General features: G+C 38.0%; 1 protein-coding gene, 1 long non-coding RNA gene and 1 pseudogene across 4 annotated transcripts; 1 reads left to right on the forward strand and 2 right to left on the reverse strand.

The window, feature by feature from the left end:
- Positions 1 to 13,990: 13,990 nt before the first annotated feature.
- Positions 13,991 to 108,647, forward strand: nrp2a (neuropilin 2a). Of its 2 annotated transcripts, XM_067442203.1 has the most exons (17): positions 13,991 to 14,673; positions 24,443 to 24,620; positions 35,986 to 36,167; positions 48,863 to 49,093; positions 50,195 to 50,350; positions 51,166 to 51,335; positions 53,036 to 53,191; positions 77,758 to 77,902; positions 79,564 to 79,913; positions 80,390 to 80,534; positions 86,415 to 86,498; positions 86,933 to 87,094; positions 91,300 to 91,559; positions 92,253 to 92,346; positions 94,838 to 94,870; positions 104,858 to 104,917; positions 107,327 to 108,647. In XM_067442203.1, exons 1-17 carry the CDS (start codon positions 14,601 to 14,603, stop codon positions 107,629 to 107,631), a joined length of 2,784 nt encoding a protein of 927 aa, XP_067298304.1. In that variant the 5' UTR covers positions 13,991 to 14,600; the 3' UTR covers positions 107,632 to 108,647. The 2 variants fall into 2 exon arrangements, with proteins under 2 accessions (XP_067298304.1, XP_067298305.1); XM_067442204.1 differs by lacking the exons at positions 104,858 to 104,917; positions 107,327 to 108,647 and adding an exon at positions 99,455 to 104,850.
- On the reverse strand, positions 48,651 to 48,767 carry LOC137074217 (5S ribosomal RNA; annotated as a pseudogene).
- Positions 60,764 to 76,841, reverse strand: LOC137073574 (uncharacterized). Of its 2 annotated transcripts, none has more exons than XR_010904787.1 (5): positions 76,240 to 76,841; positions 75,645 to 75,705; positions 75,399 to 75,547; positions 68,589 to 68,780; positions 60,764 to 62,137 (listed from the first exon to the last, which is right to left on the reverse strand). It is a non-coding gene; the product is annotated as an uncharacterized lncRNA (long non-coding RNA). The 2 variants fall into 2 exon arrangements; XR_010904786.1 differs by having other exon boundaries at positions 68,589 to 68,823.
- Positions 108,648 to 120,586: the final 11,939 nt, after the last annotated feature.

Consider the following 120,586-nt stretch of genomic DNA (forward strand, 5'->3'; position numbering starts at 1 on the left):
TGCCAAAGAAAGTACTGGTAATACAAGGTTACTACATTGGGGTTAAGGTTAGGTTTGGGGGTAGGTTCAGGGTTAGTACCTAGTTATCGTAATTGCTTTAATAAGTACATAATATACATGTGCAACAGGACTGTAAAGTGCTACCGAAACATTTACAAAAAGCCAGACATTTACACATTTAAAGACATTTACCCTTACCAAAAAGCAATTTTTTGCTAGCATAGTATTGTGGTACTATGGTACTTTGTATACTATTATACTGAATTAACTGACTACATAAATATAGCATATACTTCAAAGAATAGCAAACATGGTTATACTATGGTACATGTCCACACACAAACCTCTAAAAATCACCACAGCATTATCATGTTTTTGTTATCTTTATTACAGTACATCCCTAAAGGATTCACAACGCTTCACTTTTTCCACATTTTGTTATGTCTGAGTCTGTTGTTATGCCTTATCCCAAAAAGGATTTCAGTCATTATTTCCCCTTAAAATCTACAAACAATACCTCATAATGACAACGTGAAAGAAGTTTATTTGAAATCTTTGCAAATGTATGGATGAGGGAGGCCACTGTGCTCATTGGGACCTTTAATGCTGCATAAATGTTTCTGTACCCTTCCCCAGATCTGTGCCTTGATCAACACGATCTCATGGTAATGCGTATCAATAGTACGAGTGTGAAATCTTGTGGAATGGATATGCCAAAGTAAGTTATGGCGTGCAAATGCTATGATATGATATGCGCTTTATGGCGTGCATATGAAACACTCTTGGGTAGGATTAGGGTGGTGGGGTGGGGTGGGGGGTTCGTATGTATAATACGCCATAAAGTGCGTATGATATGCACACGTAAAACCGCGTACCATATGCACGCCAAAACACATTTTTTTCGTATGCATTCCACGAGATTGCACACTCGTACTATTGATACGCATTTTCGTGAGATCGGGCTCTTTTTTAGTGACTGATCACATCTAAATTTTTTAGTTGTCCAAACTGAATTTCTGTGAATTAAATTGCATCAATTCACAGAAATTCAATTTGGCCAACTGAAAAATTTGGGTGTGATCAGTCACTAGAAAATGTTCAATTGGGGCCTGATTTTTTTTTTTTAACAGTGTTGGTTTGTGCTCTGACATGAACTGTTAACTGTGGGACCTAATGTAGACTGGTGTGTGCCTTTCCAAATCATGTCCAATCAACTGAATTGACCCCAGGTGGACTCCAATCAAGTAGTAGAAATACCACAGCTTTTACCTTTAGGTCCTGCCTCCTGAGATGCCTTCATCAGTTTTGAAGGCAGCATAAATGTATCCTTCATTCCCTTTGATATCCCACAATCCTATGCGTTCCATTCTGTGACAGTTGATCTAGAAAAAAATCAGAAAGTTCTGTTTGCTGGTCAGTTTGTGTGTAAATGTATCATTTTCTACTTCTGATGTCATTTCTAGCGAGAAATTACTAATGTAGTAATTACATATTAGTTTAGTTCTCACGAAAGCTCTCTCTATTTTGCTGTAGATCATTAAACTGTTACCCTGTAAGTCTGTCCGAAATCAGTTTTGGGAATTTTCTACTCTGATTTCCTAGAATTTCGGACGCAGCCATGCATGGTGACTTCGCTGTAAGGCGACCTTCGGTGTATGGAGATAGAAATGGCTGTACTGTTCTTTATACACCACTAAAAACATAGTTATGTATATTAAATTGCATTTATGTCAATAGATACCTTATAGATATTACACACCGCACCTTTAAATTGCACTTTTGATTAACATACAATGTCTAAGTTCCTCTCAATGCATTCTAGGAAGGGACACAATGAAATATAGATGTGGTTGTCGTTAACCGAACCTTGCATTTTTGTTTCTGGTATATATTCAAAGTTTTGCTAAATTTAGTATGAGGTCATACAGTAATTAACAGACTCAGTAGTGGTCACAGACGCCCTGTTGAAAGACCTTGTTTTAAGTTCTCAAGTGCATGGTTTCTGCATTGGTGGAAAATTAAACAGGTGAGTAAATCCATCAGACTTGCATTAAAGGAGAACCAAATATAGAGACATAATACTACTCGAGGCTGGAAAAAAACTGGCCGCCACCCACAACCACATCTTTCAGAAAATCTAGCTTAAAATATAAAAAAACACATTCTGTTCCTCGTCTCGGTGGCGCTAAATTGTCCAGCTTAATGCGAGTCTCATCATGAATGTTATCGCTAATTAGACGGCAGTCTTGTTTATTGTAATGTTTTCCCATGTGTAAAAAATAAGGTGCGATATAAACGTGGTGTACTGTAAGGGTGGGTCTGCAGCAGGATAGGTAGATTAAAGGATACATGCATAAATTACAGTGTGATGGAAGAGCAGTGGGTGGGCTGGGACACTGAAATGAACTGTGCATATTTTTAGAGGAAAGACAGGCTTCAGTCGACGCTCCACTGTGTCGCGCCACTTGCAGAAGACAAATTATTGTGCACTGTTCGTAAGCTATCTTAGAGGAGTTCTCATGCATAATAAACCATGCTGTTATTTATGGCAGTGCAGGGGCGTATTTTATGCGTTTTCATGCTTGTGTGTGTCATGAACGTTTAGACATCACAGTCTTATCTCTTTGTGTACGAAAATGACCTCAGAAGGAAATTTATAGGGGTGAGTGTGTTCACAAATGAGAGCTTATCTAAACTATTGCATTGCTTGACTTTTGTCTATCCGCATGAAGTGGTTTACATAGGAAGAGGCGGCAGCTTTTTTATTGTAGCATTGAATTCATTCAGTTAGCTCTTATTTTTTTGAGTTTCATTTGATTGGCTCTTGTCATGTTGTATTAGTTTTAGTTTTGTTTATATTTTTTGTATAGTACTTCTGTTATTTGCTAAAGCAACTATGTTTTTCCATCTACCATTTATATTTTATTTCATTTCAGCTTTATTTCCGTTTAACCAAAGGTTTTCGTTTTAGTTAATGACAACAACACTGAGGAACGTTCTTTCTGACATACTGGTAAGAGTGTTTCCCAATCACATTTCACTTGTATTTGTTTATTTAACGTTTAGGGATGAGAAGAGTCTCTTTAAAGCAAGACAGTTCACTTCACAGCCATATTTGTAATCAAAATCAGTTGTTGCTCAATCGCATATTTAAATTCGGGAATAAAATCTGACAACGATTTCAAATCTCAAATCAAATAATAAAAAATAAAAAATAATAAAAATAAAACACATAAATGGGCTCTTATAAATGTAAGGCAGGACTTATTATTGAGTATTGCAGTGCTTCTATCAAAAAGCATTTGACTCTTAAAATGTGAATGCAGCCAGATAGCTTTATAATTTCTTGCGTTCATTGTTACACATTTCTACAGAAGTTTGTTTAAAAAAACAACTTTATATCACACAATTCTGACTTTATATCTCACAATTCTGACTTTATATCTCACAATTCTGACTTTATATCTCACAATTCTGACTTTATATCTCACAATTCTGACTTTATATCTCACAATTCAGACTTTATATCTCACAATACTGACTTTATATCTCACAATACTGACTTTATATCACACAATTCTGACTTTATATCACACAATTCTGACTTTATATCTCACAATACTGACTTTATATCACACAATTCTGACTTTATATCTCACAATACTGACTTTATATCTCACAATTCTGACTTTATATCACACAATTCTGACTTTATATCTCACAATTCTGACTTTATATCTCACAATTCTGACTTTATATCACAATTCAGACTTTATATCTCACAATTCTGACTTTATATCTCACAATTCTGACTTTATATCACACAATTCAGACTTTATATCTCACAATTCTGACTTTATATCTCACAATTCAGACTTTATATCTCACAATTCTGACTTTATATCACACAATTCAGACTTTATATCTCACAATTCTGACTTTATATCTCACAATTCAGACTTTATATCACACAATTCAGACTTTATATCTCACAATTCTGACTTTATATCTCACAATTCTGACTTTATATCACACAATTCAGACTTTATATCTCACAATTCTGACTTTATATCTCACAATTCTGACTTTATATCACACAATTCTGACTTTATATCACAATTCTGACTTTATATCTCACAATTCTGACTTTATACCTCACAATTCTGACTTTATATCACAATTCTGACTTTATATCACAATTCTGACTTTATATCTCACAATTCTGACTTTATATCTCACAATTCAGACTTTATATCTCACAATTCTGACTTTATATCACACAATTCAGACTTTATATCTCACAATTCTGACTTTATATCTCACAATTCAGACTTTATATCACACAATTCAGACTTTATATCTCACAATTCTGACTTTATATCTCACAATTCTGACTTTATATCTCACAATTCAGACTTTATATCACACAATTCTGACTTTATATCACACAATTCAGACTTTATATCTCACAATTCTGACTTTATATCTCACAATTCTGACTTTATATCTCGCAATTCTGACTTTATATCTCACAATTCTGACTTTATATCTCTCAATTCAGACTTTATATCTCACAATTCTGACTTTATATCACACAATTCTGACTTTATATCACACAATTCTGACTTTATATCACACAATTCAGACTTTATATCACACAATTCTGACTTTATATCTCTCAATTCAGACTTTATATCTCACAATTCTGACTTTATATCACACAATTCTGACTTTATATCACACAATTCTGACTTTATATCACACAATTCAGACTTTATATCACACAATTCTGACTTTATATCTCACAATTCTGACTTTATATCACACAATTCTGACTTTATATCACACAATTCAGACTTTATATCTCACAATTCTGACTTTATATCTCACAATTCTGACTTTATATCTCACAATTCAGACTTTATATCTCACAATTCTGACTTTATATCACACAATTCAGACTTTATATCTCACAATTCTGACTTTATATCACACAATTCAGACTTTATATCTCACAATTCTGACTTTATATCACACAATTCAGACTTTATATCTCACAATTCTGACTTTATATCACACAATTCTGACTTTATATCTCACAATTCAGACTTTATACCTCACAATTCTGACTTTATATCACACAATTCTGACTTTATATCACACAATTCTGACTTTATATCTCACAATTCAGACTTTATACCTCACAATTCTGACTTTATATCACACAATTCAGACTTTATATCTCACAATTCAGACTTTATATCACACAATTCTGACTTTATATCACACAATTCTGACTTTATATCTCACAATTCTGACTTTATATCACACAATTCAGACTTTATATCTCACAATTCAGACTTTATATCTCACAATTCAGACTTTATATCACACAATTCAGACTTTATATCTCACAATTCTGACTTTATATCTCACAATTCTGACTTTATATCACAATTCTGACTTTATATCACAATTCTGACTTTATATCACACAATTCTGACTTTATATCTCACAATTCTGACTTTATATCACACAATTCTGACTTTATATCACACAATTCTGACTTTATATCTCACAATTCTGACTTTATATCACACAATTCAGACTTTATATCTCACAATTCAGACTTTATATCTCACAATTCAGACTTTATATCTCACAATTCTGACTTTATATCTCACAATTCTGACTTTATATCTCACAATTCTGACTTTATATCTCACAATTCTGACTTTATATCTCACAATTCTGACTTTATATCTCACAATTCTGACTTTATATCACACAATTCTGACTTTATATCTCACAATTCTGACTTTATATCACACAATTCAGACTTTATATCTCACAATTCAGACTTTATATCTCACAATTCAGACTTTATATCACACAATTCAGACTTTATATCTCACAATTCTGACTTTATATCACAATTCTGAATTTATATCACAATTCTGACTTTATATCACAATTCTGACTTTATATCACACAATTCTGACTTTATATCTCACAATTCTGACTTTATATCACACAATTCTGACTTTATATCACACAATTCTGACTTTATATCTCACAATTCTGACTTTATATCACACAATTCAGACTTTATATCTCACAATTCAGACTTTATATCTCACAATTCAGACTTTATATCACACAATTCAGACTTTATATCTCACAATTCTGACTTTATATCTCACAATTCTGACTTTATATCTCACAATTCTGACTTTATATCTCACAATTCTGACTTTATATCTCTGACATAAGATTTGAATCATTATAGAAGTGAATTTTAAGTCTTGTAGTGAGAGTGATGGTCAGGGTTTTTTTTTTCTTTTTTTTTCTGCTAATCTCCAATAAAGATTACAGAGTCTTTCATTTGTATTCTTAATGTGACAGCACCACCGCCGACCAGGCCTTTAGCACACATCTGTTCCTCATCACTTTTCAATTATCCCCGTGAAAGTGACCCAGTCCCATAGCTGTCACCCCATCACGTTCTCAGTTTGTGCCATTCGGATGAAAAACAAACCTATACTACTTTTTTGTGTAATCTTTTTCTATACTTTTCCATTCTTTATTGATTAATTAACATTTTCAGTGCACTGTTGTTTGATGAAACTCCATGAAAACATGGAAATCTATGAAGCTCAAATGTCACATTTGTTGTTTTTGCAACAAATACCACTATTGGTTTTATGTACTGTAGTAGCTATGGCACGCTGGCAGACCTTGCTCTTTCCCAAACACTAGAACACAGAATAAATAAAATAAGAGTTACTGCTGCTGTCTAGTATGTATAAAATCTGTTTAGCCGAAATCAAGGTTGTATTTCTCAATCAACTCTTTTGTTAAGATACAGACACAGAATATGATCTGAGTATCATCCGGAAAGCCAAATCAGAAGTGAAATATCTCAACTGTATATTATTATAAGCAATGAGATCAAATGGTGAACAAATATCAACTTTTCTCAGATGATTTAGTTTAAGTAGATATCTCAATAATATCTCAAATTGTTCTCAGAATTGCTAAGATTGTAAGTCTGGAATCAAAAGACAGAGATCTCAATATGAATATTTCTCATCAAATTCTTCCAAGATCAAATAGAAATTTTAGACAAACTTAAATAATTTAAAGCCACCATATAAATTTTTTCCTTGCTCGAGGTCACTTATTCAAAACAAAGTTGTAACTTAATGATGGCTTGATTTCACAGAACTTTTATTATACCCCAGACAAACGCTTCCGTTTTTTCCGGTCATGTGTGTGCAGCTCTGTTTTATCATATTATTAAGCATTATTTGAGTGTGCTGAAAGTTATGTTGTAATGTAACTCTGTGCATTCGCTCGGCTGCTACTATGAGACACGTTCACACTGCAGTGAGCTAGGTGGAGATTAGACGTGGTAAAACTCGCGGTAAATCAAGTAAATGAGATTTAAACAATAAGACTCAACTGTGTTGAGCTGTATAACAGTGATTCGTTTTCTGTCAATAAATGTATCCAAACAGTTAACCTGTCTAATAAAACACATAATATATTAAAGCGTCTTTGGTTTCTACATATTGAAACTGGAAATTGAGGGTAAGGTGAGTATGATCTCATTGATAGGCGACGCACATGATCTGTGTCCTGGTTAAAATTGCTTATTTTTCTGGACTTCCTGGAAACATTTGGGATAATGCAAGCACATAAGTCAACAAAATATGTAACATTGTTCCATTGGTTTTTGGATATATTAATCCAAAAATCTTACATACTGTGCCTTTAATTACATTTTAAAAGTTAATGCTTCATTTTTTTTCTCGAAATAGGAAAGATAAACCTTGGAGCATTAAATGTTCTTTGGTGGTATGTTTGACTCATGATTTCCAGATTCCATGCATGGATGAAGAAATGGGACGTGTGGATGGCCTAAGAACGCAACAGTGCATTTAGAAGAAGATGGCTGTACGAATGGGATATTCAATGTTGACGTGTTACGAAGCAGCTATGACTCACGCGCTTGCGTAAATACCGACGGTCCCCTGAGTGCTTGGCAATGCCACAAGCAATAAACACACATTGAGTGTGCATATGTGTTTATGCAGTCGTGCAAAACAAGGAAAGGAAGAGCACAAGGAAACACCAGGAACATGAAGGATCTGATACATATTCATTGACTCATACGTACTTCCATCTAAAGGATTTACTCACAGGATCCTTCCCTACAATCTGTCTTTGCTGTTTTCCGGTGTTTTTTTTTGTTTGTTTTTTTTGCGTCAGACCACACTGTTGTGTCACAATTTCGATTTTTACAAACACACAATGAAGTTAGAAAATCGTTCTTTGTGAATGGCCCCTTAGGGTGGGATAGTAAGATAAAGTAGAAGTCTCAAAACCTAATTTAAAACAAAGATGTATTTTAGTGGATAAAGCAAACAGTGGCGACTGACAGCAAGGCTTATGGAGTGAAACAGGATGTGACCTCATTGTCTTTGAAGCTCTGCCATTGCTCCCGTGTAGAGAGGAGTGTTGAGTGAGAGAGACCTGATGGCCAAATGTACACATGGGTCTCTGTTTCTCACACACACTGGAAAAATGATTTTGTGCTGATGTATAATAGAAAGGATTCTGTACTACTCATAAATCATATTTGCACTCACTTTAAGCATGAATAAATGCTCTTGCTTTTTGTGTGTCTTTAAGAATTGATCCTAATTCCCTTCTTTAAAATATATTCACAGAGTAATGCAATTAAATTAAATCTAGCCAAATTGATTGTGGTGTAAAATCACGTTATCATACAATCAGACAACATGCCCTTACGAAAGGAAAATATATTTACCAATATATTATTTTGAAATATATTATAATATATTGTAAATACATGGAATAATATATTGATGGTATTATACAATATTATATATTCCTGTAATATATTGCAAAATATACAAATGATTGCCGCTTTCATATATTGTAATATATTGGAGAATATAAATATTAAATCCCATATATGTGAATATATTGCCTAATGTATTACATGATAATTTCCAATATACTGCAATATATTTTTGTTTCGTTAGGGTGGTTCAGTCCACCACATTATTGTGCTGATTTTTAATAAACAAAAATCGGTATATATTTTTGTTCCTTTAAGTTATTTTATGAGCAATCACATCAGATATGTAGTATGGTAACCAAAATACAAAGAAGCATCACTTAATTTAAACTAAATTTTACCTATTGTTATATTAATGACATTTTCTTTAAAAAAAAATAGGACATATTTTTTAACTTTTACTCTCGCATCTTTTTTGTTTAGGTCACACGTGCCGATATGGTAAAAATGCACAGAATCAGCTTTACCAGGAACCTTTTCGAGACTTTATGAATGGCCATGCATTATAATCAAACAAGTTTCTTGCACCATAAACAACCATAATTTAGTTTATAATGACTATTTTTACCTTCTACATTTTTTTTCCTGATGTATGTTTGGGACCTGAATACACTGAAAATAAATTATCAAGTTACGACAACATGTTTTTACATAGCTTTAAATCATCAAAATAAGCTAAGCAATGTTCAATTGTTTAAGTTGGGTTTACAAAATTCAACTATTTTTATAGTTTAATGCAATTTAAGTTTAAATGACTTCAACATTCAAGTTGGTTGTACTTAAAAATTTGAGGCAGCTACATTTTTTTTTTTTTTTTTTACCATGGATCGCTTGTGATGGCTTTTCATCAAATATGGCCAAAATATCTGATAATTATTATTATTATTATTATTATTATTATTATTATTATTATTATTTATGATTTTTAGACTGTGGCATGAAAAGCACCCCAACCCAAAGTTAACTCAAAGATGCATACATGCATAAAAATTTATAAAATCTAGGAAAGGTAAAGCTGAATGTTAAACACACTGCTGTGTTGCATGAAAATCTGTCCTTCCACTTGACTACTGTAAATTCCTGGTGTGAAGGCCTCCCCAAAAGCAGTTCTCAGTGAAGTATTTTCGGCATGGCATAGCTCTGCTGTGTCATTAAAAAACCTCTGTGTCTGTAGTTAGAGCTTTTGATTGTAGCTTGGCTTGGGTGGGGTGGGTTCTGTTCTGTGGCCGCTGGTCCAGAAACATATGACATTTCAGCCTCACGGTTGTCATTTAGTGTGTGCCAACGGACTCAGAACACACACCTTTGATCCTTAAATTGTGCGTTATGCACAAAAAAAAACATGCATGTTCTGGCTTTAAAGTATGGAAAATTATGGGATTGAATGCTGTATACATTTTTAAATAAAAAGTAGTTAAACAGTAGGCATTACTCTAAGATTTACTGTAAGTTTAGGATTTGATGCTATGTTGTCACACAATCTTAAAACGTTGCCAGTAATCATCTTGAAATGAAATTGTCTTGCATGTATATTTCAGTTAAAGTCTCATCTTTTCTCTCAAATAAGGATTGAAAATGTGAAGTAATTACTTTCAGTTCAATGAGAAAGGGAAGGTTAAACACAATACATTAGGAAATATGTTCTGTTGTATTTTGGCAAATGTAGTAGATGTAGAAATTTGCATATATACTGCACAAATAATAAGAGTATTATCTTCTCAACATAAGCATTGTGCCTAAGTGAGGTAGAAGAAAAATGAAATCCTCTGTATGCTTTAACAGTCTAAACGGATGAGATTTTTTGAAAGAAGAAACCGTGAAATGTTAGTTCATCAGGAAGGAATGGCTATGCACTAGACATTAATCTAGTCCAACTGCTGTGAAGGTCGACAGATCTGGCTATGCTCCTGCTCTGCCCTTGACGACCCGTGTTGTTCAGGTCGTGTGTGATCAGGTCTGTCCCCCTGCAGGTCAAATCTCGAAATGACTTCTATGCCATGGTAGAACATGAAATAAACATTGCCACACATTGCCTCATGTAGCCTAATTGTGCATTGCACACATTGCCTCATATCACGATGACCATTACTATACACGTGGGCAAGACTGTGAACTTTGCATTTGTATTGCATGCAAGGCACCTTGCTGGAAAGGTGAACTTGAATTTGTACAATTTATCATAGTTTCATCATGTCATATGATATCTCAAAAGTTAATTGCATTTCAGGCTGTGTATTATTGCTAGAGAGGGAAGGCCAGTCAAATCCAAAAATAACATGCGCTGTAGCTTTTTGTATGTGTGTGTGTGAGAGAGAGTGTGTGAGAGTGAGAGTGAGTGTGCGTCTGAGTTACTGGCAACTGATGTAGTACACAAGTGTGTGTGTGTGTGTGTGTGTGTGTGTGTGTGTGTGTGTGTGTGTGTGTGTGTGTGTGTGTGTGTGTGTGTGTGTGTGTGTGTGTGTGTGTGTGTGTGTGTCTGTGTGTGTGTGTGTGTTTGTGTGTGTGTGTGTGTGTGTGTGTCTGTGTGTGCGTGTGTGTGTGTGTGTGCGTGTGTGTGTGTGTGTGTGTGTGTGTGTCTGTGTGTGTGTGTCTGTGTGTGTGTCTGTGTCTGTGTGTGTGTGTGTGTGTGTGTGTGTGTGTGTGTGTGTGTGTGAGAGAGAGAGAGAGAGAGAGAGAGAGAGAGAGAGAGAGAGAGAGAGAGAGCTGATTTCTGATTCACAAATGAATCATTGTATCATGCATGAGACAACATTAACGATTTGTCTTGTTCAAAAACAGTGATAAAAATCATCATCACATGGCTATGTAAAACTTCTGATTGTTCAATTGCTGTATTCAGCAAATATGCTTATAAAGACAATAAAATTACTACTTATTAGAAATAAAGGATTTCATTACAAATAAAAACACGGGCTAAAACGCACCAGTTATGTGATCTCCAATATGAAAAATTGCCAAATTGAATAATTAATTTCAACCAATTCATTGAAATGAAGTGATTCGCTCAAATGAACCCCAGTAGGCTAATATGCGAAAGAAGATTCAAATGGATTAATGGAGAAAGGAATCTATAAATGAATCGCTTGTATTGCTCGCATTTATTTACCTATACTAATAAAAATAAGAATTTATGTAAAATTTCACGCTCTGACATTCTATGGTCTCATTCATTGAAACAGAGCCAAGTGTGTCGCACATGTCCTGAAAAGTGAAGCCAACACCTTTTTATTGCCCCCGGTGGCTGGTCCCAGTATAGGTCATAAACATGCCCTCTCTGTGCAGTCTAATAGGATCTGAGGCAAACTAAACAATTTAAATAATTTTTTTTCCAGAGATGGGTTCTTTCATTTTAGGTAGTTTATATCATGCTGATGCAGTTCACTACGGTCCAGGTCTAGAGTTCACTACTGCGCAGACTCAGGTCCAGAGTTCACTACTGAGCAGTCTCGGATCCAGAGTTCACTACTGCACAGTCTCGGGTCCAGAGTTCACTACTGCGCAGACTCGGGTCCAGAGTTCACTACTGAGCAGTCTCGGATCCAGAGTTCACTACTGCACAGACTCGGGTCCAGAGTTCACTACTGCGCAGACTCGGGTCCAGAGTTCACTACTGAGCAGTCTCGGATCCAGAGTTCACTACTGCGCAGACTCGGGTCCAGAGTTCACTACTGAGCAGTCTCGGATCCAGAGTTCACTACTGCACAGACTCGGGTCCAGAGTTCACTACTGCGCAGACTCGGGTCCAGAGTTCACTACTGCGCAGACTCGGGTCCAGAGTTCACTACTGCGCAGTCTCGGATCCAGAGTTCACTACTACACAGTCTCAAGTCCAGAGTTCACTACTGCGCAGTCTCGGATCCAGAGTTCACTACTGCGCAGTCTCAGATCCAGAGTTCACTACTACACAGTCTCAAGTCCAGAGTTCACTACTGCGCAGTCTCGGATCCAGAGTTCACTACTACACAGTCTCAAGTCCAGAGTTCACTACTGCGCAGTCTCGGATCCAGAGTTCACTACTACACAGTCTCAAGTCCAGAGTTCACTACTGCACAGTTTCGGGTCCAGAATTCACTACTGCGCAGACTCAGGTCCAGAGTTCACTACTGAGCAGTCTCGGATCCAGAGTTCACTAATGCATAGTCTCGGATCTAGAGTTCACTACTGCACAGTCTCAGGTCCAGAGTTCACTACTGCACAGTCTCGGGTCCAGAGTTCACTACTGCACAGTCTCGGATCCAGAGTTCACTACTGCACAGTTTCGGGTCCAGAATTCACTAATGCACAGTCTCAGGTCCAGAATTCACTACTGCACAGTCTCGGGTCCAGAGTTCACTACTGCACAGTCTCAGGTCCAGAGTTCACTAATGCACATTCTCGGATCCAGAGTTCACTACTGCACAGTCTCAGGTCCAGGGTTCACTACTGCACAGTCTCAGGTCCAGAGTTCACTAATGCACAGTCTAAGGTCCAGAGTTCACTACTGCACAGTTTCGGGTCCAGAATTCACTACTACGCAGACTCGGGTCCAGAGTTCACTACTGTGCAGACTCAGGTCCAGAGTTCACTACTGCACAGTCTCAGGTCCAGAGATCACTACTGCACAGTCTCGGGTCCAGTGTTCACTACTGCGCAAACGCGGGGCCAGAGTTCACTACTGCACAGTCTCGGGTCCAGCGGGGCCAGGGTCTGTGCAGTAGTGAACTCGGGGCCAAAGTCTGCGCAGTAGTGAACTCTGGATCCGAGACTGTGCAGTAGTGAACTGTGCAGACTGTGCTTTGACTGTAAAAATATGGACAGTCTATACTTAGACCTCTAGAGAAAAACAGATTATTCACAAACGTATCTTTGAAAAAAAAAAAACTACTACTACTACTAATAATAATATATGCGTAAAAACCAGTGAGAGACCTCTTATTCTTACCGAACTTTTCAACGCAGAGAGAGAGAGAGAGAGAGAGAGAGAGAGAGAGAGAGAGAGAGAGAGAGAGAGAGAGAGAGAGAGAGAGAGAGAGAGAGATGTTCTCTAATCAGTGACTGAGGGGAGGCGGGCCAAGAAAGCTCAGTGTAATGCGATAGCTGCGCCGCTCAGAAATGCTATTACACACATACTGACTCACATACACTCGCGCTCTCGAGCACATCCACACGCGCTGCCACAGCTCCGCGCGAGCACAGCAGTGCGCTTCAACACGCTTCTGTGCGCAACACCAATTCCACTCCTATCTGGCAGTTTGGACAAAACTTGATGCCTCCTGAGTGTGATCGAATGACTTACGAGAGCAAGAAGATATCAGAACACTTAAGCTGTGTCCGGAGGGCAGCGTGTTTTAAGCAGACGATTAAGGGAGAAATCCCTGCGGAAACCTCTGTCAACCCATCGGAGACCAATAAGGCAATGGAACGCAATAACGCACGCAAATCCGTGACGGCTTTATAACGGAATACAGTTGAAGACCTCTAATTTATTTAGTTTTATGACAAAACATGACTTTTTATGAATACATGAAGTAGATCATGTCATGCACAGTTTGCATTTGCTGTGCGCAATGGGCTCAACAGAACTACATTTGAATGGGACATTCTGAGCATTATAAAGACGAAAAGGCTTGTTTTGTTCTATTTTCTGTCTGCATTATCGACATTTGTTCCTTGAAGAAGATCACTAGTTGAACACAGGTCACTTCTTCAAGGCAGCACATTTTTTGGAAAGATGGATTTCTGGCTATCTCACCAAGGGATTGCATTTATCTTTTGCTTCGTTCTGAAAGTCAGCGCAAAAGAAAGTAAGTTTGTCTTTTTCCTCATTTTCCTCTTTAACTTCAATAACGGTTACCGTGTGTCTAAATTCCCATCCAGTGAGGCTATCCGCAAATGGCAAACAGATTTCTCTCCTGGCGAAGCAAACGTGTGTTTCTGCTGTCCGGGCAAACCATGCATGCTGAGAAAAGGAGAGCCTCTGGTTTTATTTAGTGGACAAAACTGGAATATGTAACAAATGGCAAATGGATGGTACACATGATTTGAACCATGCAGAACTGCTTTTCATCGCACTGTCTGCTGATATCTTTTCAAAATAAATGTTTTTGTGACATAGGCTATCTCTAAATTCATGTCTTTAGACGAAACCGAGACGGACATAGTAAGCTGGGCAACTTAGACTTCCATTCCAAACTGTGCGATATGTTCATTTATAATCATAAAAAGAAAGTTTGACTAAAAACTTAAGCTTTAAGAGTTTTTAATTTTTTAATTTTTATAGGTTTTCCCAATAGCCTAAATCGATGCATATGTAAATATCCGTAATGTAACATCAATACGTTTCTAAGACACACCAAATGGGTATTTATTAGCCTATGTTGATATAAAGAACCATTGATATATTGAGGTAACAGCAGAAATCACAAAGTTAAATCAAGCCATGTTCACCGTTTACTTGCCATAAAATATCACTACGTCACATGTGATTTAGGGTAGAAGGCTTATAAACTAAATTAACATTTATGTGAATTTTTTGCCTCTGACGATAACAGTTATGCTATAGTCTAAATAGGCTAATTACAATATTCATGTAGGCTATATGTTAATTCCGAATATAGGCTAATTCCGAAGACAGCTACCATATTTTGTTACTCTACTTTTACATGAAAGTAGACTATTGACAGTAGGCTACATTATGGTAGGCTATCTAATGCATTCTCCATTGTAATGACTAAAAACGACAAAATTATTGTTATGGCACAATTATTATCACTATTTGGAGCTATAGTGTGTTTAGTAGACGGTTTTATACAAAATATATATATATATATATATATATATAATAGGTTTTCGCGAGAATAACCTTATGAAATTTCCTGACGTGCCATTAAAAAGTCGACCCATAGTTCTTGTATATTTGGTCCCTTACCTTTGAATAGTGAACAGTAGTTATTAGTCTTCATAAGGGGTTTGTTTGCACGGCAAAACATTCAAGGCGCGAGCGGACTAAAGCGCGCGCGAGTTTCAGACCGCCTCTTCACGCGCCTACAAAACACGTATTCATATCGCGGTTTCGACCATTTCTCCCGGATTAGCTATACAATAGTTCATCAGAAACTGTCAATTAAGCAAAAGTGATAAGGCTGCAAAAACACAACCTCGTCCAAGTTTTCACGGGAGATGTTTTAAAAGATATCCTCAACAATTCATCATTCATTTTAGTCAACAGCTAAAAGGAAAAAACATGTAAGTAGCCTAGACTTGGTCTTTTGACTCACAGTTTTTGCGATACTGTGATAAAATACATCTTAATAATATTTTGTGTACAGTACAACAACCTACTAACAATGCAATTTACAGTCATCTGTCCTCCTAGACATCTTCTCAAATAATACAGTCTATAGACTGCCAGCGCAGCAGCACCTGCAGTCTTAGGCCAACAGGTTGAAAAAATGATGAAGCAGCTTGAATTAGTGATGAAAGGTCATCGGTGGCAGATGAATGAACCATAGAGTCTTGCTTTGAATATGATGACACTCTGACCTAGTCTCTCCGCCATTGCATTATTGCTATTACTACAAAGGAATAACCACTTTAAAGTGGCTGAAGCTTTAGAATTAGAGCACATTAATTGCATTAGTGTGAAATGCAAATGAAGAGATATGGTGTTTTACAATGTTGTTTATTTTCTGCAATCACTAGCATCTGTAATTACAATTTGATAATTGTTTTCGTATTTATTTGGGGTATAATTAATGCAAACAGTGAGCTTATGTCTTGTGCAGACAATTATGGTATTATTTCAAGGTCAGGTGTTAAAAACCCCATTTGGGCTACAGCCTGAAACTGCTCACATGCAGGTACTTGTGCAACGCCCCCTTCCCAGAGCGGCACTGACTGCAACAAGCAGAACACAATACGCTGAATTATGGACAACAAAGACACAGCGTCTCTTGTGTGAGGTCCATGCCTTTAGGGGCCCTTCTCAGTTTTTGTCCTGGCCAAAAAATGACACGTTGACCCACATAGAATGATATCAGACTGTCCATATGTTAACAGTGTCTTAGCAATGGCTCATTTTCAATGCCTCTTATTTACCTCCTAATCATATCTCTTATTTACATCTTGTCGAACACTGCCCTCAAATCTGGAACCTTCTCTACGAGTCCTTCCAAGGAGTTTACCTGATGTTTACCCGCATAGACTTTTCTTGCAAAGTCCTGTTTAAAAGTGAAAAGTTCAGGGTAATTTTATTGATTCGCAATGTATTTTAAGTTTTAAGAATTAGGTGGTCTACTTAGAGGGAGGATAGTAAGCATATTAAACTGCATTTGTAATCTTTTTGAGTGGTGTTTGTCCATGCAAAACTTGCTGCCATGATGCTAAAGTGTAATGGGTGATTGCCACAGTTGCTATGTTTTTGCTAGGTTATTTTTGGTGGTTACTAACTGAAAAAGAGCCAACCTCCAAGTCTTTATGACATACATAATGGAATGTGTTTTCCACTTTGATCACCCTCAATGCAAACATCCCAAGTCTGATGTCTTAGAAAGTAATAGCATGCATTTCTAAGCTGTACAATTTGAGGTATCATCTGTGTCAGTAGCACAAAATTGAATTCTTAGGGTTAAGGGTGTGTTCAAATCACTACTATGAGCATTAGTGATAGTGATATTCACCTATAGTATGTTAGCAGCTTTCCTTTACCTCTAGGACAACTTTTTTATGTCCACTGTTTAGCGTGACGTACCTGGTTAAAGGATAGACAAGAAAATACACATATAAAAACTTAATGTGAACAAACAAAGCACTTAGTTCTCCTCAGTGTTTCTGCAAACAGACAGAAAGACGCACACACGTATCTACGCACACGTACACGCATCGTCTTTTCATCTGCAACACCCCGAGTGGTTGTGTATGCCGTTTCATCCTATTTTTCTGGTGTTCATGAATAGAAGAGGTACTAATCTATGCAGAAGCTAGCAGTCTCAGCTCGGAAAAGAAGGTCAGAAATTTGCATTTGGGGCCAGGAAACCACGACCGGATCAATCCCTGCAGAGGCAGTGGGTGCCGAGAATTCCCTGGATTGCTTGAATTGAGGAGGAATTAAAAATATAGCATAAATAATTGAAACGGCCCCTCCTAGTTTGTGTCATTTTGAGCTTTTAGTAGAGCATCCGTGTGGGAGTAAGAGGCAAGACACATTGATGTTTGAAAATTAGGACACCGCAGAAGTTTTGGTGAATGGAAACTGTAAAATTTATGATGCATGATCGGATGTTCACCGGGAATTGGTGACTGGAGTGTATTATGAAATCTCTCAAATCTGATTGGCTGTTGGAAGTCTGTGAAACTAGCTGATGCATGGAAACATGTGACTGCACATCATTTGATTTCCATGATAATGGAAAAGAAATCTTTGTTTCTTGGAAACAGCCTAAAGTGGGTCTAATCAACAGGATTAGTTGCTTATTGTGATTACTTTTATTACATGTAATTATTTATCACACATTGATGTCTTTTATATACTATTTAGTTCCGGTTCAATTGTTGGTCTTGTGGTTTATGATGCTCTGAAGAATATAGAAGGTTTAAAGTGCTGTAGAGGATATGGAGTCAGTTCCAAAAAGTGAAGACAAAAAGTTTCAGCAATGAAAAATGTAACGTTTCTTTAAAGAGAGAGTTCTTCAAAAATGAAAATTCTGTTGTCATTTCCTCACCCTCATGTTTCTAAAAAACTAATATGGAAAAAGTAGACCATAAAAGTACGATGAAAGATTACTTATATATTTCATGTCAACTGAAGCTATATGAAAGTTGTGTGTGAAAAATAGAATGCAATTTAATTTATATGGACTCTTTTGGTAGCAATGAAACTCATGAGAAAGAGAATGAGAAAGAGTGTAAGTGAGCAAGAGAAAGAGAGAGCTTTGGTAAGGATGAATGGATCGGTGCTGATTTCCTCACCGCGGGTGACAGCACTTTTTAATTAAGGTGCGAATGGAAGGATGGAGAGAGAAACTGAGAGAAAAAGAGCGAGAGAGAGAGAGATGGAGATATATCATGGGCTCTTTACATGGATGCAACTTATCGCAGCATAAGACAGCTCAATGCAGCGATGATTCTATTAATAGAAATTAATGCAGAGATGAACAAAAAACATCTGGACGCACATGCACACGCACGCACCCACGCACACACACACACACATAGATTTGCATGTAGGGAGCGGTACAGTTGGAATCTTTTAAACGAATCATCTAGAACCTCACGTTACGGGTTAGACTAAAAGGGTTCGACTTTGTCAAACAATGTTGGTCTTTCAGACTGAAATATGAGTCAACATTTACTAGTTTTCCTTCCATAGTGATCCATAACTACTGCAACTGGATCACAGAATCAGTGAATTTAACCTGAGAACAGAATCAGTCTGACCTCTGAACAAAATATTCAGACTGGTTTTGGGTTCTTTGAAAAGATCTGACTCAAAAGAATGATTGTTCACAAATTGGACATGGCTCTCATGGACTCTCATGAATGCGTCAAGGAGAGCTAGGGCGGATTGATTAAGTTTGAACTTTGTGAGAGAAGTGGCCATGTGCAACATGATCAAATCATTCAGTTAGATGTCCAATCTTTTGAATGAATCGGTTAATTCAGGTCAGAAATGTTTACAAAGACTCACTAAGCCAGTGATCCAGTCACAGCTTTCTGTTAATGACTTCAATTTCATTGTTCCTCACAAAAAAGATTGTGCACAAGTCATATGAATTATGTAGGTTTTATTTTAGGATGAACAAACCATTTAAAATGACACAAAACCTTATTTTCATTCTTTGTTCATTCCAGCAACCAGGTCTGGAATCTCTTCTCGAGGCTGTCTGTATCCCCTCTCCCCTCCTGTCTCCCTACATGAAAGGACAGATCTGTCTAAAATAGTGCCGAACACGCAAAATCCCCCCCTCATGGGTTTATCCTCAAGACCCTCTTCCCTGAAAACACACACAATAGAGCGATAGACACAGCCAGAGAATACATGCAGACTGAATGAAAATGCTAGAATGATTGCTATCTGTCTGTCCTTTTGTGTTCCCGTAATATATTGGGTAATAATACCGAGATGAGATGAGGAATTCATAGGAGGAGGGCTGGAAGGGAAGGAACTGTCAAGTCATCTTCAGCACAAAATGAAAAGAAAAAATGAAAAGAAGCCTATTGTTAGGACCATTTTTTTCCATTGTGACATTATTTTCATGGTCACTATAACAAACCCCCAATTCTCGTTAATGTAAAGAAATAAAAAAATTATATTTAAATGGTAAAGTATTTAACATCATAATAACATTTATTTTACATTTGTTTTATAAACTGCATTTGCTAATTTCTGAGCTTTTAACCATTAATGTGATGTTTTTCAAAATCAGGTACATTTTTTTATAAGACAGACAGACAGACAGACAGACAGACAGACAGACAGACAGACAGACAGACAGACAGACAGACAGACAGACAGACGATGGATGGATGGATGGATGGATGGATGGATGGATGGATGGATGGATGGATGGATGGATGGATGGATGGATGGATGGATGGATGGATAGATAGATAGATAGATAGATAGATAGATAGATAGATAGATAGATAGATAGATAGATAGATAGATAGATAGATAGATAGATAGATAGATAGATAGATTATATAATAGTGATTTTTTTTCATGAGGTGTGTGTACGCTTGGCTAGTTTTTCCCCTTCAGACGATATAGTTGAAAGGGTTAGAAGGATTCGGGTGTTGCCTTAAATGTCACCTCATTTTAAGTGTACCTTTTAAAGCCATAATAGCAGTTGAAATGTCAACACTTGAAAGAAGCCCCAACCATCCTTTTATTCAGGCTCTTATGACTGGCACATCAGCACACGTATGGGAGTCTTGGCTTCAGGCGATACTCAACTCCTTGTCTCAAGATTTTCCACCACACCATTGCATAGCTCTGAAGATCTTTAACATGGTTTAAGGATGCCCCGCAGCTTGCTTTTGAAGGGCAATTTCACAACTTTTCTGAAAATTCGTAGATATTGAGAGTTCTGGAGATGTGCATTTGGGGTTTATGAGTCTCTTTGTGTCTAATTTTTACAGACTCTCATTTTAAAATTTGATTCTCTCTGGCTGCATCTCTATTCCTGTGTTGCTTTGATATCAGAGACTCCATCCTTTCTCAACTCCCTAAACTTGGGCAATGATCATATAGCTCGAGCAATGTTAGAAATGTTCCCACTGGTATAGATTCTGCCATGCTCCAGCTTTTACCAGTTGTGGGGTAAGGATGAAGTAGTCATGAAGTTTGTTCAGTCAGAGAGAAGGAGGAGTTTTCCTAACGCAAGCTAGACAGCCGTGTTTATCTGTGTATTTGCAGAAGCCAACATCAGACCCAGAACTGTCAATCAAACCTCCTTCTTTCTCTCTGAACCTGCACTCTTCCCACTTTCCCATTCTGATGTCTGTTGCGATGTAAACATAAGTGTGATAGTGAGTTCCACTCACCTTTTGTGGAGGTGTACATTTGTTTTTATATTGTACAAAAAATATAATCTTCAGGCTTGTCTTCTCATGAGGTTGACGGCAATAATCATGCTACCACTTTCTAAATGTCTGAGTCATTCCTTTTATGCAGTACCTTTTTAACTCAGCATCCTTTAAAAATGAATATGAGTCTATATAAAAAATAAAATATGCTCATCTTTTAATATGTTGATTTGGAATTGTTCTTAAAGGGTTAGTTCACCCAAAAATGAAATTCTGTCATTAATTACTCACCCTCATGTTGCTCGACAACCATAAGATCTCTGTTCATCTTCAGAACACAAATGAAGATATTTTTGTTAAAATCGGATGGCCCAGAAAGGCCTTCATTGACACCAATGTAATTTCCTCTCTCAAGACCCATAAAAGGCATTAAAGATGTCGTTTAAAGTCCATCTCACTACAGCGGCTCTACAATCATTTTATGAAGTGACGAGAATAGATTTTATGCGCAAAAAAAAAATCGCTAAATAATGACTTATATTGATAGGCCGATTTTACAACAAAGCTTCGAACTGTTATGAATCAGTGTATCGAATCATGATTCGGATCTTGTGTCAAACGGGCAAACTGCTGAAGTCACGTGACTTTGGCGATCCAAAATCATGAATCGATAGGCTGATTCATAACGGTTCGAAGCTTTGTTTTGAAATCGGCCCATCAATATAAGTCATTATTTAGTTTTTTTGCGCACAAAAACTATATTCATCGCTTTATAAAATTATTACAATGATGGACTTTGTAACGACGTCGTTACTACTTTTTATGGGTCTTGAGAGAGGAAATGACATTGGTGTCTTGACAATGAACGGAGGTCTTACGGGTGTCGAACGACATAAGGGTAAGTAATTAATGACAGAATTTTGCAGAATTATTTTTGGGTGAACTAACCCTTTAAGCTGTTGAAGGTTGTCAATAATGATGTCACTTCCTAGAGGATGATGTCATCAGGAACTGGCTTTTATAAGTTAAAGGATTTTGCATTACTGAAGGTATAAATATAAGTGGATATAAAGGATATACAGTGAAGTGCATGAGGACGCTAGCCTGGATGCCAGCCAAACTTAGCCCCGCCCACAAAAATTTTAGGTCGGGCAATTCGGTCTGGCCTTGCTCCATAGAGGAGTGATTATCCCCGAACAGAAACTGTTCGGACTAATGAAATCATCAGGGCGGGCTTTAGACGATGACGGACAGATGATCAACAGTAACGTAATCATGCACGTCATCAAAGGAGCTTGGATTATATTTGTTTGAATCCTAAACGGAGCGCTTGTTTGTATATGCATTCACCATCACAATTTCTCTCAGAAATGATGATCATGTTGGGTAAGTACTCTGTGTATCATTAAATTATTTTACAACTCTGGCAAAGATCGTGTATTCCAGCCTGATTTCAGGGTTGCCAAGTTTTTACAACAAAACGCGGCAACTACTAGGGGGGTTCTCCGGTGAAAAAATGGCGTTTGGGGGGTAAAATGTGTGTTATTGTGGCAAGGCTGCCTGCTAAAATTCGCACTCATGGGTCTATATATCACATAATAGTCCCTTCAACCCACAGACATAGAAAAGAACCCGCGGAAAAAACGCGGACTTGGCAACACAGTGCAGTTGAGCTCTGTTGACATTTGACAAGTAACGTTATGCGTCCCTTCGCTGCTCTGATTGGTTGTAGGTCTGTCCAATTGATGTCTTTCCTAGTTCGGTTGAAACACGCCTCATAATCGCAGCCCAATGGAGCAGTTTCAGACTCATATTCTTAATAGAATTGAGTATGACCACGTCAGGCTATGAGGACGCATGAATAACCTATGAATTGATGACCAAACATTTTCAAAAAAAAAAAGAATAATAATAATATGTTGGTTAATAAACTGCTATAAATAAATTTCTAATAATGTTTAATTAGTAAGTTCAGATAGAAATTAGAAGAATGGCATTAACAGTTTTACCTTAAATTGTGAACAAATTTAAAATGAATAAGAGCAAGCAAGTTCATTTGATTTCCATTTCTACAAATTGTGAGTTAAATATTCTAGGAAGGCCAAGTGAAAATGCTGCATAGTAGGAATGACCTGTCCGCTAATTCCTCAGTTGTCGTTTGGCTGGTATGTGGTTAGAAACCCCTCACTGCACAGTTGTCATGGTGAAAGACCAGAAAGTATTTCTGTCTCCTAATCTTAGCTCCATTTAGAATAATAATGACCTGAATGATATCTGCTATGTGTGAAGCCGGCATGAAAAGGACTTTTGCGCATGTTAGGATGAACACTAGCATGTGGAAGGAGTGTTCGTCGAAGATAGCAGGGAAAGCACATTGGGTGGGGTGGTAGAAGGTGGCTTTGTTATACTGGATCCTATTGCAGCTTTGGGAATGACCCTTGGACCTCCAGAGAAGAGCCCTGCGTAAAACTGTCACTTCCTGTCTTGGCTATGGTTAACTATTATATTTTGTAGGAGCATCATAAATGTATTGAATGCTTCCAGACTTCTATTAGCATTGTGAGGAAAGGCTAACAGAACAGTAATTGGAAATGTTGGTGTTGCGTCCCGAATTGTCAAACTTTATTTATAGTATACACACAGCAATACCAATAGGGAGATATTATTTTAGCTTTAAATCAGCATTCCCAAACAGTTTTACTCATATAATGTGATGTTTTTTCGAGAGGCCTTGGTGACATTATCCAACATGCACCAGTTAGTTGCATATAAACTTTTTTTATTTTGGATTCCATGGTGGTTTTAAGCCCATATAGCAGTGTTTTTGTCCCTTGTGTGTTTTGACAGCATAAGTATTCATGTTAGCCATACAGTGCTCACTCAGGGATTTGGTAGTGCTTGTGATTTATGTGTTTAATTTGCCTTGCGTTCACGGCCCTCTGCTTGGCCAAATTAGCGTTAAGTATGTGGCTAATAACTAACTTATCTAAACCACTACCTCACCTCACCTCACTTTCTTTCGGCTTGTCTCTTTCCTATTTGTCTTAGTTGAGACATGTGGAGGCCACCTGGATGCCAGCGATGCTGGTTACATCACATCTCCAGGATACCCTCTGGAATACCCGCCCCATCAGAGCTGCCAGTGGGTGATCAGCGCACCCGAACCCTCACAGCGTATCGTGCTCAACTTCAACCCCCACTTCGAGCTGGAACGACTGGATTGCAGGTGAGAATGTGTGGGATAAAGGAAACTGGATTGAAAAAAGGGAAAAATTAAGCACTAGTCCTGCGGAATGACGAACGATAAGGACGTGCGTGCAATTAATTTACCTCCGATGGAGCATTTGCAAACCCTGCCCTATGTGCTGAATTGTTGTTGAGGTGACAGTGGAAGATAAGGGGAAAGAGGGTGTGAAAGAGGTAGATGTGGAATATACTTAATTTATCGGATGAAAGAGAAAGATGTGAGTCAGGGGGGAGGGATGATGTGGAAAACAGAGATAGGTGGCATGGAGAATTTAGGAGAAAAAGGCGACTTGGAGAGGAGGAGTGCTAGGTGGAACTATGCGAAAAGAGGAATGACGTTAAGAGAGATATAATAGGGTTTAGAGCGAGCCTAAAGGGCTTACGCAGGGATGCAGTGCAGCTGTCACTGGGAAAGGGGGTCGTCTAGAAGGCTTTTTGTAGAACTGTTTCCCCTCAGCTGTAAAATTAATTATGTTCATCCATAGGCTCTCACTTCTCAGACTCTGACTTACATTACAATGACCAGTAAATCAGTTCTACCAATGTCAGTCTGTTTCTTTTACCCTTATATAGTCTCAGCCTCAGACGTCACGCCCACGGACCATTGGCAGAAAGTCTGATGCATATGACATGCAAAATTGGAAACACTACAAGAGTTTCGAAGTTGTCAGGATTCTTGAATTCTACACGATTTCCAGGAGACATGTGTCACCTTCTTTAATAGTCCACCTGGAAACAATATTGTGATGCCAAACCCCCCTTATGGAAGAAGCAAGCCATTAAACAACTATGACAATGAGTACTTATATATATTTCAGTATCTGAAGTATGTAAAGTTTGCTGCATAGACTCTTTAAAATAAATCCAAAAGTTTTACACGCTGTTATTGTTGGGTCTTTGACCTAAAAATTTCACCCTAAACATGACGTGGAACAAAACAAACAGTGATTGGTTGCTTTACAATTCTCTTACATGTTTACAACCTGTCTCTGGTCCTTGACCAATGAAAGGTGCTATGGAGTCCAGACCTTCTGCCGTCAGTCTGAAGGTCTGGGTACATGAGACTGATCCTTAAATAGCTTAGAAGCTGCATTTCCACTAAAATTACCTGGAACAATTTGTCCCAGGACCTTTTTCCCCAGACCTGTTGCTGTCAGCGCTTCCAATGCAGTCTAAAGTACCGTGAAATAAGTCCGGAGCCATAGTGGTGGCCAACTCCATTGTTGATTAAAATAGCAAACAAGTCTTAAAGGTCCCGTTCTTCGCGTGTTTTCGAAGCTTTGATTATGTTTACAGTGTGCAATATAACATGAGTTCATGTTTCGCGTGTAAAAAAACAGTATTTTTCACACAATTTACTTATCTGTACAGCGCTGTTTCCTCTGTCCTAAAAACGGCCTGATGATTTCCTTGTTCTATGAAGTCCCTCCTTCAGAAACACGTAACGAGTTCTGATTGGGCCAGCGCTTCCCGTGTTGTGATGAGACAGCAGCTTAGCGCACTTTGCCCGGAAAGGTCCCGCCTCTTACCATAACGGGGAGATGCAACTGCTGAATGCGCGCTTTTCTCCACGTGGGAGAGCAACAAGACCACTCCTCCTATTTTGCGTGTTCTTGTGGGTTAGTCAACAAACGGTTCTAGTGACGTCATTACATCCCTGCACTTCCTGCTGTAGTCCAAACCGGCCATTCGCTGTAGGCTTTGAAAGGGAACTTCTGTTAAATAAAATATCTCGCTTGGCATTGAACTTTCAGCTTTATAATTTTACAGGTATTATTTATGCCCTAACAGCAACATTAACACTAACTCAAGTTTGAAAGATGGAATTGCAAAGAACGGGACCTTTAATGCATGCTCCGCAATCGAATGTGTTGAGGCAGGTTGGAGCTAAACTCAACAGGACATTGGCCCTCCAGGGGCAGGACTAGACACCATAATTAATGCATTTATAAAGTTTTACTGTTGTGCAGATGGCAAGATATATTCTGTTCGTCAACAAATTCACAAAGTGAATTCAGATTCTTAATTTTTAATAGGGTGTAGAACTAATGGCCAATCACAATAAGAATGGTAACAGCTAGCAAAGAAACGATTTGCAATGTGGCATTACAAATCTGGTTTAAAGTAGTTCACATTAAAATCTAAATCTTGTCATTATTTATGTACCCTAATGTCATTCCAAACCTGTATGAATTTCTGTCTTCTGGAGAATTGAAAGAAAGATACTCACCCTCAGATTTGGTACACCATGAGACTGAGAAACAATGATGAAAGAAATTTCATTTTTGGGTCTATCTAAAAGACTAGTGACAAATGGCCTTGTACTTTGGATACATTAGTCTAAATTACTGTCTGTGAATTTACTGTCTGAAATTATGATCTGTCTTCTTCAGGGCTGCATTGTCCCTGCTGGTGTGAAATGAATGTTGTTTTTAAGCACTTTGCTTTATGAGTGGTTTAAACCCACTGTGGCTTCCCCATGGGCCACCAATTTGTATAGCAGCAGTGGGGGAGGGTGTATCTTGGTTACATCTGTAGGATTCCCCTAAAAAAACAGCTGTGGAGATACATGCACCATTTAAAATTAGGCAATGTGCCAAGTCCTCATATGTTTATATAAGCAAGCAAGACATTCACTGCTTTCTGGTACATTTGGAGTTTTATTCAAATAGCCAAGGAAGATAAATTTGGGGGAAAGAGGGGGAAGAGATAGCGAGAGAAGGACTGACACCAAAAATACACACCTCAGTGGCTGATCTTTTTTGCTGATACAGCTCAGGCTAATGCCCCTTCACTCCCCAAATTAACATTCTGCATTTACTGTGTACAAATGTTCAATCTCTTTTCCTGCTTGGGTGGCTTCATAAGGTCGGACAGCTCCACTCTGGCTGTATTTGTTGTTAAGATCAGGCTTCCTAAATGAAAAAAAGTGTACAGAGGTGTCAGAGAGGTAATACCATGAAAGACATTCCCGACTGGACCCCAGAACAGATAAAAGTCTCGGGTCACTTAGCACAGGGGGAAATGTAAAGGTGGTTGCCCAAAATTGATATTCTTTTGCATGATAATACAGGAGTTTTCAGTCCTGCTCTTGGAGGGACAATTTCCTGCAGGGTTTTGCTCCAACACACTTGCCTTGGAGGTTTCTTGTGATCTTGAAGGCCTTGATTAGTTGGTTGAGATGTGTTTAATTAGGATTGGAGCTACACTCTGCTGGAAGATGGCCCTACAAGAGTAGGATTGGATACCCATTTCATGATTAGAGCAACAGAAGGCTTTTTCACTCTGCGCTTAACCCTGGGTTAACGTCATTCTAAACATAATTTTTAACCCAGAGTAAAGGAATATTTCACACTTGTCATTTAGAAGCAGGATTCAGATCGCTTTTTACCCAAGGTTATTGTCTGGAGCAGGGTTAGCGCTGCTTTTTTCAGTGTTAACCCTGCATTGCGGTGCCAAACAACCTACATGATTAGCAACAGAAAATCAGTCACGTACATATTTGTATGCTTTGGACAGTCACGGAAACACAGCACAATGTTTATAAACAGTAAATTCACAGTTTGAGAGGAAAAATGTCAAATGCTGACAAAAAACTTGACAATTTGAGTGAAGAAGAGACCGTTTTATTATTACCTTTATAGTCTTAAGTATACATTAAGTATAAACTTTATTGTCAGCAATTTGATGATCTGCGTAATACTAGAGCTTTTATGTGGGTAGGTCATGTGCTGTGTTCATCCAATCAATGACCAGAATGCAATAATAATACTAAATAGTAAGGCATGTATGTGAAGCTACAGTCCCCTTGGGCCCTGTCCCTGTGTATATACAGTTACATGTCTCTTACAAGTCCAAAGTAAAGAAACTTGTTAAGGGGTTTCACCGCTTCATCAGTGCCATGGATGGGACCCATGTGGAAATCAGGTAGCCAATCCGGCGTGTTTTTGCGTTTTCATGTGGACAGAGATTTTTTTAAACCGTGCTTGTGTGGGTATGGTTTGTTTTTTTAAAATGGGGGAGGAAACCAGAGTAGCCCCTTCAGACCATAGGAGTCTGGTGTAATGAGAATGTGCAACTTTGCCTAAGAATATCTTGGTTACTTGCAAGTGTCTGAAACAAAGCTGTTGAATATGTCACCGATTCAATGCCAGTAACATCCCAAATCAAGCAAGTAGTTCCTTGGAAGTCTTATTGTAGTGGCCTGGTTTCCTGACAAACTGATATAAATCTACCCACCCTGGGTATTGAGTAAAGCCAGCCCAGTCAGATTAGAGTTTGCCATTTTGGGAAAACTCTTCTCTTTTTTGTGTGCAGTGTACACCATAAACTATCAGAAACAATGTGAAAAAATTGAACTATTAGGGGTACTACAGCTTGTCAGTGGAGTAGGACCCTTAAAAGAGCTAAATTGAACCTCATATACCCCTAAATGGTGCACATTGCCTTAGAATACATGTAATATGTATGTTGCTTTTTTTCCTTCTTGATACTACTATGAACCTTTATTGGGTAAATAGATGTCCTTTTGAGGGTATTGCCCCAGTGAAAAACTGTTGTACCTCTAATGGTCAAATTTTTGCACATTTGTTCTGATAGTGTAAAGTGACGGAGGTTGATACTAGATATTAACAGGAAATGATTGTTGTTTATTTTTGCTGTCAGTTCAGTTGTGGGCTGAAACTGAGCTTGAAGGTCTTTTGTAGTTGTGGTCTGAGAGGTTATGGTACAAAACACACTGTCCATGTACCACACTCATTCTTAACCCTCATTACTCCATTCCACAATCTGAAAGCGTGTAAGGAAAGTAGAAAGAAATGAGTAATGGAAAATATGAAGAGGTGTCGGATGCTTTACGATACTATGCTTCGTAAACAGGTCTCTTTCTAATGGTCCACTTCAAGCGTCCATCTCCTCCATCTGTATTTTACTATATATACAATGAGTCATCGTCAGCACATTTAAGCGAGGCATGATTGAAAGGCCTGGCTCCGTCTTTTAGATGGCAAACACTCACACACACTACCAAGCACATTTAAATTCACCTTGTGCTTATGAGTGCTGGCTCGGAGTCTCCGTTTGCTCGGAGGAGCTGCCTCAGTTTAGCTTAGCTTGCACAATTTACTCTAGACAAGGTCAAAGAAGCTCCTTGTGCCCTAAACCATACTAACTAATGTGCTTCTAAAAAGCATCTTGTGGCTCACATGATGTAGTTAGGATAGGTGTGGTATCAACTACATTTTTCAAGGGGCACTTCAGCAGGCGATTTTTATTCCAGTAGCAAAGCTAGATGGCTTTTACCTGGAGGGCTGTGAGTCGATTGATCTGAGATAGATGCAATAAAAATGGCAAATGAAATATCTGGCCATATCTTTAATGTGATACTGAGATGAAAGAAAAAGTGTGATGAGGTCAGAAGAATCTATCTATCTATCTATCTATCTATCTATCTATCTATCTATCTATCTATCTATCTATCTATCTATCTATCTATCTATCTATCTATCTATCTATCTATCTATCTATCTATCTATCTATCTATCTATCCATCCATCCATCCATCCATCCATCCATCCATCCATCCATCCATCCATCCATCCATCCATCCATCCATCCATCCATCATCCATCCATCCATCTCTTTCTGTCACCCATTTGAATGCATTTGTCCACCCATTTGTCTCATTATTATTCTCAGAATAGATCTCCATTATATTTTCTCAGCCTAACACATTACTCTATATGCAAACAGCAGGTTCCTGGTGAATGCTAAATACTGAGTCCATGCAATGCATACAGAGGGAAAAGTAAATTGTTGTTGAAGGATTTAAATGCTGTACTGCAGTGGAATGGCTTGAATCGAAACCAGATCTGATTCAGAATCACCTCTCAGACATAACATATTGACAGAGAGACAGTTGTTTGGGCTGAGGAGGGAAGAATTACTGGTAAGAGTGAGAAAGATGTGAGCAATGAAGTTTCCATCACTCAAGGGAGTCTACACTTCACTTTAGTGATGAAAGTTCTCACGTTTACTATGCAGTGATATCTGCAGATGTTGAGGTGCTAAGCTATTGAGCAGCATCAGCGTTTCTAAATTGCGAGCATGATATCACCCTATATCCACTCTTCCTTAGGGACAAAAGATCAATGCATGTCCTTTGCCCTTAATGAAGAATCAATGGACCCAGCACGTTCAGAAGAGTGAGGTCATGGTCAAGAAGGTCACAAACCAGCAGACCAAAGGCCACAAGGGTCATGTGCACAAAACGAACATCAGATAAATAAAAACATCACAGTTACAATGAACAGTTTAATAATGGCTATTTTTAAATCAATAATTTCTCTAAAAACATAATGAATTGTTTCCAGCTCCTGCAATCTGATATACCAAATGTAGGCTAAATAAACCTGTGAACGCATACCAGTTCATTTTAAGCCACAACTTACTTAGAAATGTGTTTGTCAGCATTACTGGCAAATGGCATTTATTATTCCTTTGTCCACTAACTGGCCACAGTTAATCAATTTTCTGAATATTGATAGCCTTTATACATGTCAGTTAGTAAAGGCTTGTCTCAGTAGAGCTTGATGATGATTTTATGCTTGATAATTATTCAAATAGGTCAATAATGTTTTTTTAGGACACAGAAATTTCATTGATGTTTTTAGGGCATTGGAAATATATCAGCAACCCCGGAGTGTATCAAGATATTGATAGCTTAAAAAATGCAATCAATCTGGAGCAGTATAAAGTGACACATTTGGGAATTCAAATATTTAAAAAAGTCTTTTCCCCCTTAGAAGCCAATTTTCCCCTGAAAAAGTTTTAATATCGTTGATGGAAAAAAAAGAACCTAATGCATTCTGATAAGGCCTAAGGCTTTCAATGGCAACATAATGGGAATTTGGAGACAGCACGTTTTGACGGGAACATACTGAATCTCGGAAGGCCAGAAAATTCTCTTCAAAAGGTGTGAGTTTTGAAAAATGTTGCTTTATAGCCAGTTTAAGTGTTGTTTATGAAAGCCTCAGGCTCCTGCGGTCTACCCCAGTCATCTGTAAATGTCAGCGCTGTATCGGACAGCCATGCTATTTGTTTCCCGACCGGATTGAAGATGGCAACCCTCCCTCCCCCTTGGGAACCCTCCCCGGCATCTATTTAATATTTCACAGGCACTTATAGCTTATTAGGCAGCCCCCCCACCCCCACCCCCCCTGGGGGGCAAGCGTGCAGCTTTCCATGCAGACTCTCAGCATTATTTAATTTCAATTTTAGTGTCTTGGCCAGTTGACGAGCCGTCCCGGAGCACGTCCTGCGGCTGCTGGTCTAAAAGCATGGCAGAATTTGAATGAGCGGCCATTGTGCTTTTTGATATTGAAAAGCCAATGTGATTGTGTGTCAGACTGAATTATATTCTGAAAGCCACTGAGCTGAGTTTGAGAAAGATTGAGCTACAGGGCGTCTTCATAGGACAATAAAGATATGCCACGCAGCCTATCACAATAGCTCTTTGATTTTATTTTTCATTTATGTTTCATTTACAGGAATCAGCCAGGATCATGAACCATAATTTACTACTTGCTATTTCTATCTATCTACAGTGTCAAGAAAAACTATATGTTAACCCCAGGATGTGAATAATTTAAACAAATAAGAGAGATCTCACAAAATGCATGCTATTTTTTGAAAATATAAGACAACTGAGGGACTCAAACACACCTATTTAAAAAGGTTCAAACATCTGAATACCTTTTTCTTTTCTTTTTTTACCACAATGGCATACCATTAGTTACTTTTATGGTAATATAAGGTACATAGAAGAACATATTATCATTTTAGTGTCCATAATACATAATATTACTCACAAATGTTTTATGTGCAATGCGCGCTTGAGCCAAATATTAAATCCGACAGTGACGTTTACCAAGCCAGAGGGTCTTATGATTTAAGAAACGCATGCTGGAGTGTTGTTTATTGTGTAGGTTGGCTTCAGGAGGTTCAGAGATTAATGGGGTCCAGGCTTATGTTACGCCCAGTGTCACCAAAGCACATCTCTTTTTTAAAATTTTTATTACAGACAAGAAACAAACACGTTGTAGTACTGTATATGCACAAGACAAACAAGGATAGTAGCATCCGTACCCCTGTGTATCTGTCTGTCTGTGTATTTCTCCAGACAAACTACTCTTTAGGGCAGCTAGGGACACCTCGAGGGACTTTACAGGCCTGGAAAAAAATGCTTGAAAAACACTGTAGGTGTGAAAAGCAATTAGCAGTGAAGAGGCTGGAGGGGAGAAGAGACAGAAAGTGAGATTGGAGAGGAAGACATGTCTGAACATGAGACAGGGACACAGGGCCTTTGCCCTCCTCGTGTCAAGCCTCTCTTCCCTGCGCACACTTACAGACATACCACTGTCTGGGGAGTTCTCATTGCCGCCTGTAGCACCTGAATAACCATTGAATCGTGCATAATTAGCATGCATAATTGCAACTCTATTGCACAGTGGTAAACAATTTGAGCTGTATGCCTATAAAAAAATGTTATAAAACTGTGATAATGAGAAAAAGCTTCTTGCGTTCAGTCACAATTGCTGTGAAATTGATATATACACTTGATTTGATGCATAATTTTTGTGTGGTAAATAAGTGATCCAGGGACTTTTGTTGATCAATGGGCATCCTGGTTTGTTTCCACTCTCAAGCGTGTCTTGAAATGCACCAGAGCCAAGTGGAGGCGTCTAGAGATGGTCAATATCCACATTTGACACACTCACTTGTCACTGCTAATCCAGGAGCCAAGAGCCCCTACAAAATCAATTACAACCTAATTACCTTTGCACACAGTTTACAAGCCTTCATCCCACATCGTCTAGTGTTTGAGGCGAGGGTTTGTGTGTGTGTGTGTGTGCATGTGTGTGTGGCTTTCCTCACCGTACGTAGCTGTACTTTAGAAAGCATGTTCCCAAAAGTTGTCAGAGGAGAGGCTAGGTGATGTATTAAATATTCACAATAAGCATTGTGTTCAGTTCATATTCAATGCACTGATTCAAAACTCTGCCATCCCTTAAACAACAGCCGAGTGTTGTTCTTTGCTCTGCTTTTAACGAAAACTGAAAATTGAAATCACTTAAAACAGACACGATAGCTGATTCGAACAAGTGATGTTCCACGGAAGCATCCATCTTTGTGTAAAGCCCGCACCAACGTTTCTGATTGGTGCTGCGATTTCGACGGATTAGAAACGTGCTTGAATGAGCTCTTTACCAGACTATTTACAGAGCAAATCTAAATTTGCCGGAATTTGTCTGGGTTTTCCCAGGCTAACAATCTTGTGCATTTCTTATGCATTTAGATACTGTACATATATACTGTATACGTGTGCTTCTTAATGTGTATGTTGTTGAGACATCTTGGGTCTAAATATACTCCGCTGTACCTGAAGTCTCCAAGTGTGCGGTCGGCCAGGGGGGTCCAGAGCAATGAAAAGTCAGAGGCACCTGCCTCTTTATGTCATACTGAGGGGCCCGGGGCCGTGTCAGGTTTACACACACACACACACACACACACACACACACACACACACACACACACACACACACACACACACACACACACACACACACACACACACACACACACACACACACACACACACACTGGTGCACTTCTCATTATGAGGACATTCCATAGTTGTAATGGTTTTTATACTGTACAAGCTGTATCTTCTTCTATCCCCTTACACTAATCCTACCCCTAAATCTGTCCATCACAGAAAATGTTATGCATGTTTAAATTTTTTATAAAAAAATTGTGTAGTTTGTTTTAGCCATTTTACTTCCAGTACGTGGACTCAGGAAATGTCCTCACAAAGCACATTTAAGTTGTAATACCACTGTAATACCCATGTCATTATACAAATCTGTATCCTCATAAATCATATTAATAAACACACACACGCGCACACACGCACACACGCACACACGCACACACGCACACACGCACACACGCACACACGCACACACACACACACACACACACACACACACACACACACACACACACACACACACACACACACACACACACACACACACACACACACCCTGAGTGACATGGAGCCAGCAGTTATGCAGTTATTAGACCAATATTGGTGCTTACACTACAAAACAAGATAACAACAAAAATATGTTTTTGTTAATGGCCTAAATGCCATATAAATATATTAATAATTCTCATTATTGTTAACTGTTTCCATCTGGCAGATTTACCCTTAAACAAAGTAATTCCCTTCACTGCAGTTCTTCAGACACTGTGAATCAGGTGGACTGAATGATTTATTAGATTTTATTTTTATTTTTTTGATCAGGATTCAATTGCAGCCTTGTTTTTGGGAGTGTAACACTAAGTTATAACTAAACATACAGAAATTTTAGGCCTCCTACATACAAAGTCAATTTTAAAGATTTATTCTCTCAGTATAAGGGAAGTCTGTTTGGCATGTTGCGTTTAGAAGCAGTTAGTTTGGGAATGATGGCGTGTGTTTACGGGGATCTTGTTCTTGTTTAGGGGTTAAATGGGGCAAGCATTCCTGAGGTGTGAGAAGAAGCCTGACTCATGCCTCTCTATGGCCAGATTTATTATAAGGAAGCTCTCATGCAGACAGCCGGCTGGATTTTTGGGAGTCTTTTCCCTCATTTAGACATTGTGCGTGAAGTGTTTTGGCAGAAGAGGGCAACACACATTAAGGGATTATTTTGGCTGGACAGGTGGTCATTGTCTCAGCTCCTTCAGTCTGTCTCTGAAGTGACATGAAAAAATGTGTGTTTGTTGTGATAAGGCAGCAGTCCACTGAGGGTCAAAGGTCACCCCAGCTCAAATTAAAACAACTCCTAGCAATTCCTTCACAGTTACTCATTGCTGCAGAAGATATTGCATTGCACTTCCTTGGGTTTTTTTATGTTTGTCCTTCCCAGAGGAACATTGTATTGCTCTTTTATTCCTTAGGAGGCTTTATAATGGAGATCTCAGTTATGCTTAAATATCAACTTTATCTAATTTTTGACTTTATATTAGGATAAATAGGACATTTTTCATTAGGATAAATAAAATGAAACAGTTGTTGAGTTGACACATTATAAAAGTACACAGCTATAAAGTAAACGTGGACAGCAGCTCAGATCATTTGGTCTTGAAAGAAATATTTCAGTTCATATTGAGATTTGTGTGTTTTGAATGCAGGCATTTTGTTGTTATGGATGCTAAACTATGTTAAGGATGCTAAACTACCAATGTTAAGGATGTTAAGGATGCTAAACTACCAAATCTGTTTTTTTTGCTTTTAGGTATGACTTCATTGAGATCCGAGATGGGAATTCTGAGTCCGCGGACCTGCTGGGAAAGCACTGCAGTAACATCGCTCCTCCTGCCATCATTTCCTCTGGTCCCGTCATCCACATCAAGTTTGTGTCTGATTATGCGCACCAGGGTGCTGGATTCTCCCTGCGCTACGAGATCTACAAGACTGGTGAGTGAGCTCAATCCCGCTGCTCCCGTGTGGTTAAGGAAGCAGATAATTCGAGGAACACATTTTTCCAAGGAAAATGTTCTTTTCCTGACAACGAACAACTCAAGCATTCCCATCCTATAATTCCTTTCATAGGTGCTCAGATATTTAATATATGTTAAGTTTGCACACCCCTTGCTGAATTTGTGAAACTGCGACTCATTTGAACAAAATAAGAGAGCTCATGAAATAAATGTTTTATTTAATGCTTTCCTGAATAAGATATTTACATAAAATATGTTTCCATAATAGTCCACAAGACAAAAAAATAGCTGAATTTATAAAAATGACCCGCTGAATCTTTACTATGTGTCATTCCCTGGATGATCCTCGATTGTGTTTTTTTTGTTTTGTGATTATTGCTCATGAGTTCCTGAGCAGTTAATCTGAAAAGTCCCATTTGGCACCACTTTATATAAGGTGGCCTTATACTTACATCAAAAATAAGTACAATTCACTTACTGTGTTCAAATTGTATTGCAAAACCCCTTTGCTGATATTGAGGTGGGATACGGGTAGAGTTAGGGACAGGTGTGGTGGTGTGGGTCCACACCAGAGTTTAAGGGTAAGGTTAGGTGTAAGGGAAGTGCCAACTGTAGAATTACAAATGTAACTACAGAAATTAATTACAGACGTAATTACATGCGGGGAATTTTTAAAATGCAAGTACAATGTAAAAACATGTATGTACACAATAAGTGCATTGTATCAAATTATGAATTAAAATGTTAATACATAGTAGTTAAGGCCACCTGATATAAAGTGGGTCCCAACATTTTTCCAGAAAAATCCTCTAGGTCCTGCTAATTTTTTCAGGTTTCCAGCTTTTCCATATTTGAACTCAGTGTGAAAATATGGATCTGAAAGGGTTCAAATATGCAAAAGATGCTGGAAAAATGAAGGATTTTCAAGACAATGGAAGACTTTTCTGAAGAACATGACAAAATAACATTTTGTATGATCCATTTTATTTTATTTTTAAAATATTCACATTTTCAAATATTCTGCAACGGGGTTCACAAACTTTCAAGCAGCACTGTATATACTATTAACAGTATTTTTAAATGTATGGATTTTATTGTTATTCTTACTTAAGCCCCTTTCACACTGCACGTCGGACCCGCAATATTCCCGGAACATTGCTGGGTCGCCTTCTGTGTAAAAGCAACCGTCCCGGACTTGATTACCGAATTGAACCCGGGTCGGGGACCTAGTAACATTGCGGGGTTCGATCCGGGACGAGCGCTGTGTGAACAAAAGCCAAAACTAATGCTGCAACGTGTACATAGTTATCGTGGGACTCCTTGAGCTTGTTTTTTTCAATAATACAACCCTGCAGTGCCAGAAGAGCTAGTCTGTGTTTTAAACGCAGAGAGTGTTCGTATACAAAAGAAACTAAAATTAAACAAGCAGAAATGTGCGCAAACTGGACACAAGTCGAGACACGGAGCTCCTTACTATCCGTGCTAAAGCTGTGATCGCTCGCCATTATACGTCACATCAGGATGTCACGTGTCAACTCGATCCGTGACCGTTCCGGGTTGTCGGTGAAAGAGCACATATTACGGTATTTCGTTGGCAGTGTGAATGGACCAAATCTAGCGGCCCGGGAAGAAATGCCGGGTCGCATTATCCGTGTATTTGCTGGAATCACAGTGTGAAAGGGGCTTTAATTTAAAAAAATTGTATTCTTTTTTATAAAAGTATTCTTTTTGTGTTAAAAGTCTACACCTATTTAACACCTATTTGAAGTACATTTTGTATACAAATACATGTTTTCCCCTTAATTGTGCTATTTTTGAAGTTTAGCATGAAGCGTACAGCTCATTTGAAAATATTCTGTGTTGAAATGCAGCTTTCACACTTTCAGTGTTAGTTGTGTCTGCTGTAGATGTGTTGTGAGGGTCCTGTTGACAAGAATTCTGCAAATGTTTGGATTCTGCATTTCAAAAAAATAAATGAATCAGTTCATCTTTCAACGAAGCAATATTTTTTAAGAAACTTTTTTGTTTTTGGTAACTGTCTCTCCAGATGTGGAGACAAGCAACGCATTTCCTTTCGCTGTTTTCTTTCATCGCTCAGTGATTTTGGTGTTTATGTGTGAAGTCTCACTCGGTCTTGCCCTTGATTGATGGTTGATTGGAGCAGGCTGGTTTTTGAGGGTCACGAGTGGCTCAGGTTGATTTTGGAGGTGCTCTTGTTACCCTGTAAATCTTGTTAGCGGAATGACCTCCTGCGACCTTTAACTCGCGGTTTCAGAAGGTCGCGGCTCCTCCGTCCTGCTGCAAGACACACCGATTCTTAAATGTTCCCTCAAAGTTTCCAAAACGCTCCCAGACCAATTAAACATCAAGGGAGAGAAGAAAAGAAAATAAACTCAGTTTCGAGGAAAGGCGGGGAGGGGCTACGCTTAACTCTTTTCATCCCTTCGTGAGCATGCCAGGAATGCCCTCTTAATTGGACTCTGATCTCTCGTCCTTGGGGATTTCGTTTGGAGTGCACTGGCAATTTGTGTGTGGACTTTGGAGCCATTTGGAGCCATCTGTATTAGCCATTTACTGTACTAACTAGAAGTATACTGACTAGGCATCAGAAAAAGTTTTTTTTACAGGCTAAAGTCAAAATCTCTGATTGTGGTCTGTAGATAATGCTCAGGTCTCGCATTTGATGTACGTCAGTGGGATTAGATTTATCTAAGTATAAGCAATAGTAATAGTCATATTTGTCTTGGCAAACACCATTAACTAGCACTACAGCGTTCCTTCAAGAGTACTGCTCTAGCCGTACACTCAGGGGAGCCTTGGCGATTAATGTTGTTTTGCAACAGCGATGATTAGCCTGGTAACATTAGCACCGTGGCTTCATCGTGGCTGATGGGGAAAACAGCAGAGTTATTCTATCTCTAAGCCTTCACCTCTCCTCAGTAATTGCTGAAATCATCACCATTGCCCTCAGGTACTGTTACCACAGATACAGTTGCTAACTCTAGTAGTATGACTCACGTGATAAGCCCACAATCTCATTTTACACTAACCAGAGACAGCCCAAGAACATCTTTTAATAAAGGCATGATATGCTTTTTCTCTTTTGGGATGCTAATATAGCCGTGTGTGGGTGTAACAGCGATGGAGTGAAGATGATAGATTTATGACTTGCAAATGCTTTTTTTGATCACTAGCCATTTTTGTGTTATGTTGACTTTAAGTCATGTCAGAATAATCAATATATTTATATAATAAAACACTATTTTAGGGCTGTTGATTTTTGCTCAATTTTTCCAACGATATCGTATTACCTATAAAGCTAGAGCAGAACTGTTGTGCGTCTTTGAGCAACACAGCGGTGTTTCATGAATCTGCATTTTGAGCGAATTAAATGATTCAATGGCTCATTCATAAAGATAGAGACATTTACTTTATTCTGAAGGAATCAGCCGTTTTAACGAATCAAATTAATGAATGACTCAATGACTTACTCATTTAGAAATGTGCCACCACCTACAGACAGCTTAGTTAGTGTTTAGTTTCATCAAAACAATTATTTCATATTTCCATATTAATAAAAAACAACATCAAATTTGTAGTTCACCCAAAATAATTCTGTCATCATTTAACCACTCTCATGACCATTAAAGTGATTTTTTTTTTCTAAAGCTACATTTTGTGTTTGTAAACATGTATATATATATATATATATATATATATATATATATATATATATATATATATATATATATATATATATATATATATATATAATTACATTGTGTGGATTATTAATTAATCAATGTTGTTATATATTGTTGTTATAGAAAATATATAATTGAATTTAATCAATTATACTTTAATTAAGTAGATTCATATGATATTATGTATCAATATTATTGCATATAAATGTTATTAAATATTAGCCTGATTATATTTTTTTAAATGCAATAGGGACTAGGACAGGAGTAGGCAGCATTAGTCTTATGTGTAAGATATTCATGTTTGCATCTTTGATGCTAAAAGCAATGACTGACTGTTCCCTTTTCTTGTACTCCACAGAATAATGGCTGTTTATCTGTTAAAATCCAGGTTTTGAGGCAGAGTAGTTGAGAAAATCCAACTTTACAGGTTTTTAAAGATAAAGAGTGCCAAAAATGAGGAAGAAAAAAAGTAACTCTCATCTTTTAACAACCTGTTTTTTATACAAACTGCTCCATTCACTGGAATTGTGGGAAAGTGTTAGCGTGGGTGAGTCTCAGCGTTTATGTCTGTTTATATGGAGAGGCGTCGCAGAGATAATGATCTCTGGTGAACACTTTCCTCCAATGCATATTCTCTTATCCGGCACTGGGAGCAACAACATCAAACCCTCGTTCACGTTCATGCAGATATCCCACACTGGTCTCTGGCAGACCTTTGGGTAACTGCACTCACGCTATATGTAGACAATCTCTTAGGGCCATTATGGCCTTGATATCGTTTTTTTTGCCCTTTTACTGCTATTTTGGCTTAGAGCAACAACATGTATGAAACCTTCAAAGTTAAACAGTGCTGACAAGACCTTAGAAAAGTGGATTAGCTCATGCTTTGCCTGGTCATGGACAGTAACTGCTGAATCTCAACGGTCTCGCCTGTCATTTATAAAATGAAGTGCAAGCCCTGCACATTGTATGCCCATTCATTTTATATTTTGGCTAATTCACGCTTTTAGTATCATTGTAATTCTCTGAACTCAATTGCAATTTGCTGTTACAGGCTTCTCTTTTCTTTACACACATATTTCTCCTTTTGAGGGTGTGGAAAGAGCTGATGATCGGGTGGGAATATATAAACGGACTGGGAATTAAGTGGGAACAAGCATTTGTGATGTTCCAGACACATTAATATGAATGCATTCACAGCATTGTCTGATGGCGAGTCAACTGTTGCGTCTAAGGGCAATTATAACATTTCTGTCATCATGCACTTAGAGTTTTTTTTTTTTTTTTACCACAAAAAGGTTGTGCCTTAAAGGTGCACTATGCAAATTTCCGTCCACTGGAGGGCGCCTATTTTAAACAAAGGCGTAGTTTGATGACGCAAAGTTTGAGTGCAGTATCTTGGGACATGTGGTCTTCACCTCACAGCCGGTGGAAAATAGGACTCGGGCAGAAATCATGTTCATGGATGCGGTTATTAACGTTACTGTAGTATGAAGCAGAGCAGGACTGAGTGTTGTGGAGCTGAGCACGGCCGCTGGAGCGATTGTTATACAAACACACGGCTTGCGAGCACTGGGACTTTTATTATGACGGGACACAGTCGCCGGGCGATCGCACTTCCGCTTTTTCCGGTCATGATTATAAGGTAAAGCAGCTCTGTTTATCATATTAGATACATTTAAACGTGTTTAAAATTATGTTATGACGTTCCTCTGTGCTTTCGCTCGGCGCTGCTGTGACATGTTCACACTGCTAAGAGTAAAGCGTTTCTGCAGAATAAAACCGAGGGTAGCGCAGATATGACGCGATTGACAGGCGACTCCCTCAAACGCTATGCTGAAACGTCCCGGTCCTTAGTTAAAAAAGCAATTTTCTCACAATTTACAAATAGTTGGAAACATTTGGGATATTGTAAGTACTCAACTGAACAAAATATATAACACTGGCCTAGTTTTTTTGGATATTTTACTGCAAAAATACTACATAGTGCACCTTTAAGGTAAGCATTTGTACTAATATGCACCTTTTAGGAGTAAAAAAGGTACTGCTCCAGTGACAAGCTGTTGTACTCCTAAAAGTGTACACCCTTTTTCTCTGTGTAAATCAATTTAAAGGGATAGTTCCCCCAAAAATGAAATTGTGATGTTTATCTGCTTACCCCCATAGGGCATCCAAGATGTAGGTGTGTTTGTTTCTTCAGTAGAACACAAATTAAGATTTTTTTTAAGATTGCTGGTATAATGCATGTCAATGGGAATTCTAATACAAGCAACGGTTGGAGTTAAAAATCCTTATTTGTGTTCTACTGAAGAAACAAACGCACCTACATCTTGGATGCACTGGAGGTAAGCAGATAAACATCACATTTTCATTTTGGGGGGAACTATCCCTTTAAGCTCATATTGTACATTGCAAGTTTGAATCTTGCAAAGTTGTTTTAACCTTTGACCCGTTATCTCCCACGGTCATGTATTCCTCGATCCCGGTCCCCGCTGCTGCCCCATTTCTTTGCCCCAGTTTAGTCAGGCCAGATTGTTACCCCCAGTGGCATGTGCAGCACAACAACCCCTCCTGCCCCAGTCACATGACTCTGACGCTGTTGCTACGGTTACTGCGGAAGACTTCCCGCTGAGCAGCCTTCGGGCCCACCACCGCTGCCATCTTCTGAGTGCACACTCAAAAGAAAGCACTAGAAGAAGCGATCAGGGCCATAGGCCTCTGTCGATCTGGGTAACATCAGTGTCGCCCCCCCAACCTGAGCTGGAGGAGCGGTCTGGAGGCTATCCTGGTCGCCCAGTGGAATTTACTGCCACTTTAACAGTTGCTTTCAATCAGGTGCCGTCTGTCTCGCTGTCTCGCTTCCTCTTCTCCTATAAAACGCCACATGTAAAGCCTTCAGCTCTAACTACCTCATTTTAAAGCGACCAAACCTGCTTTCTCCTAGATAGCGTTGGCATGAAATGGAGAGCAAATAGATGGATGTCTTCTTAGATTTTTCTTTTAAGCAAAAGCCGCCAGTCAGAAGAGATCTCAGAAATGCAACACATTTACTTATAAACCAACCCCGAAGAAAATAAACTAGATAACCTAAAGACTTTGAATGGCCAAAGTCAAATTTTCAACTTTTCATCTAATAGTTTTGACTTTTTAAAACTGATTACGACATGTCACAATTTTAACTTTTTATTTAATAATAACTTTATGATGCTATTTAAAAAATGTACTTCTGCACACTACATCTACACTATATACTAGATACATAGGATATATTAAATTAATCAAAAGTGACAGTAAAGACATTTGTTATGTTACAAAAGATTTCTATTTTAAATAATTGCTGAACTTTCCATTCATCAAAGATACATTTATCACAGTTTACACTAAAATATTAAGCAGCACAACTGTTTTCAGCAGTGATAATAAGACGTTTCTTGAGCAGCAAATCCTAATATAAGAATGATTCTGAAGGATCATGTGACACTGAAGACTGGAATAATCAAGCTGAAAATTTAGCTTTATATCACAGGAATACATTTTAAAATATAGAAATATAGAAAAATAGAAAATGTCTCGGTTATGTATGGTAACCCTCGTTCCCTGAAGGAGGGAACGGAGACTTACGTCGAACGTGACCGACTGAAAGGGAACTGTTATTTTATACTGTAATAAATAAATAAAAAAACACTAAGTGCCCCCTGGGAGACATAAACAGAGTTCAAGTTAGATTTATATAAGTTAATTAAAAGGTTAATTATTGTTATTACCATTAGTAATAATATTACATTTTTTCCTGAATTTTTTATTAAACTAATGTATCGAAATCATTTAAAAACCCAAACTTTTAAAAACTTGTGTATTATAATCTACATAGTATTTAGTGTATCCTATGCCTGGTAGCAGCTGTAAATCGTCATGTTCAACTATGTTTGACATGTTCTCTACTGACTCAAGTGCTGTTCTCTATTCTTCTTCTTTCTCTAACGTAGATCCCAAAAGCAGATTTAAGACTTAAATTAGCTTAATAAGAGTCCCTGTGTAGTGCTTTTCAATTGTAAGCACAGATAATCTAATAATAAATCTGTTTAATCTTACAGAACTCTAAGGCAAACCATAATAAACCATAACCAATCTTCTGGGAAAATGTTCCATTTGTTATTTTCTGCTCGCTCGACATGGCAGAATGATAATTTTCCATTTATTCGTTCAATTTAACGGATAGGCGCGTGATATTTTTATTGTTGCACGTCCCGGAAATCCTGGGATGGATGAAACACAGAGAGCAGAGACGTCAGAGATTCACTGACATCAAGGTGATCTCAAGCGACTGGTGAAAATGAGTGAATAATGCGGTGAGTGAACACAGACACTGTCGTCCCATGAGAGGTCAGATAGAAGGAGTTGAGCGAGCGACAGACAGCAGAGGGGGAAACCCTTGCACGCCACCCGACTTTCTGCCTGGCAACTAACCCTTTCGTCGCCACGCCTCCTTCATTACCGTACGGTCAACTGTAGTGACAGGCGGGCCGCAGACACTGCACCGCAGCAGGAGGCATGTCCTGAGGAGGAGGAAGAGACTGTTTTTGGTGTGTTCATAAGCATGAACTAATAAGCAGTAAGGGTGGGCGCTCATGCATGCATGCTCCCTGTGACTGCGTTTTACACGCACACAATGCAGTCATGCAGTGGTGGTATGCATGGAAGGGTTTGAGTGTGTGGGGAAGCCGGCCAAGTAGAGTAATAGATGTGGACTTTGACCGGGCGACCCACTGCTAATGCATCCAGACCCACTATGTGACTTTATTTAGAACAAACACAGACACAAACGCTCACCAAAAGCCATGGTTTCATGGTGTCATGTCCCACTTCTCCTTATGCTTGTCCTCCTTCAGTGTTTCTGTCTCTCTACTGTCATATAAATGAAAATATATAAATACTGTGGTGGTTATGTGCTTTTATTATATGCTACCATTAGTACTGCATGATTTCAATATTCTGTGTACAAACTGTTCAAAAACATTTGAATGTATCTGGAAAAGTAGGGTAAATTGCGCCACCCCCATATCAAGAAAATAGTACAAAATATCTTGACAAGTGCTATATATATACATTTTTGAGCTGTTAGTCCCACTTTTGCTGCCATAACAGCCCTGGCCCGTCGAGGCATGGACTCCACTAGACCCCCAAAGGTGTGCTGTGGTATCTGGCACCAAGATGTTAGCAGCGGATTCTTTAGGTCCTGTAAGATGTGAGGTAGAGCCTCCATGGATCAAAATGCTTTTTCCTCAATTTTAGATTGCCGTGTCATATGTGAGATGCTGCAGAAGAAGTGAGACGTGAGTTTAGCGATTGTGGATTGGAATTTCATGTATTTGTAACAGAGGCCAGCTAGTAGTTGCTGTGCGAGTAATCCTCACTCCTCTGACCTCAAGAGATGCTCTAGCGGCTGACTCTAGGGGTTGCAGCCTTTAGCCTTCTTGTTAGAGCATCCAACTCTCATGCCGGGACTCGGGTTCGAATCCCGGTCCGAACAGAAGGGGTTACATATGTCTCATGTACCCTTCTTAAATTGAATTAGATGTTTTATTATATATCAGAATCATTCACCCTAATCTCTAGATGGTCTCTAGCCATTTTAAAGCCCATTTCATTTTTAATTCACCTGGCCTAGAGGACAAAATGTGACTCATCTTATCCCATTCTCCCATATGCTCTTCTTTTCATCGTTTGCTGTTTAAGATACTTTTCTGCGAATATTGATAGGTTCCTTTCTTTGTGTAATATGGAGGCTTGGTGTTGCCGTCCTCCACACAAGCTGCAGCAGTGATATTTCCATCACTGTGTGTGGGAGAGCGTCAGAGCGAAGGAAGCGTTTGAAACGCAGGGAGGCTTGTGTGTGTGTTTGTGTGTGTGTGTGTTACCCTACATCTCATCTCATTTTTGCTTTCTTTCCTTCTGCTTGTGTGGCTTCCCAGGGTTTTTGTCTATGCTCAAGTAAGCATGTGCACCCAACACATACATTTACCGCGGTACCAGCCGTCATTCATGTGTGTGTTGAGTGTCACAAACATACTGGGACCTGCTGTTCATTTGGCCTGCAGTCGCATAGGTCCACTGCTCCTCATTAGACATGTCAAGACACTGACCTCTTGACAGCCACCACAAGTACCTATAAGACCTGTCTCTTCTTTTTATAGAATTCTGGGTAATTTGCTCCCCTCCACACAGGCTGTTTACCACAAGGAACATTGCAGTGGAGGAAACCCGTTGGTTAGATGGTGTCACTGGTGCGAGAAACAAACACGGGAGACCACAAGTAATTTGCACATGGTTTTACTGAGAACAATCTGATTGTAGTGGCTGTGCCAGACACGAGGAGCCAGTCTCAGAGCTCCTTAAAGGGACAGTTCACCATCAAATGACAATTCTGTCATCATTTACTCAAAAAGCGATGTCCTCCTCATGTAATTCCAAATCTGTAGGACATTTTTACCATTTTAGTTTCCACCCTTAATCCCTCAATTCATTGTGTTTCCTTCTGGAGCATCCATGGATGTTTGAAGCTTTTTTAATAGTTGTGTTTGAGTCCCTCAGTTGTCCTCAGTGTAAAAAGATGGATCTCAAAATCATACAGTCACTGCTGGAAAGGGTTCAAATATGCAAAAGATGCTGGAAAATGGAAGATTTTGCAGGACCTGGTGGATTTTTCTGAAGAATGTTGGGCAGTTTAACTGGAATCATGAACAACCATCACAAAAACAGCCACACTGTAAAAAAAATGTGTTGGTTTTTGTTGGTTTAACTTAAAAAAGTGAGTAACCTGGTTGCCTTAAAATTTTGAGTTTACTGAAATTAAAAATTTGAGTTGATACAATGAAGGAAATTTGTTTAATAAATGGAAACTCAAAATATTATTGTATCTGAACCACATAAAAAAATTGATAAATCATGAAAATAGCACTATTTGGCATGTTTCACTGCGTCATCAGAAATAAAACACACCCAATATGCTTACAAAATCTTTTAATAATATTTTAAAAAAAGGTTGTCGAAACTCAAAAAAAAAAAAAATCATTCTATTAACTCAAAATTTTAATTTCAATGAACTCAAAACTTTAAGGCAACCAGGTAACTTTTTTTCTAAATATTTTTTTTACAATGCAGGGAAAGACACAGTATTAACAATTAGTTGGTCATAAACTTTTGAATGGGGAAATTTGAATAAATTCAGCTATTATTTTGTTATCTTGTGGACTTAGTAAACAAATTTTATGTAAAATGTCTAATTCAGGACAGGACTAAATAAATAAAACTTTTTTTTAACTTATTTAGTTAAAAACATAAAAACTGTATGTACAATCAACTTGGATGTTTAAGTCATTTCAACTTAAATTACATTAAATTGACTTAAAACTTATTTTGAGGAGTTAAAGCAATATAAAAACATATATTGTCATAACTTATGGATTTATTTTCTAGATCTACCAATAGGGAAAACATTTACTATGCAATTTATGGATGGCATGCTCTGCGTTTTTATTCGTTTAGAAATTAAATTAAGACATAAAAGTACAACTGCCCAGAAAAACAGTTCCAGAAGGCAAATATTGCCCCTTAATAAAATAATTAATTCTTACACTGAACATAACATCAGGGAACACCATAAGTGGCAATTTCTATAATATCCCGCTCCATTCTCCACTGATCTTTGATCCAGTGACACTGTTAGCAACTCAGCACCTTATATAGGTTAGTCTCTTCCACATTTGAGTGCAAGGCTTGCTGGGCCGCACATTTGCTCAAGGTGAGCAGCGTGAATAATCTGTATACTTTACAAACTACGTCTGTCATCTGCCACCCACTTAGTCTTGTTTGTTTGGTGTAATCTCTTTCTGTCTCTCTCGCTCCCCTCTTCCTCATATTTACGCTTGTTTTCGCCGTCTCTCTTCTGCTCTGCATTCAGATGGCGTGCCAAACGCGGTGGCATCGCAAACAGGGGAGTGAAGAGGTTGAACAGCAGTTTGAAATGTGAATTAGAGGGGAAGAGGGGTGTGCGGGAGCTCTCTGAGGCCAGGAATCAGTAACCATGCTTTCATTTTATGACATTCTCTCGCTCGAGTGTGTCTGGTGAACACATGCACTGAACAGCACAATATCACACCGCTGTACTAGAGCAGAAGCGTTCACCGAAATATCCCCAAAGGTTTCAAGAGGTTGAGGAACCTCCTACTTTGTGTAATGTGTCTCATTGACCATTTACAGCAAATGTTTCTTTTGAATTTACAATATTATGTTCCTTGATTCTGAGTTAAATGATAATAATAATAAAGCGTTCAATTTATATAGCGCTTTTCAAGGCACTCAAATCGCTTTACATAGAAGGGGGGGAATCTCCTCAACCACCACCAATGTGCAGCATCCACCTGGATGATGCGACGGCAGCCATATTGCGCCAGAACGCTTACCACACACCAGCTGATTGGTGGAGAGGAGACCGAGTGATGAAGCCAATCAGGATATGGGGATTATTAGGAGGCCATGATGGACAGGGGCCAATGGGCAAATTTGGCCAGGATGCCGGGGTTACATCCCTAATCTTTTTCCGAAAGACATCCTGGGATTTTTAATGACCACTGAGAGTCAGGACCTCGGTTTAACGTCTCATCCGAAAGACGGTGGTCTTTGCAGTATAATGTCCCCATCACTATACTGGGGTGTTAGGACCCACACAGACCACAGGGTGAGCTCACTAACACCTCTACCAGCAGCTACCTGGTTTTCCCAGTTGGTCTCCCATCCAGGTACTGACCAGGCTCAGCCCTGCTTAGCTTCAGTGGGAAACCAGTCTTGGGCTACAGGGTGATATGGCTGCTGGCCATAGGGTTATTAAAGATAAATGTAGTAAGAAGCAATAATGAACGTCTGTCCGTCAGAGTTATCTGAGTCTATGTTTCTCTTTTGTGTTGCTCAGGAGCCGAGCACTGTTTCCGTAATTTCAGTGCTCCAACTGGAGTGATTGACTCTCCCGGTTTCCCTGACAAGTACCCTCACAATTTGGAGTGCTCCTTCATCATCATCGCTCCTCCTCAGACGGAGGTCACGCTCACCTTCCAGACCTTTGACCTGGAAAATGACCCTTTGCTGATGGGGGAAGGAGAGTGCAAGTACGATTGGCTGGATGTTTGGGACGGTCTACCACAAGGTTAGTATCTATCTATCTATCTATCTATCTATCTATCTATCTATCTATCTATCTATCTATCTATCTATCTATCTATCTATCTATCTATCTATCTATCTATCTATCTATCTATCTATCTATCTATCTATCTATCTATCTATCTATCTATCTATCTATCTATCTATCTATCTATCTGTCTATCTACCTGTCCGTCCATCCATCCATCCATCCATCCATCCATCCATCCATCCATCCATCCATCCATCCATCCATCCATCCATCCATCCATCCATCCATCCATCCATCCATCCATCCATCCATCCATCCATACATCAATCCATACATCCATACATCCATCCATGCATTGTTTTATCTATCTATCATCAAGCTATAGTTCTATCTTTCATCTATATTTTGTTCTATCTATCATCTATCTATAGTTCTATCCATCATCTATTTGTCGTTCTATCTATCATTCTATATTCTAGATATATTTTGCTCTTTTTATCATCTATCTGTCATTCTATCATCTATCTATCGTTCTATCACCTATCAATCATTCTATCATTATTGTACTGTGCAAACTGTATTCAACATTGATAATAATAAGAAATATTTATTGAGCAGCAAGTACCGTATTTTTGATCAATTCAGTCTTGGTGAGCATAATAGACTTTCAAAATCATCTTACCGACCCGTCACCACAGACTTTTGAATGGTATTTTGTGATTTCTTAAAGATATTCCTTTTACAAAAAATTCCTTCCTTCCTTCATATCTTTTATCAAGTAACATGGATAGTGTTTAGAAGGTAGCTTACTTACACAGTAACCCAAATGTATACACTTCCCATCTCACACGCTATCAATCTGGGATCAAACTCAGCTCTTGTTGTGCTGACATCCAGGGATCATAGGAGCAAGGGGAAGGGACAGTAAATCAGGGATAAGTAGGAGAGAAATCAGAGGAATACCGTGAGGAAAGCTCGTAATCCATGGAGCTGGGGGAATTTGAGGCACGCGATGCCTCAGCAGATCCACTTAACACTGAGAAACGACTCTAAACGCTCTAACTGATCTGGGATCAGCTCATTTTCCCCTTTCCAACATTTTCATGTGTTCAGTGGGACCCCTGATTGGAAGATACTGTGGAACGAAGATTCCTCCAGAGATACAATCTTCCACGGGTCTTCTGTCGCTTTCCTTCCACACTGACATGGCTGTGGCCAAAGATGGTTTCTCTGCCCGCTATAACATGACTCACAAGGAAGTTAGTGACAGTAAGTATAATTTATTTTTCTTGGTTTGTTTTATTTAAAGGTAAAGTGTATCACTTTCTGACCATGTCAGTTGCCTTTTTCAGCAACTATAAGTAAACACGATGATGCAAAACATTGCTCGTTGTTTGAGCATCCTCACCAGCCCAACTTAGTTACATTACATTACAACTTATGGCAATTGTGAGAAAAAAGTCTGAATTGCATGTTTTTGTCTCTTAATTCTGAGTGTGTTATTCACAATTCTGATATTTTTTCTCATAAACGAGAGTATATGTCTTGGTATTCCAATTGTATAACTCAGAATTGTGAGATATAAACTCGCAATTACGAGTCATAAGGTCAGGATTGCAATAAATAAACTTGCAGTTGTGAGAAAAAATGTCAAGCTCAAATAATTCAAATAATGAATTGCAAGTTTATAAATAACAAGTCCATTTTTATAACTTGCAGTTCTGAATTGTAATATATAAACTTGCAATCACTCAGAAATGTGAGATTTAAAAATATATATATAAATGACATGAAATGGCATTCACAGCACATTTAAACTCCCACAATGTGACATTTCAGAGTGAAATTTAGAAAGTATAAATAGTGTCTTGTATTGATTTATTAAGAAAGTTAAAGTGAATCATTTTAAAAGTCATTATTAATAGTCTATATATATATATATATATATATATATATATATATATATATATATATATATATATATATATATATATATATATATATATATAAACAAATAAAGAAAAACTTTAGTAGAAGATTATTAGAAGTTTTAGTTTGTCTTAATATCTCTCTCTCTCATTCAGCGTTTCACTGTAGCAATGCATTTGGAATGGAGTCTAGTAAGATCTCTGATGATCAGATTTCGGCCTCCACCTCGTTTTATGATGGTCGCTGGCAGCCCCGTCAGGCCCGTCTGAACAATGAGGACAACGCCTGGACGCCTGGTGAGGACAGCAACAAGGAATACATACAGGTGAGCCAATCACACATTACAGCTTATTGGTGCATTTGGCATTCATGTGGTGATGGAAGTACGATTTGTTCAGTTGGTCTTATTCATGAAATGGTAGTAGCAAAAAAATTATGAATGATTTACAGCAAACAGATATTTGTTCTGCTTGTATTTTATGTATAAGTTAACTGTCTTGTCAAATATAGACATGATGTACCTTAAAATCCACATGAACTCTAAATCAGCCATCTTTAGTCACAACTACCAGCTGGAGTGCCCATGATCTCCACTATCTCCACTCTTTCTGTCTCCTTGATCTCACCATGAACTACATTTCCCATAACCCATTGCCTGGACTAATCATGTTTCAATTACTTCCACCTGTGTGTTATTATCTTGTTTACTCTTGCCTATTTAAGCCCTGCATATTTCCTCATTCCTTGCAAAGTCTTGTATTTGTTACACTGCAATTCTAAACCTTATCCTGGTTTTCTGTGTCTTGGTTTTCGATTATCTGCCTGTTGTTTTGGATTACCTCTTTTGCTTGTGATTTTGGCCCTGTTGTGCCTTTGGATTGTTTGCCTGTGTCTTATTTGTTGTTGTTATGGCAAAGCTGTGTTTTTTTGCAGACATTATTTTTTGATGAATATAATTATCTGATAAATAATCGTTTGTAACATTATAAATGTCTTTACTGTAATTTTTCATCAATTTAATGCATCTTTGCTGAATAGAAGTATTAATAGTACTAGCATGGTTTCACCTGGAAATATGTCATATTATGAATGAAAAATTGGTTGCAGCTGTGCTTTATACTGACTTTAAGATTAAAACATAATAAGCGATTCGGTCTCTCACAGCCTCATTTTCATTTGTGTCACATTAATATGGCATTTACCCTGTCCTTGCTTCGTTCCTTTTAATCCACTGGGATTCTCAAACATATACACACACACACACACACACACACACACACACACACACACACACACACACACACACACACACACACACACGTGTGGTATATTCTTACACTCCACTACATTTCCAGAACCTTCTACACCATGTATAAAGCACTCCATCTTGCCCGTCAGCATACGCCCCTTAGCTTGAGCGTTGTGTTTGTTGTGTTGGTGCAGACCGATGATGCATGGAAGGTTGCTGTGATGCTAACTGCTCGATGATGGATGAGGACAGTCTAGAGAAATCCGTAGTTAGCAACCTTCTCCAGTGCTATTGATTTCAGAGTTCGTACCGTCCCTTCTTACACCCCTCACCTGCATCCAGGATCCTGATAGCATGAGGGTCTGGGAGCCTTTCCTTCTTACATTTGACAGATGAGCAAAGGCGGCATTGCTGACATGTGTAGAGGTCAGGGTGTTTTAATTAGATTAGCCTGTTTAGTGTGTCTGTAGATGGGTTTAATGCTAAATTGTAAAGGAATGGATTACCGTGGTAAACTCACTGTTGAGTAACTTATTCTTTAAAATAGCTCCCTTTTTCCAGTCACAGATATTGTGTCACTAGGACAAATAAACTTGTTCTCCATATCCTGCCAATACATGTTCAAGATTTATTTATAAAAGGCAAAGGAACTGCTCATTACTCACATCAGAAATCTTCATTGATCGGCTGTTGAAAGAAACTAAATTTAGTCCGATCAGTCAGGCTTTGTTATCGCTCCCTATTTCCCACTTTCATCAATCACCTTCCTTTCCCAGGTGGATCTTCAGTTCCTCAAGGTTCTGACCGGGATTGCTACCCAAGGAGCCATCTCCAAGGAGACCCTTAAGTCCTACTACGTCACCACCTTCAAACTGGAAGTCAGCACTAATGGAGAGGATTGGATGATCTACCGGCATGGCAAAAACCATAAGGCAAGGACCATTCAATACATTTGTGTTCTTTATGTGTCAAAAGACCATAACTACAATAAATTAACAGATTTGTATTGTGGGTACAACACCTAATGAACAGTGGCTGGATTTACTAAAAACTACTTGAAAATCTAAGTTCTGATTTTCTTATGTTGTAAGAATAGCATTTAATCATGAATTTATCATTTTTTATATGTAGCAGGTAAACTTTTTTTTTTTTTTTACTTTAGTAAATAACATAGTAGCCCTATTTGTGATCACTTCGAAAGAACAGAAGTACAAAGATAAGAAGATTCTGTAACACTTTAGTTTAGAGTCCAATTCTCACTTTTAACTAATTGCTCATTAGCATGCATGTCACTAGGATATTGGCTGTTTATTAGTATTTATGAAGCACATATTAATGCCTAATTCTGCAAGACCTTATTCTACATTCCTAATCCTACCAAAACCTAAACTTGATCGATCTTAATAGGTCTGACCTTAAATGGACTCAACAGTTAAAACAATACTTAAAGTTGATTTCGGTAAAATGATTTGAAGTACCCTTTCCATGGTAAAGTAATGCCAAAACTGGCTTCGTAGGTTGTATATTGAGTGGTTAAGCTTTCGAATGATACATAATTTATGATGATTTCTAAATTATATGATCGAGAAAAAAGGCAATTAAAAAGCATGCCACTGAGATTTAGAAGGCTATAATTTAGAAACTTAAGAAAGTTTTGTGAATCCACCCAGGTCTCATAAACACAAACCCAACAATCCACAAAGAAGACCTATGTTTTTGTGGACAGAGAAGTTTAACTATATATTATACTTAAAGATGTTAGCCACCATTCCTTCCCAATCTATCGTTAGACCTTTGTTTTCACACAAAAAAATGTGTACTTAAATAGATATATGGATTGTTCTAATGGAATCAGTGGTTAAATATTTAGTTTTAGCACAAATCTATTGAAATGAATTAACATAAGCTGCTCTAAAAGGCAATTGAGCATCTGCAGGAAGAAGTAACTCCAGTTCCAGATGAACTTTGTTGGTCTGAACAGAGAAAGTGACATGGGAACAAATTGAGAGATGGTTATCTGGTGGTGAGGAACAATGAGGCCCTTTATGCACCCTTATCTCTCTAGCCATTCTTAATGCCTGTGAGCTACCTGCCGTAAACACACCTGTGTGACCGGTCACACCTGGACCAGCGGGATATGCTGATACGTGTTTATACATTATTGGAATTCAGGGTTTTGACCCATTTGAAGACCAGTAAAGTCTGCGTTTCGAATCATTTTTTCCTTTCTAGACTGATCCTGTTAAGACTAATATGAATTCTGTTTTGAAGAAGGCAGGATTTTCCCAAATTAAATCACAGAGCTTTGGACAACCCTCAGTGACTCCATCAAAAAATATTTAAAACGGATATAGCGCGTTTGGTCTGTGAAGATTATTGCGGCAAAGTCAAATTATAATGAGGACATAACTGAGCAAACCCAGCAGAAACGCTTTTGTTTGGCTAGCATTAGCGCAGCTAGTAATTAAAGCATCAATCAACCGCCGTCACTTCATTTACCCCGCCTGCCCAACGCCATCCTAATCTCTGTTTGTTTTGACGCTGTCCAATGCTTGAAAGTTCGTCTTTCTCATTTCGTGACAACTAATCCCACTATAACGGCATTGGCCACAGTTTAATCAGAGCCTCGGAAAGATGCTTATGCATTTTAACTCTATGTTACGCCAAGGGGCACCATGTAATAAAAGTGCTAGGATTAACCTTTTGGCCGTCTTTTTAGTGGATCTGCTTTTGATTAAAAGATTAGTCTCCTGTTTGGGAATAAGTCGCACGTGAAAGTAGTATTGAACTGCAGACATGCCTGGGATTAGAGCTCTGAACATAATCCTGGTCTCAAACCACTTTTATGATATTGTGTGGGATGTAAATTGTTAAACTAGTTTGTATACTGGTTACTGAATTGTTTATCATTATTTGTGACCCGTGATTGCAAAATGAGTCGCAATGAGCACATTTTCAAAGATAAGTTAGTTATTTGTCACATTCTCTGTTACAAACACTTGGAGTCAGCCATGTCAGTTTTGAGAAAAATCACATTTTCTGAAGTTTCCTAAACAAAATCACCTAGCAACCATATTCAAATCCCCGGTAATAACACCAAATTTGGCACACACCAAATCCAAACCAAATATCAATAGGAAAAATATACATTCTACTTTTTTTCCATGATGCCACAATTGTTTGATTAGCATTAATGAAACAGACGACCTTTATATATTAAGACCTACTGTACCGCAATATAATCTTACACATCAGATGTTTTTCCCCAATAGTTAACCAAATGTTCATTTAAGACATAATAATGTTTGTATGAATACTTACCAGTACACCAAAATTGGCTCACATCATATTCAGACCATGCTGGCAAAAAATTAACAAAAGCTTTGTGATAAACCCAACTGTTCTTGACTATTCAAACATATTTTCAAAAAGTCAGTCAGATAAATCTTCATTTTAGCTGATCGACAAAATAATTTTTGATGCAAGATCTAAAGGAAGTTTGAATTGATTCACTGATTAATATTTGCTACTGACATTTGAATCAGAGATGCTTCTAAAACATCTGTTGTAACATTGCACTTACCATTCAGGAAACAAGGAATGATTGTAAGCTTATTCTGAGGACAAAAGCGCCATGACATATCATAATATTCACGTTTTTGCTTAATTTGATTTATATAGTAAACTCATCGCAAATATTTCATGAATATTCGTTATACTGTACCAACCAGTATTTTTCTATCGAATCACTCAATAAATGGCAAAAAGCTTACACAAGCATGAAAAATTGCAACATATCCTGTTTATTATTATTGAAATTCCAATAAATCCCTCATGGACAGCAAGTAATAAATCTGTCACACACTCACTTGATACATGATGAATATAGCATATAAAGCCATTTAGCCTATGTGTTCACCGCCTGTGACAGAGAAGTGACGACTGGGAGAGTTTAAAAGGATGGAAGGAGGGACACAAATATGGAAACCGAAAAGATGAGAAGAAATTTGGATTAAGGAGGGAGTCTTGTCATTTATGTCCCCCATTGAGAAAAAGCTCACTGGAGGTGGAGCAGGGAGCTATTGTTCAGTAGTCAGAGCATTTCATCCTCTTCATCCTCCCTCTCCCTCTCCCTCTCCCTCTCCCTCTCCCTCTCCCTCTCCCTCTCCCTCTCCCTCTCCCTCTCCCTCTCCCTCTCTCTCTCTCTCTCTCTCTCTCACACACACACACACACACACACACACACACACACACACACACACACACACACACACACACACACAAACACACACGTTTGTTTTTGTGACATATGGGGACATTCCATAGGCAATGGTTTTATACTGTACAAACCATATTTTCTATCCCCCTACACTGCCCCTGCCCCTAAACCTATCCCCCCCCCCCCACACACACACACACACACACTGTCTGTTTCCCTTCTCTTCAAGCTTAAGGCTGGTGAGCCGCCAACCGGAACCAGCTTCTACTGTCAACAACATCTTCATCTAGAGCAGAATGAGAGTAAACAGGTGGATAAAGAGAGGAAAGAGATTTTATTTCGGAAAAGCCTGCTGGAAAGACTTATCTTATCAGAAATGTTCATGTTAGATGTTTTGCTTTTTAGTGCTGGTTATCCAACATATTATTTCTATACGTTGATCAAGAAGACAGGTGTGTAAGCAGAGTGCTTTGTGCACCCGTCTATAGGCGCGTATTACTAACACGCCCTTTAAATAACACAAAAATACTGCGCTATATATATATCTACATTTTATATTGTATTTATTTGACATTTAAAATATTATTAATATTTTTTATTGAGGAATAAAATATTTTTATTTTTTATTTTTTTGTTTAAAATGTTTAAAAATGTAATTACATCTTACTGTAGCGTAAATAATTCAAAGGCGTTCAAAAAAAGGGAATCACTGAATTTAATATGAATATTAATAAAGAGTACTGCATGTATTTGTTTATTGTAATAAGTATTTAATATAAATTATCAAATCTAAAAATTACTATGTTTGGTGCCAGACATCAGAAGTTGGATACTATTTTATAGCAAAACACATTTACTCTTTGCTCAACTTCTTTTCTCTACTAGACTTGCTAGACGTGCTCTTTGACGACTTTCATCAATACTTAAACACCCCCAAACCTTTTGTCCCCTAGCAGTCTGCATAGGACGTCTGTTCTGACCGACCCAGGGGTGGAGACAGACTCACGCAGGGTTCACCTCCTTGCATTGGAGGGACAGCGGAAAGGGTCTTTATAATTTCATGAACTATCACTCGTAGCCTCACAACATGGCAGGTTTAATTATTTAGTTACCCTAGCTAGTGTTCTACTTTAACTGGATGAGTGGAACCATCCCGACATGGGTCACCCTGCCGCCAACTCTCTGGTTGTCAGGCAGATTTTGCTCTTGTTTATGACTTTGAATGGCTTAAAGCTTAAACCACTTATAGCTCTATAGGTTATTTGCAATTTGGTTATGCAGTGTCATTTTTGAAGCATGTCTATATGGTTTAGTACTAATCTTTTGCTGGTTATTTGCATATTGTATAAAATATCGCATCCTTTTCTTAGCAAACACAGAACAACTTCCATCCATCTGCGTGTTATTCCGAAGGCTATAGGCCAATAGGCAAGATCTCCCATCAACAAAAATAGTATTTGATTGATTCGTACAGGAAACGTTCATTTTTTAAACCGACTCGTCAGACATCACGTGTTGTTTGGCTCCCTTTATGATCTTAATTAACCTTTGCACCGTGTAGCTAGGCTTATTGACAGGGGTCAAAGATCGCAGATGAACCACTGAAGGAATCTTTGATCTTTGCAGGTGAAGAAAACCTGAATGCATTAACCATAAGCAATTTGACCCCTGACCCCCTTGACTGCTCTTAAACTGTACCATATTTCTTTTCCTTATGTCTTGTGTTTGATCTATATTTTCTGAAGTCTTTGATGTGAACAAATCAAGACTGGTGGGAAACAAACGTATATTCTTGAGGTTATGAATCTAGGTTAATAGATGAATTTTCGTTAAAACGTTTAATTTTGATACGGGTACAACATCAAAAAACAAGCCGTACATTCATGAAATACAAAAATTTACATCTGCACAGAAATGTGTTATGTAAATCAATGTAAAAATGGCTTTATGCACAATTTACACAGAAATTATTAACAATGTTTTTGTATAAATTTATTATGTTTTTTATGTAGAAATTATTATCATTTTTTTACACAGAAATTTCACATATCGTTTTTTTTATAGATTTTTCCTGCAAATTTCTTATGTAAACTTACACAAAAATGGGTTTACAAGCTATTTACAGCAATTTTTTTTTAAAGGAATGATTTACAAATAAATTTGGTGTTATTAATGTAATTTTACACTGTAGAAATTGCTTTTCAAAGCTGTAAAAAATTATTTAAGTACGTTTACCAAGAAAATGCAACATTTCAGTCTTCCTACTTCAAAATTTCACTTTATTTCACTGTTCTAATCCTTTGTGAAATTTATTAGCAATTTAGCAAAAGTTAACCAGATTTTTTAAAAGTGAAATGTATATAGAAATGAAAGAGTGTAACTAAACGGACTGACTTCTGTCCCACTCAACTTCGTGTTCATTCTGGTCAAATTAAATGCCATTAACTAAATATGACTATTGGCCGGTCCTTCTTTTTCATGTATTTCCAGTTGTCCTGGTATCTGTGATATTTTCGGCCTTGTTGATTGGTCTGTGTCATCATCTCAGACCCTGCACTCCTCCTCCAGTCTCTTTCGTTTAACCTCTGTCTTCTCTTCCATCGTTATCCGTGAACTCTGCCACAGAGTTGAATGGCTGAATGCATCTTATTCCAGCATCTGGAAAAGGGTCATCCGTCTAGTCGGCTGTCCTGTCTGTCTGGCTTCAGCAGCCACAACACACTCGAGATCAGCATTTAAAAAAAGGGCTAGAGAAAACCTTCCCCCCACCTCTCCATTCGTCCGCCACTGCATCATTGAAGCATTATGAGTGTGGTCCTTTGTGAGTGTGCCGAATTCCCCTACTGGGAATACACACACTCTCTCTCTCTCTCACTCACACAGAGCTGATAGAGCATTTGTAGCCTTGAGCGTGGAGCACAGAAAAGGGATTCTTCCATATGGATTACTGTGCCCAGAGCCCGTAACTCTCGATGGGACATGACTTGTGGCCACTGGATGGAGAGGATGAGACGAACAATGGGGATAAATGAGGTTTAGGCCTTGAGGAAAAAGGAATAGGGGGGAAATTTAACTGTGGTGAAAACAAGCTCAATAGACTCTTTGTTTGTCTGCGTCTAATCCACTACTTTTTCTAGTGCCACTTGACTTAATCAGCTCGTTTCACTGCTTCACTGGTGTCTGTCATAGTCACAGCTTTGTAAGTGAGCCAGGATACTTGTGTGTGTGTTCGCTTTTGAAAGCACTTACAGCCCATCTTGGCCTATGTTACACTCCATCTCAGGTGAGGAATGTTTTTGCTTGGCTAAGACACATCCATCTGAACCTCCCACACGGATGGAAGAATATGGATGTGTGTGTGCGTGTGTGTGTGTGTGTGTGTGTGTGTGTGTGTGTGTGTGTGTGTGTGTGTGTGTGTGTGTGTGTGTGTGTGTGTGTGCGTGTGCGTGTGCGTGTGTGTGTACAGGGTCATGTGTTTTCAACCGTTTAACAGTCATAATTTCCAACAATCTCCTGAATATTTTTAAACACACACACACACACACACACACACACACACACACACACACACACACACACACACACACACACACACACACACACACACACACACACACACACACACACACACACACACACACACACACACACACACACACACACACACCTATACGGGTTTATGTGGTTTATGAGGACACTTCAGCCCAAACCAGTTTTTTGGTGTATTACAGGGACACCCCTTTCCACTTGCTCTACAGTGATGTGGAGGGTATCAAAAATTTTGTTTTGAGCCAAACAACACAGATTTCTCTTCAGAATTTGTATACACACAACACAACTTATAATATTACCACCTGACAATAAACATAATTATGAGGACACATAATTAAGTGTCTAAGCCCCGCCTATGACAAAAAACGAAATTATAAGGACAGTGGATACACAGCACACATAAATGACATTAATGTGTATTAGAGGGACAAACATGAATTAATGGGACATTGCAATACACAAACACAAACGTGAAGGCATTGTGCATTAAAAGGACACACCTGATTTATGAGGACAAATGAACACAGTACTGAGACTGCAAACACATCCTCACCTGTGGGTCATACTCCAACACACAACCATTCTAAACTATGATATTCTGATATCTCAATATGCAACTATGTCTTTTACACTATACTGCTATTTGTGTGATCACATGACCTTTAAACAGACACGAGGACATACGACAGTGCACACCTTCAGAGAACAAGAAGTTTATTAGTGCTTGTTTACAACATTACAGCTGTTGCCCTGACAATATTACATAAATCACAAGATACTTAAAACCTCTCATAAACATAATTAACAAAAATTGCTGAAAATAAATGAAAGGGTCCCCCCTCATGTTTTTTTCTAAACCTGTATGAGTTTCTTTTTTTTTCTGCTGAACACAAAGGAAGATATTTTGAAGAATGTGGGTGAGCAGACGGGTGACGGTCGCCATGAGTTCAATAGCACAAAAAAAGCACTTCGGCAGACAATTTCAACATCCCTTTAAAGCTTTCAACAGAAGTTTAAGACATAGCCATACATTTGAACAAAACAGAATAGCAGTAGCGGCAACAGTAGCGGCAACAGAAGAAAAAACAAACACGGGTAACACTTTAGAATAACGTTCAGTTATAAGTTTAGATGATGAACTAAATCATTTACAAAACCTAACTATACATTCATTAATGATTAATAAGTGATATGCTAACCATTAACAAATGTGCTGTTTATTATCAAGACAGATCAATAGTAGATGTTTGAGTTATTAGATGATGTACTATAATTAACACTTAAACATTATTGGAGTATTTATGTCAAACTTGTTTTAGTGTCATCTCAAACAATGGCTAATCTTGAACAAATGATGAACAGACTATTAGTAAATGATCAGTAATGTATTGATGAATCCAAGTTTTCAGCTGGTGTGTGTTCAACTGCACACACATGCTAAAGCAGCATCATTGAGAAGAGTCGTTCCAGTCAGGGGACTGCAGTGTGTTCTGAATCTCTGCAGTCCTGTGTGGGATCTGGGATAATGTGAAGCGGTTTAATGTCCTCTGACTCACACATCAGGTGATGAGCAGAAGTGTCAGAGGTCGAACCCTCACCGGTCAGCACTTACACTAGTGTTCAACACCTACTACAGGTGATGTGGAACTCATTTACAACTCTTTCTGCATCCCCTAATCTAAAGTGTACACTACAATTGTATACACATCACTTGTATATGAATATATGGTATAGCATTCCACTAAAAATGAATGAATGTATTAACCAATAACTTATAAATTACTTATAACTGAATTAACAAAACAGTCATAAAATGTTAGCATACTACTAAGTCATTTATGAATGTCATGTTTTGTAAATGATTAGTTCATCATTATCTAATAACTTATAAGTGACTTATAACTGAACATTATTATAAAGTGTTACCAAACATTTAGCAAGTTTCATGTAAGCGATAATCCCTGATTCCTGACAAAGGCTCGCTGTTTTGCTGAAGCCGGACGCTCTGCAGTTTACCCGGTGAACTGTGCTCAGTTCTGCAGACTCCGCTGGAGGCCATATCTGCCGTTTTCTTCTTGCCTCGCCCCTTCAGAAGATTCAAGAATCCCTACAAAAGAGGAAAACAGATTCTTTAACCCATGGGGTGAAAACCACTTCCTTTTCTCCCAACTCGTCCCACTGTCCTCACCCTCATCTTTAGTCTAGAACTGATTAATAATCTGAGACAAAAGTGATGGGCTGCTGTTTGTTAAATACTTGTGTTTGTTGTGTGTGTGTGTGGCCTACACCTGGGTTATGAGGACACATGATTTATGAGGACATTCTCATAAGATGATGTTCCTGATGTTTGGGCTGACTGAAGAACCTCAGTGTTGTGTGTGTGTGTGTGTGTGGCTTACACCTGGGTTATGAGGACACATGATTTATGAGGACGTTCTCATAAGATGATGTTCCTGATGTTTGGGCTGACTGAAGAACCTCAGTGTTGTGTGTGTGTGTGTGTGTGGCTTACACCTGGGTTATGAGGACACATGATTTATGAGGACATTCTCATAAGATGATGTTCCTGATGTTTGGGCTGACTGAAGAACCTCAGTGTTGTGTGTGTGTGTGTGGCTTACACCTGGGTTATGAGGACACATGATTTATGAGGACATTATCATAAGATGATGTTCCTGATGTTTGACTTGACTGAAGAACCCCAGTGTTGTGTGTGTGTGTGTGGCTTACACCTGGGTTATGAGGACACATGATTTATAAGGACATTCTCATAAGATGATGTTCCTGATGTTTGGCCTGACTGAAGAACCTCAGTGTTGTGTGTGTGTGTGTGGCTTACACCTGGGTTATGAGGACACATGATTTATGAGGACATTATCATAAGATGATGTTCCTGATGTTTTACTTGACTGAAGAACTTCAGTGTTGTGTGTGTATGTGTGTGTGTGTGTGTGTGTGACTTACACCTGGGTTATGAGGACACATGATTTATAAGGACATTCTCATAAGATGATGTTCCTGATGTTTGGCCTGACTGAAGAACCTCAGTGTTGTGTGTGTGTGGCTTACACCTGGGTTATGAGGACACATGATTTATGAGGACATTATCATAAGATGATGTTCCTGATGTTTGACTTGACTGAAGAACCTCAGTGTTGTGTGTGTGTGTGGCTTACACCTGGGTTATGAGGACACATGATTTATGAGGACATTCTCATAAGATGATGTTCCTGATGTTTGGCCTGACTGAAGAACCTCAGTGTTGTGTGTGTGAGTGGCTTACACCTGGGTTATGAGGACACGTGTTTTGTGAGGACATTATCATAAGATGATGTTCCTGATGTTTGACTTGACTGTAGAACCTCAGTTTTGTGTGTGTGTGTGTGTGTGTGGCTTACACCTGGGTTATGAGGACACATGATTTATGAGGACATTATCATAAGATGATGTTCCTGATGTTTGACTTGACTGAAGAACCCCAGTGTTGTGTGTGTATGTGTGTGTGTGTGTGGCTTACACCTGGGTTATGAGGACACATGATTTATGAGGACATTATCATAAGATGATGTTCCTGATGTTTGACTTGACTGAAGAACCCCAGTGTTGTGTGTGTATGTGTGTGGCTTACACCTGGGTTATGAGGACACATGATTTATGAGGACATTATCATAAGATGATGTTCCTGATGTTTGACTTGACTGAAGAACCCCAGTTGTTGTTGTGTGTGTGTGTGTGTGGCTTACACCTGGGTTATGAGGACACATGATTTATGAGGACATTCTCATAAGATGATGTTCCTGATGTTTGACTTGACTGAAGAACCCCAGTGTTGTGTGTGTGTGTGTGTGTGTGGCTTACACCTGGGTTATGAGGACACATGATTTATGAGGACATTCTCATAAGATGATGTTCCTGATGTTTGACTTGACTGTAGAACCTCAGTGTTGTGTGTGTGTGGCTTACACCTGGGTTATGAGGACACATGATTTATGAGGACATTATCATAAGATGATGTTCCTGATGTTTGACTTGACTGAAGAACCCCAGTGTTGTGTGTGTATGTGTGTGTGTGTGTGGCTTACACCTGGGTTATGAGGACACATGATTTATAAGGACATTCTCATAAGATGATGTTCCTGATGTTTGGCCTGACTGAAGAACCTCAGTGTTGTGTGTGTGTGTGTGGCTTACACCTGGGTTATGAGGACACATGATTTATGAGGACATTATCATAAGAAGATGTTCCTGATGTTTGACTTGACTGAAGAACCTCAGTGTTGTGTGTGTGTGGCTTACACCTGGGTTATGAGGACACATGATTTATGAGGACATTATCATAAGATGATGTTCCTGATGTTTGACTTGACTGAAGAACCCCAGTGTTGTGTGTGTGTGTGTGGCTTACACCTGGGTTATGAGGACACATGATTTATGAGGACATTATCATAAGATGATGTTCCTGATGTTTTAGTTGACTGAAGAACCTCAGTGTTGTGTGTGTGTGTGTGGCTTACACCTGGGTTATGAGGACACATGATTTATGAGGACATTCTCATAAGATGATGTTCCTGATGTTTGACTTGATTGAAGAAACTCAGTGTTGTGTGTGTGTGTGTGGCTTACACCTGGGTTATGAGGACACATGATTTATGAGGACATTATCATAAGATGATGTTCCTGATGTTTGACTTGACTGAAGAACCCCAGTGTTGTGTGTGTGTGTGTGGCTTACACCTGGGTTATGAGGACACATGATTTATGAGGACATTATCATAAGATGATGTTCCTGATGTTTTAGTTGACTGAAGAACCTCAGTGTTGTGTGTGTGTGTGTGGCTTACACCTGGGTTATGAGGACACATGATTTATGAGGACATTCTCATAAGAAGATGTTCCTGATGTTTTACTTGACTGAAGAACCTCAGTGTTGTGTGTGTGTGGCTTACACCTGGGTTATGAGGACACATGATTTATGAGGACGTTCTCATAAGTTGATGTTCCTGATGTTTGACCTGACTGAAGAACCTCAGTGTTGTGTGTGTGTGTGGCTTACACCTGGGTTGTGAGGACACATGATTTATGAGGACATTATCATAAGATGATGTTCCTGATGTTAGACTTGACTGAAGAACCCCAGTGTTGTGTGTGTGTGTGTGTGTGTGTGTGGCTTACACCTGGGTTATGAGGACACATGATTTATGAGGACATTATCATAAGATGATGTTCCTGATGTTTGGCCTGACTGAAGAACCTCAGTGTTGTGTGTGTGTGTGTGTGGCTTACACCTGGGTTATGAGGACACATGATTTATGAGGACATTCTCATAAGATGATGTTCCTGATGTTTGGCCTGACTGAAGAACCTCAGTGTTGTGTGTGTGTGTGTGGCTTACACCTGGGTTATGAGGACACATGATTTATAAGGACATTCTCATAAGATGATGTTCCTGATGTTTGGCCTGACTGAAGAACCTCAGTGTTGTGTGTGTGTGTGTGTGTGGCTTACACCTGGGTTATGAGGACACATGATTTATAAGGACATTCTCATAAGATGATGTTCCTGATGTTTGACTTGACTGAAGAACCTCAGTGTTGTGTGTGTGTGTGGCTTACACCTGGGTTATGAGGACACGTGATTTATGAGGACATTATCATAAGATGATGTTCCTGATGTTTGACTTGACTGAAGAACCTCAGTGTTGTGTGTGTGTGTGTGTGTGGCTTACACCTGGGTTATGAGGACACGTAATTACGGGGATATGGAATAACACACTTGAACACAACTCATGGTTGACTCAAAGTGCTGTCCAATACACATGAAGACAAACATAATAGAAAGAGAACACAAACAATACAGTAGATAAGTTATACCTGGTTAAAAGCTAACCCTAACCCTAATTATATGTAGTAAAAAGTTATAGTTAACCTCTAGTCTGGCTAACCCTGACCCTGATCATAACAGAAGTAGGTAGTAAAAGTTATAGTTAACCTCTAGTCTGGCTAACCCTGACCCTGATCATAACAGAAGTAGGTAGTAAAAGTTATAGTAAACCTCTAGTCTGGCTAACTCTGACCCTGATCATAACAGAAGTAGGTAGTAAAAGTTATAGTTAACCTCTAGTCTGGCTAACCCTGACCCTGATCATAACAGAAGTAGGTAGTAAAAGTTATAGTAGACCTCTAGTCTGGCTAACCCTGACCCTGATCATAACAGAAGTAGGTAGTAAAAGTTATAGTTAACCTCTAGTCTGGCTAACCCTGACCCTGATCATAACAGAAGTAGGTAGTAAAAGTTATAGTTAACCTCTAGTCTGGCTAACCCTAACCCTGATCATGACAGAAGTAGGTAGTAAAAGTTATAGTTAACCTCTAGTCTGGCTAACCCTAACCCTGATCATAACCGAAGTAGGTAGTAAAAGTTATTGTTAACCTCTAGTCTGGCTAACCCTAATCCTGATCATAACAGAAGTAGGTAGTAAAAGTTATAGTTAACCTCTAGTCTGTCTAAACCCTAACCCTGATCATAACAGAAGTAGGTAGTAAAAGTTATAGTTTACCTCTAGTCTGGCTAACCCTAACCCTGATCATAACAGAAGTAGGTAGTAAAAGTTATAGTTTACCTCTAGTCTGTCTAATCCTAATCCTGATCATAACAGAAGTAGGCAGTAAAAGTTATAGTAGACCTATAGTCTGGCTAACCCTGACCCTGATCATGACAGAAGTAGGTAGTAAAAGTTATAGTTTACCTCTAGTCTGGCTAACCCTGACCCTGATCATAACAGAAGTAGGTAGTAAAAGTTATAGTAGACCTCTAGTCTGGCTAACCCTAACCCTGATCATAACAGAAGTAGGTAGTACAAATTATAGTTAACCTCTAGTCTGGCTAACCCTAACCCTGATCATAACAGAAGTAGGTAGTAAAAGTTATCGTTAACCTATAGTCCGGCGGCCCGCCACATTCTAATCTGCCCCGATTTTACCAGATTTCAGATTTTACCAGATGACTGACAGATGCTTTGCCAAAGCAATTGAGTAAAACACAACTTCAAAGAAACTGAGAATGCTGAAAAATGTAAAAAAAAAATAATATGTTTGGTTTATTGTGAAACTGATAATGAACCAAAAATTAATTTTTTTACATTGCTGAAATGAAATAAGTATTCTGTTTCTGCATATTTATGTAAAAGAGAAGCGCACACTTTGCTCATGCAAACAGCTTCTGATCTGGTGTTTTCAGCATATCAGATCACAGTAACACACACACACAACACTGAGGTTCTTCAGTCAAGTCAAACATCAGGAACATCATCTTATGAGAATGTCCTCATAACCCAGGTGTAAGCCACACACACACACACACATACACACACAACACTGGGGTTCTTCAGTCAAGTCAAACATCAGGAACATCATCTTATGATAATGTCCTCATAAATCATGTGTCCTCATAACCCAGGTGTAAGCCACACACACACACACACATACACACACAACACTGGGGTTCTTCAGTCAAGTCAAACATCAGGAACATCATCTTATGATAATGTCCTCATAAATCATGTGTCCTCATAACCCAGGTGTAAGCCACACACATACACACACTGAGGTTCTTCAGTCAAGTCAAACATCAGGAACATCATCTTATGATAATGTCCTCATAAATCATGTGTCCTCATAACCCAGGTGTAAGCCACACACACACACACACACACACACAACACTGAGGTTCTTCAGTCAAGTCAAACATCAGGAACATCATCTTATGATAATGTCCTTATAAATCATGTGTCCTCATAACCCAGGTGTAAGCCACACACACACACACAACACTGGGGTTCTTCAGTCAAGTCAAACATCAGGAACATCATCTTATGATAATGTCCTCATAAATCATGTGTCCTCATAACCCAGGTGTAAGCCACACACACACAACACTGAGGTTCTTCAGTCAAGTCAAACATCAGGAACATCATCTTATGATAATGTCCTCATAAATCATGTGTCCTCATAACCCAGGTGTAAGCCACACACACACACACACACACACACAACACTGAGGTTCTTCAGTCAACTAAAACATCAGGAACATCATCTTATGATAATGTCCTTATAAATCATGTGTCCTCATAACCCAGGTGTAAGCCACACACACACAACACTGGGGTTCTTCAGTCAAGTCAAACATCAGGAACATCATCTTATGATAATGTCCTCATAAATCATGTGTCCTCATAACCCAGGTGTAAGCCACACACACACAACACTGAGGTTCTTCAGTCAAGTAAAACATCAGGAACATCTTCTTATGATAATGTCCTCACAAAACATGTGTCCTCTTAACCCAGGTGTAAGCCACACACACACACACACAACACTGAGGTTCTTCAGTCAAGTCAGACATCAGGAACATCTTCTTATGATAAGGTCCTCACAAAACGTGTAAGCCACACACACCTGACATACTGTGATGCATTTAAAGTCAGGAACATTACCTTGGATAATATGAATCTTTAAAATAATCTTACAAATGCTAAATAGGTTATGTAAAGTTTACAGTACCGTGCATTTCCTTGGCCACTCAGAATCGCCGTAATTGTGTGATATCTTCACCAGGACAGATGCTCCTTACAGCAAATAGGCAAACGTGAAGTTTTTCTATCCACACGGATCGTCTTCATCCAGTTGTTTGGATTCATATGTTCAGAGATTACAAGTCATCCAAAGGGAACTGTCATCTCGGGCTGATTAACACTAAATAAATGACAATTCAACTTTCAATTAAGAATTCTTATTCCTGTTAGACACAAAAAAAGACAATATCAGTGATGAAAATCTAATATCATCAAATATATTCTTTGTGATCACCAATCATTTAATAGTTTAATAGCGTTTGGTATTAAGATGTGTTTTGGACAATCGGATCAAAAGTGGATGATGCTCAACACAGGTGTAAATGGGGTTTAAAACATTTTGAGCTTGTCAACTTTCAACCACTTCCAGAAGTTGGAAAACTCATTCGACCAGATTGCTTTCGTAGTGTAACGTCTGTGTGGTTGAATGTGTTCGAACAGTCACAAAAGACCGCCTGCTCTCCGCTGAATGACCTAATGTGGAAACTAGAGATGCTTCGATACCAGTATCGGTATCAGCCCAAAATACCAGAGAAAGATTAAATAAATGCATCTAATTAACAGAATATTAAACAAAATTAAATATCCATACTATAGCTGCTGTGCACAAGCTGATGAGTGAAACACGCAGAGTGGATTGAGCTGACGTTTTTCACAGACATCGCTGAAAATGATGGCCCATAATTACACAGACTTCTGTTGCATGCACTTGACTGCTAACCCACTCACCAGGACACATTTGGATTAAAAATACATTGTATATGCAAATAAAAAAAGGTTGAAGGTTACATTACATTTTAATATAAGATGTAAAATTTTTATTTGACATAAGAAGACACAGATATGACAGTTAATACATTTAAAAATACTGTTCACCTCTGGCTTTATTGATCAGTTATTTTAGGGTTTTGATCTTCTCTTGAGTCTTTGACTAGGCTAGGCATTAAGGGTGTGAACCTACACTGGTCTCATGGTTCGATTCGATTATGATTATCATGCCATCGATTCGGTTCGATAACACGATTCAGCACACTGCACTGACGATGCACTTCATCCTCATGTATATAATTTTGTCAGTCAGTTATAGGAACTGAACCTTTTATTTTACCTGCTCAAAGAAAACACACTTCTTTAATGTATCAAACATGAGACAAAACGTAAAAACATAAAACGTTTTGTGACCAAATGTAAATAAATCATTTTGATAAATCAGATATATCGAATCTGTAAAAATGCATGAAATGACCAGGTGTAAACAGGCCCTTTAAGAACTCGAACGTTGATATAATTAGATTTTTGGCTGAGCTGGGTCCACCTTGTCACTGACAGGCGTTAACAGCTCACGATGAAAATGGCTGACGTGGTTTCTCAAGTTAGTGGTATTACCCCATGCACATTTTATTTGTGCGTGACATAATTTACACACAGCACGTGTGTTCTCCAGGTCGTGCTTACCAGGTTGTTCAAAAAATCCGAAATGTGCCCAGATGTCTGCTTTTAAAATAGTTGGAGCAATTTTAACTACTCACACTCGTGTCTCGCCTCCCTCTGCCTTTGTATGCTACCGCGACAATGCACATACACGACAAATGATGGCAGAAAAGCGTCAGTACATTATAATAGGTTATGGTCTATTACTGAACTGATACCGAATCGTATTTGTCTGCATCGCGATGCATCAAAAAAACAAATAATTTCGACAGCCCAACTAGGCATGTTTCCTATTAATTCTCCTAGGAACCTCTAAGTTTATTTTAATTTTTGTGTATTTTGTATTACTCTATAATGTTGTAGTTGAAGGTTATTTAAAAATATACAAAACAGGCCAAAAGTTTGGACACGTTACTATTTGTAATGTTTTTGAAAGAAGTTTCTTCTGCTCATCAAGCCTGCATTTATTTGATCAAAAATACAGAACAAAAATTAATATTGTGATATATTATTACAATTTAAAATATTTGTTTTTCAATGTATTCTACTTTAAATGATCATTTATTTCTGTGATCAAAGCTGATTTTTCAGGATCGTTCCTCCAGTCTTCAGTGATCATGATCCTTCAGAAATCATTCTCATATTCTGATTTATTATGAGTGTTGGAAACAGTTCTGCTGAATAATATATTTGATGAATAAAAGGTTCAAAAGAACTGCATTTATTCAAAATAAAAACATATTTTCAAATAATATAAATCTCCTTTACTATCACTTTTTATCAATTTAACACATCCTTGCTGAATAAAATTATTGATTTATTTAAAAAAAGAAATAAAAAAATGACTGACCCCAAATAACTGACCAGTATTGTATACTGTTGTTACAAAAGATTTCTATTTTTAAAACATTTGCTTCTTTTTTTATTTTTATTTTTTTACTTTTTATTCATCAAAGTATTATAAAAACATATCTCAGGTTATGAACAAATATTAGTCAGCAGAGCTGTCTCCAACACTCGTAATGAATCCTCATCTGAGAATGATTTCTGAAGGATCATGATCACTGAAGACTGGAGGAATGATCCGGAAAATACAGCTCTGATCACAGAAATAAATCATCATTTAAAGTAGAATAAATTGAAAAACAAATATTTTAAATTGTAATAATATATCACAATATTAATTTTGTTCTGTATTTTTGATCAAATAAATGCAGGGTTGATGAGCAGAAGAAACTTCTTTCAAAAACATTACAAATAGTAATGTGTCCAAACTTTTGGCCTGTACTATATATATATATATTGAGCCCTGCAAATATAGGGAGTTACTTTCAAGTCCTGCCTCTTTTGTTATAAAATTAAGTTGTTATGGGTAAAAATAATGTCTAAAATAAAGTCTGGCCCACCAGGAATTTCAATGGGCCCACCCTGCATCTCAAAGCTGGAGCCGGGCCTGTGATACAGCAATAGCATGAACAGTGGAAGTAACTGTAGCTCCTATAATACAGTTTAACAGGCATAATTAGGCATACAAATAACTGAAGGATATCTATTTGCTAAGCCAACTCAATTTGATTCATATTCTTTTGGTTTCTCTATTCATTATTTTTTAAAATGAAAAATGCAATGAAAATACAAGTTATTGGTACTATTGGTAAGTTGGAAGTTCGTTCTGGAAAAGTGGTATCAGTTCATCCCCAGCATAAACATTACAGGACGTGTGCAAGACAGTCAGCTAATTACCCAAGTTACCCAAGAGAAAAAACGTAGAGCACAATGTTCTCTCTCACCATTTCTTGATTTCTGACACATTCACAGTGTTCGGCTGGTCTCCGCTCACGTTCATGTGTAAATTGCGTGAGATAATTTTTGTCCATTAGAACAAAAGACCCGAAAAAGCCCATACATTTACTCACCCATACACCCTCCCTTTGAAGAAATCAGGACAGAAGTGGTTGAAAATGAATAAAAGAGACTGACTAAAACACCAAGTGTAAACGGGAATGTGTGTCCCTCATCTACTCGAGATCCGATCGACCAAAACGCATCTTAATACCAGGTGTAAATTAGGGATGCACAATTTATAGCCACCATATCGTTATCATCCAATAAATGGACATTATTAATGTTAACGTTATCAATCCGATATGAAAATTATGCCGATATATATAAGCTGATAGATCATGTAATTTTCCTTCAGCCGAGACACTTCAGATGCGCAGTATTCATCATGATGGTTTTGAATTGCTTGATATGATTGGAATCACTTTTTTTAAAATGTAATGTAAGGGGGGGCTTACATTAGCTTACATTGTTGCAGCCATTAAAATAGTTCAGTTTTGTTTTTAATGTCAAAGTAGTTATATTTTGTTTCGTTTCATTGTTAAGTTAATTTAGAAAAATGTTTAGAGCAATTTTTTGTTTGTTAAATTAAAGTTTACATTTTTTTAAGTGACGACCAAGTGGCCAGTGGCCAACAGTGAGTAAACCGCATGTTTAATGAATTTAGCCTCTCAAATCAACTATTGACTTGTCTTGCCCATAATAAAATCCATAGATTTAAAACACTTAATGTATCACAATGTTAGTTAATTTAGCCTACTATAATATTACCTCCACATTAAAAAGGCATTTTTGACGAGCTGAGGCAGGCTGATGCTGCTCGCAACGGCACTCACAAACGAAACGAGCTAAACAATCTAAACAAATAAAAAAATAAAAGAACATGCAGTTTGTATTATACCTTACACCTCTGCAAAATGAATATAAATCAGATCTTAAATTCCCGCGGTATAGCCTATATTTAACGGAGTTCACAGCAACGAAAGCAAAAGATTCAAGATGCATTTTATTCAGCAGCTCAAAGACCGCAAAATGAAAGAGCGAAGCACTGGTAAGATCATTTATTAATTTTTATTGAAGATGATTGTGTTTTTGAGCATCTAAGACTTAGACTACGACTATTTGCGTTGGCTTGCTTTACTCATTTGCGACGATGCGTGTTGCAGCTCCATCATATCTATCGGACTACAACCTATAGCCCATAACACGCTCTCACACACGTTTATTATTTAACCATTTGCCAGGAGTAAAATTTACACGTGGTTTAAGATACCTGGTCAGAGAAAATGAATGAAGGAATCATTTGTAAAAAGGCCCTAACTCTAGCAGCTGCTGAAGAAACGCGCGCTGCTGCTGGCGCTGGACTCTATAACCCTGAGCGAGCATGTCTTGACAGTCGAGTAAGCTATCATGGTCTCATGATGTTTCCACCAGTGCAGCACATCTCATTGTTCCTTTTAATTAATCAAATAAATATAAAACAAATGAGAAGCCTAAAAAGGTCCGAAGCCCGGCCCACATTTAGGTATGACGTGAAAATTAGCCCGAAGTCCGGCCCTAGGGGCGTAAAAAAGTCGGGCTCTGCTCTAGTGTGAATCTAGGTTCTATTGTTGAGCTGTACTGTATGTTCTGCTGTTTGCACAATAAAATAAAAACGTGAAAAAAGTATTTTTAACGGGTCACAGATACTCGTCGGTTGTATTTTTATGTAATGCTAATTCAATATTATAATCGTATCAGTTAACTGTTAATAATCGATTAATAAGCATCGCTTGTCGGTCGGGAAAATTAACCGAAATGAGCATCCCTAGTAGAGAGGTTTATATAAAGGGGTTTGAGTGATCAATTATCAGTATTTACATTTCTCTCCGATACGGCAGGAAATTAATGTGGAGGATTTGAACTGTGAAGATGATTGACGGCAGTTTAAACTGTGATATGATGCACATAACTAAGCAACAGAGTCCGTTAAAGATAATAAAGTAGTATGTCCCAAAACTTGCATACTCTTCTGCTACACACTCAAAAGTATATACTTTTGTTCACAAAAAGAGTATACTTTTAGGACGTAGTATAAGTAGGCGAATTAGGACGCAGCGTATGTCTTTTGGAATTAAAGTGCGCAGTGAACTGCCTTGAAACTCGAGCTGGCGCCGGCTGTTCTTCCCTGCCAAAAAACAGAATGGGCCACGTGACCTCCAGAGCTCTATAGGATGCGTTTGGCTGAGTTAATTAACGTTGGAGTAAAGCGCTTTATAGTACCGTTGATCATCTTTAGCTTCAGCACGTACTGCTCAAACAGTGATGCACAACATTAATAACTACTGGGACTGTCCTATACATAACATTACACTGAGAACACTCTTGTAATAAAATGCTGTTAATTCTTTGGGATTAGCTGTTGTGTTTCAGTGCGTTGTTGCAGAAGGGCAATTCTACAACAGGAGTTACACAGATTAGCATGTAACTTAGTCAAAGCTTCACTTGAGCATTTGCGTAATTTTTTGCAGATATAAGCAATATAGCGTGTTTCATTGAGTTAATAACCCGCAGCACATCATTGTACGAGTGATCATCTTAATCTTTAGCGCACGCTCTGTAGCAATGCACAACATTAATAACATATGATTGGGGTTGTCATATTACATTATAGTAGTATACACTAATGTAATAAGTTGTAAAGTCTTCGGGTTTAGTTGTTGTGTTTCATAGGAAGAGCACTATTCTGACTACATAACTTAGATCATCTGTGTGTGATTTTGTGCAAATATAAGTTGCAATACCATGTTGATTTTGTTCAAATATCTGCATTATCGTATACAGGATGTGTTCTGTTGAGTAAATAACCTGGTAGCGACGTGGAGACTTATCCATGGCACATGCATTTTGATTCTTTATAGCCTAAGTCATGCTGGCCAATGACTTGTTTGCATTATTTAGTTTTTTTTTTTTTTTTGTTAGGCAGTGGGTGTTTTTGGTAACACTTTACAATGAGGTCTCATTTGTTAATGCATTAACTAACATGAACTAATATAAAGCAATAACCTTTGTTAATGGTTTATGTTGAATGAAAATGTTGAGATTAACATGAACTAAGGTTCATAAATCCTGTAGAAGCATTATTCATTCATTGGTGGATCATGTTAACTGATGATAATAAAATCAAACCTTATTGTAAAGTGGTACAATAAAAGTTAAGGAATCTTACACTAGTACAAACTGTACTACATATGTTTGATTTATGTTAAAGTATTTGGGATATGGCTTTTTTTTAATGGTGAGCCTTTAGTTTTTGTAATCAGGTGCTCAAAGTATATAAAAATTTGTATTTAGGTATAGGTCAATATATTGGTTATCGGCTTTCTGATATAAATGATTATCATTATCGGGCAAAATGTTCATATCGGTGCATCCCTATTGTTAACAGGGCCATAATTACAAACTTACATACACATCAAACACTTACCAGAGGAGTTTTCCATCATAATGAAGCTCAAAGATGAACACTTTCAGAGCGTCATAAAGATATGTTCTTTGCCTCCGCTCTCATTCTTCTTTGCTTATGAGTCTCGTCTGTATTCCAGCAGGAAATCTGCCTTCTCAAACTCAGTACAACTGAACAACAGAAGAAAAACATCACTGTAAACAACATATGTATCTGGCACAGCTTTATTAAACAAAATATTTGCACTTAAACTTAGCTCTATCAGACCATTCTCTCTTCTGAAGGGAAAACTGTACAGCCTCTTCCAGCGCATTATCTGATGTGTCTGCTGTCATAAAGAAAAACATCTATAATTATGACCATTGCATTTAATTTAACATTATTCAGCAAGATTGTTTTCATTATAAACATTAATACTTACAGTTCTATTGGTACAGAGTATATTTTATTACATTCAGGAGGAATAAAAGCATATATTGATTTCCTAGTTTCTTAAAAATGATAATAATAGTAACTTTAAACCAAGCTAACATTAAACTACAGTACTATTTACAGTAGCATGTCAGGATACTCTATCCCCTTCACAGATTGTAGTCATGACAACGCATTGTTACGATGGCTAGACTGATGTATGTGCTCAAAATAAGTTATTTACAATTATATTGGAATCTAAAACAAGTTAAATATGACAAGCATCTCTGATTCTCTCCTTACAGTCTGGGATCAGAATGACTCTAAGCTAGCCCCGTTAGCATCAGGTGCTAGGTGCTTTCTGACTGTAAAACGAGCAGAAAATAGCTTATAAAACACACACAAACAAGCCAAAATGAGCCACGAGCGATTGAACAGCAGATTAACTTACCTTTCTTTTAATAGTTGCTTCAAACAGGTCCAAATCACAGAAGTTTTCTCAGGTGGTTTCAATCCAGTCCAAACAGGAAATTAACCGATTATATGATATTATAATACATTTAAGGATTACATTTCATCGAGGGATCACTCTACGTTAAAAAATATATTTGACAGTTCATCAATTGTAGACAATAATGCTTAAATAATGAGTAAATTACATAAATCCACTTGTATAAGGAAATTAGATGTACACACTGGGTCTGAGAAATTCCGACATTATGAGGACTTCAGGCGGTCAGCCAATCAGAAGCTCCGATTCCTTACACGAGAGTGAATATTTATGAGGGGTGCAGTACCGCAGACCCACGTCCAGGGGCGCTGTCTCGATACACAGCTGATACACAAAATCAGGTCTATGTGAATTATAAGGACTTTAGCTAAAATTCTGGATTTTAGCTCCCCCTATGTATAGAAACACTTCTACACTGTTAGAATTATGAGGACATCGGCCCTGTCCTCATAATTCAAAATGTCCTCATAATGTGGCGTGTATTCAGGTGAAATGTCCCCGTAATACACATAGGCGCACACACACACACACACACACACACACACACACACACACACTCAGAAACGCTACTGCTGTGTGTTGCTCGGAGATGTGCGACAGCTGATTCCTCTATGGCTTTGTTTGGAGCTAGTTTCGTTCATGGCAGGATATAAAAAGACAAAATAACTGTCAATACTGTGTCTAAAATGCAAGTTACTCTTCAAAAATAACATGTTTATTGTGACTGTGGTATAAATAGGTTTATGCAGTGCTACTTTCAGTAGCCTTTATGTCTCATGCCGCCATATTTCTTATTTTTCAGCTTTGATAGATCTTTTCAAATTCCCGTCATGTAACCTCATGCTCACTCGCTGCACGTCTTGTGTTTTCCTGATTTTGAGGTCCTGTGGGTTTGCATTTCAGTTATCTATCAACCATTTGACTCTACATGGGAATCTCTAATCTATAGTTTTTTCACTGAAAGTCTAATAGTCTTTATCATGCTTTATCAAGAAATTGTTGGATCTCTTGTGGTTCTGAGGTATGTGAACGAGAGAATGAGTTATAATTTATCGCAAAACACTCTAAAAAATGCTGGGTTAAAAACTGTTTGAACCCTAGTAAATGGACCCATTCAACCAACCCAATTTCTGGGTTTGTCCATTTTCAACCCAACTTTTTTAGAGTTAAGTTTATAATGTCCCTACCTTTAATTTGTAACATGTTTAAAGGGCCATCTTTGAAAAATAAAAATCATAATCGCAAAAAGAAAAAAATACTGAAACTAAAATGTTCCTCTTAAATCTTCATCATGACCATTTTTCATGCAGAAACAAAAATCTGAGATGGAGTATCAAGAAAGAATCTTTCCTTTCGCAGTTACTCTTTCTAGTGTGGAAAAAAAAACACATTTGCAATTTCAAAAAATCGACTTTGCAGCAAATATAATCTGAATTGTGTGTTTTCTTTCTTTTGCAGATTTTCCATGCCAACACTGACCCATCTGAGGTGGTTTTGAATCGTGTTCCTCAGCCCGTTCTGGCCCGCTTCGTCCGTATTCGACCACAGACTTGGAATAATGGCATTGCGTTACGCTTTGAGCTTTATGGTTGCCAGATAACAGGTGTGTTTAATGTTTCATACAATGCAATTTTATGAGGTCTTTATATGATAACTATCTTCTGTTTGTGGAAAGAAAATGCTGTTTATTTGCTGAAAATATTTCCCCTCTGTTGAAGATCTAAAATCTGATTTGTGTTTTTGAACATACAGTTATAAAGCAGCAAGGACACATCACACCCTGTAAAACCTGACATATATAACATAACAGAAAAATGAAACAGTTTTTTAAAGCTTTAGATAAAATATTTCAATGTTTGCATTGTGTTTTTTGTTGAGTATATTTAATCTGGCTTTTATGGCTCATATAGTATGATATGGTAAGAATATTGAGCTCATTCTTGAGGGAAAATCAGCTCAGTTTTTTCCAGACGGCCAAGCTCAGCAAAAAATGCAAAAATATCTGATGGAATTCTGATAGTTTGTAATGTAAATGAGATCTTTATAACAGTATAGCAGAGTACTCACATAAAATGCATTTAAAACCATACATCTCCCAACACACAGAAAAAAAAGGGTGTCAAAATTGTACCTTTATGGGTATAACAGCTTGTCGTTGGGGCAGTACCTTTAAAAGGACAACTTTGTACCATTTTTAGCACAAAAAGGTTCATTGTAGTACCTTAAGGTACGCATTTGTACTCAAAGGTACTAATATGCACCTTTTAGGAGTAAAAAAGGTACAAAGATGTCCTTTTAAGGGTACTCCCCCAGTGACAAGCTGTTGTACCCATAAAGGTACAATTTTGACACCCTTTTTTCTGTGTGAATATATGTCTTAAGATGGTATTTAAATGCTTAGTTTTATGAGCTAATTTTTATAAGGCAATGCAAAATATAATTCAGCTCAATACAATGATGATTGAGAGATGCACAGATAACCATTCCTCAAATGGAATATGTTTCTTCATCTTGAAATATTTAGAACAATAACTCTTACATTTACTTAAAAAAAAGAAAAAGAAAAAAAAGAAATTATTTTTCAAAAAGACATTTTGGACACACAAACATGGACATTTTTAGATTTACTATTCTAAAAGTCAAGTTAAGTCAAGTCACCTTTATTTATATAGCACTTTTTACAATGCAGATTGTTTCAAAGCAGCTTCCCAATGGTAAAAGGAAAATAATGCAACAGAATTTAACAGAAAGTAATATAGTTAAATATTTAGTGTCCCCAACTTAAGCAAGACAAAAGCCTAAGGCAACAGGGGAGACGGTGGCAAGGAACCCAAACTCCATCAGGTGACACAATGGAGAACAATAAACCTTGGGAGAAACCAGGCTCAGTTAGGGTGCCAGTTCTCCTCTGGCCAAACGAACAAACAGCGAAGGATTATGATTCAGGCAACATTACAATTTAGATGTAATATTAGATGATCAGAAAATTCAGAATAGAGTAAAAAAAAGCCATTTTTGACAGGAGGTGTGTAGTAGAATGTGTACTATAGTTTTTTCAGTGAAGTTTTTTATCAGTTAGAGTCCTTAAATGTGTATGTATTAAATATGATGCAGTGGGCTTAATACGGTTTACTATTCTTAACTTTACATTTCCCAGCAAGACCGGAATAAGTGTATTGTAATGCACTTTGGATAGTGTCTGCTACATGCTCATACCAACATTTGAAGGCTGATGTTCATCTCTCGTGTTCTCTTTTGTCTCAGATGCTCCTTGTTCAGAGCTCCAGGGAATGCTGTCCGGGCTCCTCCCTGACTCCCAGATCTCAGCGTCCTCAGTGAGGGACCTTCACTGGGCCCCTGGAGCCGCACGTCTGGTGGCCAGTAGATCAGGATGGTTTCCTGGCCCTGCCCAGCCCATAGCTGGAGAAGAATGGCTCCAGGTGGACCTCGGGACACCCAAGACGGTGCGAGGAGTGATAACCCAAGGAGCGCGTAGTGGGGAAGGAGGAACCAGCTCGGACAACCGGGCTTTCGTACGGAAGTATCGCCTAGCACACAGCCTGAATGGGAAAGACTGGAACTTTGTAATGGATAGCAAGACTAGCATGCCCAAGGTATTTCATCTATATTACATTTTAGCTTTTAAAACTACTCAAAACAATTTCAAACTTAAAACCTTCAAACGTAAAGCTCTTAAAGCTACTTCGCTTTCTGGCTAGGCTTTCTCAAAAAAACATCAACGTTTGATCAACTTTTTAATCTAGTTTAAGTTAAATGTGCACTGTGTAAATTTAAGCAGCATCTGAAGCAGACATTTTTGGGTGAGCTATCTCTTTAAGATGGTCTACAAGGCCAGAAACCAAGTCCACTAACTAGTAGTCCAATCTATTCAGACCAACTTGACCAGCTAAAAACCTTGCAACCATGGGATTTTCCAATAGTAAATCAAACCAAATGGGACACTTCAGAGTCTCCAAATAAACATACCATCCAAACAGTTTAAACATCACCTGTAATTCCTGTTTAGACATCTAAATTCAGTAAGTGTGTGTGTGTGTGTGAGTAATCTCTTCTTTTTTTTCCTGTGTAGCTTTTTGAGGGAAACACACACTATGACACCCCAGAGCTGAGGCGTTTTGAGGAGCTGCCTGCACAGTTCATCCGCATCTATCCAGAGCGCTGGTCTCCGGCAGGGATCGGAATGAGAATGGAAGTCCTGGGATGCAACCTGCCAGGTAGGTCACGGCCCTCAGATACACCACTGTTGTGAAATCATGAGCTAAATTGCTTGTTGTTGATTGGGCAGTTCCAGTTGTAGGGTGAAATTTATTCTCAGTCTCTACAACTGACACCAAGCTGCCGCCCAGAAACGCACAGTCAGCTGAAAGCTATTGCAGCCTGAACAATTTCTTTTTTCTTTTCATTTATGCTGGGGAGAAGTAAAAAAAAAAAAAATGTTATAGGCTGACATAAAGAGAAAATAGAAACATAGAAACAGTGATTGTCTCTAAGAGAAGTGGATGGGAGAAAACAACCATTAAAGATTGGTGGAGGCTGGATGAATTTTGTATGGCAGAAGCTTTAGTGTGACGTCTCAGTTGTTTGTGTGCTGCATACACTACCCTTCACAAGTTAGGCATCAGTAAGATTTTTTTATACAGTAATAACAGTAATATTGTTAAATATTATTACAATTTAAAATAACTATTTACTATTTTAATACATTTTAAATGTAATTTATTCCTGTGATGTTACTCCAGTAATCACATGATGTTTTCTGTCTCACATGATCCTTTAGAAATTATTTTAATATTCAGATTTTCTGCTCAAGAAACTTTGCTTCTCATTTTTAATGTTGAAAACAGTGGTGCTGCTTTTGATGAAGATATATTTCAAAAGAACAGCATTTATTTGAAACAGTCCAATCTTTAAAAAAAGTATACTTTTGTAACATTATAAATGTTTTTACTTTTGATCAATTTAGTGCATTCGTGCTGAATAAATCTAATCTTTACTGACCCCAAACCTTTGAAAAGTAGTGTATGTGTGGGACATCCTAACTTATTTAAAGGGATAGTTAAAATTAAAAAATTAAAAGTAATTGCGTTCATCTTGGTAACACAAATTAAGATCTTTTTACTGAAATCTGAGAGATTTCTGTCCCTCCATTGACAGCTACAGAACTACCACTCTCACCACTGAGATTTCATATCACTGACTTTTCAGCACAATGTCTGATTTTGTTGCAATCTCTTCTTAAAACTTTCATTGAGACACTACTGGGATCTTTATCTCAGGACAAAAATCTGAGACGCAGTAAGGTTTGCTCTCCCTTTAATCTCATTCCTTCATAGGAGACACATCTGAGAAATTAAAGAGATTAGTTTGCTGTTGGAGAAACTGTGTATTTATGGGATTGTATGCGTTGATCTGACCAGATTTGCTAGAGCATCAACCTGCATGAATACACAATTTCCATGTCTACAATATTATAAACATGAAAGACACACACACACAAACACACCCATGCAGCTCTGCTATAATCAGACAGCTACCCCCTGTGCCAATTATCCTCTATGTTGTATAATTTATCATAGAGCTGCTGGAGATACATCTGATTGAGTGTGTGTGTGTGTGTGTGTGTGTGTGTGTGTGTGTGTGTGTGTGTGTGTGTGTGTGTGTGTGTGTGTGTGTGTGTGTGTGTGTGTGTGTGTGTGTATGCAAATGTACAGTATGCTCTACTTTTAGGTGTGAAAACTAAATTCTCGAAGTATTAGAGACCTTCAGCATGGATTGATTGATCAGCATTGCAAATGTAGAAACTCTCACAATTACATAAATGTACTGTGGCGGTGCTAAGGTTCAGTAATGGGATCAAGCTTGTCTCCACCACAGAATATAAAATAAAAAGGTAATTGTGACGTTTTATCTCACAATTCAGGGTTTTTTTCCCCTCAGAATGTAATTTTATCGCTTGTAATTTGGACTTTACAACATGCGCTTCCAAGATATAAAGTCAAAACTGTGAGATACAAACTTGTAATTTTGAGGAAAAAAAATGTTTTCTTTATTTCAGATTTATGAGAGAAGAAGTCAGAATTGTGAGTTATAAAGTCAGAATTTTAAGATATGAATTTGCAATTGCAAGAAAAAAAGTGAATTTCGAGTTTATATCTCAATTCTGACTTTATATCACGCAATTCAGACTTTATATCTCGCAATTCTGAGGGAAAAAAAGAGTCAAGATTGCAAGATTACTCAACTCACACAACTATTTGTGATAAAAAGTCACAAAAAGTTATTTATTTTGTAGCAGAGATGAGCTTCCGTAGGTATCGGATGCTTATTTGGAAGTGGGAAAAAATGATTATAGAAATGTAATTTTTGGGGGTGAACTGTCCCTTTAAGAAGCACAACCTTCCTCTCTAGCTTCCACTCTTTTGTTTTCTAACGTTGTTTTCTAATCCGTCTCTCTCGCTCTGTTCCCACCGTTTGATTTCAGGGAGTGTTCTTGCCTGTGTAAATGTTTTTCTTCTGGTCTTGCTCTCCTCTTTCTGTTTCTCATCAGAGACCATGCTACTCTCTTTCCCATGTTCTCTCTCCCACACATACATATGTTATACATGTCCATCCCACAGAACAGCTGTTGTTGTGTATGCAAACATATACCTGCCCACGCTGTTGCTTAGTATGTACTTGTGGAGAAACAAATCTCCCAGTTTGTTCTCAGTGATTGCTTTGTTCTTCACAAAATGTATACTGTTGAATTTGAACTAATTTCTGGGGTTCATCAAATGAATGAATTAATCTTTTTGTATTTTATCTCAGCCATGTGTCTGTCATCAGGTTTTATGTGCTGTGATCATCGTGAAACAATCAAATGCTTGTTATATATAGCACACTTTATGAGTCTCAGGTGTATTATGGGGCCCTAAAGACGGCTATTTTATTTTCCCAGCATGCACTACTGCTCTCTACAGCCCTGCCAAGCTCTGGTTAGCATGCAGAAAAGCTTTATAAATAATTGAAGGTCTTTTATTTATTTATTTATTTATATATCTATTTTTCATTATTGATTTATTATTTTTTGCTGAATCAGGTTCCTTGGAGAACGATGTGACAGCTTTCCTTAAGGAAGGGTGAGAATTTTATGAAAGCAGAAATGACAGGATAAGTGTTGAGGGAGAGAGAAGAGAATGATGGGATATGAGCTGAGAAATGGGAAGCCGAACGGAATGGATGGAAGACAGATTACAGCTATCAATAATATGCTTTCATTTCTTCGCCTTACTTCCCATTACTTCCAACACGCACACGCACACACACACACACACACACATACACGCATACGCACACGCACACGGACACACTCAAACGCACACACACACACACACACACACACACACACACACACACACACACACACACACACACACACACACACACACACACACACACACACACTGAAGGCAATGATCTTCCCGCTAGTCTTAATCACATTAAGGCAACTGCAGCCTGCGGTGAGGTGTACAGTTACACGTACGTTTAAAGAGATGGATAACATATACCGCCTTTTTGAAACAGCAATAACCTTTAAGAAAAGTCCATGAAAATATGGCTTTTTTAATATGAAGAAATTTTCTGTATTGATTTTTCACAGATGTTTTACCCATAGTTTGATTTGGACATTGCCTTGCGTTGTGCTTTAGGGTTGAAGGGAACTATCCATACACTTAATGTAAAATGTCCTGGTAGAAAATAACCTTTTTCTGTTTTTCTACAGATGTGTTTTCTTACAGTGTTTGGTACATATACGTAGGGAAAACATTGAAAATAAATGAAATCAAGGGGTTATTTTTGGATCACAAGAGGTTTGAAAATATGTTAATAAGGCTACTAAATTTAAAATAGTTTAACTCATTTGGCATTATAGGACAAAAAAGAAAACTATAATAAAATAATTCATGCACCATGTTTGCTGAAAAAAAAAAACTATTGAAATTCATTTTCTAAAGGTAAGATTTTACCTTTTTCTAAAGATTTTTTTCACCTAATATTTATATTTTATTTTAATAAAATATAAACAGATAAAAACAATACATATATGCTAAATAGAAATACATAAGCAAAAATTACAAAACACAACTAAAAATTAATTAATAAAAAAAATAAAAATAATATATATATATATATATATATATATATATATATATATATTGTTAATAATAAAAAATACATCTTACTCTTTATGCAAAATCACAAAAAAAATTTGTTTATATTTTTCTGTATTCATTTTTTATTGACTCACCCACCATCTTCGTTCAAATTTTTTGTTGCACTTTATTTGGTAACACTTTATTTTACATTGTCCTTGTTACTTATGTTACATGTACTTACCATAGTAATAATAGTAAATTATGCATATTTACATTAATTAACCCTCAACCATACCCTAATCCTACCATAAGTACATGTAGTTAATTAATATTACTATGTAAATATACTGTAACAATGAGACATTAAAAGAAAGCGTAACCCTTTATTTCAAGGGGATGTAGTTACATTGTAATTACCAAAATAAGTACCAAGTAATTTATTCTTAATATACTTAATTTAGAGTTAATGTTAGGGTTTGTAATTACATGTAGTACAGTAATTACATGTAGTAACGTGTAACTACATCACCTTAAAATAAAGTGCTACCAAATGTTCTTACATTCTTAGATTGGTCTGAAAGCTCCATTAAAAGCTGTTGAAGATTTTAGAAGGATGCATAATTATGCCTCCTACCTTTTAGAACAGCCTTGTAGTGTCACTGTAGAAGTACGGCGCTTTGTGTGACTGTGTTCCCTGTATTTATCTTGTATGTTGTGCTGACACAACTGTCACATCTCTGAAAGGTCAAAATCATTACACCGTGACACACAACGAACTTTAAACCCTGACAGAACATCTTCGAGGAGCGGAGAGTGTTTGCACATCGAGAGCACTGTCCCGCGCAGGTGATGATATTTATCCGTCATCCCTGTACTAATTGAATCAGAAGACAAAGAAAAACAAATGGATGCAGACTGCAGGTGTGGAGGCATATGAAAGAATGATCGAGGGAAAGAGGATGGCGGAGAGAGGGAGGCCGTTAGCGATAGGGCAGAGGAAGCGGTATTAGCTGGCTAATTGCTTCAGAAAAGGCCATGGCATTACAGTGACAAATATCACCAGCTGTGGCTCACCTTTTATGAATTCAAAATATTAATGTATGCACCGATACGCTTCCTTTGCAGATACTACTGTGCGAATGACCGTTCAGTTCATATATTAGATGGACTTCTGTTCTTATTTAAGGTTAAAATCTTTTCGTTTAATGTAGTTTATTTGCTTCCTAGGCAGTTTTACAAGATTGCTAAACTGTTTTCTACCCTATAAAGCTTATTTTTTACTGCAAGAAATGAAAATCAATAGTGACATCTGACATGTCTTTAAAATCCATTATATATAGCGATCCAGTATAACATAATATTGTGTTGGTCCCCCATCCTTGCCCTGCTGTTGGCACTGTTGGCGCTTTCGGCAGTGGACAGGGGAAAGCATGGGCATCCCTGCCTGATCGGTGTATACACTGAATTAGAAAACGATTGAGGCATTTTGGTGCCTGTATATTTTACCTGTATACAAAACTGAACAGCTAAAAATCGCTGATCATTTTTTAGTTAGCCTAATGGATTTGGAGGTCCTATATATTAATATGTATACATGTGTTGTTTTCATTCAACACCCCATGGTTTGTCTGGATTTTTTCCCTACAGCAACGCCATCCATCAGTCTGATGTCATCATTTAAGACAGATGTAAAGACCTGCAGGCGATACAGGGAGCAAATTATAGTTTTGCACAGTATTGCATACTGTGCATATAGTTTATTTCCCCCTCAGCGCTGACATAAATTCAGAGTTTGGAGCTTTATGATTTAATTTATGAATATCTGACTCATGGCTGGCTGCATAATTAAAATGAAAGGGAATCTCATTTGAAATGGAAAGAAAGAGAGATTTGTTTGAATGGAAATGCATTCAGGTCTGGGTTAAGATACGACTCTTAATTATGTGTTTCCATCCACAGAAACCTCTACACCAGCTGTAGAGACATCGAAACCAACTCAACCTTCCTCTGCAGAATCCACCACAACACAGAAACCCAGTCCAGGTTAGAAGTTTAAAATATATATATATATTCACAGTAAGCATGAATACATTTCACAAACACCCTAAACAAGCCACATTTGTGTTGCTTTTGCATGCATAAGTGAAATATATGGATAGTAGGTAAAACATTTTTCTTCCAAGATAAATGTTGCTTTAGTGAAGTTTGTTTGATTGTACATTGTACAATAAAATATATCACAACATAAATATATGCATGTGACCCGTAAGCGCACTGACATCCCTTTTTTATTCAGTGCATATCCCTTTCCCTTTAACATAAGTAACATTTTCCGTGGATTGTTTGGCAGAATGGTTGTCATTTATTTTTGAACATTGATGCTACTGAAGTCAAAGGTCAGCGCTCAGTTTAGCTAAAAGTGCCGTTAGCCAGGGTTGATGAATATTAATGCAAGTGTATTGATGTGTTCTCTTCAGTTACTAGCGCTGCCCTGCCGTCTCACAAAGGACTGTGTGATTTTGAGCAAGGATTGTGTGGTTGGACCCTTGACCCGGATTCTGACCTCAGCTGGGCGCTACACAGCTCCAGCAAAAGCACCGCCTTGGGTCAAAGTCAAGATCTCTCCATGGGCTCAAACAGTGAGTATTACACACACACACGCACACACGCACACACACACACACACACACACACACACACACACACACACACACACACACACATGCACATACACACACACACACACACACACACATTTGCATGCATAGAGAGGTTGTCATGCCTGTAGGCTCTCGTCTGTGTTCATGCTTGGAAACATTGCGTTTACACAATAAACAAACAAATGTTGCATTATATTATTCTTAGGGCTGTCAATAGATTAAATGTTTTAATTGCGATTAATCGCACCTTTGTTAATACACCATTTATCTCATTAAACACATTCATTTTGTCATAATTTGGTATATCCAAAGTAAACAATCAGACTGCAAGCTTACAGCTTGACTCCAAAATGACATCAAATAAACAAATAGAAGGAGTCCAAATAATTATATTATATAATATAATACAGTGGATAGATATAGATGGATGGATAGATAGATAGATAGATAGATAGATAGATAGATAGATAGATAGATAGATAGATAGATAGATAGATAGATAGATAGATAGATAGATAGATAGATAGATAGATAGATAGATAGATAGAAGGATGGATGGATGGATGGATGGATGGATGGATGGATGGATGGATGGATGGATGGATGGATGGATGGATGGATGGATGGGCGGGCGGGCGGACGGACGGACGGACGGACGGACGGACGGACGGATAGATAGAAAGAAAGAAAGAAAGAAAGAAACTAATGCCAGTCTAAACTCACCCAGCAGGCTATTTTGCCCCTTTTTCTGTGTATTCTGATTCCAAATCAGTTTTCTATTAACTTATTTATTTCTCAGCTCATAGACAAGCACCTGTACTGTTCCCAGAACAGCCGTTTCCCTTTCTATCCCCAGTATGTGCTCTCGTAAACTCCTGCGACCTCCTTCCCTCTGTTCACGGCGATCTGCTTTCCACATGTCAGACACTGGCATGAAATCTAGAAGAGTAAAACAGGATGAATGCTCTGCATGCTTTCTCTCCTCCTTTCTCCCTCCCGAACACTGTCACACTCCCTTTATTTCTATCCCATGACACATCGCAATTAGAAGCGTACACCAGAAACAAAGCATGGCAGTGAAGACAGAAATAATCTTGGAATGCTGAAACAATCACTGTTTGATTGAGACCTCGGAACCAGTGAGAAGCAGATTACTACATGTTTGTCAAAAAGAAAGCAAAAATTGCCATATTTGCTGTCTTAATATACACCTTCATGATCTTGTTGCCTTTGACATTGTCTCAGTCTCCCTCTTTTATCCCCAAAAATGGCTTTATGCCACATTTTTAATGTATTTTCTTCCTCAGTATTTGTTTTCATTCCGAAATACATCAACTTATAGAAGTAAAATTGGTTATCATTTCATGTTGCCTTAAGTAAAGCAATATGCCACTGGAGGGCATGTGTTGCAGCAATTTCACCATGTTTGAGTTAGGTGTTGACATGGTAAAATCACTGTAATGCTGGGTCTCGAGTGATATATTGCTTTATAAAAAGACAGAAATGTGACAAGGACACCAATGTTTACTGAATAATTACATTAATTATTAACAGAAAACAATAAATAATTATCCCGCCTACTATACCCTAACTGTAGGTTGAGGTTGCCAAACATTAATTAATATAAAATTCTATTGATGTGAGGTCACTGGTTTCCATATGTTGGCTGTTTTACTATTTTAGAGCTGAAACAATTTGCATTCATGCACTATAAAAAACTTTTCATGATTTGAACTTTTTAGCATTTGTCAAATCAACTTAGATAATTAATGTGGTTCAGATAACATAATATTTTGAGTTTCTATTTATTAAACCAATATCCTTTGTTGTATTAACTCAAATTTCAATAAACTTAATTACGGTTTTTAATTTCAATGAACTCAAAAAGTAAAAATAACCACATGGCTTACTTTTTTAAGTTAAACCAACAATTTATTTTTTAAATTATATTGTTAAAAATGTTCTATTTTAATATTTGAAAATGTATTAATGCAATTTATTCCCGTGACGGCAAAGCTTCATTACTCCAGCCTTCAGTGTCACATGATCCTTCAAAAATCATTCGGCACAAGAGACATTTCTTATTATTTTCAAAGTTGAAAACAGTTGTGCTTTTGGACAGATGTTTTTTGGTCAAAAGAGCATAAATTACTGTAATGCATATTTGCTGAATAAAAGTATTAATAAAAAAAAGTGACCCCAAACCTTTGAACCATAGGCTATATCATTATATTATTCATAATATAATATATGTATGATGTGGACAGTGCTAATTGCTATTGTTTTAATAATTTATTTAATTCCAAAAACATTTAAAAAGTAAAAAGCATTACGATTTCTCAGAACTCCTTTCTGGAAGTTCAAAAAACCCTCATTTCAAAATCTTTCAGCTGTCGTGTGGCAAAGGGTTAAATCTAAGTATCTTTAATTGACTTCAGAGGTGCAGATTCTTGTGGAAAAACTACATTCACAGGCATATTCCAGTCCATCACCTGCCTTCCAGGCGGATTTTTGCATAGACTTCCATGTACTTAGAGCCTCTGTCAAGAGATCATTATTCATTTCCCCTTATATATATAGTACTTACTATCAAAAGGGGGATTTTTTTTCCACATAAATAAAAGATATTCACTATTCCCCCTTCACATCTCCTTATATATGCATTCCCAGTGAAGTTAAGGGGATTGTTATCCTAAACCTATTTTAAATTCATTGCCTTGGAATATTTGAAATGCTCTCTCTCTGAAAGACTTAACAAGCCATGCAGACAGCTGCAAGGTGTCATAAGCGTTTTTTGACAGTTCTCAAAATGTTTAAGACTCCAATAGGTCACATGTCTCCCCCTCGTCCAATAGGATCGCTCGGTGAGATGCCGGTCGCCACCATATGAGCTGTCTTTTGACCTTGAAACGTCTGGAAAGATTATTTGCGATTATATAGAGAGATAAAAGAGTGCACACCTGTCTCGTGATTTTTTCTTCACAGTAGGGGCCATGTCTTGCTCCCACTTAATGCTCTTTCACTCTCGGCTTAACAAACAGACACCTGCCGTCACCTAAAGTGCCTACAGTAGAGCCTAGTGGGCTACCGTCACTCACGGAAGACACTAATACTAATGACGGGGCGCTTGACTTTTCCCACAGCGACACACTTGACTTTTCCGTATAATCACTCAGCGTGATGTTTAGGCGAATCGTGCTGCTCAGAAACACAGGTTGGGTTCAGGAAGATCTCGCACGCTGTTTGATAGGTTGGACCCAAAGTGACACAATCCAGACTGTTAAAATGTCATGTGTTTAATGAGACATCTTGCCCTGTAGAGAATAAGCAAGTATATACGCAACTAACCAAAAGGCTGCAAGGTTTTCATCTGTCACTTGATAGAAACTTGTCAAATTAGACAGATGTAGACAAGGTCCCATTTAATGTGCAGTATTTTTGCAGTAAAATATCCAAAAACCACTAGGCCAGTGTTAAATATTTTGTTCAGTTGCGTACTTACAATATCCCAAATCTGTCCAGGTATTTTAATCAAGGAGCCAGGACGTCTGAGGTAGTCGCCTGTCAATGGCGTCAAATCTGCGTTACCATCGGTTTCCGGTTTTATTTGGCAGAAGCGCTTTACTCTTAGCAGTGTGAACAAGTGTCACAGCAGCCAGTGAGTGAACGCACAGAGTAATGTCATAACATCCTTTTTAACACACTCAAATGTATCTAATATGATAAACAGAGCTGCGTTACCTCATACTCATGACCGGAAAAGCAGAAATGGCGCCGGCGACTGTGTCCCGTCATAATAAAAGTCCCGCTGCTTGCGAGCCCTCTAGCGGACGGAAAAGTTGCATAGTGCACCTTTAAGACAAGTCATTTCACTGGGTGGCCATCTTTAAAAACACCTATTTCAGGCATGCAAGAGTCCTATCTCTTTGAATGGGGAAACTGAATAAGATCATCTGAATAAAGTCTATATCAGCCGGAGCTCCAAAGGGCAGCTGCAGTGATGCAATGACTTTACCAATCAGTGATTGGCTCTTTTATTTAGAAGGCGGGACTTATTCCGCCATATTGCGTGTTGCACTTTCTCCCATTCATATGGTGCATTCAAGTGCTCAGTCTTTATATAGTCGTTGATGTAGACTTGGACAGGATGTGTGACACAATTTATTATGTTTGTTCTCACACAGGTTTGGGAAACTACCTGTACATTGAGGCCAGTCCTGAGACGCAGGGCCAGAAAGCCAGACTGTTCAGTCCCAGTGTGGATCCCGACACCGGACCTCTCTGCCTGATGTTCTCCTATCAGCTGGAGGATCAGGCAACCCTGAGGGTCCTGCTGCAGAACAGACACCGAGAGGAAACCCTCCTCTGGTCCCTCCGTGGAGACCAGGAGCCCATCTGGAAAGAAGGACGGACCATCATACCTCGATCTCCAAATGAATTTCAGGTAAGCAAAATAGACATGGTAAAAAGACGAATACATTTTAAATGCGGATGTTTGGAAAAACAGAGTTGGTAAATCTTTTCAGAAAGGTCATTTAGGCTGTACACTTAGGGCTGTCAAGTTAGCATGCCATATTTTGAGATTAATGATATTATTCAATACTGTCTTGTTTTTTCAAGATGGTTTTCTTTCTCGTGAACAAAATAACTTATGTTTAGATCAAAGGAAATCAGTTTTTGATCTTATGAAAAAGCTAATTATTATAATGGTGGTGTTGCAAATCTGAGATCAATCAAAGATTTTACCCACATCTCACACATTTCACCCAAATCCCCCCCCCCCCCCAAAAAAAATAATAATAATAATTTGATGTATATGTTCTGTACTATAATACAAATCACATGGCGATTATAATTGAAATTCAAACAATTAAAAATGAATAATGAAATAATGCCACAATGCATAAATGCATTGTCCTAAAACATAATTTCTTTTGAATTTCATGTACAATTAAATATTATAGTGAAATTCATTATAAAATGTGATTAATTACTGTAATCTATTGCCTAAGTGATTGCTTGTTTGTAATTAAATGCCGTTTACTTGTAAAGTTTTATGTATATTTTAGACTTGGTAGCCTGAAAGATATCATGGTGACATTTTCTGTTTTCTATGTGCTCATATTTCATCACACAGGTGGTAATCGAAGGCTTTTTTGAGGGTCCCAAAGGCCACATTTGGATCGATAATATCCACATGAGTGTGAACACACCGCTGGAGGAATGTACTCGTAAGTGTGCGCCTTTCTTTTTTTTTTCATCATTAGTTTTATCCTTTATGCTTTTCTTGTCATTTAAGGGACGACTTAAGCCAACACTGTGCATTATCTGCACCAAAAGTTTCTCCCTGCCACACTCTTTCTGGTTTCCTGTTAAGTCACCTTTATCTCTTCATTACAGATGCCACCATTTTCACCAGAATTCATAGAGATTCTGAAGACACTCTCTCCATAAACCTCTCCATTTACTGTGATCAAACCTAGCCATCACAGCCACTATCTCAAAGAGCTTCTCAAAATAGAATTTATTAACATGAAAGGAGGACACACACAACAAATTGTGTGCTTCGTTGTTTGCCATCAAAAGCCAAATGTAGAATCAAATCTAGGCCACAAATGCCCATGGGCCCCGATGCTAATCTATGTTTCATTATTTCCTTCGCGCTTCTCCTTCCATGTTTGTAAACAGACCTTTTTAACGGAATTAGTTGATCGTCCGAGCTTTTTGAGGACGGATCTTGCACAGAAGCTCTGTGGTTTATGGTCTTAAGGATATCAGAATGTGAGCATGTGCTCGTCGCTCCTCTGATTCCTGGTCCATAACTAGAGACTCTTGATTTAGTCATTTCTGGCTCGCAGCGTCGCCGCTTGGCTCGCTCCGAGGCTACGGGACTTGGTGGTTAATATCGAATCCAAAAACTGGAAGCCTCCAGAGCTCATGTTCCACCATGCGCCTGCTGTGATTCTTCCCAAAGCATGCTGGGAGAGTTCTTATCGACCCGTGCAGTTGGACTTACAGTTCCTGCCAAAGAGAGATCCCCGAGCCACTGGCCCTCACGATAGCTTCTCGTCTTTTTTTCTAATTGTTTGCATGTCAAGAATTCAAGCAATCTCCACAGTTCCTCCATGCTTGCTCCTTCGAAAACAAAACCTTTGCAACATGAAAACAACTTAAAACTTAAACAACACGCTTCTCTTCCAACACACTGAAATTTAAAATGCCTTAACTGACCACTGAATGGGGATGGGACAGAGAATTTCACTGAAGAAAAAATGCTTTTAACACCTGTGTGAATCCCAAAACATGTCAAGAGCATGTCCAGGTCATATTTCATCCCAAAAATCAAGGACTGTGAATATTTTTTTTGCATTATTTTCATGACCATTAATTACATTGTGGAATATTTGTGCCTTAAAAAATTCATTAGTAACACAGCAGGATTATTTAAAAGAGCTAGTGAAGAGACCTGTGGTACACACTTTCTCATAATCATTTATATACTGTGTTTTAATCTAGAATGGTTTATTTAAAAATATAGATCTCATCATTTACAGTAAACAAAGTAGCATTTGTTTTAGTTTAATATTTAGGTACTAGAAAAGGTACTAGATTTGCTTTGTATTATAGTAATTTATTATTATTATTATTATTATTATTATTATTAATAATAATAATAATAATAATAATAATAATAATAATAATAATAATAGAGTATAATGGGAATAATAATAAAATTATGATCAAATTTTATTTTTAAAGGGTTAGTTCACCCAAAAATGAAAATTATCCCATGATTTACTCACTCTCAAGTCATCCTAAGTGTATATGACTTTCTTCTTTTAGACGAATACAATCAGAGTTATATTAAAAAATGTCCTGGCTCTTCCAAGTTTTATAATGGCAGTGAATGGCTTACATTTTATGGACTTCAAAACAAAAACAGAAGAGACAGGACATTTTTTTAATTTAACTCTGATTGTATTCGTCTAAAAGAAGAAAGTCATATACGCCTAGGATGACTTGAGAGTGAGTAAATCATGGGATAATTTTCATTTTTGGGTGAACTATCCCTTTAATGTTTGAGAATATGGCAATTGAGAATAATAAACATTTGATAATAATAATAATAAAACTAATAATACATTGATAAAAGGGTATTGTTAATGTTTGAGAATATGGCAATTGAGAATAATAAATGTCAATCAATCAATCAATCAATCAATCAATCAATCAATCAATCAATCAATCAATCAATCAATCAATATTAAGACATCCGTTTTGTTGTTGTTGTTGTTGTAAAACTCTAAAGTAAACATTTGGACACATAACCTGTGTTTTGAAGTAAATGAATATGCTTAATTATTATGAAAATAATGTCACAATCCACAAAATTTTAATGTTATTGTATATGTGTATATATATATATATATATATATATATATATATATATATATATATATATATATATATATATATATGTATATATATATATATATATATATATATATATATATATATATATATATATTATTCAAGGGTGAAATATTGCCTTTTGATTTCCTCTCTGATGTCGTTATTCTTAATTTTATAAAGTTCAGTGCATGTTTTCAGAGTAAGGCAGGGATGCACCCCACTGTTAACCTTACATTACATATTAACATTTTACTCTGTTTGTCTTTCTCTCTTTCTCTGCCTCCCCCCATCCTTCTCTCCCTCACCCAGAGCCTTTTTCCGCGTTCCCTACGGACATGACCGGTGAGTTTAAACTCTCTGCCTCGGGTGTGAATGTTTGCACTTCCTGCTCTCTGCCCTGCTCAGCAGTTATTGTTTACAGGGAAGATATAGGGTTTGTTTTACTTCCTAGCATGTGGTATTTATGCAGTGAGTTGAGGAGCCTGGGGTTGAGTCGGTTATTTGAGGTGACCAATCCGTTTCTGACATATTTTTTATTACCTGTTAAGGTCCCACTTGGGAAAGATGCCCAAACGTGGACTGTCAGGCTGCCGAACCCATGAGATTCATGACAGAGATGTGCCGTTCCACAATGTGACATATTTTGACGTTCAAGGAATAATTCCCCAGAAATAATTGAAATTTCACCTTCAAAACGTACTGTCTTGCATAAAACATTTCAGTCATTATTCGCCAGACATTATCCCCTCTGTCATAGCTCTCAAATTTCATTCAGGTTGTGTCAAAATTGTACTGTTTGATGCCATCGACTCAGTACATGGCCTATCACCGGATGGGCATCCTGTCAGTCTATTTTGGAACTATCTTTCTCCCTTCAGCCTGAGCAGCTATACTAACACTTAAACTTTGATACAATATTCAAAAAAAAATTCATACTATATTCAAAGCCTATAGGGAATATAGAAAGGGCAACTTCCTTTGTGCCAAATGTTACTCATAAAAAATCATTTATTTTAAGATGCAACATGGTCTTAAATGTGGTCTGTTTAAATCTAAGTTTCGTATGTGAATGCATGTGCATTTGTGTTTTATTGGAGACATTTGAATTCTGAAGTGCACATTTTATTTATCTAGATTGGTTTTTGAATGGTTGATCCTGCGTTGACATCATTGGACCATTAGCGGAATAATTGCACATATTGTGTCTAAGATGCGTTTTAATTGCTGAATAAAAGCAATATTATAGTGGCAATCAATCAGAATTTTGCGACTGTACTTAATCATTTATCTGGAGTGCATTAAAAGGATAGTTCACCAGTTTTTTTTTACTTACCCTCAAATTGTTCCAAACCTGTATGAGTTTATTTCTTCTGTTTAATACAAAATAATATATTTTAAAGTACGTAAAAATTCAAACAGTTCAGCCAATGACTTCCATAGTAGGAAAAACATACTATGTAAGTTAATAGCGACCATCAACTCTCTTATTACAAACATTCTTCAAAATATCTTCTTTTGTGTCCAACTGAAGACAGAAACTCATACAGGTTTGGAACAAACATGAGCGTGTAAATTATGACAAAGTTTTCATTTATGGCTGAACTCTCCCTTTCATTTCAAATATTAGTGCCTTACATAGAAAATCAAATCATGTATATGCAATGAAAAATCCTAATCTGTATTCACAAATGACTAGAAAAGACAATATGAATTGTTGGAAATCCTAGTATTGGTCAATAGCAAAAGCGCATGTGCAAGTGCAAGTGCACGTAGGCGTGTGTGAATCCACTAGTTTAACAATGGGAAAAATAGTCTGTGCGACAGGTGCATGATCTAAAAGGGTAAAAGGGTTGTCCCTTATCGCTTAATGAGTAATGGGTTTGTTTTGGGCATAACACACACACACACACAAATCAGTCTCATCTCCCATTCCCTTTAAAAGCCAGTTGTGCGTGCACCAGGGTGGAAGTGCGAGTGCATGCTATTTACATGGTGGAAGTGCGAGTGGAAAGACTGAACGTTTCTCCAGAGAGAAATCCTTTTATTTTTAATATTTAAAAATGTTGGTGTGTTGCTGCGCGTCCCTGTGTGTAATAAGAAGAGTGCGTTGTGCAACCGCCTACATGCGCGTATTACTAACACGCCCTTTAAAATCCAAGACCATTTTTGGGGATTTCTGCCTGGATTTGGCCTACCCAAATTGAAAAGCTTCCCATACACACATACAGTGGTCTAGGTTCAAAATGTTGGTGTCATTTTACAGGAAACCCTTTGAAGTTACATAAAACACTGCTAAAAGTCATAAACATGTAAGTATAGGTTGTTACCCCCCCCCCCCCCCCCCCAAAAGTAGGCACTTTTTTTATTTTATTTTTATAAATTCATTTTTGAAACTGTAACTCAGGCCCTGTGTGCTCTAGGAACCTGCAGACAGTTTGGGCTATTTCCACTAAATTATAGAAAATAGTGGAAAAAAGAAGTTTGTCTGTGCCATGTTGTATGACAGATTTATTCAAATGGGTCTGAAGGGATGACCCCCTTTTTTCCCATAATATGACACCAACATTTTGAACCTAGACCACTGTATGTGTGTATGGGAGGCATTTCAATTTGGGTAGGCCAAATCCAGACGGAAATGGCACCAGAGTAATTTAGTGTAAAAACATTTCTTTGTGTAAAACAAATGCCAAAGTGATGCATATCTCCAGAAAGAAGAGACTCTAAGCTTTCAACTGGTACCACATTTGACATCATAGCTCCTCCACAGACATTTAAAATTGAAAGTATATACATGACAATGTCATTCCCGACCCTGTACAGGGTCCACGGAGCTTCAGTGGTTAAATTACTCAAAAGTACTGCGCTATTCACTTTAGAGCAGGTTTTTGTTGGTTAATGGCGCAGTCGTTTTTAGTTCCTCAAAATAGCAACACTTCAACAATGCGCCTGAACACGCCTCGTTTTCAGACCTAATCAGTTTAAATAGCAGTTTATGCATTTGCTATTTAAATAACACAGCGCTGGACGTGAAATGGATAACTGTGTCCGGATGAAACTAGCAAAAAGCACACAGGTGTATGATAGGGCCGCAGTCCGACACTGGACACCGAAAAACAGTCTGTTTTTTATAGTTGAAGCTCGATTTCATTTTAGTTTTTTTATTTAAAACAAAAAATTCTTGCATTGGCATGAATACCTAAACAAGCAACCAGCATATTATCACCTCCACTTCTTTTTGTGAAATGAGTGTCAATAAAAGACACCGGCTGAGCCAAGTCACTCTCCCTAATGAGTGGCTCAGTCATGTTCCGTGGCTGAATATAGCATAACAAGATGTCTGCCTGTGCCGGGTTCTGCTCAGATGGCAGCATTGCATCAGAGACTCGGGGTATGTCTCGGAGTCCCTGGAGAACTGTTTTATTGTCATTCTTTTCTCGAATGTTCGCTTCTCACACAGTGCTTACTAATCCATGAGAAAAAGCAGAGCTGACAAGACCGTCTGCTTCCACTTGTTGTGTGATCAGAGCGTTTGTTACTATTTTGGGTTCTTTCGTCAAGATGTATGTGTGTGTCAGAAATTGGTCAAAGCTTGTTTAAATTTAAATTCAACATGCTGCATTTCACGGTGGCTTTAAATTTGGCTTTTTAGAGCAGTTTAACTCCTCCAGTAGCTTTGTGGATTGTGTGAAAATTATTGCAACCCCTCAAGTTTTACACCATAGAGGGTTTAATGGTTGTCATTTAACTTACAAGCTGGATGTGTGTATATCAATAAATATATATTTAGCAATTATTATTATTTCTGTCATGATATTGTAACTTTATTTTATTTATTAACTTGTGTATTTACATTAATTTGTTTTAATATATAAAATTAATATGATAAATTTGATTAAAATTAATAATAGTGTATTTATTTGTTTAGTGTGCATTCATAAATCATTTCAGAAGTTCAATTAATGATAATCAAAGTTCATCAAATGAGTAATTACAAAATTTGAACCTGAAAATGTCAAAGTGGTGCCAAAGTTACAGGTTCATTGCACTTTTCATCCTCTCTGAATTTAATTACTGATAAAGAAAATTGAATAGAAATTGTATAAAATAAATTCTGCAGTTTCTATTCAATTTTCTTTATCAGTAAGGAAAGTTTGTTGGACAGAAACATAAATGCATGTCATTATAATAATACACGGCATACTGAATTTTTTTTGAGAAAAACCATGGCAAAAGTCTTGTATGTGGTCACTTTCGGTCTCTCTAAATCTCAGTTGCAATCCATTTATGATATAGTGATGGATCACAATATACTGAAGTTGGCGATGCCCAGTCCTATTAAAAACTGCTACAATAGTCAAGTATCTGTCAGCGTTCTGCCATAACCAGAAGACAAACTGAGGGAGAACAGAATGCATGTGCCTCTGCTTGGCAAAAACAGCCTCTTGTTTGAATGCAGCCCCAATGTATCCCTAAGACATAACGGTTTAGAGAACTACCAGCACTATCGCCCTTTGAGTAGTCCTGGAGAGCCGCTTGTCTCAAATCCAGCATGCAAAAAATATGATTTATAGTACGGCATCCCCACTCCCCAGGATTAGAACGGGGTGGTCTTTATTTGCAACATGCTTGGACTCTGACTCAGGTGCCTATTTGAAAGCACGTTATATAACAGCACTGCATTCACACCCATTGTTTCACTGTGCATTGCGCTATGCAACCCAACTCAGTAACTGTTCCTCTACTGGAGAGCGATCATTTCATTGTGATTTCGAACAGTGAAACATGGAGCATGAAGCTTCTACCCTACACGATCGTATGCCAAAAACAGTCAATACAGCATCTTTCATGGTGTCTTTCATTAGTGTGTTTGCATTTGAACCTAGCAGTCGTGTGGCGTGTTTCACAGTTTGTATATCTCTCCACCAGGGGGAGCCCTACCTGGCAAGAGTGAGCCAACAATAGATACGCTGTCAGTACCTGCTGTTTTGCCCAACTGGTATTACATAATGGCTGGTGGAGGAGCCATCTTGTTCCTGGTTATTGTCATTGTCATGGCTGTTAGCTGTCGCCATCTTACGGCCAGGAGGAACCAACCCACAATGGCCTACTACAGCCCCCACAGTGCACATCACCCAAACGGCGGCGTGCACAGATCTGGGGTGACACCCAAATTGACTGTATGGGTTGAGAAGGGCGATGGGAATTCCTACTGGTGAGAGACCTGGACTAAAGGTTTAGAGGTTTGCCTGCAAATGCTGCCTTCATGAAGGAAGTCCTTGATGAAGCAGATCTCGGATTGAAGAGTTGGAGGAGAATGCTTAAAGAAAGCTCCCAGATGCTCGGTTGCATCCGGAAAAACCCAACACTTCGATTTTTCTCTTTTCGTGTTCTTTTCTTTCTTGGAATACTAACGACCCCGTCTTACTGGTGTGCTCAGCTTGTTTACCACATCTAGCCAGCTCATACTCATCTGGAGGGACCTTCTCCAGGAGTACATCTGTATCCAGCCTCATGATGGACGCCGAGCCAAGAGGACGTGTTATCCAATGACCTTAATTGCTGATCCTGGACTGACTTTGATCCACTGTGCTGTACTTATGTTAAATCAATGTGGTCAGAACATTGGGGAGTTAAGAGCTGTTGTGGACATGCTGTCTGACACAATGTTTGCACTTTGACTAGTCCCTGAGGTTGATCATGAGTACCTCTTTACCTTATTATAGCAGAACAAGGGAACAGACCTTTGGTGAAAGGGAGAACACAAAGCTTTCAGATAAATCAAAGCATAAAGGCAGGGAGCTCCAATACTGAGAATGTGCTTCTTAGCACTTTTTGAATACAACGCAAGCATGATTTAATTTGTAATAAGGGAAGGTGAAGTATTACATAAAAGGTTTCTGCATGTAAACAACTTGAGCCCACCTAAGCTGTCATGATGAGCATTGCCTTTAAAGTCAACATGAAATCAAAATTTGGTTTCTTAATACATGTTCTTGGTCTTGTTATGAGCAATTGAGCAGCGTGCTCTTTTCCAACAAGAAAAGAAAAAAAATGCGTAATGAGTTTCCTTTTTCATTGACGTCACTTAGATTGTGTCAATTATCGTTCAACATTAGTGTGCGGGTAATGCAGCCATTCTAAAACCTGGCCAATTTTTAACACAGTAGATTAATGCCAGATTTCAATAACATAATAAAGACTGCTCCAAACAATAATAGATTTAAAAAGTAGGTAGTGCCCCACAATCAACTGAAAGGCCAACTTTTCAATCAATTCTTAATCAATGAAATTTAGTCTCATTTTAACTTGAAATGCATCATTATGGAAGGAAAACTGATTTTCTTTCATGTTGACTTTAAACATTGCATTAGGCATGGTTTCATATCAATGATGTGCTAAACTTAAATGAATTGATGGCACCACCTTTAAGATGAGAGAAAGGGAGTCTTCATGTTTTGTGTTTATTTCTGTGTTCTCTGCGGCAGTATCTAGGTTATTCCTTTGTATCTCGCATTTCTCACATTTTTTCCCAAAGATCCCCCAAAACTGCGTTGGCGTGTGTTATTCTGAGCAAACGCTTGCTGGCGTTGAGGCTCCAAAAACAAGTCCCATAAACAAAGACAGCTGTTTCCTTTCTCCGTTTCCATGCGATGAGGAAGCACTGAGCGCTGGGCTGGGAGAAAACTTTGTGCAGATATCAACACCTGGTAGCAATTTTGGTTCACTGAAGCATCATGAAGCTTCAAGAGTGATTAGTTAATGGTGTCCAAGACTTCCATATGCTTTTTCATAGCCATGTTGAATCACTTATTGAATTGAGTTGTCTTTCAGTTTTATAGGTTAAATGTATCAGGACAGGACACGCACCACAAACAAATTGTGGATGTATCATTTCATTATCATGTGGATATGCCAATTTACAAATGTCCAAAACATTAATTATGTATTATTAGGAATAGGTCACCACAAAATGACAAGTCGCCGTCATGTCATTTCAGACTTTTTTAAGCTTCTTTCTTCTGTGAAACACAAAATGAAATGTTTTGAAGAACGTTCACACTGCTCCTTTATGTGAAAATTACAAAAATCCCTCACATATATATCATAAAAGTGTTGAATGACTGTAAGTCTTCTTCAGTGATTATAAGATGACTTTATATGAGCTAAAATAACGTAATTAGTTGCTAAATGATTTGCTTTGGTGTACAATCACATATTGTGGCAAGTCTGACAACAATGGTTTCTTGAATATGCCACATTTTCTGTTATTTTTTGACAGCGTTAATCCCCTTTTGCACTTTTATTTGATAGAAAAACACAGTGTAAATTTTTTTCAAGATTGTCTTTCACATTTGAAAGAAAGTCATACAGGTTTGGAACAGAATGTTCTGTTCATGTGAAATATACCTTTAAGTACATTCAGCAGATTCAGGGTTCAACGTATTTTAATACATGACATATAAAGCTGTTCAAAATGGAAATAAAAAAGATAAAGACCCCTGGCTCCTCAGGGGCTTTTTAATGCCATTTCGTAAGGTGGTAAGAGATGTTTTGGCACCATCAAGCAATGTGCTTTTAAAGCAGCCACTTTATCGCTCCTTTCTTCCCTAAACTGTGTCTCTCATTTCTTTCTTCACTCTTAATATTTTTTAATTAGTTAATGGACCAGATACCATTTATTAAAGCTGCTATAGGCGTTCCGGCCCCCGCCCCGTGTCTCTCGTCGACTCGGGAAACCACATTAATGAGTGCGAGCGTTCCCTTGAGAACGCCGTCAACACGTCACCCAGCGAGGCGTAATGCCAAACAGCCATTCTTCTTGAGCTCTTAAATGCATCATGTATACTGAACCGAGACACTTCTAATTAAAGTGCCCCTATTATGCCATTTTAAAGTTTCCTAATTTTGTTTAGGAGGTCTCCTACAACAGGTTTACATGCATCAAAGTTCAAAAAACACTTTAATTTTGCATATCACCATATTTTTTAATGACTCTCAAACAACTCAACAGGTGAATTAGTCTCTCTAAATCCCTCCTTTCCGATAGCCGACTTTGCTTTGATTGGCCAGATGACCCAGTCTTTTATGATTTGTCCACAGCTTACAGTAGTGTCGGAAGCTAAACGGACATTACCTTAACTGAATTTCACCTTTGAAGGCTTCCTAAAGCTCAGCGATTGTACACACTGTTAAGATAGTAAAAATGACATCGATTTTACCATATCAATCTTAGCGAGAGTCCGATGATGAAACATTGGAAGAACTAGTTATTCAACCTGAACCTCCAGCACAATAAAAAAAAACTTGAGCAGGATGTTTCTCAGGATGTTGATATGCTACTGAGTTTGAGGTACATTAGGAGATTTTGCAACTGTAATTCCTCACCATAAGAATTTACAAGTGTACGTCCATCAAAAAACCCATTTGTATATTTCTAATTTATTGTGGTACACATGTGGGAACTGTATCAATAACAGCGCATATGTTATCTGAGCCCTTGCATGAATGACTATAACGATAAAGTTGGTCAAACAAATCTTGCACCATCCTTTATCTGTACTCAAGATAAAAATGACAGACGATCTACATTAATATACACAGTTTTAGGTAATAATGGCCTGCAGCTGATTAGTAGACATTTCAGTAATACAGTAATAACGTGAGTTATCCTGTTAGCCAGAGACCTACTCAATATAAAACATAAAACTGACAACCCGGTAGAAAATATACACATTAATAATTATTATTCATACTACTAACAGGTTGTTATTCTGAGGAGCAAACTGGTCCAAATGAACTGGGTACTGCCCCATCTTTCAAGAGCAAGATGCTTTGCGAATCCCGCGTGGAACTAAGATTTGAGAAGCAGTTGTCATTAAAATGACGTTTAAGAGTGGGTCAAGTTGTTCGCAGGCAGACAATGTACAACATAGGCTGGCATTATGCAAATGTCTTTTCTAGTGATGTAGAACCATCACACAGTGAGAGTCAAATTACTGACGACTTTAGGCGGTTCAGAGCCGATTCTTTCTTACAACAACTAGACAATAACAATAAAGACAAAATTTTAACTTGCACTTTCGACTTTACAACTTTGCAAAACGTTTACATTCACAAACAGCTCTATTACACACTTCATGAAAGGGAATATTTGAAAAACCATAATAGGGGCACTTTAAGTAGAACCATCTATTTTTTCAAAAAGCAGAGGATTGCGGTTGATGCTCACACCCCTGTAATTGTCTCCTCGGTTTCGGATGACTCACGCTACTTTTGGACACGGGCATCTCAGGGGTTGTCAAACACACGTCTTCGGACGTGGGGAGTTGGATAGATTAGATCGCTCACAATGGATCCAGTCAGGCTACCGCCTTCACATCCGTGAAGTGCGAGCTCTCACATTGATTTCTCTGCTTTTAGACACAGCAGGCTCCGACTGGGACATTTTTGGAACAAAGCAACGCTGATCCAAAAAGCCATTCGAAAGTTATGGGCCTTTTATAGTACCGCAAAGCTTACTTAGGTGGTGGTGGTAATGCTTCTGATAGCCTACAGACTATGAATTTGAGGATAATGATGATGATGATAATGCACTTTGCTTTATTAAAGTACCTTCTAACTGTGGTCAGCCTATACCTCAACTTTGAAATTAGTAAATTGTTTAAAATGCGAATGTGAACAAGATATTTTTGCTTGATGAATTTGTGTCTTGAAAACCTGATTTTAAAATGTGACAATAAAATCTTATTTTTCTAATCGTCACTCCTTTTTATATCCATTTATATCAGTGCAGTAACAGACATTGGCCTATTTTTGCTGCTATATTTGTGTGTGCCCTGAATGTGTAAATGCTGGTGTGCTTCAATTAGTAATTATGTAGGTCACATGATGTTATTTTCTGTGCTCTGTAATTATGTTACAAATCTTACATACCTTTATTCATTTATTGCTTAGCCTCAAGTCTCAAAATATGCTTTTTTAGATCTCCGTCAATCCAAGACTCGCGACTTACTATACGCAAGTATGTGAATACGAACGTCATTTTCTAGGTTTGTTAAAGTTAGTCACTGTAAATCTGAATTCTGAATAATCAAATGTTGTTAATATTATGTCTGGCACAGAAATGTAAAGAATGCACGACCAGTATGTAGTATTCGAACATGTGAGTTAGCCAAGCTTTCGCATCTGCATACTTGCATAGAATATGTTTCTGGAACAACATTTATTGCAAGTTTGCGATATTAATTATAAATAATATTCCTTTGAGGGAATATTGCACGTTATATAATTTTGTATATTTCAATACGGTGTCTTCGCTTCTATCCACAGTTAAAAAGCCAACGGTTGGAAATGGGCGTCTCTTTAACGGGAAGGACCACATAAATGCAGGTCAGTTCCTACAATACGTTTTACAATACGAAACAAAAAGTTTCGAAGAACGGTAACCAGAAGTAAGAAATCTTTAATTTTGGTGGGGTTTATCTCTCTCAAGTTTTCAGATTATAAAGAAAAAACAAAAACAGATGGTTTGGACAAGTGAACAGCAAATCGAAATCCACCCTAATTACTTCATTAATGCATGTTTTTGTGGTCTTATTGTGAACGATGTTAGTGCGTATTATTTTTTTGTTTTTTTGTGTGTTTTTTTTAACATTTGTATCTGTCAAATCAATTTTTAATTTTTCCCCCCTTCTTCGAAATCCAGTTTTATTTGAAAATACATCACATTATGTAATTCATTTGGTTTTGAATGCCGCTTCCCATTCCATATTTTTCCGGCTGTGCAATTCTCTGCATATGTTTGTATGGGTAGTGCTGACATGCTACAGTGTGTTTGTGTGGTACGTGTCTGTTCACACTCGAATTACCCTCACCCCGCATTTCTGCACAAAAACAAAAAGCATCTCCGGTTATCAGACTTTCCGCCCTCCTCCTTCCTGCTATCACACAGTTGGAATCCATCTTACTCATAAAGATGTCTTTGTTTTGGCTCTTAAATAAAAAAAATAAAAAAGACAAGGATGAGTTAATTACCCAACCGAAATCTGTTCATCCTTACAGACTGTCAACCCCCTCCGCCTGTCTTTCTTTCACTCTCCCTTTATCGATGTATTCCATCTTTTTCTCATTTTCCCCCTACTCTAATACAACGTAATGAAGTCTGTGTTTAGCTTTCACTCTACACAAGCTGTCAATCACCTCGGGAACCCATTTGTTGGAACTAAAAGGCCAAAGGGAAATTTGCTTTAACAAAATGCAACAGATATCAGTCAATGTGCAAAAGCGGCTCAGCTGGTGTGAGTTTTGGCATCGGCTCGCTGTCAAAAGCAGCCTAATTAAGCCTAATGCAACCGCTAGCAAGGCGCAGGGTGCCACAAAAGAGTTTACAGCTTAGTTTTGTCAGCTGAATACAGCCATGCCGACACCATTCCCCCTCAGACTAGGCCATTAGTTTGTTATACTGTATGCGTCTTCCTCCGTGGGATATTATGCAGGAAAACAAACTAAAACTTCTGTTTAGCCTCCAAAGGCTGCAGTGTTGAACAAAACATGCAAACATGCAACATGCATATATGTGCTATAGAGGTATACCACTGATTACTATATTCATTTACCATAAGTACTTTGGAGTACCATGGTACTACCACAGAAACATGGTAATACTAATATATATATATATATATATGACAGTAGTTGTAAGTATACATTCTGAGGGTGCGTTCCCACTTGGAGTTTGGTTTGTTTGGTTTGTTTGGTCGTTAGGGCTTAGCATTCACACTGGCATTTTTAACAGCAAACCTAACCAAACCGAAGGCATAGGTTATACACAACCTGATTTTTGGCTTTTATGACGTATATTTCATGGAGCTTGCTTACATTCAATACAACGCTATGTGTGCTAGATTAAACGCGATCATTTTATGCGTGTAGCCTACATATGGGTTTATTTTTACCAGCTGAGAACTCACAAAGAGCTCAAAAAATGATCAAAACATTAAAAACAGCACCAGGATTTCCTCCGTTGTATGCAGAAACAAATATCTGCTGCAAAAGAGACGCCAGTTCCGTCGTCTGTACCGACTAATGGGCAACACAGATCCTTTGACTAGAGCCAGGTATGCTTTTTGTGAGATTTTTCTAGCTTTTTTTTTAAACATGTTCGTCGGACCAAATATTGATGAGGCACTTTACCCCCTCGTTTCTCCATGTTTGCCCTCTACCCATTTTGAAAACACCGATCTTTCCGCGCCATCAAATCAGCTGACTCGTGGCGTCGCATCTTGTGACATTACGTCCTGTTTTTGGTTCGTTTACATGTCTTTGGTCCATCTTGTGTTCATATATCAATCGAACCGCACCAGAGTTCGTGTGGAAGCGGACCGAGACCCATCTTTTTAGCGGTCTCGGTCCGCTTGTTTGGTGCACACCAGGGTTCAGATGGCACACCGGTTCAAATGAACCGCACTAACCGAGCAATCGCACCAGGGTTCGTTTTAATCCAACCAAACATGACAAGTGTGGACGCACCCTGACACCATCACTATATTTTTAGGAAGAGATAACACTCTATTAAAGAAGTTTTTGGACATGGTTCTGTGATATTTTGGACATGTTTTACCATATAAAAACCATGGTACAGGAATTGAATGCCGTTAGGGTACCATCACTATTTTTAGGGGGAGATGACACACCAACAAATTACATTAGCTTGGTATCATGTCCAGAAACAAAAGGTAAGTGCATGATTTTGTTGTGAACATTATCTCAATGTGTCCTCCCTTCCTCATGTTGTTGTAGGTTTCCAGTTTCCAGAGTGGAGCACATCCGAAACGCCATCAGAGCCTCCGGTGACACATGTGGTCGATAAGGATAACGCATGGCTGTACTCCCTGGACCCCATTCTCCTGACCATCATCGTCATGAGCGCTCTGGGTGTTCTCTTAGGTGCCGTGTGCGCCGGCCTCCTCCTTTATTGCACCTGCTCGTACGGCGGCTTGACGTCACGCTCATCCACCACCTTGGAGAACTACAACTTTGAGCTGTACGACGGGATTAAGCACAAAGTGAAGCTCAACCAACAGCGCTGCTGCTCTGAGGCTTGAGGAGAACAGATGGGGAGATATCAAGTATCCTAAAATGACCTCAAAGTAACCCGATTTGACTCTTTGAAGAGACGAGCCTCATCTCTTAGTATTCCTGGAATGCATGTCCATCTCAGCTGGAGCTCCTAGACTGAACCTTTCCTGGAGCTTATTTTCCAAGCAGCCATGCTTACTCAGCTCCAACGCTGCTGCCAAGGACGTCCTCGTCTTTCACTGGATTACATCAAAAATGGAGCTCTTGGTGCCACGAGGACTGAAACCCTTTCCATGGCTCAGCCTCAAAATAAATGTTGACACATATCAATGTTCTGCTATTCCAAAAAGAGGAGAGTATATCAGCTTAGATTTTTAAGAGGTCTAGTTTTTAAAATGGGAGATCTGAAGCTAAACTTTTAAGCCACAAACTTCTGTCCCCCATCATTCCCAAAAGTACACTTTGTGGCCTAGGATGTGGTGAATTGTTTTTAATGGCTTTGATGGGTTGGTTTAATGTTGCTTTATTGTTTTTCCCTCTGAGAGAAGTTCAGTAGCCCAGGGTGATTATACGTCACCATTATTGTGTGTTTACAACCCATTGCTTATAGCCCACAATTTTGTGTTTCTCTTGTCAGTCTGACAGTTTGGAAATGGAAAAGTAAGACAGATTAAGAAGAAAAGGGTTCATAGATTTAGTTTTAGGCACTGTGAGTTTGGTGACTTGTGTTCTGTAAAAAAAGGCACCACACATGTTTGAAACAACTTAGGATTTTGTCAGTGCAACCTATGGATTGCTGTAACTGGGAGACGAAGACTGCCAAGCTAATGTGGGAGCTTAGAGCTAGCAAACAGGCATTAAATAATGTGAAACAATTATTGAAAGGCCGACAGGTACTTAAGGGATAAGTTTGAAATACAATTTCTCTCATTTTTACTCTGGGCCTTCAAGAATGCTACAGTTATTGGCTCAGAGATGTTCAGGTCCACTGTTTGTGTTTTCTAAAATAAAAGTTAATTTAAAAAATAGACTAAAATCTACACCAGTTTGCTGTGCCAGTCAATCTTGGCTTAAACAGATATTTTTTACACATTGAAATTATTGTTTAAACCATCTAAAGTTAGTGTTAAAGTAGTTTAGATTTGGATCAATTTGAAGCAACAACAAAAAAGTGTATACGTAAATATATATATATATATATATATATATATATATATATATATATATATATATATATATATATATATATATATATATATATATATATATATATATATATATATATAAAGATGCCAAGATGAGAGTTAAAAAACCTGGATCACAACATGAATTAAGCTTAAAATATTATAAACTTTTTACTTGTTTAGGTTATTTTAAAACCGGTTAGGACCTAACACAGCCAACACCAATACTATCAAATGTATATCATACAGCAGTTGTTACCTTAGTTTCATTCTCAATTGAAATTTTTCCCTCTTTTACTCTGTTTTATGTTTCCATGCTAAGGCTTTGTGTTAACAGGAGACAGGTTTGGTTGTAAATCTGCTCCCCTGTGGTTTTCAAAGAGGTGGAAGTCAGATGCCGTAAATCTTTACCTACTTGCTCAGATGGGATTCCTTACCCTGAAAAAAAGGATTGTTGGAGTTGGTGAAAGTAAATGCGCCCAAAGCACACTACACCTCTGCAGAATAAGACACGCTATGAGAGTCTGGGATCTCAGATATGGAGTTTTGAGACACTGATAGGCGAGCCTAGATGCTTCTACTGAACCCTGCTTGATCCGTGTACTCCTTATCTTCTTGAAGACTCTTGCTACTGGACCCCTGGACTTTTGCAAGTGCCTTGGAGCTACTTTGTTCCAGCCTCGGCTCTGGACCTGAAAAAGACTGCTTTGGAGCTTTTGTCTGTCTTAAACACTCGAAATACTTGAGAATCACAGCACTGGGTATAATTCCAGTCTCTCTTTGGACACTTTGTACAGAAATTGTGCTTTTTATGATGATGATTATTGTTATTATGATTATTTAATAAAGGATGGTTAACATAGTGGGTTGATGTGCTGTTGAACACTCGAGTTCTTGAGTTTTGAGGGTACAAGAGCAAGGGGTAATGGGGTTGTTAAATGATTAGAATTGACATTGCTCAACACGCTCACGCACATGCAATTGATGTTACAAATACCAGACCAGTACATACAGTAATGTACCTCCATTAAATATCATCAACACATTCAATCCTAAATACACACAAACTCTCTCACTCTTTCTATCTTTCCAGCAATGTCTGCCACAGTTTCTCTCATCTCCCCATGGGCTCCCATTAGCACGGACCTTCAGTCGCCTTCATTTAGGGGCTCACAACATCAAAGCTTTGAACTGCCTTACTGTTCCACCCCCTAAAGTTCCCTTCATCCCTCCACCTCATCCAACCACCCAGTTGCATCCATTTAACTATTTCTCTACCTCAGCTCCCTCTCTGTTTCTGCCTTTGCCGGTATCACTGTGACTGTTTCACTGACTAATGATGTGTAAACAGTAAGGTCGATCAAATCAGCCTTCAAAAAACCTTTAAAAATCATCAAATATAAACCTTTAACTGTCCTACAGTCCACAGACATCCATTTTACAATCAGATTTCTGTCTGAACTATTTTTTTTTTAAGTTTTTCTTCAGTAGCATAAGGACCATGTCAAAACGGCAAATCAAGTAAAAATACTTTGAAATATTTATGCCATCTTACTAAAATTACACTAAATTAATGTTCAATTAAGCGGGTCCTATTATGCATTTTCACTTTTTAACATCAGTTTGTGTGTGATGTTTGTCTGGATATCACCAGACCAAGCTCAATTTTTTAAGATTGAACATTTGTCTGGGGCGTCTGCTCTTTTCTACTGCACAGGAGACATGATCAATGAGCATAATTCAAATAACTCAGTACGCAGTTGGATAGTCCTTCAACCAAACAGTCCAGAAGAGGCGTGATCAATGGGCATCAATCGATCGCTTCTCTATCCGTCATTGTGTTAAACCCGCCAATAGCGAGGCAGGTGTAACAGAAGCAGGATAAATTAAAGGGGGGGTGAAACACTCAGTTTCAGTCAATCTCATGTCAATCTTGAGTACCTATAGAGTAGTATTGCATCCTTCATATCTCCGAGAAGTCTTTAGTTTTATTATATTTATAAAAGAAATATGGGCTGTACCGAGTCTTTCCGGAAAAAAACGAGCGCCTGGAGGCGTATCGTGTGGGCGGAGCTAAAGGATGACGAGCACACCCAAAGCGGTGACGTCCTCAAGCGTGGAGAAACCAATGGCTATCGATCAGATTAATTTAATACAGATATGATCCAGAATCAGATTCGGAGGCTAAAATAAATTGAACAGGAGAAACAGCAACAGCAGGACGTCCGTCTCTGTGGTATGTACTGTATTTAGTGGCCTGTCAACATTTGTGTGTTTACTCGCAGTTTATGAGGACATGATTCGGTTTATGGACTACTGTATAGGACTAAACCTTAGCAGTAGCAAGCCAAACGGTTTTGCACGTCAGACTAGTGTAACGTTATACAACAACAATGGAGTCCGTTAGCGCATCTGAATGAAGAAGCACGCGATCGTGTCGTTTACTGATGTTTACTCACGCGACGATAGCCAACAGCACAGACATTTGAAGCAGTTTTACTCACCGGCTGCTTCCAATGCAGGACCGAACCTTTATCGCTGGGACCGCTCCGTCAAAAACACACTTCTTTGGTATGATTTGGTAAAGTCCTGACAGCAGTGACCGTAGAGATCCACTTTGCGATGCGACTGAAGCGATGTTGTGAAGCCTCCCGTCATTTCTGCGTTCAAATCGGGTCAAATGCAGCGCTGCCTTCCCAGAATGCTGTGCTGAAGCGTTGAAGTCGCTTGATGTCACCCATAGGAATAAAGTGGAGCGCGGCGCGTCATAAGTGTTCACGGACGACTGGATCTGCAGCTTGAGTGAGTGTTTATGGGCGTGCATTCTCGCTCTAGTCACGCTCACACGCACCCTACCAGGAGAAGAGCCCATACAAGGACCTTCCACTCTGTTCACGTCAAGTCGACCCATACTCGAAAAAAACTCTCCGAAACTTGTGAGAAACCAGAAGGAGTATTTTTGACACAGAAATACTCCATCAAACGTCAAACATAAGTTTTTGAAACTTTGTCTATGTTTAGGAAGGGAATCCAAGTCTTTAATAGTGAAGGCTCAGTATGCATGAAACAGCATTTCACCCCCACTTTAATGTACAGGTTTCCAACTTGAGCTCCAGAGCGAAATCAAAACGCTTGCAGATCAGGCTGGGTTTACCCTGTCTAGTTTAGTGTTGCTGTTTGAGCATAAAAAAGATCTGCAAGGCTCCAAAGGAACATATCTGATTTAACAGAATCCACTTTCCAAGAACTACAATGACAGCTCGTTTGGACTACAACACATTTTTTTCTGTGCTTTGTGAATCATAATATTTCTCATTTAAATAATCTCAATCCATGGAATACACAAGGCCTAGATGAGCTGCAGGACGAACTTTGAGTGGTTAAAATGTATTTTAAACACTGTTCCTGAACATTATAATCCCAAAGTTTATCTGGGTGCTGCACATTTTACGGATCACAGCTTACAGAACCTGAGAGAACTGGCTAGGCACAAAACTTCTCCGGATATGGAGTAGTTCCCAATTTGTCAGGACAATCTGTTGTTTGTGGTTCACCTCCACTAGCCTGCTAGCCAACATTTGTGTTGATGTAGGGTTTACTGTATTTTTGTAAGCTCTCACTTTTCTAAGACCCCTTTTTTGGAAAATTAACCATCCTACTTCTCGAGTACGGCTGTCAAATATCTTATATGGTGTATAAAAATGTAGAAAAATTACAACAACAAAAAAAAAAACACCGCTCTGAAACGTCCTGTGAAGTCCATGCTTGCAAAGTCCACGCATGAAATCGTGGGAGGGTTAGTTTACCCAAAAATGAAAATTCTTTCAATAATTACTTACCCTAATGTCATCGAAGCATCAAAAATATGTTTTGGTTCAAAAATAACAAAAACTATGACTTTATTCAGCGCTGTCTTCTCTTCCGGGTCTTATCTTCCAATCAATCTTCATCAAAACTGGGACAGACTGGGAAGAGGGGTGCTATAAAAATGTAAAATATATGAAAAAGAATGTGTTTTTTGAACAATCAAACATGAAAGCATATTCTAGTACACACCAAAAACAAAATCATGCATAATAGAATCTCTATAACATCTCCATTAGAAATGTAGGACATAGACATAGAAACTTGCAGAGTCCAAGAAAAAAAGTGTGGACATATGGACATCACCAGAATCCGGACATGGACTGTAAACTTCAAATACTACAGGCAAACTTTGACCAGGATCTAGATCTAGAGATAAATCATTTTCCCATGTCACGCTTCTTACTGCACTCGAGATCAGAATTCTGACTAGCTGATCAGTCATCTCTAGAAGACTTTTAAAAGAAATTTCTTGACCGGAATAAAGTAATTTCCAAAAAATATCAAAATGTTCTATTGGCTGTTTCCAGATTAATGAAGTTCTGTCTTTAAACTCAACTCAAGTCATCTGGATGTGTGGCTTGGATCGGCAGACTGGACTGAGCGATGGAGAACCAGGAAATTGCTCTGAGGAGCCCGGCCATCGGGCTCTGCTTTTCCACCCAAATTATTCTAAACTTTTGTTTCGTAAATGTTTTTTTCCCCTCCCTGTCAGATTGAAATCTAATTCTCCACTGGGGTCCTGCTGGCGAAGATCAGAGAGCTTTCCCTCTTTCTCAGTAAGCCGGACTTTCCATCAAAGCTCAGCCTTGCACGCTTGAAGCTTATAGGTGATCAGCATTTGAAGAGGCCGCAATAATAAATACAAAGAGCACGGGGCTAATTCATCTCTAGAGAGAAGGACCTGACAAATGACGGAAAACTAGAGGCATGCAACTACACCTCCATTCTCGGACGCTTATTGAGTAATGTCAGTTTTGACATAAAGGGTTTTGGGCGTCTGAACGTCTCCGCTGAGGAAGGGCTTTTCATTTAGCAGATTATTCATTTACTTTAACTATTTTAACAGATGCTGTTTCTTAGCAAGGCCACTTAAAAGGCCTCCTCAGCTGGGGTAAGCCTGGTTTTGAACACCAGAACACAAAAATGTAAGATCAAGAGTTCATGGTTTCTATCTTAATGAAACAGCATACGAATCAATAATAACACAACATGCTCTACTGGTACTTTCCACACCAACACAGCTTTCTCTGATTTGTCCTTGTACAGCCAACTGACTGAATTGTTTGCAAGCATCTGAGATCTTAGGGAACACAACTAAAAATCAATCTACTCCATGACCTTCTTCAACTCTCATTGGAAGCACTGGGTGAAAATAGATTGATTTTGATACATCAGTAGTATTTTAGGGGTAGTTAATGGTTATGTATAAATGAAATGGTTAGTGTGTGTGACGTTTTTTTGACAAGCTGTGAAAATAATTATAATAAAAAATAATAAAGATGGTGGAGATGTTGATGGTGGACAAAAAAAGAGAGAAATTGATTATAAAGTAATCTTAAATGTCTTAAATTATTAAAAATATAATATTTTACCCCAAAATTGTGTGCGATTATTGTGTGTATTTTAAATGTATTTATTTTTCTAATTATTTTTAGAATTTTTTAGATGTATATGCAATTTTGTGATTTTATACTTATTATATTGACAACACTTTACAATAAGTTTTCGATTGTTAACTAGTTGACATTATCTAACAATGGAAAATACTTCTGAAGCATTCTAAAGCATCTTATTTTCTACCTTAACTAATACATAAAAACAGATAATATTAGTAATGTTAACTCTGAACTAACATGAACAAATTTTAATTGTTTAAATAACATTATCAAAGGTTTAATAAATGCTTTCAAAATATTTATTGCTCATAGTTACTTTTATAGTTAGCTGCAATAATAATAATGCATTAACCAATGTTAAAAAATGAAACCTTACTGTAAAGTGTTACCATTATATTCAGCCTGATCTCACAAAAAATGCGTATAAATAGTACGAGTGTGCAATGTCCTGGAATCTATACGCCAAAACTCATTTTGGTGTGCATATGATACGCTTTTTTCGCGTGCATATGATACGCATTTTATGGCGTATTATACATACGAACGATGAGTTATTATGAGGTTCTGTTTCAATTGCTATTTTAATGATATCTCAATGCTTTCTGTGTAGGCAGATTGTTTTGGAACAGAGCAAATGTTGATCCAAAAACATGATGTGCTACTAATCAAAAGGTACCTCCATTAAGCACAAAACACATTTACCAATACATTTCAGATGAAAGATTACATTGTCTGCCAAACTGAATAATTTCCCACATCCTGTTCCCTATCTCAAGCTCTACCCGGGCCTTTGGCTCACTCGGCAGGTTGTGGGACGTCCTCCCAGAGCAGCAGCTCTCCTCTTCATCCCCTCGGCCAGCAGTTGAAAGCTCTTATCTGGGTCAGTCTGTGTTTCCACTGGAGTTGGTGACAGCAGCAGTCACGCTTCAGACCTCCTGCTCTCCTGCATCTTCATTATCAGCTGTGCAGGAACCCAGCTCTGGAGGTAAAAAGGCAGAGGAACTGAATTAGAACATTGGGAAGTTTGTATCAACGGTTTTAGCAACAGTTTATTGTGGACAGTAAATAATCTTGGGAAAGGAAGTTCAAATGCTGAAATAATCATGTCAAACTTTCTGTACTAAAAAAGGTACCCAAAACATGCTGATATTGGGGTGTTTTTAGTTTCTAAATGAAAATGAAAATAAGAATGTTAAAGTCAAAGTGAACTAATCATACTTTGCTATGCAATAGCTGTTGTCATACATAGTTGGTTTCACTTGCTCTGCAGACTCTTTAAATCCAGAAACAGACGCTAAAACAATACAGGAATATGTAGTGTTTATGTGAGTAGTGCAAGTGTTACAGCTTTGAATGATGTGTGAATTGAAAAAAGTAAGTCTCAAGATGCTCGAGAGATTCAGGAGTTAATGTTCTGCGCAGCTGTTTGGACCTTTACTGTGGTTTCACATTCGATAGATCACAATTAATATTTAAATTAATTAAACTCATTCAAACTGAGTGGAAATTACATTCTATGTGTATTTCAATATATATATATATACGTATATACTAACGTTAACAAAGATTAACAAATGCTGAACCGAGGTGTTAACTAATGCATTAAATAATGTCAACTAATGCAAACTTATTGTAACATCGTTTTTGCTAAAGTGCTTGTGTTAGTTCACCCAAAAATGAAATTATCCTATGATTTACTAATCCTAAAGTCATCATATATGAAATTCGTCTTTCAGACAACTAAAATCTGAGTTATATTAAAAATGTCCTGGCTCTTCCAATCTTTATAATGGCAGTGACTGTTGGGCCGTTTTTGAAATCCATAAAAGTGCATCTGTCCATCATAAACGGCTCCGGAGGATTAATAAAGGCCTTCTGAAGCAAAGCAATGAGTTTGTGTAAGCAAAATATCCATCTTTAAAACTTTATAAAGTCAATTATCTAACTTCCGGCAAATTGCCTTCTGTATTCAACTTACGGAAAAAGTGTAGTGCCTTTCGCAGTTCAAAATGCCTACGCTACGTCTGATGACACTACACACCAGTTACACTCGTCAGACGTAAGCGTAAGCATTTAGAGTCCAAATCAATGCAGTTAAAGAAGGCCTTTGGAGTATGTGGAGTATATTTATGACGAATGGATCCACTTTTTTGAGCTTCAAACTCAATGGACCCTGCCATTATAAAGCTTGGAAGCGTCATTTATTATTAAGCAATATTTATTAATATAACTGATTCTGTTCATCTGAAAGAAGAAATTCATATACACCAGAATGGATTGAGGGTGAGTAAATCATGAGGTAAATTTAATTTAAAAGTGAGCATACTTTCATTTGTGCTATTTCATCAATATTATTCCAAGATATGGGAAATAATATTAATAAATAAGCTTTTGACTGGCAGTGTATGTTTGAGAAGTCAAGGAAGTTGCCTTTATGGAGGTCCGTCATCATGTGGACTGAATGAAAATGCAGGTAGGGAAAATACAGCAGGCTCTACAGATAGTGTATTGAAGTCTGGGAAGTTGTGAGATGGAAATCTCTGGATGAGCCCAGGGAGATTTGAATTTTCAGAGTCTGCTTGCTGTCTATGAATCAAGAGTCGATAAAGGCTTTTGTTAAGTAACAAAAAATGTTTCCACAGCAAAACAAGTAAGATAAAGACAGACGATATCTATTGAATGAAGGAACTCTAGAACAGTAGCCTGCAAATGAATAACAACAAAAAAGAGGGAAATTGCAGAAAATCCTTCATGCTTCACCGGACAAAAGCTAGTAATAATAAAATGGAAGAGATTTTCTTATATTCACCACTATGGTAAACTTAAACTCTGTTCTCCCTAAAAACTTTATCTTTCAGAAGATAAGAATATCACACATATGCAGTTCCTTTTTACACAACCCACATACACACACCCTGAGCCAGGAATACACACAACGGCCATCTACAACAATAAACAGCAGAATCCGCACACAGATATTCTCAATATCCACTCTTTATTTTGGGAAAGGCGTTGTCATGTGTCATATGTTAGATCCCATGGGGACTCAAACATCTCAAACATCTGAAAGAAAATGGGCTAGTAAACTTCCTCTTGCTTTCTGTGACGCTATATTACTCAAGGCGATATAATTCATATAGTGAAATTCAATTTTACAAGTCATAGACTACCCAGATGAAGATGCCCAAAGAATTGATATTTCTCATGTTCTCATTTACGGTCAAGTATCCACTTTGATCAACCAAATATCCAATTAGACAACTGTTGACATGCATATGAAGCTCTATGATGAACGTGGATAGTATAACTTGAGAAACCAAGGTATAGTTCAGCCAGAAAATGTTATTCTGTCATTCGTTACTCCATTAGTTACTCACTCTCTTGTCGTTCCAAGACTTTCATTTATCTTTGAAACAACTAAAGATATTTTTTATAATCTGACCCTCTATTGACAGCTCTGCAACTACCAATTTGACACTTCAAAACATTCATAAAGAGACCATAAAACTAATCCATATCAATTGAACGGGTTTGTCCAATGTCTTTTCTTTTTTTTTAGAGACACGATTGCTTTATATGATGAACACATTTAATTTAGGCCTTTACTCATATATAAAAATTCCTCAGCTCACACATCAGTTGTGGGAAGCTCAAACATGCTTGTTTGACGTGCAAGAACCAATGAGGTTTATTCTTGGGTTACGCAGCACGCTTGAGCTTCAGCAAGAACCAGTGAGGTTCATTCTCGTGTTACGCATCACGTTTGAGCTTCCTCAAGAACCAATGAGGTTCATTCTCGTGTTACGCATCACGTTTGAGCTTCCTCAAGAACCAATGAGGTTCATTCTAGTGTTACGCAGCACGTTTGAGCTTCCTCAAGAACCAATGAGGTTCATTCTCGTGTTACGCAGCACGTTTGAGCTTCCTCAAGAACCAATGAGGTTCATTCTCGTGTTACGCATCATGTTTGAGCTTCCTCAAGAACCAATGAGGTTCATTCTCGTGTTACGCAGCACGTTTGAGCTTCCTCAAGAACCAATGAGGTTCATTCTCGTGTTACGCATCATGTTTGAGCTTCCTCAAGAACCAATGAAATTCATTCTCGTGTTACGCAGCACGTTTGAGCTTCCTCAAGAACCAATGAGGTTCATTCTCATGTTACGCATCACGTTTGAGCTTCCTCAAGAGGTTTGTTCTCGTGCGTCAAGAAGGTCTGGTTGAGCTTCTGTTTCTGTTCGCCATTTGAGCTTCCTCAAGAACCAATGAGGTTCATTCTCGTGTTACGCAGCAGGTTTGATCTGCGTAACACGAGAAGGTCTGGTTGAGGTCTGGTTGAGCTTCTGTTTCTGTTCGCCATTTGAGCTTCCTCAAGAACCAATGAGGTTCATTCTCGTGTTACGCAGCACGTTTGAGCTTCCTCAAGAACCAATGAGGTTCATTCTCGTGTTACGCATCACGTTTGAGCTTCCTCAAGAACCAATGAGGTTCATTCTCGTGTTACGCATCACGTTTGAGCTTCCTCAAGAACCAATGAGGTTCATTCTAGTGTTACGCAGCACGTTTGAGCTTCCTCAAGAACCAATGAGGTTCATTCTCGTGTTACGCAGCACGTTTGAGCTTCCTCAAGAACCAATGAGGTTCATTCTCGTGTTACGCATCATGTTTGAGCTTCCTCAAGAACCAATGAGGTTCATTCTCGTGTTACGCAGCACGTTTGAGCTTCCTCAAGAACCAATGAGGTTCATTCTCGTGTTACGCATCATGTTTGAGCTTCCTCAAGAACCAATGAAATTCATTCTCGTGTTACGCAGCACGTTTGAGCTTCCTCAAGAACCAATGAGGTTCATTCTCATGTTACGCATCACGTTTGAGCTTCCTCAAGAGGTTTGTTCTCGTGCGTCAAGAAGGTCTGGTTGAGCTTCTGTTTCTGTTCGCCATTTGAGCTTCCTCAAGAACCAATGAGGTTCATTCTCGTGTTACGCAGCACGTTTGAGCTTCCTCAAGAACCAATGAGGTTCATTCTCGTGTTACGCAGCACGTTTGAGCTTCCTCAAGAACCAATGAGGTTCATTCTCGTGTTACGCAGCACGTTTGAGCTTCCTCAAGAACCAATGAGGCTCATTCTTGTGTTACGCAGCACGTTTGAGCTTCTTCAAGAACCAATGAGGTTCATTCTCATGTTACGCATCACGTTTGAGCTTCCTCAAGAGGTTTGTTCTCGTGCGTCAAGAAGGTCTGGTTGAGCTTCTGTTTCTGTTTGCTGATCAATGTTTATACGTGATTAAAAGCCTAAATTCAATCTGTTCATTGTTTAAAGTTTAAGTCTCTTCAAGTCAAGTCATCTTTATTTATATACATTTAACATGTAGATTTAATAAAAACTATTATTTTTATTATATGTATTATTTTTTGACATTGTGTTTTAAATATGTTTTATCTTAAAATCTATTTAATTGCTTTTCATTAGAAAAAATCTAATGAAAATCTAGAAAATAAGCGCAAATCCATGACCAGAAATCGCTTGCATCTGAGAACCACACAATGCCTGCAAACCATTTATTTTACTTCCACAATGAGTGAAAAAATATATATATATATTAGGCAAAAATTGTATTCAAAAAGCAACAGGCTGAAGTTTGATTTGACTTTAACTGAACGTCTCCGTTTGCTTTCCATTTAGTCTTATTTTGGAGAAATAGTTGTAATATCAAAAAGATCTCAGTTGTGATTTCACCCTATTTCCTCATGTGGCTTCCTACAGTTTGCCATTCAGATATGAGCTACCGCCATTATATTAGCTGCTAACAAGGATCTTGCGGAATCAAACCGAATAAGCGGGCGGCTGATCATAGACCCCATCAACTGACAAAGTGGCGGGCCAAAAGTATCTCCGAGAGAACATGACAGAAAGCAGAATGTTTCAGGGTGGCAGAAACACGCCTCAGATCTGGTTAAAGCAGTCTTGGTGGCAGTTGTCATGGAAACAGAGGTGGGCGGCAGGGCTGTCACAGTCCCATTAGTCGAGGTGATGAGTGTATGGCACGTGGGCAGCTCCGGAGTGTTGCACTGCAATAATAAGGCATCATATACTGTATGATATGCCATATTAGCATTTCATAAAGGTTTCCTACAAGACCTAGAGGTCCAGCATCAAAAACGTCTTTGCACTTGTTGTTCGATACATTTTTTGTGGACATGTATCAAAGAGGGATGATATTAAGAAAGGAATATGAAATCCAATTAAAAAATAGTGTAATGGAGGCTGGAAAACCACACAAAGACAAAAGCAGAAAGAACTACATAGAAAAAAAAAA

The sequence above is a fragment of the Pseudorasbora parva genome, chromosome 4 (genome assembly GCF_024679245.1).
Source record: "Pseudorasbora parva isolate DD20220531a chromosome 4, ASM2467924v1, whole genome shotgun sequence".
Lineage (NCBI taxonomy): Eukaryota > Metazoa > Chordata > Actinopteri > Cypriniformes > Gobionidae > Pseudorasbora > Pseudorasbora parva.

Coding starts and splice junctions, on each gene's coding strand:
- nrp2a (XM_067442203.1), top strand. CDS start 14,601: ATGGATTTCTGGCTATCTCACCAAGGGATTGCATTTATCTTTTGCTTC. Junction 94,871..104,857: donor GTTCCCTACGGACATGACCG/GTGAGTTTAAAC, acceptor TTCTATCCACAG/TTAAAAAGCCAACGGTTGGA. Junction 104,918..107,326: donor GAAGGACCACATAAATGCAG/GTCAGTTCCTAC, acceptor ATGTTGTTGTAG/GTTTCCAGTTTCCAGAGTGG.